General features: G+C 41.2%; 1 protein-coding gene and 2 long non-coding RNA genes across 5 annotated transcripts in view; 2 read left to right on the plus strand and 1 right to left on the minus strand.

Annotated features, from left to right (window-relative positions):
• The first annotated feature begins 11358 nt into the window (after nucleotides 1–11358).
• On the plus strand, nucleotides 11359–116907 carry meis1b (Meis homeobox 1 b). Of its 2 annotated transcripts, XM_015001137.2 has the most exons (13): nucleotides 11359–11472; nucleotides 13277–13497; nucleotides 14594–14735; nucleotides 15021–15071; nucleotides 15640–15690; nucleotides 17133–17276; nucleotides 31458–31569; nucleotides 62241–62386; nucleotides 85093–85169; nucleotides 104280–104338; nucleotides 106886–106975; nucleotides 107788–107885; nucleotides 114232–116907. In XM_015001137.2, the coding sequence occupies exons 1-12, from the start codon at nucleotides 11461–11463 to the stop codon at nucleotides 107844–107846; spliced, it is 1164 nt and encodes a 387-aa protein (XP_014856623.1). In that variant the 5' UTR covers nucleotides 11359–11460; the 3' UTR covers nucleotides 107847–107885; nucleotides 114232–116907. The 2 variants fall into 2 exon arrangements, 1 of the variants encoding a protein (XP_014856623.1); XR_015765531.1 differs by lacking the exon at nucleotides 107788–107885 and having other exon boundaries at nucleotides 104280–106975.
• Nucleotides 116908–138539: 21632 nt separating this feature from the next.
• LOC106927141 (uncharacterized) lies at nucleotides 138540–139582 on the plus strand. The gene is made up of 2 exons (XR_001420233.2): nucleotides 138540–138641; nucleotides 138754–139582. It is a non-coding gene; the product is annotated as an uncharacterized LOC106927141 (long non-coding RNA).
• A 74-nt stretch (nucleotides 139583–139656) lies between these two features.
• Nucleotides 139657–144179, minus strand: part of LOC106927140 (uncharacterized) — a 6200-nt gene continuing 1677 nt past the window's right edge. The window contains exons 2-3 of one of the 2 annotated variants that reach the window (XR_001420232.2): nucleotides 139932–140138; nucleotides 139657–139841 (exon numbers count right to left, since the gene is read on the minus strand). This is a non-coding gene — a long non-coding RNA (uncharacterized LOC106927140). Of the gene's footprint in view, nucleotides 139842–139931; nucleotides 140139–143532 lie in introns of those variants that run through there. The other variant, XR_015765476.1, reaches the window with a different exon arrangement.

Here is a 144179-nt window from a genome sequence, read left to right on the forward strand (position 1 = left end):
GGAAAAAACATGTTTTTGTTTTCCTTAACATGTTTATATTTTAAAGATCTCAATTTAAGAGTAATGCAGAACTGAAGTCAGATTCCTCATTTGTATGTACAAAGTTGGTGAATAAACTTGATTCTGATTTTCATTTCTTTTTCCAGCGTATGATGTTTCAATCTTTGATGTGTGAAATTAGTTTTATCTCTGATATACGATTCAAACAAGAACGACAAACTTGTCCATCATATGTATAAGCTAAGTTAGTAAAGTCTAAGAATGAAAGCATGACTCAGGCTCGCACTCTACACCAAATCTATGCCTTTAGTCAAAAGACTCCTCTAACGCCTTGACAGAGAGATCCAGTGATGCACAGATGTACTCTATATAATAAGGTGACCTTTTCATCTATTCCTAAAAGTGAGTAGACACACAGTGGACGCCCAGTATTGGTTTAATTTAGGGTCCGCAGCCGACTGTCAATAGTTAAAATCCACCCCCTCTAAAACTATAATTGTTCAGACACCAAATGTATATTAATACGCACAGTGGAAACTGCCTTAGCGCTACAGCAGAGGTCAGTATTTACAGTTTTCCGTATCTCTGCTCTTGTGAGCGCAGCAAATCAGCGCGAAAGGAAAATTAATATAAATACCACTTCACCAAGTAGCATTTCTCCAAGGTATGTCAGCTTCTCATATTCTGTTTCAACATTTTACAAATGCAAGACGAAAAAAAAAAAAGTCTGGAATTGTGGCAAATAATTTGGAGTCAAGATCCACAGAAAAATCCATAAGTATGGAACCGCAAATTGATGTTTACAACAAATTCTATGAAGTATTTATTTAAAGGGGCAATATTATGCAAAATTGACTTTTTTGAGCTTTACTTCATGTTATGATGTTATTCCCTCATCAAAGCATACCTGGACTGTAGCCTTGATTCTTTCATGCATGTTTGAAAAATCTTTTTATCTCCATGGTAACCATTCAGCTGTGCAAAACACCTGGGTGAACCTAGCTCCGCCTTCAGGGACGAAGCTCCTCCTCAGAGCTGCACTTTCCGAGCTTCCGTCTCACAGAGCATCCCACCCCCATCACCACTCCCTCACTCAGCTCCATCGGACTAGCCAGCAGCAATTAGCAAACACCTGGTGGAACTGTGCATCTGCTGAGGTCATTATAGGAGCTACTTCTTAGTGAAATACTGGTAAAAACTGTGTTAAAGGGTCGATAGAGGGGCAATAATGTGATGACTTCCTGAAGGTGGAGTTTCAGAGAGAGCAGGAGTATTTAAAGAGACAGAGGCCCAGTTTCAAGGCCTAAAACTACAAAGTCAAATTTCTTTCAAGCATTGATGTAGCATTTTTACGACTGAAGATAATACAGTTACCCAATAGTGCTATAAAATTATTCTATGTGGCAGGAAAAGACATAATGCTGCCCCTTTAAGGTGGTCTTTTCTAAGGGTCATGTAGGTTTTAAATTGAAGCAATGTGAAACATGACTCTTTAGACTTAAAAATGGCTTCTGATAGCTTTAAATTCCAGTGAACACATCACTGAAGTATGTGGATACAACAAGAGAAAATGTAGGGGAGAGCTCTGCGGGTATGAATACTTTTGGGATGCTTTGCTGCATCAGCGTCGGATCTGAAGCGTCGGCTGGCGGTTCCAGAGCAGCCCGGCTCCTCGGGTCTGCCTTCCAGATGGTTCCACATCTCTTCCTTGTGGCCGGCTCAGGCTGTTTCTCTGGGGTCTGCTGCGTTATTACCACCAGGCTATGCTGGTGCTCCCAGGCAACTCTCCACTCCAGCCCAAACTCACACCCATCCTGGAGAAGATAAGTCTTCACACCTCGTCTGCAGCCTTTTCCTCCCGGTGCTCTGTGTTTTTTTTTCTCCCCTCTGGTTTTTATAGCTCAGCTCCCGACACTCATTCTTCATCCCTCCGCTTTGCCGCACTCATTTTTTCTCACTTTTCTCTCTCTCTCTCTTAAGGTGCTGATCAATTCACAGTCTCCCTGGGAGGTGTAAGAACCCCCACCCACCCTCCACCCATTGCCCAGGAAGCATCACCTTTCACCCACCCCTGGTTTTGGATGGAGGAGACTTTTAATGTGATGGTGATGATGATGATGATGATGATACCCCCTTCCTCTCCTCCTCCATTTTTTTCTTTCTTTTTTTTCAGAACTCCATCTGTCTCCTCTTGCTCCCCTGCAAAAGTGTCTGTGACACCATTAGCACACCTGAAATAATAGCACCGGTGACAAATGCTGCTGGATGGGTTTGGATAGAGAGGAGGTGTGTGAGATCTCATCCCTTAATTCAGTCGCAGCCGCTTCTCTCGGAGTGAAGAAAAAAAAAAAATGACCCGGGCGCCGGGCGGTGGGGGCGCCATGTGAAAATTGACTGACAGCATTCAGCTATTATTCCGGGAACCGCTGCGCCACCACACAGTGTGTGTGTGTGTGTGTGTGTGTGTGTGTGTGTATATATATATATATATATATATATATATATATATATATATATATATATATATATATATATATATATATATGGTCTCTGAGTACACGTGCGTTTGTTCGCACAGCTGTCGACAGGTGTGATGCGGCATCGCCGTCACATCCGAGGCGCGCGAGCTCACTTGTCATTAATCCTCATATGATAGCCCCGCCTACGTAACAACTGCTCAGAGCCACAACAGTGTTTTTTTTTATTTTTTTTATTATTATTTTTTAAGGCTCACATAGAACTAAGCAAAACTTTCATTTATTGTTTTGCATGTGAAATAAATAGATTTCTCTCAATCAATCGATCAGTGAAGTTTGTTTTTATAGCACAGTTCAGCAACAGGCGGGCTTCACGTCATAAAAACATCATTAACACAAATATGAAAGGAGGAATAAACATTACATTTTGTCAAATGCCATCATTAAAACCGTCAAGCAGTTATGTTGATCAATGTTCCGCTTACTAATCAAAAGCAACTCTAACAGGTGGATCTTCAGTCTTGACTTAAAGGGACTCAACGTTTCAGCTGTTTTGCAGTTTTCTGGACATTTGTTCCAGATTTGAGGCGCATAGAAGCTGAATTCTGTCATTCAGTTGTTACAAGCGTGTTTTCATTCTGCATTTTTGCTTTTGTACATGTTTTATGTTCAGTCTTTTCGCTGTTATCACCTGTCGCTTTGCTGCCGTTGCGCAGAAATGTCCCCATTTTGAGACAGTAAAAGGATATTTATTCTATCCTATCTCAATCGTTTAGATTGCCATTGATTTTCTTTCTGCATTTAATTAAAATGTGTATTCAAATATCATAGACTTGTTACTAAATATCAAGTGTTTACTTCTGATAAGTTTGAGAATGATGCCTTAAAGTGCAGCAAGTTTGTCAGCGTTTGAGTAATACATTACTATAGAGAAGGGTTTTCCTACAGGAATGTCAGTCTGATAAAAGACATGTCCACATATTGTGTATGTGAACATACACAATATGGTGGTGAGCGTTTGGACGCTCACCACCTGGTTGTGGCTCCACTTGCATGAATTACTGCATCAGTGCGACGTGACATGGACAGGATCAGCCTGTGAATCCACTGAGGCGTTAACCAAACCCAGGTTCCTTTAGTAGCTCCCCTCAGATCGTTGGATCTGGTGTTTCTCGTTTCTCTATTCGGTTTAGGTCAGGCGAATCTGCTGACCAATCAGACAGAGTTAATAAGGTAGATATTGTTCAAATGCATGAAGTTGTCTTAAAGCGTCCTAGTAGATGGTTGTTGTTGCCTTGTGCTGATCTTCGCCTCGGTATTCGTCCCCTGAATGGTGCTTGGCTTCACAATCTCCTCCGGGCTGACCAGCCTTTTTCCTTCCACTATACTTTCTGTTGTTATACTTGGACTAAGCACTCTAAGCTGCCAATCTTTTTTTATAGTGATCTTTTCTTGCTTGCTTTCCTCGTGGAGGACGTCAGTGATGAATCATTTTGTCAAAATTAGAGTTTGGGGTTTCAAACAGTCAAGATGAACAGAAACGGTTTCATTTATCACGCTGTGTGTGATTTCTCTGTAGGATGTATAGGTTTGATATTCTAATTAATGAAAAGCTGGAAACAAACTAGGACCTTCCCTCTTCTCATGTGCGTGTTCATGTTTCAAGTACTTATTTAATAATTATTTGTTATTATGTATTATGCATGTTTGTCTTGTGAATACTGTTCTTGTCCTTATCCTAATCCTTAATTAATGTTTTTTGTTATATCATCTAGTTTGCTGCACTGCAAAAACACAAAAGTTTTTTTTTTTAACTAGTTTCTATTTCAAATTTCGTAGTTAACTTGAAATAAGAGAAATACATACAAGCAACATCTCAGCAAGAAATATGAGCTTGTTTTATTAAGTCAATAATTTATTAATATTGATGGAAAAGTATTAGTTCCACTCGCTGATTTTTCACTTAAAACGAGACATTTTCCCGTGTTATAAGTGAAATAATCGGCCAGTGGAAGTTGAGCTTTTTCATCACTATTAAAAAATAATTAACTTAGTAGAACAAGCTCCTATTTCTTGCTGAAACGTTACTCGTAACTTCAACTTATTTCAAGTCTACTAAGATATTTGCACTAGAAACGAGAACAAACATCCATGTTAAGATTTTGTTTTTTGCAGTGCTCCTGTGACTGCACTCTGATTACGATGGAAAGCCAAATGACTTATTTAAACCCACAAACTTGGTGAACAAAGTTGATTTCGATCCACAGGTCAGACATAAAACCAGCAGATTCCAGTTTTTGACGAAAGCTTTTAACAAAAAGCATTCACCATTTCATTCGTGCAACATTCGGACCTGAAGAAATGCGTTATTCTTTAAAGACGCCTGTTTTTGCATATGAGATCGTGAACTCCCTTTTTGGATCTGGATTTGTTTTTGTCACAAAAATGACTGTGAACGACCTCAAGACTGAAAAATATCTGTATAAACTGCTGTTGGTGAAACATTGTGGGTGTTTGATCTGAGCGTTTTATGTCTGAGGCTCCTCTTAAACAGTATGACAGGATTTATACATATTATTTTATCTGACTCTTTTTCTCTTATGCCTTTTTAATTCACTGTTGTAGTGTTGCTGCTATATTGTATGTTTTTTTCAGTTCTTCTTCACTGTTGCACCATCAGTTTGCTTGAAATTACAGATGAAAACCCTCCTGTTGTCTGAATATGTCACATTTATAGCAAACGATCACCGTAAATGTGAATTGTTCTGTTACAAGTAGAGAAATCACACCAGATTAAATCAGCATTTTTATTAAAACTAGGTTTGAACCTGGTGATCTAAAGGTTTTTACTTCTTTCATCACTTGCATTTTATGCATCTTTTCACAGTAACTGAGCAAATCTGTGTAATATCAACAGCTGTGTTGCAGAGAATAAGACCGAAGAAGCAAATATTAAATGCAAAACACACACACAAAAAAACACCCGTTGCGTGAGTGAGGAAAGTCTTTATTGCAGCAATCACAAACTTCTACAAAAACGATGACGATTAACAACGCGTTATAAACACGCACCGCCTTCACTCCTTGTTGATAAATGTGCAAATAATGACACAAGAAAGTGACATTTAGATTAATATTGTAAAGCTCTCTCTCTCTCTTTCCTTCTGTGTTGGTTTTATTTAAATATCTGACAATGCGTGCAATTTCTAAAATAACCGGTAGAAGGCGCAAATGATTAAGCATTAATGTGTGATGGAGGCAGGAGCCGCTCAGATGAGCATTTTTGGCCAAAGTTGGAGGGAACAGAACCTCAGATTAAAGACTGGCCCCGGATAATTAAAGGCGGCTGCTGAGTTCAGGGTTAGAGCGTCATTATGTGATGCTCTACAATATTTTTTTAGTGCATAAACTTAAAGGCAGCAACACAAACACATTTGTTTTTACTAAGAAGTATTTCTGTCACTTTGCTTAGATAATAAAAAAAAAACTAATCAGGATTACTTCATTTCATATAACAGCTTATTTTGTCATTTAAAAAAATCAATTCCTGAAAGTACTAAATAATAATAATAATAATAATAATAATAATAATAATAATAATAATAATTCCTTCTGATTAAAAAACATATTGATGCCGTATATTCTGTAAGATTTTGACACTAACTTGGATTTTTTAAAAAAAAAAAGTAGAATAAACCATTTGTTCGCACAAAGCAAGAACACATGTTCATCTGAATAACAACAGGGCTGTTAATAAGAACAACAACAAAAATAAAAATAAAATAAATAAGTAAGTAAAGCAAACACACACACACACACACACACACACACACACACACAGCGCGCGCGTAAATGTGCCCTAATGATCCCCAAACGCGAAGCTCCTACAGGGCGAGAACATAGCTGCGGTAGTTGCACCTAATTAGATAAACTGTGAAAACTTTGCAGCAGGTCTGCATGTGTGCAGCAGCGGTGACACAAACCAGAGAGACTTGCAGTGGCCCTTTCTTTTTTTCTTTTTTTTTTTTTTTCCATTTGCAGATCCCAACATGTTTGCGGCGCAGAGCTGCGGGGCTGCGAGGAGTTTGACCTCGGTTTGACTTCTCCGGGGGGGCTGCCATTTGTTCCTGAACTAACTCCGGCCATTACCCTAAAACTCCTGACTGCTTCGAAGTTTGGTGATTAAAAAAAAAACAAACAACAAAAAACAAAAGTTGTATCTTTTCCTGCTAAAAATCTGTTCTCAAACTGAACAGTGGAATTTGTTTTTTAAAGGTCATATCAATATGGAAAACAGAGGTTTTATATATATATATATATATATATATATATATATATATATATATATATATATATATATATATATATATATATATATATATAGTTTTTTTTGTTGTTTTTCTATTTAACCTTTGATTGTGTCCAAACGCAGGAAAACACGAAGACGACGTTTGGGGCTGTCTAACTATGAACGCTTTCCCATTTGTTTCTCCGGTCAAACGCGCTGCTATCAATTTGCATCCAGGCACTTGAAAGTAATACGCAGTGATTTTATTGAAACGACTCAATGCATTACCGTCACCGCAAAGCGGATTAAGCCGAAGTGACGGTATTTGCCCTCCGCGCTCTTCTTTCAGGATCGCCTCCCCCCCATCCCAAAAAAGAAGAAGAAGAAAAAGAAAAAAAACGCACTGACCCTCACCAGAGAGCAGCTCCAGGAGAGACTGCGGCTCTCCAGTTCGCTCTTTTTTTATTTTTTATGGACGCTAATTGAAGGAGCTTAATTGCTTTATAATGCCACGGTGGTTATTTTACAGTCAGCAGGCACTGATGTCAACTCCTTTCATGTTAATTCGTGGTGGCTTCTTCTTAGTCGCTCGCTCAAGATGTCACTATCACACGGGATAGAAATCTCAGCGTCTATTTGTTTTCTTGTTTTAATTATTTCACTACAAAGAACGCGATAAAAAAAAAGTGTCCAATTAATTATTTACAATTGCGTAAAAAAAAAAAAAAAAAAAGATGGAGCGTCATACTCACCAGCCAAACAGCTGAAATAAACAGAACAACAAGTCAGGGTTACGTGTTGGTCCGTGTTTTCTCCGTGCGTAAAAGTCCCTGGCGGATCCTCTGGCCGTCTGACCGCTTCACGGAGGAGCCGCGCGCCGGCCGGACTGCAGCAGCCTGTCTTTCTTTCATTCATTCATTCTTTCTTTCTTTTTTAAACCGGTCATTTCATGCCCGAAAAATCGTCCCCTCGGATCCGACCGCTCGCGGGGACTTAGTGGCTCAGGAATCAGCGCCGAACGTGTGAAGCCGCGTTATCCATGTTGTGACACCCGCGGTGGCACCGGGGGGCAGATGATCGATGGCTGGACGCTCCTGGGCGAAGGGGGAGGGAAAAAAAGAGAAAAGAAAAAAACTTCAAACCGACAAACGACACCTTCTGAGCTCAATCAGGGGGACATTAGGGCTCTTCTACTCTCACACTCTGTTCATTCACAAGAAGCAGTGGGAGGAAGAGATGCGTAAAACTCTGAAGCGAGATCAGATAAACGTTGTTTATGTACACGTATATTTAACATTTGATCATTTTGGTCATTTCTGGAAACTCTACATCCATGTTTTTCCTCGTACACGCCAGTCACGTGCATGAAAAATCTCATTGTTTATTGTTTTAATGGAAATATCGAGGTAATCTTAATTTAAGTAAAATATATACATAAAAACAGAATTTTAAAAGGTTGATGGAAATCAAATAAGTTACTGTTAAGAAATCTGATCTGACGAGGCAGATTTTTTTTTATCAGTTTTTAATAATTTAAAGCCACACGGCATCAATAATGCAGTCAATAATGCCAGTACATTCATTGTACGTTCCGCACCGTCATTTAAAATTCATTCATGTTCACCAAAAACTTTTAGAATCTCTGCAAACAAAACGATTTGGCGCAAATGAGTCAGTTTTTCTTGTAAAGTGAATTAGTAATTAATTTAACTTTAAATGCACACATTTTTGCAACATGATATGAGTTTAACTTTGTTTACTTCAAGACGTTTTGAAAAACCTGCAAGAATATATATATATATATATATATATATATATATATATATATATATATATATATATATATATATATATATATATATATATACAAATAATTGACCCGTGTAGATATATATGTGTGTGTGTGTGTGTGTGTGTGTGTGTGTGTGTGTGTGTATGTGTGTGTGTGCGTTAGACTGAAAGAGAAACACACAGAGACCCTTTTTGGTCAGATAATTTGTTTTTTAAATTGAGTTAAGCACCGTGGAAACCGGCGGAGGCGCAAAGTTGTGTTTTTCTCTCCGCAAACTACCTTTTTTTTTTTTCCTGGTTTGCGCCCTCTCGCAAATGTGGCCTAAGAACTCGATCAATCAACTTCGGATCGATCACGGTACAGAGAACCAATAGAGGGGGAGCCCCCAGCCCTGCGCCTCTCTGCCATTGGACAGAGCGGGCAGAGTGGAGCGACCCATTCGGCGCAGCTGCGGGGGAGCGGGGAGCGGACACCATCAGCTGCGATTCAGACCTAAAAAGGTGCGCTCACAAAGAGTTTGCACTATTTCAGTTTAACTTTAAGATTAAGACCAAAACTGAAATTCCAATTGTTTTCCTTTTTTTTATGTAGCAACAAAAATTGAAGGGCTAAATGCAAACATCATTTACAAATAACTTACTTATTCTTATGGAATGTAATAGTGTGCTCTCTCCCCAATTTTCATAATTTTGCTCCGAGGTTAATATTAATCCAAATAGTTTGAGTAAGTGGAGGGAAGGTCCAACAATTGGACCACGCTAATAAAACAGACTGTTAGGATTTTATCAATAAAACTGAAGTAATCATTTGCGTACATTGTGTGGGTAGGATTTAATAAATTCTTCTAGAGTATATACTACAGAAGCTCAACAGCTATGTGAGACTTGATAAGATTTGATAAGATTTACTCACTCGACTAAATTAACTTGGTTCCAATTGAGATCATTTTGCTAATCTGGTTTGTTCTCCAGTGGTTAAAACTAAACATGAAAACTAGTTCACCATTAAGCTATAAAATGTAATGCTAATCTAGCAAAGTCACAAAATGGAGCTGGAATAGTGAACTTTTAAAGTTTATTCCTTAAAGGTGGAACACAAAAAAATGTTCCCAGTCACCCTCAGCTAGAATGAACCATTCAAAATCAATGACTGCCGACGGTTCAGGACACCGAGCCTGCTAGCAACGTCAACTTTAGCGTTAGCCCTGTAGCTAAGCCAGCTAAAGTTGACAAGGTATTGAAATAGTAAACATTTAAAGTTTGTCGCTTAACTTGTTAGTAAGTTTGACCATAAGCATTATGGTCAAACTTGCTAAAAGCTGAATACAAACCGAGTTCTTACTCAAACAGAAACCATCACAACCGCACATCTTAAGGGAACGCGTCGTTTTTACCGAGTTGATTTATCCACTCATAATACACCCGGTATAAATATCAGCATGTCTGCTCCCTGTTTGACACAACACATGATGAGTGAGAATAACAGTTGACTGAACCAAATGTTTTAGTCAAATTCTAACAAAATTGTTAACGCTTGATTCAAATTTCATATCATTTTACCGCCTAATATTCAATACCCTCCAAAATTCCTTTTTTATAGTGTGGCGACAGACTGTTTTAAAAATATTAGTTTTGAAACTTTAGGAAAACAGACGAACCCTTCATTTACACTCCTGACTATCAGGGCTCTTAATTACACACCTGACAATAACTCGCACCGAATTAAAAGCTGGATTAATTAGTCGTCCATAAAGTATTCACAAGCTCCATAAGTGGATTATGAACCCATTAGCAGCTAAAAATCTGCATGTTTTAAAGACAAACAGTGAGTGTTTGGGAATGAGACTCGAATCTGAAACCATAAGTGGGTTTTAAAATATAAATACATTTTTTAAATGTTCATCCCAGAGCGGCTGGCTCCGCTCCTCTTCCAGGGTCCTCCCACCCCTCCTCTCTGCCGCCACTTGCTGCAGCCCGGTGCGTTGTGTAAGACGCGACCTGTTATGGCCACCGCTACTTCCGGGTTTCAGCAGTCTGGTCCAGATCCTCCGCGCTCCTCCTCGAGCTCGAGACGCACACAACATCCCCATTGTGCGCAAAACGGCCGAGGCGGCTCACGCATGCACACGCACCCTGCGCACACTCTCCACCGGACGCGTTCGCGCACCCGCGCGCGCAGCATCGATCGTGGCTCCTTTAAGAGAGCCCAAGCCAGAATTATCACCCCACCTCCTCTTGATCTTCCTCTAGACGCTTTTGCATAAGAAAATCAAGCCGGGAGCCGAGAGTGATCAAAGAAAACGAGAGGAGAGCTGCTTCGTTTTTGAACGGTGATTGTGAACCATTAAGCGTTGAGGTGGTGCCGATCCCGTGGAGACGCGCGTCGGATCCATCATTCATCCGCTACTTTTGACAAGCCCCCCTCGCGTTGTGACTGACAAGTCGGAGTGGCAGAGAGAGAGAGAGAAGGGGAGAGAAGAAGAAAAAAGAAGAAGAAGGGGAAAAAAAGCCATGAGAGTGGACAGTTTTGTTTAAAGGGGGTTTGTTTTATTTTCACCCCGCTTTTCGGGGGAAAAAAGGAACCCCGGCGCCGCTGCCGAGAGGACAGCCGAGGACGTGTATCCGCCGCGCCCGGGCTGAACTTGCACTGAGAGCGAAGCGGGAGCTGGCTTAACCGCTCCGTGGACGAAGAAGAAGAAGAAGAAGCAGCAAAGAAGAGTGAAAGACGAACTCGGGATTTTGTGCTGAGAGTTCTCCTCGTTTGTTTTGGATTTTCCTTCTGTCTTCTCTCTTTTTTTCCCTTTTTTTTTTTTTTTTTTTTTTTTTTTTTTTACCCCCGCGTCCACCCTGGCCTCAGAGGGGATTTACCCGAACTGAAAGGACGACCAGGGAGTGAGGAGGGTTATGGCGCAACGGGTACGTAGGGGCAATCCTCCCCTGACAGAAACAAGAGAAAAGAAAAAAGAAAAGTTTCTCTGAAGTCCACCACGATGCTTGCTCTGTAACGTGGCTTCACTGACGTTCGTACCCGCACACACGGATCCACGGTCGGCTGCAAAAAAAAAAAAAAAACTTTCTGCCCCGCGTGTCCTCCTGACCAAGAAATAAAAAATAAATAGAAAAATGTAATGTTTGGCGTCTTTTGGCACGGTGTTGCGCACGGCCGCGCTCCACGAACCGGCCCCACTGCGGGACACTGGAAGCGCGATCATATCTCTCATCGGGCTATGTTTTTTAGATTAGTTATGACAGGCCAGTAACTGGAAGTGAATGACGGGGGAGGGAGGGCGGGTAGAGGCAAAACAAATCCATGCATTTTCCCCCTTATTTTGAAGCGTCCAGTCAATATTTACAACTCTGATTTATTTGCAGGATGGAGGGGATGAAGAAAACTTTAGCTCTTCTTCCAAAATCGCGCTTAAAAAAATGAGACAAAAAGTTTTTTTATTGTTATTATTATTATAATTTTTTTTTAGTAAGGTTGGCTTGATTCGGATAAAAAGTACTCCAGGGTGTAAAAGCGGTGGTGTTGTGGGAAACGGACCCATTTAGCTGCTTAGTTTGGCACTGCGCTGCAGCTGCACCACGCTGGGGTTTGCACCTCTTTGCCTTTAGGGTCGAAACGCTCAGCTTTAAGTGATAATGCTTTTTACTCTCTCCCCGACACTTGTTTGTCACGTCTTGAGAGCACCATCAATAATTCAGACTCTTTTTCTCCCCCAACCCCACACACACACACACACCCACCCTACTTCCAGTCTGCTAAAGAGGAATTTACCCTTGTAACTTTCTTTTTTATTATTTAAAAATTAGCTTATATTTTTCTTCCGAGCTTCTCCAATGAACTGATTGAGTGTACGCTTTTTAAAGCATCTACTAGAAGATGTCCAACTCAAAACAGAATTATTTAGGTTGACTTCTTGTGGGGGGTGGGGGGGAAAGAAAAGGAAAAAACACAATCCGCTTTCTGGTGCATGCACTATGCATGTTGTACTTAGTGTGTAGGCAACATTATGAGCCTTTAAAATTAGAAAGCAAGATGCAATTAACTAGTTTAAGAGATTTCGTGCACAGTAAAAAGGGGGAGAAAAAACAGGCTGTTTGTTGAAACCCAACTACTCACCGCTTTGAGTCGACAAATCCTCAACGAGCCACGTTCTTTTTTAATTAATTAATTTAAAAAATGAATATGTATTTTTCTTTTCTTCCCTTTTGGCTTCAAGAGTAGCCATCATTGACCTGAGAGATAAAAAAAATAAAATAAAACTAAAGCCGCCATTGTAGCTTTTTTTTGCCTTCAGGAAACAAAGTCCTGCTCCAGACCTGCAAACTTTTCTTCTGAGCGGGAATAACTTGAAACGCTGGAAATAAATTCATTACTCCACGTCTCAATATGAGTGTCAATATTTTTAAGAGCTGGAAATACAAAAATATGCATAGAAATTTTCTTAAAATAATAGTTGTGAAATAAATTGGGAAAAATATATAAATAACCTAAAGAATTCCCCCTTTCCTTGATGATTGTTGGAAACTATTTTTTTTTTCTTTTTAATAATTAAAATGTCAAACGCAGCACATTATTAGATATTTCGTCTATTAAAGTTTCTGGTTTGACTCGAGTACATCACACCCCCCCGACCCCCCCCCCCACACACCATCCACACACACACGTACACACAAAACACACACTTTTTGTTAACTGCGTGCTTGTTGTGTGCAGTACGAAGACTTGCCCCACTACGGGATGGACGGGGTGGGCATCCCGACCACCATGTACGGAGACCCGCACGGCGCCCGCTCCATGCAGGCGGTGCACCTCAACCACGGACCCCAGCTGCACTCCCACCAGTACCCGCACACGGCGCACACCAACTCCATGCCTCCCAGCATGGGCTCCTCCGTCAACGACGCTCTCAAGAGAGATAAAGACGCCATTTACGGGTAAGGTGCGAACCGGCGTTCGTGTGCAAGCCGGAGTGAGCTTGAGGGTGTAAAAATAATTTAGTTGGGTGTGTGTGTGTGTGTGTGTGGTGGGGGGGGGGGGCATTTTTATTATTGTTGCTATTATTATTTTTGTCTTTTTTTTTTGGTGTAGAAAGTAAAGTAAAGATGAGCGTGTGATGAGCGCTCTGAAAAATGTGTACTTAGAGAGTGAGGCGAGTTTGCTACTTGTTTCTGCAAAAATAAATGAGAGGAAAAGGTGTTTAAGTTTACAGTTTGGGTGTACTGTCGCTTTAAATATCCGCATAAAGTTTTTCCCTTCATTTTGAGCTAAACTCGACGTTTGCTAAACTTCTTGTTCTCGTTTGTTTTAGCCTATATATTCACTTAACGATTTACTCATATTCACTTAACTATTTCTGTTTCGGCGTAACTCTTAGAATATGAGCATTAATTACCCTTTTTTTATTTTAACAATTACCGCTAATTCTAACTGAGCATATATATATATATATATATGGGTTTTTATGCTAATTTATCTGACCTAATATTACGAGTTAATTATGAATAAATCCCCCCCCCCAAAAAAAATTCCAATATAGAATATAGAAATTTTCTTAACAGCGTTGTAAAGCTACTATTTAAAAAAAAAATTAAAAATATTTTTTAAAAAGCAATAAACACACACACACTTATTGCAACAATACACACTGAATCACACACGCCTCAGATCCAAACGGGAGACCTTGTGTTTGAAATTGTTAGACAGACTCTCAGGCTTTTATGCTATTAGAGGCAGAGCAGATTTAATCAAAGGAGTCCCCTCGCTGTTTGCAGCTCTTCTTTGCGCATAAACAGAAGGGGAAAAAAAGAGGCGCACCGGGCTGCGGCTGCGGCAGTCCCCACGGGCCAAGAGCTTTGGAAAGGGGAAAGAGGCTATAGCCGCACGGCTGGCTACATCTTATAGCCCGGAGTAGTGTTGACCACGGCGCTGTTCTCTCTGGTGACATTTGCTATTGTATATGTGTGTGTGTGTGTGTGTGTGTGTGTGTGTGTGTGTGTGTGTGTGTGTGCGTGTGTGTGTGTGTGTTTCCAGGCACCCCCTGTTCCCCTTGCTTGCACTGATTTTTGAGAAATGTGAATTAGCGACTTGCACCCCCAGAGAGCCCGGGGTGGCGGGAGGAGACGTCTGTTCGTCGGAATCTTTCAATGAAGACATAGCGGTGTTTGCAAAGCAGGTCAGGACAAAAAAAAAAAAGAAAAAGAAAAAAAGTTTGACTTTTTTTTTCTTTCTTTCTTGTTTTCTTTTGCTGCATGTTCATACCGGTTGAGCTCCTATGGCTAAGTGCCTCTTGCTTTATAACTTTTTCATGGAAAGAAGATAATTAAAGTTTTCAGCTGTGCGCAAATATTATTCTATTCTTTCTTTCTTTCTTTTTTCAAAAGTGCTATGCATCATTAATCCAAAGCGAACCTATTTTATGTCCATGCGTTTTTTCTGAAGGCGTTCATTTTGCTTGCAGATTCGGGCAGAAAAGCCTCTGTTTTCATCAAATCCAGAGTTGGATAATCTGGTAAGAAATCCAATTGTCACATGTCGCACATTTCAGATTGTATTTCTGGATGTTGTCGGGACGTCTCCTGGCGGGCTGCTCCTATTCGCCACAGAGCCACGTGGTGCTGAAAACTTAAAATGGGATTGCACATCATGTCTCCCCCCCTCCACTCGCCCAAAACCCCCCGATTTGTGCTGTTTGATATGATGATGGCCCCTGGTTGTATGTGCACATAAAGGGCCGCTGCCTTTGAACTCGGCAAAGTTATTCTGTTCAGCCTTTTCTTAACCACTTGATGTTTTAAATGTGATGTTATAGAGCAACATTCCTTCTTCTTTTTTTAATCATTAGATTAGATGAGTGGAGGCTAATAGATCTCTGACTCTGAGGCTTATTGCAGCTCCAGTCTGCGCTCTTGCACGTCCCACATTGCAATAACGTCCAAGTTTAATATCACTTCCACATAAAAATCCATTCGTATGAATATTTCGCTCATCTGCAGCCACTTGCATTGAGGAAAAACGCGCGTGTTTAATATCAAGAGATGTGAAGTGCTCATTTTTTTATTGTTATTTTAATTTTTCAGATGATTCAAGCCATTCAAGTTTTACGATTTCATCTTCTGGAGCTGGAGAAGGTAATATTACCATCACCATTTTTTTTCTGTCCAGCATGACACTTCAGACCTATGGGCTGTATCTGCATAAATGTATTTTTGCGAGTCGGTTATAATTAGCGTCGAAATCAATCATGCGGCCATTTTTTTTTTTTTTTTTTTTTTTGCCTTGTGTAGTTTAATCACGGCGCAAGCTGTTACAACTGGAACGGATACTCTCTGTGCCCAAATATCTCTAATGAAGCTTAATGTTGGCAAGCGACTGCACGCAAGGTGAAACATGTAGGCAAACTTTGCGGGTTTTTTCCCCAGAATTGATTCTTTGCGGAGGGCAGAAGGCCCTCAGGCGGCCATCTGTGGGTAGACCGAGCGATGAGTGTGATATGGTCTAATTTGTTTCTGTATCAGATGGACCGCTGAAATCCCGCCGTCAACTTTAACTCTGAGAAATTAATACTACGCTTTTCTTTTTTTCTCTCTCTCGATCTGCACACATATCTCGCGCTCAGATTGAAAAGAAGCAAACAGTTTTGATTTCCTTAGTGCAAGAAAATCACGTCGGGATGCTTCACCCCAGCGGTGAGAATACAGCCCTTCTGAGACGACATTAAACAGTTTACCTTAAATGTCAGTCAAGCGGGTCGTCCTCGGCTTAATGGCCACTACCCGGGGCACCGATGATGAATTTAGCACGGGTGTTGAGTGTGTTGTAGCCTCTGAGCCCTCTTGTCACTGTCAATTTTCGACGATATCTCTATTTTGAGTGGAGAGAAATTAAAGTCACACAGCAGCAGCAGCAGCCTCTGACTTGATGAAAACCTAAATTCACTTGGACCCGCGCGTTCGCCTAAATCAGTGGCCAATAGAAATCCAAAACACTGTTTAAAATGACCAAACTTTACAGCTGGAGTACTAACGTACAACTTTTAATATCTTGCTAATTTAATATAAGCTTGTTGAAAGTTGATTTTTTTAATGCTCACAAAAGTAGAGCCAAATCTTTCCCCGATTATTGTTAAAATAACTATTATAGTTTTGAATTAAAGTGCATAATAAGCAAGGTGTGTTAAGCTCATGTAAAACCTGAAAGGATTATCACGAATTCAAATGTGTTTCCCTAAAGTCACATCGTTTCAAAACTGTGTTAGTTGTTTTTCTGCTTAGTTAATATTAACATGATTCTTGCCAGCAAGTATTGCAAATCAGTGCTACTTTTCTCCACAATGACTTACTGAACATTATTTCCCCACTGAAGAAATGTTTGTCATTTTACTGTTAAAACAACAAAACCTTTTTTTTTTTTTTTTTTTTTTTTTTTACAGTGCTCACTCAATGGTTTTATCACATATTTTTTGCCTCCAGAGATTTTTGATGTTTTTTTTTGTTTTTTGTGTGTGTGTGTGTGTGTGTGATGTTTTTAAATCATGGCACTGCTGTGTGATTTCCCCCTCCCCTCCCTGCAGGTACACGAGCTGTGTGATAATTTCTGTCACCGGTACATCAGCTGCTTGAAAGGCAAGATGCCCATCGACTTGGTCATAGACGACAGAGAGGGGGGGTCCAAATCAGACAACGAGGAAATCACAAGATCGGTGGCGTTGGACCAGGTAAGCTGCGTCTCTCCATCTGTAACGGCGTATATGCATGTGTGTGTGTGAGTGTGTGTGCACGTGTGTGTGTGTGTGCGTGTTCTCTCCCTGCTGGCTATTCAGCTATTCTGGGTCACTGCCTCACTCTTCTGTTATTTGCATATGATTAAAGCCCGTTTTACATTCCATCCATCGGAATGAAAGAAGAAAAATCTGAATAATGTTGCTATTATTGGTCCATTAAGACTTGAACCCGGAACCGACCTGAGGAGATTACCTCGCCAAAGAATCGCCGTCAACTTGACCTGCTTCATGTCGATTTTAATTTAGAGCCCCTCTTCATTTTTCTCTCTCTTTTTTGGAAAGCCCCCCGCCCAGCCCCTCTCAGCCCCCTACCCCTCCACCCACCGCCAGAAATGAAGCAAAGCTCCTGGGTGACGTGGAGCTGAGAGGAGAGTGCAGCGTTGAGGGGCTGCAGACTGTGGTTTCTCCACTGTAGGGTTCACGGTTCATTACTCGTCTTGTCAGTGTTTTTCCTTAGACATGAGTGCACATTGCTTATCGGGACCCCCGTCCTCTCCTCTCCTCTCTCCTCCTCTGGTTGTCCTTTACTCTGCACAGATTCTACCCCCAATAGGAAGGTTTATTTGGAAGAAACAAAACAGTAGAAGCAGTTGGTGGTATCAAAAGGTAGATTAGGAAGTGTTTTCTTTTGTGCAGATATCAGAGATAACCACAGCCTTCATTATGTGCTCCGCTGACTGTTGGGACTCTGGGGACAAGCATGCTCATACGCGTGACCCTAATGGTCCATACGCTGCAGTTAAATAATGATAACAGTAACTGATGATTAGAATTATGCAAATCTGGATGTTTGCTATTAATAGCGCGGGTCTGTTTGAGCTGCAGCAGGAGACGCACCGATCTGTCAGGCCGGTCGTTGGAACCGGCCGATGTCCAAAAGTAACTCGTGAACGATTTGAAGTAAGGACTTGATGCAGTCTGCTGGGTTTCCTTAGATGGAAACTTTTAAACTACTTTGGATAATTACTTGAGCATCCTGAACTGCTGGATAACTAGGATCAATTGGAATGTATGTGGAGTTGAACTGAAATGATTGTTTTTTGTACAGTGCCACGAGATATTTGTTGTGAATTGGTGCTACAGAAATAAACGGAATGATGTAATTTTTGCCAAAAGTGATTTTTTTCAAAAAAAAAAAAACTTTTTTCAGATTTTTGTTATAAAGAGGTGGTGATCTTTTCTTTTTTTTTTTTTTTTTGAGGAAATCTCACTTTTGGCAAAAGTGCGTTTTCGCCATTATTTTAGGAAGGTGACACTATTAAAGTTATGAATGTGTGATCCAACTATATGTACTTTGATTCAGTTTTTTTTCTTCTGTGGTTCAACAAATAATTACACTTTGATGCTTACATGAGGATAATGTTGTGAATCTTTAATTTGCTGTTGGAGTTACAATTTTTATATTTAGCATTTTAGTTCTTAGACCAAAACATATGAATCATAACTGCCTGGTCTCGCAAAGAAAACCAAAAATTGGTTCCAGCTGGGACAAACCTGATCGGTGCATCTTTAGTCTCTACAGACGAGAACAAGTTAAACTCTCCCAGCGTTTTAAAGGAGCTTATGATAATAGAGGCTATAACCTATAGATGGCAGCGAGGGGATTGTGGGTGAGAATCAAGTGTCCAAATTAAAGGGATTAGCTGGATAGTCCTACATAAAAAGTAATGAAGCGATTAGACTAAATAATTTAAATCCACGGACTTCCATATGGTTGAGTGGTTGGTCTGAGTGGAGGAGAGGGGCAGCCACTGGCTTTTTATGTTCTGGACTGAATGGGAGGACTGGGAGAAGACTGGGGGCCCGACAGGGAAGATTCCCCCCCCTCCCTCACGCCCCACCGCGCATGCACTGCTCCTCCGATCCCTGGCCCTTATGTCTGATTATGGAAATGAGAGACACAGAGAGAGAGAGAGATCACAGTGGAAGATAATACTTCATTTAATTCAGGGACATAATTAAATAACACAGAACGCCACTTGTGCATTTAAGTGTCTCTTTGAGCAGCATTGTCACCTATTCTCTCAGGGATTCAGCACTTGGGGGAGGGGGGGAGAATTTCCTTTATATTATTATGATTTCAAATAGATAGGTCAGAGGATTGACTGAAGCTCTATGGCATGCAAGATGTGCAAATAGCGAGTTAAAACCCGGGGGTTTAGAGGTATATGAAGGAAATGATGTTGTGCTCGGGGGCACTCGTGCAGATCTTTAATTGACTGTATGAAGACGTGGCCTATTTTAACATAATGATGGTCCCTGTGCAGCCAAATCAGGACGGATCCTCACCGGATTGTGTTTACTCTGACAGAGGAACACAAATGACCTGCGAGCATATCAAGATATGAGATAACTTTTTGACAGATGTGTAATGTTGAAGGATGAGCTTATTTTGTGTGTGTGTGCAAACAGGCATATCCAAACAGGCAGCGGGTGCACGCCTGTTTATGCTGAATGCAGGCATTGTAACTTAAACAAAGCTGAATCCCATGACAAACTTTATATATATATATATATATATATATATATATATATATATATATATATATATATATATATATATATATATATATATATATATATATATATATATATATTAGGGCTGAAATGATTAATTGTGATTAATCAATTGTTCGAGGTAATCATCAACAAATTAAGTAATCGATTAATCATTATTGGTGTATACAGACTCAAAGAAGACCATTTGTTGAAAGAGCAGCACACTCAGAGCAGTCATTAAGCCAAAACTGTACAAAAAAAATACATTTTGCATTTAAGATCAAATAATAGAAAGAAAAAAAAAAACATTGTAAATGAGTTTTATCCAAAACTCCAGTGTCAAAGTTTTAGCTTCATTTAATCCTCAAAAGAGTTGTTTGACAAATCAGTAACTAAAATAAAAGGTAGTTGCAGCCACATACATTGGAGCGGGAACAATTAATCGGATTAATCGTGATTAATTGATTATCGAAAACTGTAGAAAAAGTTCTACACATATTGCATTTAAGATGAAAAAATAAAGAATTCCCAAAAAAATTCCCAAAATTCAAGTGGCATACTTTACCAATTATATATATATATATATATATATATATATATATATATATATATATATATATATATATATATATATATATATATATATATATATAATGTTGAAAGTTCTGAGAGAAAAATGACTTTTTTTGCTACATCTCAACTGTGGTAGTTAGGCAGTGGCACCCTTAACAAATTTGCATTGTGCGAGCATTATCTCTTTCCATATGTATTTTTAATATATGCCCTCGGGCATAAAGTTGAAGTGGACTGGAAAGTGAATTTGCACAAAAGAACAATGTTAACAAGAAGGAGAAACTGGGCTCATTTATTCACAAACCAATTTATTCCAGCGAGGCGACTGTAGCAGAAGGAGGAGAAAAAAAAAACTGTCAGTGGGAGGAAAAAAAAATACTTTGAATTTATTAAACTCACCAATCTCACAATGCTGACTTTCTCAGTTGCATGATCCCCGCGTCATAGGAGCGATTCTGGGTTCATTCTTTAGGTGTCTCTGCATTGTGTTTTTCCCTTTTTTACTCCCCCTTTTTTTCATAGCTTGTCTAAAGGGGAGATCGAGCGGCACTTTCAAAAAGAAAAGCAGAGCATAGCTGAGAGGTGAAGAAGTCAGAGGCTCTGCGCTGGCTTGTGAATGCAGCTCAGCTAGTTTGGGCTCACCCTCCCAATGTTTGTGTGTGTCTTTCTCCGTGCGAGCATGTGTGTGTGATTGTGTGCATGGACGCGCTGCAGTGTGTGTGTGTGTGTGTTCAAACCAGCCTGATAAATGCAGCACCCCCCTCAGGTGCTATGTGAGTGGAGTGACTGGTTAGCACCAGTTGGACTCTCTTAACTCCTTCCTTGCTGGTTTTGCAGAGACTTTTCTTGCAGGTACAAATTCTTTGGAAAGACATTCTTCTGCAGAGTCGCTTATAGACTATATATATAGCAGCTTATTGTTGTGTGAGTACGACTGCAGTAGTACGCCCAATTTGCCTGGCACACACACACACGTCCAGCTCGGTTTGAGGAGTCAGTGAAATGTTGCAGAATGTCGTTTGCACCGTTGTCTTTAATTGCACAGAGAGCAAGGGGTGGAGTGGGGTGCGGAGTGTTACTGCAATTTGCTAATGAACTCAGAGGCCCGTCGAGCCTGAGCACTGCTAATAGTGCTGAGGACTCACTCCAGGTCTCAAGAGCTCCTTTACTTGATTGAGCCATGCGGGCTGAAGTGGGGCTGGAAATAATTGAAACTTCTTCTTTTTCTTCAAAAAAAAAAAATCCTGCTTGACTAAATGTTGACGTAGGAGTCCTAAACGTTTGTGAATACACAGCGACTGATGTGCGAAAGTGGATAGTCAAAAATTGTACTCGAGTCAGCGAAGCACTACGTCAACATTTCCATTTCCAAGAAATGAACCAAAAAGTATTTGGTAAAAACGACTGCTCAAGTTCTGGGTTACTGATCAAAACATCAATCATTTAATATTTGAAAATTACATCATCAAATGGACCAAAATATGAAATTTGTCTTAAAGAGCAAAATTGAAAATAAGTCACATAAATAACATAATTTACAAAATAACAAAATCAGGCAAACGAAACTATTTCTTTCAACATAAAACGTATGAAACTTTTCCAAAAACTACAGGTGTAGGTCTGTATTTGGTGAATTTTTGATTAAAACATGTTTGTTCTTTGTTCAGTAAAGTTACTCACAGTGGGAAGAGAATTCAGAAATTTTACTCAAGTAAAAGTAAAAGTAAAAAGCACAGTGTAGTAAAAATACTCCTAAAAGTACTTTTTTTCCTCCCAAAAAGTTACTCAAGTTAATGTAACTGTGCAAAATATATCAACTTACTGCCCAATTCTGCTGACGTGATATGAATTCCTTTGGACTTTTTCATTATTATTTTTTAAAAAGTCTCCCTCACGTAAAAAAAATGTAAATCTGGAGTCACATCTATACGTTTTGGGATCTGTGGTTGTTGTTTTTTTCTCCACCGAACAAGCCCAGCTTGTGTGTGAGGGAAGTGTTGTGGTCACGGTGTAAGAATTCACTCCTGATAGTGCTATCGTGCTATCTTCTCCTAACAAATGGCGCTGTTTTGCTATACAAGTGCGGGCTTCCAGGTCAGTGGGACCCAGCGGTGTTGGTTTAGGTAACTCTGGCTGTCAAACACTGCTGACCCCTCATCCCCCCGTCTCCTTTTCTCTCTCCTCCCCACTAAGCCTCTAACCTCCTAAGCCAATAGAAACTATAACTTCCACTACCTTCCTAATCGCTACGCCGCTACGTCGCTAATCTAGCCCACTTCTTGTCAAGGTATGGAGTTTCGGCAGACTTCGCCGGCTCCCCTACAGTGGTGCGCTGCTGCTCTTAACACCAACTTTCAAATCATTGTAGTGATTGTTGGTAATAGCTGCTTTTGTAGTTGAATAGAGAACGGGTTAACCCCCCTTCACCTTCCTCCTCCTCCTCCTTCTCTCCCCTAAACTCCCCCTTTTTTCTCCTTTCGTTTGAGTTGTGAATGCAGGGCGGCTGTTGAGGATTCAACAAGTGATACAAAGAGGTGACCACGTGACTTGTGTGTTTCATAGCCTCTTCATTATTGTGCCGCGAATAACAAGTAGGGGCGATTATGATTATGCAACTCGACGCTGGAGTGACATCAAAGATAAAGAATGTAGGGAGCCTCCTAAACACCACCATACGTTTATTGTTTTATTTTTATTTATTTATTTTTTTACTGTTGATTTATTGTTTGTTTTTAGATTTCGCAAGTATTGCTGGAAAGTAGTGCTTAGTTGAACCACAGGATCCCAACAGCGGATATAAAAGTTTCTGGCTTGTGACTCTTGACGCCTCTGATGAGCGGCCATGTCTGTCCCCGAGGCCCGCTGTGGTTTCTTAGGCTAAGTAAACAATAACCTGGCTTAACGCATGTGTACTTAGCTAATGGAAAGTTCCTCTCCCCCTTAACCCCCTGTGAGCCCCCCGACAATGGCCACCGTCACAAACAGCCCGTCTCCAAGGAATAGGCTGAGAAAATCCCAGCGAGTTAACCTGCAGAAGAAACCTGCTGCGAAACGTGCCACGAAGAAATCACATCAACCCCCTTTTTTTTTTTCTCCTCACTTGTAGCTACATTAAAAAAAAAATAAAACAGGAGGGATGTGCTTTGTCTGGTGGTTAAGGGAGGGCACTGGAGTTAATGTTTTTGTTTGGATTTCGGCTCTGGCGGGATAAACACGGAGCGTACAGCGTGGAGAGTCGTAGTGGAGGACGGCCACGGAGAAACAAAATCAGTTTGTCAGTTTCTACGAGTGCCATCTAAGCAGACTTTGAAAGCTCCGGTAATTATCTCAAACATGTAATTATCTTTGCTTGCCTCTGCGAAGTTAACCCACCAGTTTTGAAGCGTACCTGACGGCTATTCAGCGTAGCATACTTTACGCACTCAAGAGACAAAATCCAGTTTTCTTCTTCTCCCCCCTCTCAGCAATTATAAGGTTATTTCTCCTTTCTTTGTCTATTGTTAGGAGTTAGGGAGTGCAGAACAAAACAGGAGGGAGGGAGAGAGTTGGGGGTCCTTTTGCTCCCCCCCCCCCACACACACACACACTTTTTTTTTCTTTCTTTTTCACCGCGCATACCATTATCAGCCTCTCTTTTCATTTTGGAAGCACTAATATTGCAGCGAAAGAGGGAGGGAAGGAAAAGGGGTGGAGAGGGCTGAGAAAGCAGAGGTAGTTGGATAAGCACTTGCCTGGCCGGTTATCAGAGAGGCAGATCCTGCTTTATCTCTTTGCCGTGGAAGGCAAAAGCAAACAAGAGTTTACAATAGCTGGCCTTTCTGCCCCTTTCACTCACAGCTTTCCCACCAGTGCTTGCTTGAGTGGGAGAATGTGTCCGGAGTTATTGCGGGCCATCTCGCCACTGCCGCCGCATACACATGGTATTCTCACGGATTTCAGCTCAAGAAAGCAGCACTGTTGCAAAAGGTCAAAAATTGTGTTAAAGAAAACAGGCGCAGAGGGGAAGGATGCATGAGGAATTCTGAGAAGCCTGACTGTCATCTTCAGATTCAGATGTACCACCATATTGGAAAGTATATATATATATACTTATATATATATATATATATATATATATATCTCCCTGGCACAGCTTGAAAAGTTCAGGAATGGAAACACACTTTGAAAAAAATGTTGGGAAAAGACAGAAATGAATGAATGAATGGTGTAGGAGTACGGCGATGTAATCACAAACTGTAAACATTTGAATATCTTTATTTAGTGTATGAAGGAATTATTCTTCTTTAAAAATCAACTGTGGCAAAATAATTCCCACATAAACTTTACTTTTTAAATTGAATCTGTGACTTCCTGTTTTCCTGGGTTATAAATACTAAGTGACACAGATGGACTTTTCTTTTAGCAGCTAGCCACTAGGCTAGGTGACGACCCACACAGTGAACATGATAGTAAAGGAGGGGTGAAGCATACCTTAATATTAAGGATAACAGCAAAGAGAGTCACAAAGTCTCCAATAATACATATTAAATGCTATCTATCTGCCAAATGGGGATGTAGAGAGATTGCCAGAAAAATAGATTTTTTGTCCTACCATTTTAGACCAACTTTAACCAGAACTCTGTGCTTTTGTCAGCTTAAAGTAAACCTGCTGATCAGGAAACTAACATAATAAAAACCCACGCGCTATGTGGGGATATGAAGAGGAATTTGTGGAACATCACGCCTTTCACATCCTCTGAGTATGTGTGTTACTTTCCATGCACTTCTGTTCTGAATAGTTCATTAGTGTTGGGATAAAAGGTGTGGAGTTTGCAGTGCTGCGTCAGGACAGCAAGATATGTTACTTTTGCCTCATTTTTTTCTCAGAGTTGAGATAGTGTGACTATCTCGGAAGGAAATCTCTAAGCTCTATGAGTTCTCAGGCACCCATTGGCCAAATTAATCAGAAAACATGGCAAGGTGTCAGCTTGACTTTCAGTTTCAAGCTTTTACCATATTGAGGTGAGTGAATATTGATCAGTTTAGGAAGCAGTGTGGTGATGATCATGCAACAGAATTTTTCAGTCTGCCTTACAGTTCTGTTGATGCCTGGCTTATCTGGTGATCAAATTGTGTGTCATATAATGTCAAATGCAAAGGAAGACGATGGCAGAACGTTATTTACTTGGTTGAACACGCATACGTCTTCGAATAGTTCTGAGGAGTGAGACAGTGGGATAATGTTGGACTTTTTAACAACAAAAGGTGGAGTTGGGCAGATCGATTATAATTATCGATATTGATAACATGGCATCGATAATGGTATCGGTATCGATAACTCTGATCCTGTATTCACTTTGTATCGGATCAATACCAAAATGTACTCACAGTTAAAGGTTGGATTTAGCTGAATTTTTCAGAGTGATATTATAATACTAAAATTATTTTTTTTACACATCTTTACCAGCTGTGCCAACAAATTGGTCTTCTGTAAATATCCGTAACATCAGAAAAGATATTTTGGGCACAAAACAACAAGAGGGAAGAGCTGGGTGGCAAAGCACAACAACCCCAACCATTTTCTTTATTATTGCAAATGAATTGGCAAGGCAGCATTTCTTGCATGAGCGCTTGTATGATATGGGGGTCTGGCAAGGCGAGAAAGGGAAGCCCCCTCTCGCATCTTAGACGAGGCACAATGAGAACGGATCGGATTGGAATGCCTCACCGATCATAGCAGAATCAGAATTTCCAGCAAGGAAAATCTTTTCACGGCGAATTAGGAGGGATGAAGGAGGGGATGAGGAGGGTGGGGGGAAGAAAAAAGGGAAAAGGTATGTGTGGCTCTAAAAAAAAAAAAGAAAGAAGCAGAGCTCCCTTAGCTTGGCGCAGAAGATTTAAGAAGTTTAGCTAAATCTAGGCAGAATAGAATGTGGAAAATTGAATTTACTGAACAATTAGGCATTGAATTAATCTTTATCCTGTGCAGGAGACATGGAGCAGGTTGAGAAATTTTAAGGGGAGGGAGGCGTTTTCTGAGCGAGAGACCACGGCGGCTCATTAAGCGAACAGAATGAATCAAGTGTGAAGCCTTGGGCTCGGAGGGACGCTCCTCCTCCTCCTCCTCCTCTTCTTCCTCCTCCTCCTCTTCTCTGTTTCTGTTTATTCATCTGTTCATCCTCTGAATTTACATACATTCAAGGTGTCCCTATTCTTTCTGGTGCTTTTAAACTGTTGTTAGCACAGGGTAAGTGTGTGTGTTTGTGTTTTTTCGGGTCAAGGTGAGCGCTTTTGTTATTATGGCAGGTGTGCATGTGTTTGCGGAATAAAAAAAAAAAGTATTTGGTTGTGTGTGTGTTTGTGCAAGCTAAGTGACCAAGCAAGAGGAGTGTGTTTGAGAACACACACATGCTGCGCAGCCTTGTATGCACCGGTTGTGTTATCTCAGCCGTGTGTGTATTAATTGCGTGTTGGATCAGAGCTGGGCCCCGTTCCATCCAAAGGGCGGCCTGTGATTATAAATAAACTCCCCCCTCCTTCCCCTTCCCTCTCTCCCGTCCCCGCAGAGATGCCACCAGGGCCCCGTCTCGGCCCCGCCCCGTTTCCCATGGGGCCGCGGTGGCCACCTCCCAGCAGGCAAAGCGCTCTTTTGTTCAATTACAGCTAATGCGGTAGTTTTTTTTTCTTTTTTTTTGCCGATTCCCCCTCTGTTTTTTTTCCCCTTCGTTCTAATTATATTTTCAAATGGAATTTGTTAGAGAATTACAACAAAAAGGACATGGAAAGACAAAAAAAAAAAAAGGGAAATCACATCCTTTTTCACAAGCCGACGCTCTTGGGTTTTTTCACTTCTCACCGCTCGACATCCCCGGGGGTGGGTGCTGTACTATTCCTCTTTACGGAGCTCTGAATAAACATGTTCGGCTTTTTTTCTTCTTTTCTCTCTCTCTCTGTCTCTCCCTCTGTTTTTTTTTAAACACAACAGATTTGGAAAGAGTTGGCAAAAGCTGCTGTTAACTGTTTGTGTTTTGAGCATGTGGTCTGGATTACCTCACTTCTGATGTGCTCTGGAGTCACTCGGTCATGCATGGGTGTTTCATTTTTTTCCTCTTGTTCCACGGTCAGCAAATAAGAACTTATAAAGAGTCGAAACACACACACAAAAAAAACAAAAACAACAAAAAACCCGAAAACAATCATCCTGGTTCTTATCCCCGTTAAAATCAGCGTCCCTGTCCCTGTCCCAGGCATGCCGTCGCACAGGAACTTCAGTCTTTATTGAAAAGCCTCAGAGTCTAATTTGGAAAACGATTATATCGTCCATGTAATCACTGGATTATAATTTCATAGCCTGGGAACATCAAAGCAGCTCTAATCCGCTCCAAATGTGTTGAATTTGCTGACTTGTATTTTCTCCGCTCAAGTCTACACTCTGTTTTAAACAAATCCCATGTCATGAAATAATGTCTTCTTTTATTTTAATAAAGCAAAAATCAACTCCAAACCCTTCACACAACGGCAGCAGCGCCAATCGCAGCGTCCCAATTGAAACCAGTTGTTCCCATTCCCACAGCGTTCCTCTCCTCTCCCCTCTTCTCGTCCTCCTTGCGGGTTTCTATCACTCATTTCATCACAAAACGACCTAAAAGCACACGTGCACCCCCCCCCCACACACACACACACACACACTTTTATATCTGCCTCATTTGATTTCGCAGAGTAAAGGCAGGCGGGCGGAGGAGCCTCGATAAGCGTTTGCGTTGCGTTCTGTTTGTGATATGGAGTCGTTTCGGAGACATTTGATTCCGTTTCCCTGCTCCTGTGACGTCTCCTTTCTCACCCCTGTCTTCAGCGCTAATGTTGCTTCGCAGAGCGCCGGGAGACATCTGGTTTGGTTTCACTCACATGTAGCAGCTTTTCTGTGTTCGGCAGGGCCCGCGCGCTTTCTTTGCTCTTTCTGTGTACGTTCATGTGCAGCGTGGTGCCAAAGCAGTCATCTCTGTCGAGTTTTGTGGCGTTCTGTTCACGCCACAGCGGCAAACTTTGATATGTTTCTGTGGAATTTCGTGTGATGGACGAACTAAAGTAATTATGAAAGGGAAGCAGAAGAATTCCAACGTTTTGTCGAAGTCTGAAGTGCGGCGTGCCGTTTGGACTGGATGGAAAGCGGCTGTGGTAGACATGCACCTGATCCGATATCAATATCAATATCTGTATCGGTCCAGATATTGAAAACAATTCAGGATCTGGAATCGGTGACAGTGTGGGCAATCTATTCAGTCTAACTCTATGTGTTGTGCGCCCTTATGCTTTATTTGTTTTACATTTTCTTGCACATTTTGAACCATTTAAAAGGTTTGCTGTTTTTTTATTTTATTTTTTTACATTTGACCAAAGTAGTATTGGTTTTGTCAGTTTCAGTTTCTTTATTATTTATTTTACTTTGACTGTTGCACTCCTAATTGCACTGACTGAACATTAAAGTTGTTTTTACATGTTTGACCAAACTTGTGAAGCTATCAAGTGTTCTGTACTGGTGCAGAGATATCAAATGAATTTGTGTTTCTGTAATTTGTGTCGGTGTTTTTTTTTTTTTTTTTTTTTTTAAAGAAACATTTTAATTAAATTCAGCTCTGTTTTTCGGTATCGGCCGAAAACCTCAGATATCGGTATCCGTATCTGAAGTGACAAAAGTGGATCAGCACATCCCTAATCTGTGGACATCAAATTTCAAGTTTTGGCACAGATTTTCTATTGGGTTCACATCCAGGTTTTAACTAGGCCATCATAACACATGTTTGCATTTAAACTAGCAGGTCTGGCTTCATGTTTATGATTTTTGTGCTGCTGGAAAGTGAAGTTCCACTCCAGCGTGTGAATGCAAATTAGTAAAAGAAAAGAGTTTCTCAGTGAGGACGGTGTGTTCAGGTTCAATTTTGGCCTCATCTGACCAGAGGGTCTTCTTCCACATTTTTGCTGTTTCTATGAAATGGGTTTTTATTTTCTTTTGTCGTTCCAAAATCTACTGAGTTTTTAGCATTAAAAGAACGTGTGGTTACACAGAGTTGCCTTACATTTCTCACACTGACCCGTGAGGCTCGTGTTTTATGATAAAGTAAGAGACGAGATGGGAAATTTTTAATTAGCTGTAACTGTTGTTGTCACCAGAATTTTCAGTAATAATGTCACATTGTAGCGTTTTCCTGATACTGTGCAGGTCTACCTTGTATCCTTTTCCTTGACCTTCTTGCAACTATGCAGCTCTTACAAAACCCGAAAATGAAATGTTTTTGATCATTAATGCAACAAGAAATTGTCATCTTGTGAGTATTTCCATAAGCTAACATCCACAACAAGCTTTTAAAATAGAGGATTCATGTTACCTCAAAATATGAAAATAGAAATTTCAGCTTACTTTTGTTAGCTTTTGTAATAAAACACTTTAGCTAGATGTAACATGTATTTACAAAATTGTTTAATGTGTGTTTTAGTTTGTAGTGGCGGGGATAAAAGTGGCTTTTTGAGCGGAAAAGTCTGAAGGGGGAGTGAATACTTTTGCGAGGCAGTAAATCTGCATGTCTGAGTGCGACGAAGGCCTCGATGTGTCAATAACTGTGTGATTTATTGTATGCACACTATTTGTGGCGTGTGGTTTTAATGTTTTGAGTCGTATCTGAGCCATTTGCTAACCACTGTCCAGTGTGCAGATGACCCTCATCTGGCCTTACATGGAACCGACTTGCTATATATAAACTCCAGCCTCTTGTCCAGTCGGTAGCTACACGGGGGGGAAGGAGAGCATCAGTTTTGCATCATAAAGTTGTTTTTTTTTGTTCTTGAAGTTGGCTACGCTCAAACATTTTCATTTGTTTTCATTCAGACTCGGCCGGATCGGTATTGCATTTCATTTTGTTTAAGGAAAGATTACGGAAAAGCGTTTGCTTATTTAATTTTGCTCTTGCCGTGCCCAAACTGAAATCTAGCTCCACTTTAGTGCGAGTGGTCGTCCATTTTTTATTTTTATTTTTTTAAATATATATTATTTTTATTTCATTTTTGGACCAAACAGAGAATTCGTACAGACGGGGGAATGCATGAGTTATTTACCTTCTGCTCTCTCCCTCTCTGCTCGGATGACATCACTCCCTGGCGCTTGCTGTAGCCTATCTTAAGTTGTAGCTGTTTCATATTTTCATCTGCTAGTGGTTTGGGGCAAATAGAGGCGGCCACGGATTGCATGCTTCAGAAATCTGAGAACTGAAGCAACATGTTTGCTCTCTATTGATCTGGACCGGCCTGTTTGAGAAACATCTAATAATCTGCATTTTGTCAAAAAAAAAAAAAAAAAAAAAGACGTTGAAGGGCCTCATGAACTGCAGGATGAGCTTTAGACTGAATCATGAGTTCATTTTTAAGTTTGCATTTGTGACTGTTTAATATGCCATTGTTCTGTAAATGCTGCAATCAGTAAAACAAACCGGAATCAAACTATATTTCAAACTTTTCAAAAGTATTTTTTTTGTCATTATTTGACATGCTGATCAGAGATCCAAGGGCAGTCTGAAAATAGAAATGCAATTTAGTTGATTTTTCCAGCTTTCACAATAAAACACTTTAGCCAGACGTACTATGTTTAGAAAATGGCTTAACTCTGGGTGAGTTTTATTTTGTAGTAGCAAGGGTTTCCTTTGCTTGAAATGCATTTAATTAAAGAACAAAATTTGACCTATATATGCCTTCACCAACATCATACAGTAAAACTATTGATAGGGATGTATTTTGATGTAGAAACAAATTGTAAATACAAAATCTTCTTTTTCTGATGGATTCAAAACAGTTTTTTCTGCCATGTTTTATGTGTAATGGTATTTGAGGGGAAGGGAAAAATAACAAAATCAGTCAAAAGTAGGATGACAAAGGAAAGTAGAAGTCAGAATTACTTTGACTGGTGCATCTTTACGTATCTACATTCAGTTCACAAATTAAAACTGCTTAAAAACAAAAACCACAGCCAATAGAAGTATTAAAAATGGCCGTCTCTCTGGTTGTCTCTCTCCCAAACAGACATCCTGGAACAGAGACCACGACGACACGGCGTCCACGCGCTCCGGAGGCACGCCGGGACCGTCCAGCGGTGGACACACGTCTCACAGCGGAGATAACAGCAGCGAACAGGGTAAGAGTTCAACCGCTTGAAAAATGAACAAAAAGAGAAAAGTTCCTTACCTCTTATTTCACATTCACTTTTTTTTGTATTTTTTTAAGTATACCTGTTGTGGATGAAGGGATATTGTCTTCCTAACATTCTTTGAGCTTCGATAGATTCTCTCAGAAGTCGATGGAATCGGATTCTCCTAGTTTTTGTGCCTACAACCCTAGATTTGACCTTCTCTTCCTTTGTCCGTTGGTGCACTGTGAGGCTCGGTGTGTTTTAAAGAGAGGCAGACAGAAACAGCACGTTGGTTGTGTTGGGATTGACGCTGCAAACCAACAGCACACAGAAACGCAACTTGATGTATTACTGAGGTTGGTGTCAGGGCGAGCAGTTTGCAGGGTGGCCTGTGCCAGGAGGCAGAGCCTGGGTAGGAGCACAGAACGCTGCCATGCCTCACAAAGTCAACACACACATTCACACGCCGTGTTTCCAACTGAAATCCTGCTTCTTCTTCTTCTTCTTCTTCTTTTTTTATTTTTTTTTATTTCGCCAGTACTGGTCAGCGCTGAGGACTCAGACGTTTTGCTTAGAAAGAAATGAAAAATAGATCATGTGGAAGAGGGGAACGAGCTGATGAAAGATCCCTGAAATTACCGGGCCCGAGACAAAGAGACATTGTACAAGTGTGTGTCCACTCCTCTACCTTTGATGCGTAATAGTCTGGGAGCAGCCAGCCAAGAGCTCATTGGTCGCTCTAATGAGCATGCTCTGTGCCGAGTTTGGGCTCCTGCCTCTGCGACCTTTGCCCCTTATTGACCAAACTGACACTTCATTTTTCACATCTTTCCAATTATAGACTGGCTCCTTATACTACAATGACTCTGTCTCATCATCTCTCTGTCACCTCACATCTCTGTTTTCCTAACTCCGTCTGGGCTCTCGTAGGTTTTTGTTTTGCCGTTGGACTTCATTAGAGGGTAAAATGTGGAGTAGTGAACGTCTGTGTGTGTGCATGTTTCTTGGTGAAGCTGTGTGTTCTGAATTCTGTGATGAATTTAGGCGTGTATAAATACAACTTCTGGTCAACTTATTTTAAAAGAAACATGTCTGAGTTTGTTAAAATTGCTTTAATAACTTCAGGTTTTAGTTGACAGTTCCGGATGTAATAATATAACGTTTTGCTTTTAAAAAGTATCTTTTTTCTCGCAAATGCAGCACAAAGTTTATTAATCACAAACTATATTTCCAAGGATCAGTCTGGAACACTCCAGCACAGGTTGGGCTTGTCCACATATTTCCATGCTTGTTTTATTTTGTCTTGTTTAAAGACAAAATAAAAAAATATTCAAAAAATTATTCAAATTTTGGTTTTCCCAAAACAGAAAATGTCACACTTCAAGTTTTATGCCTTTAGGGATGTCAGAATTTAAACTAGTCTTGAAAAGTACAGTTCAAATTCATGACTAAAGGATTAAATTTCCCTTTAGCTTAGCATGGTTTACAAGCTGTTAGCGTCTAACTGTAAGAATAAGAATACGTAAAACTGAAGAAAATGTAATCTCTGTTTGCCAATATGCAATTTATGGTTTCAACATCACTCAGTTGTTTTGGTGTGGCTGTACGTTCACCTCATAAGATGAGACACTACAGAGTTTGTTAGCATTTGGTGACATGACGCCTTAGCAAGATTATTGAAAGTCTAAACAGAGTTTGAACTGAAGAACGTTATCAAGACTCATTCATAAACAGAAAAGTAGTGCTTTACTTAATTTAGCACCTAGAGGAAGAAGCTAAGCAGATGCTAAACGTTTAGCTATCTGAGTAGCTAACTGTTAGCTTATGCTTACAAATCAACCACATTTAACCGTTTGCTTTCTACTGAGTACCCAACATATTGCCACATAAATAGGTAAAAAGTGTTGGTTGATTCTTTAAGTTCAGCTTTTCATTTTTGCTGGTTTTGACTGACCTGACCGTAAGCTGACTCTGCTGCAGCGCGACAAGCCTGCTGTCCATCGTGGGTTGGAGGGACTCAAGGCAGCGCCCACTGCTAACTGTAGCTGCAATGCAACTGGTGGTTTTATGTTGTCACCAAATGTCACCAATAACACAGAAATAGTTGCTAGATTTGTCGCTGGTCGCGTTTTTGAGAATAATTAGCTAAAGTGGTCTGAATAGTCGCTACATATAGATTATTATGCATGGATTAAACAGGGTCCCAAGCTTAAATCCCATATGTTAATGTCTGAAAAACCTAAAAATAGCTAACACTTACTTCACCAGACAAAATGAATGCTAACACCCAGACTGGATTACACTTAAGCCACATGATCTCATTGTATCCCTGCCTTAGAAATGTCACCTTAGGACAGTTTTGTTGCTTTAAAATTCATAAAATGAGAAATAAATTCATAATTAAGTTTTCATTTTATGTTCCTCTGGGACGTTAAGGCAACAGGATCAGCTTGACATCGTCTGGAAATTCTTCTCTAAATGTTACTTTTAAGGACAAAGTGTGTTTATAGACTCAACCATAGAATTTTCTGCTGAAGTGTGACTAAACTGTGGTAGAAGAAGAAGAAGACACAGACACATCTAAAACTCCAGACTGTGAGAAGGATTTTCTTGAAAGCATGACAAATCACTTAGCTTTAGTCAACTGACTTTAACTAGCTGAAGGAGAGCAACAATGCGAATCTGTTGCGTAATGTTTGCGCTACGAGCTGGTTAAAACCTTTGTTGTGCCTGTACATGTTTAACCACGCGGCGTATTCTTTCTTAATCCCAATTTTTTTTCTTTCTTTTCTTTTTTTTTTTTTTTTGAGGGCCCAGGTAGTTTCAAACAACTCTTCCATTTCAGAGCCTGCAGATGTCGCGGTACGTTTTACAGGAGCCCACATAAACAACGGGCTCCCGTAGCATCAGAGCGCAGTGACAACAGTAGAGCGCCGCAGGACGCGTTGGACCGCGTTCAGGTTTATATGGGTTAGCAGCGATCACTGCCACGTCATATTGGCTCGGGCAAATTCTGTGTCATTCACTTGGTAATCCCAGTAAGCTGGTTATTTATCTGTTTGGCACTTTGCTCACTCTCTCCCCGACAGTTGTCTCTCTTCCCCTCTCTCTCGCTCTTTCATCTTCATGTCTCACCCCCCCATTTGCTGTTTTCCCTTGTCTCCCACCTACACTTCAGTCTCCCTTTCATTTGACTGTCAGTTTGTGTCTCTCTCCTCATGCATCCCTGTGCTTTCTCTCCTCTTTTCTCCTCCCCCTTTTTTTTCTTCTGTGCCTCCCACTCACTCTCAAACATCACCTTTTGTCTATCCTTCGTCTTTCCTTTCCCTTACCCCTCTTTGTTCCCTGTGTGTTCGCCTTCATTTCCTGCCGTGTTCTCTTGCATTTTTCCCAACTTTGTCCATGTTTATCTTTCACACTTTATCGTTTTAGCCTCTGAACTTTATTTTTTCTTTTCTTTTCAACCCATTCTTCTCGGACAACACTTTTTCACAGTTCTCAATTACTTCTTAAGCTGTACTGTATGATGTGTGATGTACTAAGACACTTGCCTTTATGCACACAAAAACTTTAATGACACCTCGTTCTTTAGACATAAGTGTTGGAATTACGTCGTCTCACCGTTTGCAGCCATACAAGCTCAGACTCTTCTGGGAAGGCTTTCCATGAGGAGTTGGGAGTGCGTTCTGATGGAAATATTTGACCATTCTACCTGGAGCTTATTTGTAAGGTCAGACACTAATGTTGGATGAGTTGGCCTGTTGCAAAGTCTCCATTATAACCCATCACAAAGTTGTTCTATTGGTTTACAGTCTGGGGGACACGGTCCACCTTACCAAACTTACTTAATGTTGTGGGTTTTTTTTATATTTATAGAAATTGCATACAATTTTTTTTTTTTATTTGAATAAACATGAACCTAAATTAAGGTTAGGTGGTGTTGAGAGAAATATGGTTTAATCTCGCTGGAGCTGTTTTAATCCTCTACATAAAAAGCGTAAGATCTTTTTACCAGTCTCTCTTACTTCCGCCCTTTTCCTCACTTCTGTCCTCAGACCTTTCCTTCCCTCTCCTCCTCTGCTTGTCATCTCTTGTCCTCCAGCAGAGCGAAGCAGCTCAGATGAAGGATGCTGGATAGACACGGCCCTTTAACAACTGAATTTGCCTTTCTTTTCTGGAGGGCTATTACTGAGAAAAACACATGCTTCTGCTCTGGTCTCCTTTCTCATCGGGTCATTGCCCAATGGTATAAAAATCGCTGTTTTCACCCGGAAGTGTACTCTCTCTTTCTCTCTTTTGAAAATCAAAGAGCCAGAGAAACGGTGAGAACTATGGATCAACGTGAAACATATACGTTTTTTTTTTTTTCCACGATAAGATGGTTAACGACAACTCGTAAACTTGGCAGATGTTTTGCAGAGCTTCGTCAGTGTCAGAGAGGCGGCGGGAGAGAGACGAAGCCTGGCTCTTATTCTTACATGTGGTGACAATTCTCACATGCTGCATCCTCAGTTATGGTGTTTATGCTTTGACCACAATGCCCATGGTATTTTTTAGCTCCAAATTCCATTGGCAGTAAGAGGGGGGAAAAATAGAGGGAGGATCACATTTGCTTCACACATGTCATTAAAATCAGATCTGGGTGTCTTCCTTTCTCCCCAGAGGACTCATACTAAGAAAGACGCTTCTTTTTCTTTTTTATTATTTTTTTATTTCTCCCCTCTTTCTTCGGGAGATTCTTTGTAAACATCCAGCAAAGCCCTGACTAGAGAACTCCATGTAGCTAATTAGTCCCGCTCTATTAATCCAGCTGTGCGCTAACTAGTTCCTACCAACAGCCACGCTTTGTTTTAGCGCCCCTTGGATCGTACTCTTGTGTGAAAAGTCATGCTCGGAGGGTAAAGGAAAAAGCTAACAGATCATATGCGCCGGCGATGGCGGGGAGTCCCTCATGTCGTCTCTTTTTCTCGCCGAATGAAGTGGCTCCTCTTTGCCTGTGTGAATTCGCATCGCGTGCGAGGGAAACAGAATAACATTCAGGCGGCGACTTGGTCAGCTGCAGCCGTGCGGTCGGGTGTTTGCTCTCTCTCTCTATCTGAAAGCTACAGGGTTCGCCTCTTTGCCGGTCGGAATCGTCCCGGGAGCGAGGCGACGACTGCTGATATTAGATATGTATCACCAATTACCCGGACTGTTTGTACAAAGTACAGCGCGCCGCGCCAAGACAAATGGCTCCCTGTTAGGCTTCATGTCGGTGTCTGCCTTCGTTCGCTGGTGTCCAAGTGTTGGTTTGAGATTTTTGGAGTTTATGATACCCCGCTCGAGGCTTTTTCATTCGGCTGATTTGCGCTGGAAAAACAAGTAGTACGCAAAACTTTCTGAACTGCTGCAATTTTCTTTGCTCTTTTTTTTTTTTTCTCCAAGCAGCTGGACTTTGTTGTAAGGATTTCCAGTGGTCTTGATCAGTGGAATCTTCAGGCTTTTTAGAAATCTGTCCATGTGTTTTTTCTTTTAACTTTGGGTGCTTTTTTATATTAGAAAACAAAATTTCGTAGAAAAAAGGTTGCCTTCTGTCTGAACAATGTAAAATAATCTGTGAAAGATGAAAAACAAAAAAATGATGCGAAGAAGGTTCCCAGTATGTTGGCGTCTGCCTTCAATGTTGGTGTCTTAGTATTGGCCTGAGATTTCAGCTTGTGTTTTAACAAAACACACAAATGTCCAATCGTTTCTTTACCCATTGCCTCCAAGGTCTCAGACTTTCTTTTAGCCTTTTAAAGTGGTTTTGATCAGAAGGTCGTTCTCACACTATTAGCATAGAATTTTATAGAAGACAGGAAGAAAGAGAATGTCTCTTCCTTCTTAACAAAGCCTGTAACATCTCAAAATGGTTGAAAGGATAAGGGTTTATCAAAAGGCCTAAGCAAATTGACATACAGTAAATGTCAATTTGTGTGATTTTTTTCAAGGCTACTTAGCGACGTGGACTGATAAACCTTAAGCAGGTGTAAAACTTTGTCCTTGGTCATCCAAGACAAAAGATGAATTGTCAGGCCTTAACCCTTGTGCGTGCGAGGACTGAGGCAAACATACAAGGACTAAGGTAAATGATACAAATGATACGTGTGTGGGGTCAGTTGGACCCCATTTGTAAAAACACAAGGGTTAAGAACACACCTACTAATTGACTACAAGAGAATATCCAAAAGTTTTCTATTTTAGAAAAGAAAAAAACAAGCAAAATCCAGCAAAGACCTGGTTTTTCCACCTGGAGTTGCGTTGTCTATTAATTTTTTGACTTTTAACCTCAGCGATAGTTTTTATTTTTCATAGATTCAGCTAAAAGAAACGGTGTTTCTGTAACAAGCGTCTAACAGAATGTCTGAAGATCCAGTTTAAACTTGGTCTCTTTGCTAAGTTGTCCATTTTGCTGAGCTTCATTCCTGATTTATGCCTCGAGTTTAATCAGTCATTCAAGTTTATTTGTATAGCATATTTCAGCAACAAGGCAGTTTAAAGAACTTTACACCATAAAAACACAAAAATAAAAAGTAATGAAAACATTATACAGTCACCAATTTGAGAAACCAGTCATTTTGTCGAGTGCCATCATCAAAAACATCAACATATATCAAATGTATTGGTCAGGTGGGTTTAGAGTTACTTTCGAAAGGATTTCTGGAAGTTTGTTCCAGCTTTGTGGTGCATAGTGAATGCTGCTTCTCCATGTCTGGTTCTGGTTCTGGGGATGTAGAGCAGACCAGAGCTTTATGATTTGATTTAGCTTGAGGAGCATAAGTAGCAAGCAACACTTCCTGGTTCCTGGTTTGTTGTCCTTCACCTCAGTTTGTACTATAAGTTATCTGTTTTTTGTTTTTTTTTACTTCTGGGACCTGGTGAAGCAAATTTGCTTGAAAAATTCATCGTTTTTGTTTTTGTAGGTTAGCTCTGCTTCACATTTGACTCTTCACATATTTACCTCCAAAGAGTAGACTGCAACTTCAAAGTCTGACAAAATAACTTCTTCTACATTTGTAAAATTGTGATTGTAGAGAATTAGTAGAGAGAGTGAATTTTACTTTTCAAATAGATTCCATACTAATGGATACTTAAGAGTTATTTATGTGAAATAGGGTTATTCACTGTAAAATGTCTTGAAACAATATCAGAAATAAATTTTCGTCATTAATCATAGCATATAACCTTCAGCGGTTGTGAGTCTCCATCGACCAGGCAGAGATATTTCTGATGTTTTCATCCATCCATCCATCCATCCATGCATCCACCCTCCAACTTCGGTGCCCTCCAACAAGGTCAGAGCTCAGACTAGCTGCTGTTGGTGCTCGTCTTATTGGGTAGTTTCCAGAGTTAGGGTGGGCTTTTGCAGATATGGACACAGGAGCCAAGCAATCAGCGATCAGCCTCTGCTTGTCCAATCGTTCAGCTTCCTGTGGCCCCCTCAAAGTCACCGATTAATTGGTCCGATTGTCCAGTAGACTGGAAGAGAGGGAGCTGTGATTGTTTGTGTGGTCTGTTACCCTCTATGACTTCCTCTACTCATGTATGCTGTAGAATCTGGAGTGGTAACCAAGTTCTGCAAAGACGTGAAGCCTTACAGCAGCAGCAAAGTTACGCCAAACGATTCCACTCCTCTGTTAGAAAAATATCATAATGCATTAGTTAGAGAAAAAAAAAATCCAAGGATGATCATTGCTCGGCTTGAGGAGCGCGTCGTCTAGACAATGTCTAGACGTGATCGAGCAAGATCTCTCGGTCCGGTAATTGTCTTACTGGTGTCCAGCTTTACCAGTAATCTGTTTAAACGCGAGGCTCTTGTGGGTGGATAAAAGGTATGCGGTTCCCTTGATTTAGATTTTTTTTTCCTTCAGTCGGTATCACAGGAGGTGTGGAGGTAGAGGTAGCTGGCAGACGCAAACACGATTCTCCTTTTGATTTCCTCGGGGTGTGAGTACAGGGGAGGAGAGCGAAAGCAGAATAAAAAAAAAGGAAAAAAAGGGCTGAAAGAAAGCGTGTAAAATGGAAGAGTAAGACGAGATGAAAGGGGAGAAATCTCCGCGTAAATGCTGCGGAAGCCTTTTGGAGGGTGGAGCAGTGTCTTTATGTGTGTGTGCAAATCGGTAGGCAGAGGGGAGCGGTGGAAAAGTTGTGGCTAATCACGGCGTTAAGTGCTGCTGAGTGTCGTTTGGGAGTTCACCGAGCTGAATGCGCCGGTAAAGAAGCGCAACATCTCTTGTGGAGAGACATTAAGGTAACACTTGCATAAAACATGTGAACCAAACTTTGTGTTCACACGCAGCTTATAAAAAAACCCAATCTATGACAGCTATATAGTCTAATTGCTTCTAAAACGTCCTTACAAAGCAGTCCCGGACTGCGTGTTGCTGGTAGCAGTGTTTATTCCGCCTTCCCCAGATTTACGGCTTCTCAAACATTATTACCTGCAGTGACCTGGGAAAAGAAAAGGCTTCTCGGCGCCCGGGCTTGACCTTTCTCAGTCAAACTCACTGAGGGCTTTACAACTTCTCACTCTCGCTATCGCGGCGGCTGACGCGTCCGCTGTCAAGTAATGACACGTCTTACTGAAAAACGATGTCCCCTGATAAGATTTTATGGCCAGTAAGCAAACTCAAGTGGCCTGAGTTTGCTCCTCTCAAAAAGAAAAAAAAAAAAAAAAGAGGAAATTGTTTCAGGTTCCCACAGAGCGGAGTCCGTTTGCATTTAGGATTAAGGCTGTTGTCACACATCTGCTGGAGACGGGAGGGAGCGGGGGGACAGCGACGAATAAGAGAACCTAAAATAAAAGCAAACAGCATGATTTCCTCCACCTCGCCTCTCCTCTCTTATACATCATTTAACATGAAACGATCCTCTGCCTGTTCAATCACATCCACGAACTTGGTTTTATTGGCCTGAGTCAATATTTTATGTGTGAGAAGCTAATAATCATAAACCCATCGGATAAGATGTACGCGCACATTTGACTGTGAGACTTTGGGAATTACGTGGGGGTTTATCAAACATTTAGAACAACAATAACTTTGGAGTATATTAGGTTTTCCAATGACCGTCATAATGACAGGCTTTTAGAAACAGCAGAGTAAAACAAGACAGTGCAGTACTGTTAGGGTTTGTTGGAAGAAAGAACAAGATCTGAAATGTTCTTTTCCATCTGGACACCTTACCATTGGTGATAAAAAACCAAAGTTGGAAAAAAAAAAATTAAATTCTTGAATTGTAATTCCAAGTCGAAAATCTGGAAGTTTTCACACTTCAGAATGCATTTAAAATCCAGCACAAGCAGTTTTTGATGAGGGATGCAGTTTGATTTTATGTTCAAATTACAGTATACCCTGAAACTTGAATGTATATTTTCTCACTGAGGAAAAACCAGAAGAGGAACCCAGGGGTTGGTAAAGTTGAGCGTTTGTCACCAATTTTCACCTCAAAATTCAACATGACTGCCACTTATAAAACTCAGAGAAACCAGCTGTTTATTTCTATTTCCACCAGCAATAAACCAGTTGCCAGCCACAGTATTGTCCAATTTCTGTTTAAGTGAACATTAGGCCAGAGTGCCTGGATGCATCACAGGGTTCCCACACAGTCTGGAAAAGTATGAATTTAGATTTTTATTGTTTCCAGATCTGTGTTACCAAGGAAAACTAAAACATATGGCATAGAAAAATGTTTGGATTTCCTGACTTTCATCCATCTGTTCATCCAATTTGAACATGAACGTACAACAGTTGGCGTGTTAGGTTGCCAGTTGCTTTCCAACATGCAACTAGATCACTTGCTTTCACACCGTTAGTCCGTTTTAATCAAACTTCAGTCTGTTTGCCTAGAAAGTCCGTTTTGTTTAAGAAGGTGTGAATGCGCAATCCAACACTGACGGGGAGCAAAAGAAGTGAACCGTGGTCCACCTACAATCTTAGGTCTTGGTGGGGTTGAAGTGAACTCTGCTACGGCTTGAATGCGTATGTGAACACTTCAAAAGCAGGAAGTGGAAATAGTGCAGGGAATTCTGGGTAAATAAAACCAAAACAAATGCCTGCGTCTAGCCCAAGCAGGAGGAATGGCTCGTGGTCTTTTACCAAAGACAAAAAGAGAAATCCTACAACTCCTAATGCATTACGCTTCTTTATTTTGGTTTATATTTTACAAAGAAGGAAGTTGAGCTCATGTCTTCTTCTGAGGTTTTTGTGTTTCTTGGTGCAGCGCCACCACAGGCAGAGGAGGGAACAGGATTTTCAAAGGGTTTTTATTGTTTGACGCAAAGCAGAGTGAAAGTGAACCACAGCAGCTGAAAATGTAACAAATGTTGCAATTTTGGTCCCCAATTGAACCGAGTTGACCGGACTTTCATGTGTGAAAACAACCTTGAGCTCAGTCGACCACAAATGTAAGTTCCATCCTCAGAGGTAAATTAAACGCAACACAAGCAGTCAGTCCACTTATCTTTTTGACTACATTGTACATATTAGCTCTGAATCATAGCTCAGTTTACAAAGGTTAAATTGCTTTATATTTACCCTGTAAATAATTGATACCAACATCTCTGCCACTAAAACTCAGCCCCAGTGCCAGAAGTGATACTTGTGGCAGAGCATGGATGTATGTGCCTCCCCTCTCTCCTGCCTCTTTTCACTCTCCTCTGTGTCTTCCCCTCCCGCGGTTTGCTCGTTTTTGACTTTCTGTGATAACATCGGGTGGAATTGCCAGCACGTTTTGAAGCCGAGTTATTGTTCCCTCTCCTCCTTGTTACTTTAAGTTTCCCATGCATCCCTTCGGCTGGTGTATCCGTCCGTCTGCCGGCTACATGTGGGCATGTTTGCATGACCAAAGAAATGCAAAGTCTAGCCCCGACCATTACAATATGCCTTGTGTGCAGAATTTACATGAAATACATATTCATTCATGACAAGCATCTGCACGAAATATCATCCTTGGTGCTCCACCCCCGACTTCATGTGCCTTCACTTAGACTCTGTGCTTCCCTCAAGAAAGTCTCTACATAATAATAAAAAAAAAAAAAAAAAAAAAAAAAAAATATATATATATATATATATATATATATATATATATATATATATATATATATATATATATATATATATATATTTATATATTGCTTTGCAATAATTTATTTAATGCACAAATGCACATGGATACGTTCATACAGTCTGGTGCTTAAAAAGAAAAGAATAAAAATGGTTTCATTTCATTTGCTTGACTGAGGGAGTGCTAGTGGGAGGGAAATGTATCTTTAGCTCCTATGTTATAATTGTGGCACACTAATGATGTAGACACATTCTCACTGTCTGTTTACAGGAAGCACTCTTCTTTAATTTGTGACTGGTGTGAATGCCAAATGCCTATATCTAATTACTGGTGGTTGCTAAAAGATACTGTTTACACACACCCTCTGTAGCCTTCTCGATGTCTCTCGTGTGTCGGAGGGGAGAGATTAGCTAAAGAATGCTTGAATGCGTTGGAAGATTTTCTCTCTTTTTTTTTTTTTCTTTTTCCTTTGATTTTCTCTTAACGTTACATAACAAGACGTCCTGTTACGCCGACGATCTGTCCTGGAACGCAAAAGACATTTTCGCGTTGATGCGTCTTGAAGTTGATCTGAAAACGTATGACCTGACGGCCCCGGTTCAGGTTCAAGTTCTGTGCACCCCACAGCAATTTGCTCAATTGTAGTGCAGCCGTGTCCCAAAGGAACACGCTGGTTTCGTCAAATTACTAGATATCGCTGCGTTTAGGAGTAAATTCTGCAGCTCGCATTTGCAAATGTAAGCACTTTGAAGCGTGGTGAGACACTCGTCATGCAAATCAGACAAGGCAGACAAGGACAGAACAAAACAAAAAATTGTATACCCGTCCACTGATGCAGTCGAGCATGTGGGTGTTTGGATGAAAAATTACAGCAAAAAGAAAAAAAAAGTGACAAATTTGGAATGGTCACCAACCAGTTTGGGCTCCTTGTAATGCTCTGTTTTTAGCTTCAAATTAACTGGAGTCACATGTCAACTCCTGTGCTTGGTAGTGTACAGTACACACAGCCTGAATAATGCAAAGATAAGCTGTCGAAGAAAGACAATGCCCCGTTCCCCTAATAGCAGCAGTACGGGTTCTAAGGGAATCTGACGGTAAAATCACAGCAGCTCGTTGCTGATGTGTCACAACACATTATGAATGGTCCAGAAAATGACCTTAAACTCTCTCTCTCTCTCTCTCTCTCTCTCTCTCTCTCTCTCTCTCTCTCTCTGTCTCTCTCACTCACTCCTCCTAACTTTGCACTCCTGTCACTGCCGACTGCATCTTCCTCCTCCTCCTCACTGGAAACCGAGCCGAGCTGAGGACCCAAGAGGCCTCTGATCAGATTCATGTTAAGATGTCACTGATGTCTAAATACAGTATTGTTATAGAAAACTTGAGTTGGATGACTCAGACAATGTCTTGTCCTGACTGTATATATATTACTGTACGTATTAGAGTTTAAATGAGTATTTGTTTGGCTAATATCATTCAATTTAATTCAATTCAGTTTAAAGATACTTTATTTATCCCAAGGGGAAATTAAATATTGTTGTAACTCATTTAATGAAAGAGTTATTGTGGGCAGGAAGGATCTCCTGTAGCAGCCTGTGTTGCAGTGAATTTGAAGAAGCCTCCGACTGAAGACACTTTTTTTTTCTTACACTGTCTCGTGAATAGGATGGTGAATAGGACTGTTGATCATTTTCTTGATTTTATGTATTTAAAAAAAAACAAACATGTTTATATGTGGATTAAAGGTTTATATGCACATGGAGGATACAAGGTAGAAGGAACAAGTGAGATAAATAAATTGAATGTTTAGCAGCTGCGTGAAAGCAAAAGAGAGACAATAAGGGAGTCTTACTTGTCAGGGTTACACCAAAAGTGTGTAGCAACAAGTGGGGGAGGGGTAATTTCATATCAATATATTCTCCATAAAGGTAGAGAAAATTCTGGTGTTTATGTTTTTTTTTTTTTTGTCTAATAAATATAGCTTTAAACAGAAAGAATGCATTGCTGGAACCAAACCATGCCTAGTTTGACCCACCAGCACACACAGAGAGCATTGCCCACACACACATCCTCAGAGAGGCTATGTTTATTTAGCCTTTTGATAAAGAGATTAGTCTCATCATCCCACTCTTTCAAGCTAGCAAAGGGGGTCCATGTTCAGGAAATCCTGGCTTTCCTGATACAAACTCCTGTTAGGGAACAGCAGCTTAAGGAAATACTTATGATAATACATTCATACTATAACTCTTAAATGATAAATAGGCAGATTCTTGGAAAGTTCTATTTATAAAACATTGGAGAAATAGTTGAAGTGGAGTACTGAGAGTTGGCAAAAGATAAACACAAAAAAGTTAGAGGGGCTTGTGAGGAGGAGGGCGGTGTTTCTTTATTATTAACTCAGTGGCAGAGGTTGGAGTCCAGCTTAAAGCTACAAACGGCGAAGTGCTAATTTTAGCCTCCAAAGAGGATAAGGATAAATAGCTTGCTGCCAGTTTGCCATATGGTCTCCTGCCGATTATATTGTGTCAGGAATATTTTCAGCCCCGCCGCCACCCTTACGCACACAAACATTCACTCATGCACCTATGGCCACAAGGGTTGTTTTCTGATGTCACGAATATTAGACGAAGCATTACTAGGTAAAGAAATTTGGTTTTATTTCATACCCCGAATCTCTGGATAAGAACATCAAGATGCTGAAACCGAATGGTTCAGCCCTTTCTTTATCCATTACCGGAGCTTCCAGCTGCAAGCTAACATTTGGCCTCTTCTGTAATCTTACGCAAGTTGGTTTATATTCTCACTTGTAAATATGAACCTTGCAGAAGAATAGAAAATGAGTCTTTCTCTCCCTCTATCTCTCTCTCGACCGGCACACATGCATATGTTCACATGTAAATGCAACACACACACACACACACACTCTCACAGCTACTCTCCATTATTCTCTCACTCTCTCCCTCAAATTGAAATAATTCAATTTATAGACACAGTTCCAGACCTCCCTGGCTAAGAGCATTATGCATGGAGCCCCCCCCCATCACACTCCTCCACCTCCCCCCCACCCAACCGCTCTCCTTTTTCCGAACAAAAGACGGGGAAGAATTTACCAGCCAGCTCTCCAAACGCTACCAACACAAAGCCAATTTCATGCCAGGAAAACACCAGCAGAAGTGCCACATTTGGTCACAACCTTCATCCCGGTGGATTTTTATTCCTCATTGATATGGGTTGGATGCTAGTAATGTTACTGTTTTATAACCCTTGCATGGCCCTGCCTTGCTGTTTACTGGGCCAGTGTGACTTTCTCATGGGATATCTTTTGAGTGAAAATACCACATTATCAGAGCACAACGGTTGTAACGAAAAGAAAAAAATACAGAGCAAGGTCTAATTTCTTTTATTCAAGCAGCAAAACAACAATATGTGTTACTGCTTCTAAAATAAACAGCATGTTGATTACTGGGATTATTGTAACATTATGTTACTTTACACATTCACCAAATGTAGTGGTTGTTTCCAAGTCCTCTCTGTGGAAAATAGTATCTGTTTTACTGTTTGAGTCCTTATAGAGCAACAATTATAATAAGCTAATAAAAAATTAGTCAAGTTGTCTGTTCTGGTTGCTAGCCTGAAGTCAGCTTAACAGTTGTTAAGTTGCCAACTTAACAACTGTTAAGTTGGCAAGCAACTTAACAGACTTGCTTGCCAACTTAAGACCTGGGTAGGTGGAGCTATGGGTGTGTTTTTTAAACCATAAATATTTCCAACAACTGGATTTGTGTAGGAGTGTCTTGGGTTGGCAATATTAGGGTTGAAGTTGTTTACATGTGCTTCTGTTGGCAGCATCAGGCCATCACTTTCACTGTGCACTAGAGCGGTTTGTAAACAAGCATGACGTTTCAGGCATGAGAGTCTGTTCCTCCAGAAAAGGGTGGATTCTCCCTCTGGGTTTCTGCCCAAAGTGGAGGAGTTAAAGCGTCCTGGTTATCTCGTTTGGGAGGAATTACAGGGTGGGAGGAGCAGATGGATAGATGGATTGGGTTCTTGTCCGAAGTCATGAGGGCACTTCTCCAGTGTGTAATGGTGAAGAAAGAGCTTAGCTAAAAAGAGAAGGTCTCAATTTAATGGTTTGTCTACATTCTGACTATCACGTCTGATCATGAGATACGGGTAATGACTCAAAGAACGAGACCCTAGAGTTAAGGGGATGGCATGAACTTCCTCCGTAGGTTGGCTAGACTTAGAGATTACATGGAGAACCCTTATTGCTTCTCCACATTGAAAGGAGTCAGGTGAAGGTGGTTCACTCATCTGATCAGAAATGGCACCTCCTCAACATCTTCCATGTGAGGTTTTCCTCGCATGCCCAGAAAACAATGAAGGGACCATGTGGCCCCTCTTGCTTGGGGAATCCTTGGGAAACCCCATAGTGATCTGGTTTATGCCACTAGGCAGAGAAATGTCTGTTCTCTTCCTGGAACCTGTTACTCTTAAAACCTGATCTTGAATAAACGTACAATCGGTGGTTGAATTTGTTTTTCTTGTGTGTAAAAGAAACGTGAAACACCAACAGTGCTCTGAAACAAGTTGGGTGGATGCATCACTTACTGCCCCCATACAGCTGGAGAAAACTCTGGTCACTTCCTCTGCCACCTCATTAAAAGAACATTAAAGTGTGTCCCGAAACTGGTTTTCAAAACCTTGCTGTACTCAAACAAGGTGCAAGGCTCTGCATTCGTAGTTTTTGCTCTCTGCGGCAATGGATGTGCCAGGTTGCTCGTGGTCGTTTGAGTGTTTGCCACTACGTTTGTAAGAAACATAAAGATGCAAAAGAACCATGAGAGAAATGTCGTGCTGTGTGCTGAGGTAATGTGGAATGCAGTAAGTTGGAGGTAAAGACTTGCTTAATGCAAGTCTTCTGGTTTAAAGCTTGACCCAGGGCTGACCCAGACCAAACATGCTGTCCCCAGAGGCCCCCTCCCATTGGTCCCTTTGACATGGATACCTGCAAGAGGGATTCGGCCGAGAGATAAAGACCTTGGTGAACCTTTTTAAGAGTTTAGGGAGGGAGAAGGCGGAAAGAGAGAGAGAGAGAGAGAGCCAGATAACAAATACCTGTAGATAAACACAACAGCAGGCTGGGCTGGGGGGCAAGCTTGGGCGTTTACTTTGTGTGTTTGCAGAGCGACACAAAGCTTGCCACTTGGAGTGCACACACTTGTGAACACACATACATTCGGATGTAACCCGATCGTCCCTTCTCGCTCCGGGCCAATGAAACCTAAAGAGATGAGCAGGTACTGGTGGCAGAGATCCCAACCGGTGATAACCTTTGGACTAAAGGCCTGAATGGTGTCGTTAAACACACATTTACAGCACATATATACATAGATATAAATTTATATTTATGTGTGTGTGTGTGTGTAAACCAGCTTCTAGGGGCAACCTTGGAGTGTTTGTTGCATTGAGATCCTCTTCAGCAGAAGGGAGGTCATACTCTTCCAGGAAGTCACTCTCCAGAGAGGGCTGCCTCTTTCAGGAAGTGACTCGGTGGGAATGTGTGGCAGGAGCACCAGCATCCATGGGGGGCATATCACTTCTGTCCACACGGGCCCATGCTCCACAGGAAACGGGTCGCTGTAAACCCACTCACTTCCTCTTCCTCTGCTGCTGTCCTAAAAGCCTTATCAGGGCGGCGTATGGGTCGGCTGATAGGACTCCTAATCCTCCGCATCCATGCAACACCGCATCCTGTACCTATCAAGGCCATGACAAGCAGGCGTTTGGGGGGTAGGGGGAAGAGCAGCATTACAATGTTCTTTTTTTGGGTTGTGGGTTGGCGGAGAGTTTATTATTCAACGAGAAAGGAGTTTGAATATTTTTCGACAAACCCGTAAAGGTGCTTAATAACATATCTTGTGACTCTGAATCTCCTAAACCCCTGAAATGTAAATCCAACCACACGAGTGGGTTGGCGACTCAGACACAAGGGACTTAAATAGTGTTTTTCTAACCAGCCTTTCCCTAACATCCAACTTGTTAGCACAGACCATATTAGACTAAATACCAAAATCTTCTGTTATTCCATAACAGCAATCTGGATGCTAATGCACTATTATTAGCGCATGCCACAGCAGTGTTAGTGTGCCTGTGCTATCTGAGTGCATGTCTCAGTTTGGCCGGCACTGATAAGCTAGCAGTGGGAAAAGCCGTGTGTGCTCAAATTGTTTGTCAAAGGTTGTATCAGACGTGACCTTACGCTGTAGAAAGTTTCAAAAACGAGCAGCGAAAGAGTTCTGAATCATTTTAAGTGAGATCCTGTTAAAAGGTAACATTTTTCTGGCTGCAGATAGCTCCCTTGCCATCTTCACTTAGCATGAATCCAAATTAGATTCTCCTTGAAACCGAACCTAGCAGCTATGGCCTGACAGACGCCAAACCAGACTCCAGTCTCCACTGTTTTATGAATCTTTGGTTATTAACAGAGAAACCATGGTTGCTTACACTGTAAATTAAGGCAGGAGGTGTTTCTCAGTCAAAGAGCTTCCTGTGCCAAACACATACTGAGGACAGAATATCAGAGTAACCGCCTGATATAAAAGTAAGGGGGGAGCAAAGGCTATAAAATTAACGTTTTTTAAACCACTTAAATACTTTTGCTTTTTGCACCACTAAAATTAGACGGTTCATGGCCTTCAGCGCAAACATAAAAGTGTGATTACTGAGAGCACAGACCGGTTCCTGGGAATGACATTTACACTGAATTTTTAGTGCCTTATAATGGTAGTTTTATCTGGCTCGGCGCAGTTGAATAAGTTAGCGGTTTGAAAATTATTTAAGAAAACTTTGCTTTGGGGACAAGAAATGTATTTCATTCAACACATGTTGACTTTAAACTGCCTGAACTTAGTTTGGAGAGCTTGGAGAACAGCAATGTATTTACTTGTAGTTTAAAGTGATGTTTCCTCTGCAGATGTGTTTTTTGAAAAAATACATCGCTGTATTAGTAGATATTAACTGCACTTTCACAGGGGACCATTTTGATGTCTCTTTAAAGTGTTTCCCCTCTACTTTTATCTATTGAATTTTGGTCCAAAGTAAAGTCAAACAGGATATTTTTCCTTTAGATTAGCTGAAGTTTCCTTCTCTTTGTCCCACATCTACATTCAAGGACTTTGGAATGCCCTTCAGCACTTCAGCTGACTTTTGGAAAGAACTGTGGTGCCATTGTGCTGTTAAGTGCTTTTACCTTTTGTTATAGTCCTTGTCCTCCACTGCCGTCCCCTCCCCCCCGTCCCGTCCTTCTTCCATGGTCCATTTTCCCCTCTCTATCTGTTTGCCGTGTGTTAAGCTGGACCGCAGCTTGGCGTGCTGTAGGTGTCAAAAGCCCTCTGAGAGGCTGCAAAACAATCGAGAGCAAGAGTTAAGAGTGAGATGGCTGCAACAGAGGCATGCTCTTCCACAGTTTCCGTGTTTTAGCCTTTGTATCGGAGGCGAAGAAGCTCTGCGCCGCTCTCACCGGCGCTGCTATTTGAACTATAACTCTGGCCTTCTGTCTCCAGTTTAGGGAAAAAAGAGAAAAGAAAACAGCAACACAAAGACAGGAGAGGAAAAAATCAATAGCTACACAAGAAAAAGTGCTGCACATGAAAGGCTGAATTCATTGCCCTGCACTTTCATTTTAGGGTTGCAGTGTGCGTCTCCTTCTACCTCACGCTTTCTTTCCCAGCTGATCCGGGAGCGGGAACACTACACGAGGCGGTCAATGTGGATGTGTGTTTTGTGTTTGCGAACGCCGAGGCTTGCTGCAGTTTAATGTCGTGTCGGTGACCTGCGCTCGAGGCAGTTTCCAGCGTGTCAGGCAGCCTGTGGTGATGACCCTTTTCGGGAAAATGGCACAGAGGGAGCAGTCACATTTACACTGACATTTTTGCCATCACCTATGGCTATGTCAACAGGCCTGATCCCTCCGCCCCCCTCCTGCTTCCATAGCCAGTGGATGGGCCCCAGCACAAACATACAGCAGCATAAGAGCTTATTGCACTGGGAGAACGACCCTAAATAGAGTAATGAGCATCCTGTAAGATGTGGTTTATAAAGACTCCAATGGGTCAGACTTTAGGCTGTCATTACACTACCAACACAAGTAGAATAGAGTAGAATAGAATAGAATAGAATAGAATAAGTCTTTACTATACCCCAGTGTAGATATTCACAGTGTAGCAGCACCAACAGGCAAACAGAACAACCAAGAATAGATGCATCAGAAACCAATTACAAAAATGAAACTAAAATACATTCTCTGTTCATGTAATAAATAGAATATGTCCCAAATTATACCATAAGTCTTAACCTATTTGTTAAAGCTGTCACCACGTTCTGACAGTATAATATTAGACAGATAATATGTGGCAAGATCGAGCTCCCTCACTTCCTGCCAGTGCTATTATTGTCGCCTGAAGAAACACAACGCTCCTGACCTAACAACAACCAATCAGAGCCAGGAGGAGGGTTCTGACAATCGGTGATGCTCAGTGAGCTAATGGTGGAGAGACAACTTACCATTACAGGAAAACTGTTAACCCAGCATCATCATCACCTGTGTTGTGCTGAACTAGCTGTAGCAAGGGGAAGGGTTTGGGCACAAGAGTGATTGACAGCGCTAAGACCCTCCTCCTGACTCTGATTGGTTGTTTCTGACTGAAGTGGGGAATGTGAGGAGGTGAATTTTTTTTTCGGATGTTTTACAGATTATTTGTTTTATATTGTCTTCATATAATGATCATTTTAACAAATGTGTAAAAAACATATTTTTTATAAAATGTGCGGCTTTAAATTATGTTTGACTTTTGGTTTTTATATTTGTGCAGAAAAAGGCCTATGAATGAGATTTTACACAAAAACTGGACTTCAGTACTAAGAGAAGATCATAAATATGTACAACTTCCTCCATTTTAACTGGAATTAAGGTTGTGTAAAAAAAAAAAAAACTCTAAATCTTATTGCAGTAGCATAATCTGATGCATGTTATCACACTTACTAACAGAGTTGGGCCCCCATACACTTCTGCTTGTCACAGTTCCAGGTACTTTAAACTTTCGAATGATTACTCAGACTTGGTAAGTTTGGGAGAGTATTTATGTTTCTGTTGCCAAAACATCTGATTTGCCTTAATGGAATGTTCTGCTGTCTTTCCTATTTTGATGAGAGTAGTAGTGTCGTTTGTCATGTTTAAAGTATTTTTCAATAAGAAAACTTTGTGACATGGTTATTTTGAGCAAATCCTTCATATTTACTAGCAGCTTTCTACAGTTTCGTTACATTGTTTATGGTGAACATGTGAAATTCTTGTGCTAAGAGTGTAGCTGGTGGACGTAATCAACCTTCCTGCAAGATAAATGTCGTCAAAAGTATGATAACTAATCATCTTAATGTTATTTCTTTACATTTGTAAAGATACGGGCCAGTTGAGACAAGTCGTCTTCTTGTGTCTGCTTCTTAGCTTTTGTTCTCTAGTCTTTACCGTTTTTGAAAGTCATCCTGGTTTTTCTTTTGATGACATCAAAGTGACATGATAATATCATAGTCCTTTATTAGGGATGTCACAGGGAGAACGCAGTGTACTTAATATGTTCACAAACAACAACACAACACACCCAATCGGCTCCCACAAATTTTTGATTTCTACGCCAACTTTGTTTTAATGCACGTGTTGTTTTTTTTTAATTCTTTTTTGTTGTGACTTGAAGACATTCCTCTTATCTGACTTCCTAATTTCCTCAATCAAATAACCACAGCAGAAATTATTGCCCCAAACTTGGCTCAGATTCTCACAATAACAAGACTCCAGTGTGCCTTAATGACAAATAATGCCTGAAGATAACTACCCAGTTGCATTCGGTATTGAATCCGTCAGCGCCCATCCACAAAACTGTCATCATTCAAGGAAGGGTTGCTTTGTTCTTGCAAAGGGCTCTTTATTTATGTAATTACTTTAATGGAATTGTCTTTGATTGCAGGAAGCAATTACTTCAGTTTGCTCATCATTGTTTACCTGGCTAGCTCTTGTTTTTTTTTTTTTTTTTACAAGAGGAACTTTCTTTCTTTCTCTTTTCCTTTCTTTCTTTTCGTAGTCGGTGGAATTTCTGCAAAAATCAGTTGTTTCTTTTTTTTTTGTCTTCAGAGTCACATGATCCAAACAAAGTGGCTGAAGTTTGAGGTGAACATCTAAAACGAGCTAAGACCTTCTGGCAAAGGCAGGAAGGGAAGTCTAGACTAGCCATATTGTTTTCCTGACAGCGCATGTCATTATCCGCAGAGCACTCGTGGGGATAGCTTTCCATCTCTCCTCCAAGCCGGGGAGGGAAAAAAAAAAGGGGGTGGGGGGGAAGCAAAGCAGCATTGGTCACAGAGAGTGTTTTGTATTGAAGCAAACGTCTGTGTGTGTTGGTTTTGAACACTTTTATCATCATTGTTGGAAAGTTGCCTTGTGGATGAGTTTGGGAAGCAAGAGGGGCATGTGGGGATAAAAGTGTTGTTTGGTGCACCGAATGGGTCTTTCCTGCTTGAGAAAAGCATTGCAAGGAATGCCTGCATGTTCAGAATATTTGGAGGTGGGAGGGAGCCCTAGAGTCATGGAAAGGGAGCCCCCCCCCCCACACACACACACACACCCTCTCCCAAGGCCTGAAACCCCTTCCCCCCCGTTGAACTCCCCCTCAGCAAGTCTCGAGCTTATGAATGGTCTGAGTACAATAAGCGCCACTTTTTTCTGCACTCCCTCCCTCTCGCAGGCCCTTCTTTACCCCTCTGAGGATTTCTGGGAATGTAATGTATGTGTGTTTGTGTGTGAGTCCCAGAAAGAGGAAAAAAAAAAATAGAGTGAGAGGGCGAGCACTTTAGTGAAAGTACATGAGCAAGAGTGCGTGCGCGTAGTCCGTCCATCATGCTCGGCGTGTTCATGTGTGTATGTATGAATTTCTCGCCTGCCAATATGAGACGTGTGTATCCCATGTGGAAAAGGATAACAGGCCCCTGAGGCCTGGGTCTTTCCCGAGCAGCCAATCCAGGGTCATGTGAGCTTTCTGGGGTGTGAATCTCAACGAGTGGCCAATGAAAGATCAGCTCCAGGTCACTTGGACTCCATCAAAGACTCGCTCTTTTCTCTTTGATCGGAAAAACCTTTGGAATAACTACGCCCTTATAAAGTCGAAAGACTTGTCTCCACTTCTTCTCCTCGCGGTTCATCCACAGCCAATAAAACCTCGCAAAAACATCTCACGAAAAACGCTTAGCCATCTGTGAATGACTCCTAAAACCGTGTCCCGCTCATGACATCTGGTACAGAGCTGATATTCATAAGCTTTACTCCTCATCGCGGCAAGGTTTCTAAGAAGAAACATTATTAGAAAGCTAAATGCCATACATCTCCTTCATTGCGCTGGAAGCGACAAGATCGCAGTTCGCAGATGAGTGAATTGCAAGTCCGTGGCTGTTAATTTGCCAGGCAGCAGAAAAATGGCTGACACCTTCCTCGTGGCACGTGTGCCCATGTGCAGGGGGCAGGTAGTGCCAACGACGCTCTTATTCTGAGAGATGGTTCATAATCAGATCATAACAGATTAGCCTAGATACAGCATGATAATGTCAGAGTGCGCCTTGAGAAAGAGAGATGCACAGGGGTGATAACAGCGCGACAGGGAGACGATAAAACAGAGGCGACTGAGCGCCGCTTGCACTCGCCGGATGAAAACGTAACGAGAGTGGACACAGGAAAATGTCAGCCTTTGTATTACTTTCTGACAAGATATCATTAACGGCTGTTTCATTTACAGTAGTGAAAATTCTTAACTCTTACACTGAGGATGCTTTGCAAATTTTCTAGATTTGAAGGAGTAATCATTTTGGAGAGTTAATTAGCTGGTCCCTGGGGCTGAAGCTAACAGCTAGCCCTGGAGGGACCACAACCACAATGTAGTTCTGAAACAACTCCAATATGAAAATCATCACAGTGGGGTGCCAACTAAGTTTTAGGAAGCTGTAAATGATCTTCATTTAGTAATTGCGGCTATGATTATTTCCCATGAGAATGGAGGTTGTGCCTCCCGTGGTCTTCCTGTGTGAAATGTACTGAAAGGAATTCCTGTTTCCAGTGAGAACAACTGGCGTACGTAAAGGTAACAGTCTTTATCATCGATATTAAGGATTTATTGACTTAAAACAAACTCCTATATCTTGCCAAAAGGTTTTTGTTAGTTCGTTTTGCCTTGTTTCAAGTGCACTAAGATATTTGTACTGGAAACTAGGCAGAAATATTTTGCAAAATTTTGTGTTTGCAGTGTAGAAAGTGATGTTCTCAGAGATGGAAGCAAGCTAAACCCCTCCACATCAAAAACATTAAAAAAATGCTTAAGTGAGGCATCTTCTGAACAGTGAAAACATAAATGCTGCCAACGCAGAAAATCTATTAGAAGGCCATAAAAACCCATAATGATGTTCACTTATACTACATTACAACCCATTCGAGGCAAACAGTAACCATATTTTACAGTAGTTTTAAGGATGACTTAGTAGCATTAACGAATTGACATGACCCAAATATAATGCCTTACTTATCTATTAGATAGACCTCCTGACTGGAAGTGTTTCAGTTCAATTCAAAAATACTAAACTCCAATCCATGCTTCGTTTTCACTTACTATTTCACTCCGGTTCGTTCACCACCCCTCACATCAATCTCATGTGTAAGTTATCATTGGCCCAAAGCATAAAGTGACGACCGTTTAAAGGCTCATCGGTGTTTGAATAAACTTCTTTGAGAATGGAGTTGTTTGACAGCAGCTTTGGTCCCTCTGAGACTATCAGAGACCAACTAATCTGGATTTAGAGCGAATGAGGACAAGAGAGTTTATATACTCGGGTAAGAGAGTACTTTGCTCCAAACTGTTTTAACCACTTCTTTAAACCCAAAGTGTCGAGCTAGCAGATGGAGTGGAGGAGGAGACATGACAGTAATGAAGTAGAAAGAAGGAGAGGAGGGGGGTGGGGGGGTTGAGAAGAACACAGAAAACAGCCAAATGAAGCCGAACACAGAAGAATGCATCGGTTTAGCTAATGCTAACAAGCCTTGTAATGAATGAAGGAAGCAAAGCAAATTTTTTACATCATTGTCTCTTCGCTCACAGTAAACATGAGTGGGATTGTGTCTGAATGTGTATTTTTGTATACACCCTGTGAGGGGACTGATAAAATATTCCTTCCCTTGGTTGGCCCCGGGGCATTTCAACTGCCCCTGGCTCCTTCCAGTCAGTGGCCTGCTCCTAATTGCCGCACATAACACACACACGCACACACACATACACACACATGCATGCATGCAGACCCTCTGTGGTTGGAAACACACATTCATGGGGGAAAGGCAGAAGGATGCACGCACATACAGACGACTGCACATCTATGCATGCATACATTCTTCACAGACAAACATGCACCCCCGCCTCTCTGCATTGATTCCCCCCACCCCTCCATCCCATGAACCCCCCCCCCCACACACACACCCAGCCCCCCTGTTGCCCTTCACCCCCCTCTCGGTCCCTCCTCTAACTAGTTGCGAAGACGTTGTCATGGCCGATCATGTGGGGCAGGCCCAGAGCTGTGCCTGTGGCTTTTTCTTGTGTGGAGACTGCAGCTTGCTAGGTTAGCTTCCCCACGCTGAGTGCATGCAGCCCAGGGTTACAGCCTGCTGAGGCTCTTAGTAAGGCTGGCAGACTGTGCATGGAGAGCAACTGACTGTTTTACTGAATGAGCTGCTCATCAGCTGCCTGGCTAGCTTTCTGACCCAACTGAACACAGCTGGCTGACCGAACATCTCAAAGACTATTTTACTGTTTTGTTTAGTTTAGTTTTTTCATGAGAAATGTAAATAAGTAAAAAAAAAAATGTTGTGATGTTATGTTCATTCAAGCATAACATCGATTGGTTCTTGTGCGATGATTCATTCAGCTCAGAAGATGAGATATACTGAGTTCAAAGGAGCGAAACAAGATTTGTGGAATATTTAGAAATAGACTTCATAATTCTACTATTTTGACAAATAGAAACAGTGTTTTATTATTTTACACATTAGAAAACCCTGGAAAAGTCTTTTATTTTAGTTCTAATGAGGAACATTGAGAGAAATGCTAGCTTTAGCATTGTTAGCAGCTAACGGTTAGCTGGTCACAGTGCTTACAAATCGTTTGTATTGGTCTCTAACAGTCTCTTCTTTAGCAAGGTTAGCAAAATGTCGACATAGCTAACATTAAAACGTTGTGGAGACATCTGAGGCGCTTTTGGAAGGAAGTGTTGTCAAATAATAGTCGACTGCTTCAACAAAATAAAAGTCTCAAACATTATTCTGTGATTTCTGGTGGTCACCTTCAGGATAATCACTTAGACTTACTTCACCAGATGAAGTCTTGCTTCCACCAACTGGATAGAGTCTGGAAGCCCAATGAGAAATATCGTAGTGTTTTATTATCACATCGTACGTTACTATAAATAATCTCACAGACAAGTTCAGATTAGATAATCTACTGAGCATGCCCAGTTTAAACTTACAGTGTATGCGTGGAAAAAAACCCCGTCATTGATCACGACACTAACAAGCCTTTGCATATTCATTAAGAAGCAGACATTCTCTGATATTCTGGCATTTCTTCACATTATCTCCCTTGTTATTCTGTATGATGTAGTCAAGATGAACTAGAGACATGATTTGGCGAGCATTAAAATAACGAAGTCTGCTTCTCGGCCGTGTGTTGCATCAAAACTGGTTTTAAGTGGATTCAAATCAATAATCTGTTAAAACCAAGTTATAAATACTCTTTATTTTATTGTCCAGAATCATGACTGTCACCTTGTATTTGTGTCAGTCTTTTTTTTATCAGTTGTGTTTAGATGGGGAGAGGCTTTCTGATTAGATGTTTTTTTTCTGTCTTAGATGTCAAATCGAGATAAATAATCCCCAAGAAACAACGGACTGCTCCGCGTTGGGTTTTTTTTTCATTTGATTAACTCTCCTGCACCGTTTCCTACTCATTATTTTCTCCCCCTTCATTGCCTCTATGAGTGTCTTGAGTTTGCACGTTTCGCTCCCGTTTCTCTCCATCTACGTCTCCATCCTTTCTTGCGCCGTTTCACCCTTTATCTCGTCTTTGTTTTCCGCTCCGTTGTGTAGCCTCTGTCTGCTTGACAGGCTGCTGTAGCACCGCTGACATTTCCTCGGCATGGCTGCCGAAACAACAGCTTCAGCACCTTTCCAGGCTCAGCCTTTTTTCTCTTCTCCATGACTTCTCTCCTCGTGCTCGGAGGTAGAGAAAAAGCAGAAATTAGCCCCAGACCTCATGGAGGTGATTGGTATCGAATTGCACTGAAAATGGAAATGCCAATAAAACCGACGGCCTTCTGCCTCTTTCTTCCCTTCTAGGTAAAGTAAATGTACACTTCTAAGTCTGACCTATGGATGCTTGCTCCCCTTCGAGGGAAAGTAGGAGTCCATAGGTCAGACTTAGAAGTGTAAAGGATAGGAATGTGTTAGCAATTCCGTCTGTTTTGGGTTGCAGGTGATAAAACTGGAGAAGAAAGAAGGAGAATGTTAATAGTGAACCATTTTTTTTGTTGTGTTTTCTAAACATTCACCTTCTTTCCTTTCTTCTCATCGTACCTCACCTTCTTCCCTTGGCTTTGGCGCTCGTTCGATCCTGCTCCGAGCCGGTTCTCCGGCCGTTTGCTTCTGTTTTTTCAACTCGCATGGGACGAGCCCCTGGGTTTGTTATTGTAGGCTTTGCTGAACATGAGCCGGTCTTTACGACGGATTGAAAGCATTTGCTTCCAATGAAAATCTGGTCTTAGATTACAGGGCCCCGACTCGGCTCACCCATCTTTTTCCAGCAGGCAGCTGGGAAGGGAGGCGGCGGTGGCGGGGGTACAGGGAGGGCGGGCGTATTTCTTTTGCCCTGAAACAGTAGGAAGAAAAAGCTGAACTCACTCACAGGGCTCAGACGGTGCTTGTCCTAGGCTAATGATGTAACTGAAGCTTGCAATGTGAGTGTGTTTCCAGGACAGAGAAAGGCTGAGAAGCTGCATAATGTGCTCAATGTGTGCCTGCTTGGTGTGCGTAGGGCTGAAAAGTCTTGTTAATCAATTAATGGATCAGTTGCTGAACAATTGTAATTGATTGTTCAATGAAAAAAACAACAGTTTTCTTGTCATGGGGTTCTCCTGGTTTGTTGACCTTAAGTAAAAAAGCCACAGTTACGTGATATATTTGGTTGTAAAGTAAAACATGATGTAATTGCTTTTATAGTTAGCAACCCACAAAGCAATGGAGAAATGTTTTTGGATTTCAACGCTGTGGCTACACAGACATGATTTATACATGAATCAATCTTCAGTTTATGCATAGCCCTGATTTAGACCTATATATTTTGTCCAGGTCCAGAACAAGCAAAGCAGTGTGGTCTAAACGAGTTAAAACGTCAGTCCATAAAATTGGCACATATGACTTCCGGTCGGGCCACCCACAAGATAACAGTGGAAAAAGTGCTCCCAAAGAACCTGAGAAATTGCTAAAATACCCCCATGTAAAGTGAGAAATGAACTCACTGAGTTAATATATAAAGGGAGCCATATTTATATATAGATATTTGTATATAACATTGTTTAAGAAGCAACTTATTAAAGCCCACAGTAACATGAACAAACAGGCCAGCAGCTAAAGCTAATGAGTAGCAGAGACTTTAGCCAAGCTGACCCGATGGAGAGAAATGTCTGACTTGGACGTGATACTGCGAGAAATAAAAGGTTTTCGCCGAGAAAACAAAGGAAAGCGAGAGGCCATTAAAGACGAGATTGTCAAGATAAATGCCAGGAAGGACGAAGTAGAAGGTAGGATTGTTGGAGCGGAAGGAAAAATTCAAACATAGTTCTCATGTGACGTATCACAGAAAGTCTGACTGACTTAGTCGTAACCCAAAATATAAGTGAGGCAGATGAGGAATTGCTTATTCTTTGTCTGTATAAGAAAAAAAAAGTAATAAATTATTTTTGCAGTAATACTGTTCGAGTGTGTAGCTCATTGTCTGTAAAAGACGTTGTGATCCCAATGTGACCAGTCTGAGTTTGTCAAGCAAACCTAAAACAGGTCTGCGTCTAGACTTCTACTAAACATCTAAAAACACATCAAGCATACAGACCGAAAATATATGAACTTTGTTGATGCCCAAGGTAGCGTCAATATTACCTGTACAATCTGTTTGTGTTTTTTCCTTTTACCTCCTTTTACTTTGATTTTGATACGTTGACTTACACCCATTAAACTGTGTATAAGTTTTACACTAAACATGTTTATTGCCCCGAATTATATACTTCTTTGCTCTTTTATTCATAGAGTAACACAAGTATAACAAACTGTTATCAGCTGGTTATGTAGTCAGACTGTTTTCCTCTGGTAGCTGGTCTCTCACACACAATGACTGATGAAACCACTGGAAATATTTCTAAACAGCGAAACAGAGAGAAATGTGGAACACTGCAGGTGTTCAGTGACTTTAAACCATAACCTGTTGAAACCTTAATGTTCCTCACTAGAAAACGTTCTTCTACTATTACATAGTTCTCATGTGCCATAACACTTTCGGGAACTTTGTTTCTCCGGTTCTGGTTCAGACTGTGCATTTTCACAGATATTAAAAACTCAAAAATAAAGAGTAAATTAATTTGAAGAAGTCCTAAAGCCAATATATATTTATATTTGAATTGTAATGTGGTGAATTTTGGTAAATTGGCAAAGGGTAATGACCAGATGATTAATTCTCCATTGCTTTATCCACTGGTTGTGTTACATTAGCCTGAGCCAAGCACACGCTTGATCTTCATAGGTGCATTATCAATGCGCAGTAGGGTAGTGTTTGCATCAATGCCAAGCCCGCTCTTGTTTCTACCCCCCACCCCCTCCCCTCATGGCGTCACCTCCACTTCCACATGAGGTTCATTAGAAAGCCTTCAATATGTGTGCATATGTATCTCCTTCTGCCAGCACAGTCGGAGAGAGAGAGAGGGAGAGCTGGCCGAGCGTGTTGTTTCGTTTGGTTTGTTGAGAGGCTCTCTCTCCTAATGGCGTGTATAATTCAGGTGCCCTCCAGGCATGCTTTCAGGAATTCTTTTGCCTGAGGTAATGGGGAGCAAAGGCCCGGGTTTTAGGCCCTTGATTATTCCATTGATGTGGCAGACTGGAAAAAAGTCATCTCCAACCGGATTAGCGCCAACATCGCCATTAATTATCAATGAACCCGGATCTTGGGGGTTTTTGGGGGGGATTTTTTGTGAAGGTGCCGGGTGTCGCCCTATGGAGGTCAGTGAACTGCCCTCAACTCTTGCCGCAGTGAAGAAACCGAGATGCTTTGGAAGTGCTTAGCGTGTAATCAATAAATAACAGAATCCAATTCTGTGACTGCTTCTGCGGTTTTATATTTTTTTCTCCACGTTCTCACTTCCAGGGTAGGGAGGCGTTGCGGGACAAACGTCAGGCTGTTTGGCGCCGGAATACCCCGGCGTGTGAGGGTGCCACTTGTTTACCTCGCCTCATGTTTCTTTAATGATTATCATCTTCATTCAGGGCGACTCGAGTTTTTTTTTTTTTTTTTTTTTGGAATAATGATAATAACAATTAGGCTTTTCATCGCCGCAGATGGGAAGCGCCACTTTCTCTCCAACCAGAGCTGTATTGAATCCGTACAGTAATTGGGCGTCTTTGAATGCAAGTGTGTGTGTTTGTTTGTGTTGAAGAGTTAATGTTGTGGAGAAAAGGCCCGTGGAGCACTTTTCCTTTCTCTTTCAACGCTCAGATACTCTGAGCTGTCTCACTGTACCCCCTTAGGTGAGGTTAACTGGCCTTAATAGAGTCTTATCGAAGCCCTACAGGTTGCTGTAAGCAGCCATGATGCTATTGTTATGAAAAGCAGCTAGCTTTGTTAGCGCTGTTTGTGCTTCCCATCTATTTTCCTTTCATTTCCCCCTCCCACATCCTCGCAACCTTGCCTTTTGTAGTGCCGTGTTACTCTTTCCACCCCAGGTAAAATGGCAGAATGCGCCGGGGCGACGCTTCAATAACTATTTTCCCCTCAGGATAATAAAGACTAAATCTTTCTGTCATTTTCAATTCTGCGCGGGCTTGGATGGGAGAGTGGGGAAATGCAACCTTACAAGTCCTTTGTGCTCCCCCTCTCCCCCCTCTCTCTCTTTTCCTCACGAAAGGATGCAAGCGCTTACTGTGTTTTCAGGGACGGTGGGGGGAAAAAAATGAAAAAGCTGAGGTTTATTTATAAATGTATTAAAAAGTGAATGCATTTAGCGAGGTGCCATTCTCTGCCAGCCATTGTCGAAGGCTCCATACCCCGTCCGACACAAAGAAACCTCCAGAATTCCTTTTTTTTTTCTCTCCGAAATCACATTTATTCCCTTTGAACCCGAAAGACGCGGCAGCTGCAGGAAAGCAAAACAAACTTCCCTGACGTCTGATTGGAGCTGTCTCTTCCTGTTTCCCCGTCATGTGACAGGTGACGGCCTGGACAACAGCGTGGCTTCGCCGAGCACGGGCGACGACGACGACCCGGACAAAGAGAAGAAACACAACAAGAAGAGAGGGATTTTTCCCAAGGTGGCCACCAACATCATGAGAGCGTGGCTCTTCCAACACCTAACGGTGAGTTCAGCCCAACAATATGTGTTTCACGTCACGTGTGATCCTCAACTCACCGCCAGCAGCTTACCTTCCCCAAGTCTTGCTAGCTCTGCGCTGCTGGTGTTTGGGCAGAAAGACTTTTGCACACCTGAAACACACACCATCCAACACTTGGCACGCATTCGGGCCCGGTTTGTACGGCGAACACTTCAAAGACAGGAGACCCGTGTAATGTTGGAGAGAATCTCTGATCATCTGCTGAAGCTGAATGAGGCAGAAGCAGAGCAGAACCACCCCCGGCGAGTTTGTCCAGATGGACCGAAGAACCTCGTTACATTAGTTAGCAAAATGCATGAGACGCTGCGAAAGGCCAGTGGCTTGGCTTTTGCTTTCCCTCAATTAGCAGGAAATCCACTCATCGTTTGAGACTGACACAAATAGTTTGGTGGAAGCTAATGTTATTTTGTGGGTGATAGAATTAGGCTTAGGTTTACTAGGAGATTTATTAGATCAAAATAAGCTCCTCGGTGCTGTTTAGATGTGACTTTTGTTCCAGTAGCTTCTTTTCTGGAGTTTCATGGGCCTTAATGAAGCTCAGAGTTAGTTTGTCTTACAATTAAAGTGATGATATGCTTTTTGTTTTATCACAGCGCATCTATAAAAGCATTCGTTGCTTTAGGTAAACTGTTAGATTCTGTTCTTTTGTTTAGAGGACTGTCACAAAACCAGTACATTTTGCTGGACAATAAATTATCCCAGATGTTATTGCGATAAAGAATAATATTGTTATTTTGACACGGTTTTTATGCAATAGAAAGGTAATGCCATTATAAAGCAAGAACCCATTCTCAAAGATCAATACATTCTAATGAATGTTTAACACTAGAACTGAAATACATTTTAAATATCAAAAAACAGGTTCACCTTTCAGAATTTAGCAGATTTCTGATCTCAGGTTTTTGTCAAATTTGACCTCAATTACATAGATTAATTTAAAAGAAAGACAATGCTTAATACAGTTTACATTTCTTTCGGATCCTACATTAGCGATTAGCACCGCTAGCATTACGAGTTATTTAATGAAAAATTATACAAAAGTACATAATTTCTCAACACCTCAGAAAAAACGTTCAGTTCAATATCACCGCTCAGCCTTCCTGTTATCTGATGAATAGCTTGCTCTTTCTGGTTCTCTCACAGTCTGAGTGATTTGCAGACATGATTGGTAATGTCATGCTAAGCAGAGTGTACTTTTACATAGCTAAATGTTCTGCTGTTTCAGCCTATTGTGCCCATATCTATTTTCGTAGGATTGTCGCTTATGCCATGAGTCATCTTCACCAAACAGGAAGTGCACCGCAACAGTCTGCAAGCACAGTTTGTTTTTAGATGGAGAGGTTTCACCACAGACAAATCATTTGTTGCAAGATGTTTTATAAACTTACGAAACTACTGTAGATTATCTCTTACACACTGCCCTGATGGAGTTGCATATCGATGCACCTCCTGTATGCTCTTCTTCTACTAAAACTTGTTGAAATTGTCTCTCCAGCAGCCACCCCTGTTGTAAATGAGAACTGCAGTAAGATATCAAAGCAACACTAATAATGTTTAGTGAGTTGATCAAATCCTGCTTAACGACTTTTTCAGATCGTTTTTGCATCCATCTTTTATGCATCTTATAAAAAAATAAAAAAAATAAATGGTATTTCCGATCAAATTCATCCTTTTAAAAAACGGCTAAAAGCAGTAAATCCGTTCTTCAAAGAACGTCGTATTGAAATATAACCTAGCGTTTAACAAAACTTTCAGTTTACATTAAGCCAAATTGCACTGGATTTCAAAGTTTAGGGCAAAGCAAATAGAGGAGCTGGAAAGTGTTTGGCCATTTAGAGGCTTTATTAACATTTCCTCTAAGAGCCGTTCCCAGGAAAGATGTCTTAGAAGTACTTTCCTAACTCTGCGTCACTTGCAATCTGCAGACCTCAGGAGTTTGTGGAGAACATGATACGGTTCGGCTGAGTGGCTCTCGGTTTTGGATTGCACAGGCCAAACGGGAGGATGCGGAAGATTGTGGATATTGCAGTCTTTAATGTCTGCGTACACCGGCATGTGACGTCAAATGTAACATTTTTGGAGAAAATGTTTTGCCTTTTACTTTTTCAACCTCCCACTCTCCATTTTGTGATCTCACACCCCAAACCCTTCATGGTCAAAGGGAGAGGGTGTTTGTAGCACACACACACAAACACACACTCCAACATACCTCCTGTGTCATTTTACACTCTGAATCAGGCTTATGAGGGGTTTCGACATCGTTGGATTTCAAACATTTGGTAGGATATGAGCTTCAGGAGGAGAAGAGGGGGATAAGGGAGGATCCATGAAACTCTCCTTCTCACGAGCAAAAAGAGAGAGAGGAACCAAGCCGTGCACACGAGCTGGCAAACAATGGATATAACGGGTGAACTACTTTACGGCACCAAACTGGAAGAAATCTGAAGAGCTACATCCATCTTTTGTGGCAGCGGCATCATTTCTCTGAATAAAAAAAAAAAATCCAACTTTTATATCGAGTGCATTTATTTAGTGGGGGGGTGGGGAATCCCAGCTGTTTTTAACAAGGTCACGAAATGTAACTGAAGCTTTTCTTTATTTTATATTTCACCTTTTTTTAAGCTGATCAGAGCTTTATAGCGACTGTTTAAAAGCAAGCCAGGACTTTTTGTTCTCCTTTTATTATGGTTCCTTCAGCCACTGGGCTCCAGGCTAGACCCATATTTATCTTACCAGCAAGCAGAGTGATGATGACACATCTCTAACACTCAGTGGAGAAGTCAGAAGACAAGTCAAGCAAGTCGAGGCATCGTGGGGGTCACTGAGTCTCCATAGCAACCATTAATTCTACATGTTGTTTGGTAGTGATGCCAGAAAAAAAAAAAAAAAAGAAATCTTTTTCTGTAAATTGGTGGAGTTTGATTGGTGGAGTTACAGGGAATTTAGCTGGAATTGTGTGGGTTTGATCAGATGAGACAAATATTATTGGGGTTAATGGATCTGATCTGAAACTCCTTTTTTTTCCCACGATAAGTAAAAGTGGTGAAATTATTGGCTAGGTTTTCTAAGTGCTTCAGTAGCTGCGATTCCATTGACTGTAATATTGCTGTAATAGGAATGACGGAAATAAATTTGCTTAACGGAAACGCCAATTTCGGAAAAATAATCCTCAGGTTTTTCTGCTAGGATGAGAAGGTTTTTTGGTTTGTGTCTTCTGCAAAACTGCAATGGAAACATGTTTTGTGCATCACCCCGGGTACATAATGAACAACTGGATGTTACTACTGACGGAAATGACGAAGATAACAGGAAGTAGATGGCGAATCATGTCAAGGCATGTTTTTAATTATTTATTGAGTCAACACGTGTGCTTTTAGTTATATTTCTTCTTCTTACTGGAAACAACTCAATTGCAGAATTGTGTTTTTTCAGCGTTTTTCGATATTAAAGTTTTGCGAACATTTGCAATGGAAAGCTAATGCGATGTAACTAGCTGTAATGGCAGCTAGTGTGAGATTAAAATTAAATATTTATATCAAGGCTTTTTACATACATAGTTGGGCAGTATTGCAGATGCCAGGTGCCAGTCTCATCTGTTCACACTAATCATTCTTTGATGCTGCCGTCATTTGAAATGGCCTGTTGACCTTTTTAATCATGGCGTTTACCTGCAAATGCTGTGTAAAAGCACATTATTCCCATAGAAGGCTTATGGTTGAGTCTTAAGTTTGACAGAATAGCGGGAAAAACGGCAAGAACTACAGTCGAAGTTTGGATCCCAAACTTCAGTATATTATACGTTAGTCGCCCTCACAATTGGACCCTCAGGGGAGTTCCCATTGTATCGAAGCGGAAAGGGAAGGTGGGTGGCAAAATGGGGCTATGAGTGCACCGGCAGGGTAAGAGGTAGGTGGCATTTACACAGCTGTTCTTTCACTGTTGTGTTAAAGTCGCTCATTGTATCCACCATAGGTGTTTATCAGCTACTTTGCCAGGGAAAGGTAAAGATTGTTTCCCGCAACAACGCGGGGGGGAAAAAATCATTTAATTCCCAAGATTGCTGTTTTCCTCACGAGCTGCTCGTCTGACTGGGAGAAAACACGCTTCCATTTGAGATTCGCTGCAGCAGTATTGAATTTGTGATGATGACAACGTTTGCAACTCTGAGTTCTCTCCAACACACCCAATGAGCTCATATGTTGTTGACAATGCTTGTGGGACGGGTTCAGCGCAAGAATTTGGCTGCGCTGACTTGGAACGACTACAAAACATTAGCGTTAACCGCCTGTCACCGATGGCCAAGGCATGCAGTCTGCTGCCAGCTTGACATGCAGCTGTAAACCGGGTAGGAGGCCGTAATAAACAAGAGAAACGGGGAAAGACCTTTTTTCCACTTGTCTTCTCATCACATTGTGATATTCCTTATTGTTTTTATAATAATTGTGTGGCAGTTTCTGTCCTTTCTCTTTTGTATTGATCTTTTTTATTGATAATATTTGTGTAGTTAAGTCATTTTGTCCCTGTTTGGTTAATCTTTGTTTTTAGTAAGGCAAAAATTATTGATTGTCCAGGGACAACAGATGAAAAATAGCTTTTTGGCTAATTCCGACGCATTTACAAACAAGGGGCAGTATTTTTTGGAGTTGTTATAAAGTTGTTCCCTTATCGGAAACATACCGAAAGTGTTGATTTGAATTTTTTTTAATGCATGTTTGACAAATAATGTCAACCATTTAGCTGTTCAAAATGCCTGGGTGGACATAGCTTCACCTTCAGGACAGTTTCCAAACTTTATCCTCACAGAGAACCCTCCCCACTCAGCTCCTTCAGACTAGCCATTAGCAATTAGCAAACACCTGGTGGATGAGCTCATGCATCTACTGAGCTCATTATAGCAGCTACTTCTCAGTGAAATGCTGAAAATGTTGGGTTAATGAATAATCAATAAGTCACATTTGATATATATAGCATTTTTATAACTGAAGTTGACAGTTATTTATGCTCTAAAATGACTGTGTGCCTGGAAAACACGCAATACTGCCCCTTTAAATTAATTAGACTGTCTGTGCACATCTGATCAGAGAAATCAACTTTTTTGTGATTCAGAGAGAATAGCTAAAGATTGTTGGCAGTAATTTTGCATTTATTTAGCTAATATTTATGTATTTACAACGTCAGAAGCTAGTCTTAAGAAATTCCACAGTCCCTCCTCCCCACTGTGGGGTCTGGTTCTGTCCGCCCCACCTAACCTGCGCCCTCCCCTCCACACAAATGGTATTTTCTTGTTTAATTTAACAAGAAATGAGTAGTAAATGAAAGCTCAGGCCTCAAATCCCCAACGCGCCCCACGCTCTGCTCTCCACTCCCCTATGAAAAGGCAATTTGTGAAATTATGTGATAGAGTAATTAGATGGAATTCACCCCTGCCGGTGTGCTGCACACACCGACCATATTCCCATTTAGATTGCTGCCTCACTCGGGTTCAAGGAGGTAGAAACGAAACGAATGCGCGCATGTGTGCGTAGCAGTAAGTTTGGCATTTGAAGTGTCAGCATTGGTGTATTCGCACACTTTTATACACATTATCGCGAACACACTCACATCCTGGCTCTCCTCCCCTCTTATTTGTACACATATGCAGTGTAACGAGGGGCAGCCATGATCGCAGCTCATAAAATAAGCCAACCCGCAAACCCTCAATGGGTTGCCTCTGCTTCCCCACCGTCACACCCCGCCTCCCGACTCCCTCCTCCCTTTCCCTTAAAATGTGTAAAATGCGAAGAGGGAGAGAGCATTAAAAAAGATCCAACTGGAAGGCATAATCCGCCATTAATACAATTAGAGGATAATTTAAATGCTAGTGTACACAGATGTAGCCGAGCTGGGGGAGCATCCCCCTCCCCTCACCCCTCTTGGATTTTTTTTTTCTTCAACAAAGCAGCGTATGCTTGTAGGGGGTGCAGGGGGGCTGGAGGGTGTTGAGCAGAAACAGGTGTGAAAAGTGATATAATTCATTTCTGCACCGTTAGACGAGGCCAGAAGCCTAGTTGTTGTGTGCAATGGTTGGATGTCGGGTTGGGCATTTATTGTATCGTTTATCATTTATCGTGATAAATTTCTCATCATGATAAGAATTTTGGTTATTGTTGTCATGATAAATTCCAATTAATGCTGTTTAAAAAGAAACCGGTTTGTATTGTTGGTAAAACTTTCTTTGAACATGCTTTTCTTCCTTGTAAAATGTATAAAGTTTTTTTCTTAGGAAAGCCAAATTAGTATCAGATTTGATAAGAATCTTTTGACTAAAAATAAACAATAACACAAACTCCAAGCCAGCAACCTTAGAGAAAACCGCTTGGATATCCCCCAGAGGGCTGTGGCAGATCCAATACTTGTCCTGAATCGGGTTCTGCTGAATGTGTTTTCCTGTTTGAACAGAATAGCTGTTCCTCTCCACTGTCACCACATGCTTGCTCAAGAGGAGAGAACTGTGTTTTTACCAGTCGACAATATATGATCAATTGAAATTGAAATTGACTGTTAAGATAACAATGATTGGATATAATTGGACCCTCAATTCAACTGTCTGATTGGAATAATTTGGACTGAACTGAACAGATATTAGTTCACTCATGTACTGTGGAGCACTTTGTGGCCCTCTGAGAAAGCGCTCTACAAGTGCAAGCCAGATTAGATTCTTTGTGTATTGTTATGAATTGGCCTTGTTTGACTTGTGTACTCCCTCAAGATGACATTTGTTGTGAATTAGCGCTTTATAAATAAACTGAATATGATGTATGACTGAAAGACAGCAGTGGTCTTGATAGTCTTGCCAGAAAGTAATCGTCCTGTCCTTGTCTGATTGACAAAAGACAGACTTTTTTTCCTGGATTTTGCAAAACGCGCTTGTACAATTCAGACTATATTGCATTAGCAGATGGCATGTAGTCCAGTCCAGCAGAAACTGAAGCTGGCTGAATGGTTGAATCACACAAGACCTTGAATCGGCTCTAGGTCAATCTGTCCCTTTGCCAATGTACATTTTGTACACACATAAACTTTTTGGATCAGTTTTTTAACCTTCAGTATCTTTGTGAATTATGGGAATAGTCAAAAAATGCTCAAATCTCACACAGAAGTAAAGTTAACAATTATTTTCTGAGGGCTTTGTAAGCCATACAAACAAATGATCTTACAATCATTTGTTTGTGAATTATAGATAGTTGCGATTAGTCTTTTTTTCCATCCATACCAACTGTTTGGACACATGGTTGATATCAAACATTAAATCATGTATCTATGATGTAGCTCGTACAAAACGACCAAAGTACGAAGGTATGAAATGATGAAGGGTTGAAGTGAACAGCAGCCCATTGAGTCTCATCGGTTGCTTGAGGAACTAATGAGATCTTCAAACCACACTGAGGCGATCAGGACTTTTTTTTTTATCTGCAGCATGTTGTTACTCTTTACTGAAAACACATTAGTTCCTGGAAGTTTGGAGAACAGAAACCACACACTAGAGAATGTCCACTAAACAATGATTTTTGGGAGGAAAAAAAGAAAGGCTCTAAGGTCAGAGTTCACCGTTGCCTCAGACGTCATTATTCTTGGGCTGTTTATTGCTGGAACCTGGATGTGTCAGCGCCCGGGTCAGCCAATGCTACCCAGGTGCATTGGCTGACCCGAGAAAGTTCCTGAGAAAGTTTTTATCCCCCTGGTTGTGTTTTCAAACCGAGATCAGAGGGTTACTCCTGCCCACTTTCATCTCTACTACTCAGTTGTACTGATAAGGAGGAACAAGGAACATGGAGAAATTCTGAAAAAGATACAATGGCTGAACCCAATCCAGAACAGTATTTTTTTTTAGGTCATATTTCCGACATTCTTGTCTTGTGATTGTTGTTTATCTTATCTATCCGCAACAGAAATAAGGTTTCTCATAAAACATAATTGCAACTAAAAGTCAAAGCCACAGGGACGCCTTGTTAATATCTTTTGAAGAGGCATCATTAAACAAACTTGAAAGGAGAAACATCAGCTGACTATTTATGTGTTTTCATTCATTTATTCATAAAAGACAATGAAGGCACGACGTCCGTCTTGATACTGTACAGTAATTCGAAGGCTAGTGTCTTGGATTAAGGCCTAATTTAATCTAAGTGGCAGTCAGAAGCTTTGGCGCCACTGCATGATGATTTCAAAGAGGTCTTGAGAGACGACAGACAGGCAGATGGACGGATCTGCCGAAGGCCTGGCGTGACACCGCGACAGAACGGAGAAACGAGCGCCTTTATTTGCTTTTAGAGACTTTATCTTCAGAAAGGAACCGGCCCAGGGCTGTGTGTTTGTGTGCATCTGCCGGTGAGGGTTTGCTGCTTGGTGTTTGTGCAAATGCTCATGCGATCGCCCGGGTCTGTTTGTGCGAGGGCGTTTGGAAGCAATGACTTGACCGTACCGATCGCAGGAGTGGTCGGTGTCAAAGAGGCGGCAGCTGAGTCAACCTGCCTACCCCCAATAAGACACACACACACACACACACACACACACACACACGCACACACACACACACACACACACACACACACACACACACACACACACATATTGAGCCCCAGCCCCCACATTACCCCACACCTTGTAATGAAAACATCATCAATTATCCGTCTTGACAGGCCCCAGGGACCTACGAACAGAAAGCCTTCTTTGGGGGCTTCTTTTCTTGGAGTGACCCTCGCGGAAAAACACTCTGCGATTCTCCAACCCTTTTGTGAAAAACATTCGCGCTTCCGTTGAAGTTTGTATCCAAACCTTAAGACTTTGCTTTGCCAACAGGCTCAAGATGGTAGAGTCCATTTGGTCAAGGTGTGGGGAGTAGGAGGTGTGAGTGCCTTGTGTGGGGTACTGGGGGGTTCAGAGGGAGGGTATGGGGTGGGGTAGGCATAATGGTGTGGCTGGGGCTGAGGGAGGGCATCAGTCCTGACAGAGACTCCTGAAAGGCCATCTGTGTCGTGATTGATGGATGGAATGATGGATGGTTCAGTAGATGAGCAGATGGGTAGAGCCATACAGTAGGTAACAGAGAGACTCACACATGGCACAAGTGTTGGTTTCTGGAGATATTGGCTTTTTCTTAATGTCACTTTCTGGAGAAGTTTATAAGATATTTTCTCCCATTCTGTAGTTTGTCTTTTTTAAATCGATGGGATGTACATACTTTTAGGTCTTCCGGGAGGTTTCATTCCCATCTTGTTTCAATCTAACAATAATCAGTTTTTAGACTATTTCCAGTAGATCTTGCTTCTTTTGTTTCCGAGTCTGACCTGCCGATTCAGATTTTGACTGATTTAGACTTTTTAAGGACTTTCATATGTAAAAGAAGGGAATGTGCTAGTAGTTGTTAAATAGATCTAATCATTTGGAAACCAGCAGCAAATGATGATATTACAAAATTAGTTCCGTTAACTCGTGAAAGTATATCTCTCAAACTTTTATGAGATGTTTTGTTAAGCTAAAAAAAAGTGAATCAAAGTACATGCTGGTAGGGTTATATACCTTTTTTTTTCTTTGTCTCATTTTTTTTGGGTCTCATTGTACCTGGATATATTTCTGCTGTTGTCTTTGACAATTAATTTTAAATATTTTTAAACAGACTTCCCAAAAAAAGCTAGCAACATTAAGCATGAAGCACTTCAAAACAGAGTAAGATGAGTATTATATTGTTGATTATTTTACTGTTATTCCCGTTATCGCAGCATTTCAAGTGACTTCTTTGAGCAATACAAAGGTGCAAGTTCCAGTCTTTTATAAAGTGCCTCTACATTCCCCCCAAATGCTTGACTCCATTTTTTTTTCCTTCTAGTCTCTCCTCTGTGCTTCTTGTATCGTTTTACCCCACCATTTAAAAGCCCTCAAGGGCAGTTAACTTTTAATTCATGTCACCTTTGAACTCTTTCCTAGACGTCTGCCGCAGATCTGGAGCAAGAGCTTGCACATTTGTGTGCGCGTTTGTGTGTGTGTGTGTGTGAGCTGATCTGGCGTTAGTCAAGAAGTCGGTTTGTGTGTTTTCTTGAGAACGTGAGAACTTTACAGACCCTCAAGGTCGGTCAGTAGCGCTGGAAGGGATCAAGAAATCTAATGGCTCTCGAAGCTAAACAGACCCTTCAGGCAGATTCAGTTTGAATATTCAAACGCAGCTTGTTTTTAGATTGTACATAACTTGCAAAAAATATACATAGAGTATTCCAATGTTTGGTTGGTTTACAAGTATTGTGATTACGACACAATTAATTTTTACCAAAAGTAATTCATCGCAGTTGTGTCCCTTCTTGCCATCATTTTCCTTCTGCTTACCCCCCTGCGCCCCTCCCCAGCTCCCATATAACCTCAGTTGGAGAAACTATGAAACAGTTCAGTGTGTGGTTTCATTGTTGTATGTCAGAGAGATTGATGGCCTCATGCTGAAGCTGTGTTTCACACTAGTTCTATTTTTCATTATCAGCTATATGTGAGCAGCATGTGTGTGTGTGTGTGTGTGTGCGTGCATCTGTGTGTGTGTGTGTGTGTGTGTGTGTGTGTGTGTGTGGCTACAGGCTCTCAGATATGCGAAACCATTCTCGGTTTGGAACCCACTAATCAGTTTACGGCAATCTGTAAACGCAGAGAGGGAGTCGACTGAAAGCGTACACTTGGAGGCAAATTTAAACCCACTACGCAGACGCAGTATTTTAAAAAAGGTGTTACAACAATGCCTTTGTTTGTTAGGGTGTGGAGTTCCCCACCATCGCTGTGGAATTTATTGGAGAGTGTGTGGCAAGTTTGACATGTGGTAGAATCGGGATAAATATTGTCTTAAGGCGGCATTCAATTTGGCTTGGAAACTCGAAGGATGGAACGGCATAATATCTGGTTTCTTGTTCCAAGTAAAAACAAAAACAGTGGTAATTATATGTTGAGTTGGTGCTAGCTACCAATAAAAGTCAATAATAATGTCTTTCTGTTCATTTTATGTTTTAAAACACAAAAAGAACATGCTTACATATATGAGTTGTATGACACGATGTGTGCTGTTGCTAGAAAGAGACAAACTGACAGATTCACAAACAAAATCAATATGTCAACATATTGAAGACTAAGTTCAAGGCTTCAATTCTACCATCACAAATTTCAACTTCCTTTTGGAAAGTCCGTCTCAAGAGAGAAAAAAAAAGAGACAAAGCTTTTGTTAGCTTGATCTTATGGTGTCATCTAGCAATTCTGCTATCTTAGATGTATGCTAGCAGCGAGCATTTCCTAATCTCCCCAATTCCTATTGCCAAATCGGAGCCTAATTGAATAGGAAATTAGTTTCAGAAGATGTTAACATCTCCTATTTTATTGATTGTAGAACACAAATTATAGATTATAGATTATAGAACTCCATTTTTTTCCCCAGCTGACTGAGTCGATTATATAAATCTGGTTGTAAACGTGTGTAAGGTTTTTTTTTTTGGTTGGTATGTCTTCTTTTTGTAGTCTCATACAAAATGACCAAGTTACAAAATGTAAAGCACCCTAATATATTCTAATATAATATAATATAATATAATATAATATAATATAATATAATATAATGTATAGGCCTATGTTTACCTCCCACCAGAACAGCACAGCTTCTGAGTGTGTCCCACGAGTTTGTTCAGCCATTCATCCTGTATAATAATTGTGCTAGGTGTGAAATCACATTAGCAGTAGCTGTTAGCCATTATCCACTGGAGTGTGTTTGGCAATCCAGAGGATGGGTAGATGTTTTCTGTCTGGAGTCAGCAGCTCAGTACATTTTACTTACAGCCAACTGCTACAGCTTGCCCCAGATACATTTGTTGGGTGTGTGCGCGATTGCATATGCAGTCGTGCCATTATATTATTTGTAACTGTCAGCCTCATGTCTCTTTTGTTAAGGCGGAGTTGAATGTGTGCGTGCCTTTTGTGCCTCGTTCCATGCCGGCGCTTGATAGATGCTCCGGCTCTGCTGTTGTGGTAATCAGTTTGCACGTTGGCTGAACTAATTTATCAATTCAGTTCCTCCCACTTGTATTCTCGCCCATGCGTGAACCCTCTCTCTTTCGCCTGCTCTCTTTCTCCGCCTCAGACAAAACACTCCTTTCTGAAAGACCATGCAGGCTCCCTATCTTTTATGCAAGTCTTCTGCTTCTCTGACTTCACTCACCCATTACTCCTTTCTTCCATGACTTTTTGTCATTTTTTTATTTTTCTGTAACACTCATCTGTCTTGGCTTACATTTTTGAACGATGATACTTTTGTTGTTGTTTTTTTTAAGGGACTCTAAAGACAGCAGATATTTATAGATGAACTCTTGGGATACTGTAATTTCTACTCCTGTCCTATAATTATATGATTGCCATTTTTTTAACTTAAACCACAGAAAAAGTGCGTAATATAAAGGTCAACGTCGCATGAAACACATGGCCATTGGTTGGTGGTTCGTTCACTCTTGATCAGCTGACCCAAAGAGTCATTGTGATGGGGGACAGTCACGCACACAGACCCAAACACACACAAGTATGCATGCCAATGTTTGTGCATTTTTGTGTGATTTTTGTGTACGGTTGTGTGTCCAGTGGAGTGAGGCAAATCGTAGCTAGTGAACCAAGAGGTGAACGCAGGCGGGCAATAACTCATGGTGGAGGAGTTGGACTCTCGAACTGAAAGAAGAAATATCTGAAACCCAGCACCAGGCCATCTATTTGTCTTGCTTCTCACCCTTGATTGTCTTAACGTCCTTAGAACCCAGGCTTTGGAATAGCTTTCCACTTCATCCACTTCAACATTTATTTTTCTCCGTTTGAAGCATTTTACGTTTAACAGCTGTTAGCTTTCTTCTCTTGTTACCCCGCTTGCTTCTCGAGAGCAGAACAAGGCCGAGGGTGCTGCTCACTTGTTTGTTACGACAGATTAAGTCATTGATTTGTAAAAGGGGTGCACTGATGGAGAAGGCCCGCTGCTGCACAAGATGAGGAAGGGCAGGGATGGAGCGGAATTAGGGGGAATGGAGAGAAACCGTCTGGTTTGGAAGAGAATGTGGGTACGGAGCACATCGGAGCTAATTGTCAAAGAGGTGAGTTAAATGGAGATGGAATGGAACAGAAGAGGAAAAGGTGGCAGCCAGATGGATAGTTAACAAAATGCTAAATATAGAGCAAAGTGGTGGAGTTAGAGGGAGGCAGGAGGGAGGGGTAAATGTTCTCTGATAGACCAGAGATCTTACGGAAAGACGGAGGAAGAGAGCTGGAGTACAAAAGCGTCATATTTCACTAAGAGCCTTGCATCACCTCTTTCTGTCTATTTTGTACTTGCTGCTTCAAAGAGCATAAGGCAGCAATTGTGAAATACCTTTACCTAGTTCCAGCAACTCCCCAACTCCGATTCCTTTAACCAACCCCTGCGGGGGCCAACGGTGAGTTTCTAATTAAAATGTTGGGGGCAAAAGGGTAATTATTATAATGGCATAATAATATCGCCAAGGTTATTAGAATGTTCTCCAGTCGCTAAATTGCTTCTTCTGAGAGATCGGATTTCAGTGGCATTACGTAAAGTCAGATTTCCTTGAAAGTCAGGTGAAATGAAATGAATCCCCTCCTGGCAGAGCTGCGATCTGAGATTTAGGTTCACAACTGTACGTCAAAGAGTCTAAAAAAAGCCTTTATTCTCTCATTGTGATAGCATATCCTTCAATTACTTTGACGTTTTATTCTATTAGGAAGATTGCAAAATGCCTTCGTTTTGCCTGTGTTGCGTTCAACTCCCCAGTAGTGGGGGGCTTGCGCAGTTTCTGCGCAGCCCTGTCCTACCAGCCAGTCGTACTGTTTGTGTATAACAAGAGAACATTTGTTTTTAGGCTTAAAAATCATTGCTAAAAAGCTAGCTCCAAGCATTGTTGCTCGGAGCTTGCTGGTGGTCTTAGGGGCATCCCACTGTTTTCTCTCAGCTTTCCACGGTACCTGACTGCGATGGGGCTTTGTAGATTCCTCTTACTCCCATTTAGACACCCCCTCATTCCCAGGCAGCCCCGAGGCAGCCCACCTCCAGCTGTGGCTGCTGTTCTCCGCACCGCTTGGTGCAAGTACCGATCGCTTTGGAGTGCCTCCCCCTTGCTCAAATAGGCAGTAATTACGGGCTTAAAGAGGTTTAGTGGTCCAGCAAACTACATAATCACCCCCTGAATTAGCCCCAGCTCATCAGCCTCAGTCCAATGAGCAGCAGTTACTGCTAGCACTGGCTAGCGCGCCGCACTCCCTTTTTCCTTTATTGCACAGAGGGAAGCGCAGCGGCAGGTGTTGTGCAACATCCGGCCCCCTTAATAAATTTAGCCTCCCTGGAGCTGGAGTAGGGAGGACTAATGAAGCACGCCTTCAACTCTCACTCAATGCAACCGCCAGCAAACAATACAAGATGCTTTTGTCAACCGAGCTCATTCTTTACATACCTTAGACAGCGAAACCGTCCTCTTAAACATGTTCGCGCACGCTAAAAAGCTTCCATATATAGGTTAGGAACTCACTCAGCTGTGTAGCTGTTGGATCATAACGCCCTGAAACGACAGAGCAACAGCTCCAGTGATGGCTGCCTCCCAACAGCATTCACTGAGCCCTCAGACTGTGTTGAATGATACTAATTATCTATTGTCCTCAAGCAGACGCAGGTAAATTGTCTAATCCAGTTTGTATTAAAGAGTAAATGACATACCTCTCACTCTGTGTCTATAACGCTAATAAGTAGGGCTGCAACTAACAATCATTTTAGTGATCAATTAAAGTGACGATCAATCTGCTAAAAAGTACGTTCTATAGATTTTACATCTACAGACACAAATAGGCAAACAATTCAATCCACTTCTAAATAATAAAAAAAAAAACATTTTATTACCTAAAATGCAAAATCATAGTATTCCTTTAGTAAATCTGGACCATGTAAAGCTAAAAGTTTGCCATTTGAGGACTTTTAGCTAAAACATATTTACAGAATGTTTTTGTTCATTATCTTTAATTCAAATTGTATATTTATTATTTGTACAGTTTGGCTTAATTACTGCTCTGAATACGTTTTTTGTTTTTTTTCCCCACTAAATGACCTTTTCTTACTTTATACTCCAGTTAGCGATCAATAGATTACTAAAGTAGTTGTTGACTATTTCAGTAATCTATTAATAGCGATTAATCCCCACTATGGTTTCAGTTTTACTAACAAGATTTATCTCATTCTTAAATGCACAAGAGCACCGTTCCTAAGACAGTAACTAGTAAAAGCTCATTAATAAATTAAAAGTTTAAGAACATCTGGTTTTACCTGCCATGTCTTCATTTCACAAAGAGGCCATTGAGAGATTTGACCACAAAAACATTTTTAAAGTGGGTTACTTTGCAAATTTTGTGCATATATCAAAATTTTCCCCTTAAAAGAGGATGGTGAATTATTCATGCAGGCTTTGAGCTGATTTGCCATGGACAAACACCATAAAAAAAAAAACACTTTGCACTTTTTTTTAAACATGAGCTTTTATTAGTTAGCTAAAACATTTTAGATTCAGTTTTAAGTCACACCGTCGTAGTTAGCTCCCTTTAACTCTCTCAGAAGAGCCGTTTTCCACAGTTTGATTTCGGATCGGAGCAGCTCGAATCAGAGGAAATTAGGTTAGGGGTGCTTTGTTTCTTTTCCTCTCCGGCTCTGTTGTTGTTTTGTTCAGCCTCACTCTCTATTCTTTTTGTCTTTAATCCCCCCTTTCTCTCCCAGAGCCCGCCTTGTTGCCGGGTCCCTGCTCCCTAATGAAGTCAAAGGGATGTCAGTCGCTGCCACCTACACAGAAAGGAATTTGAAATGGCGCTGCTCTCACAGAGGCAGCGTGAACAAACACGAGTGTGAAACTTCAACTGAATGAGCAGGAAAATTGGGAAATTGAAGGGGCTTGCTGTAGCTTAGACGGCGCGAGCTTACGGTTCGGAACGCCTGGTTTTAAAGTCCGCGCTCGCACTCGGGGGTTTCAGGATATTTGTTAGCGCTTTGCTTCCCCAAATATTTAAAGTAATCTCATACATGTCTGGCAGGAGCTGGGCTCCACAGTTTATATGCGTGTGCGTATGAGACAGTTTGGTATGATGCAGCCAAAAGGCCTCGGGATTAGCTGTCAGGCATTCCTGATGGACAGCTCAGTTTCCATTGAGATTTAACCGACGGACTCGGAGGATCCGGCCATGTGAGCACCAGGTTTTTTTTCCGTGGCGGGACGGTTACAGCAATTAAAAATCTTTTTGGAAGCAAAGGATGCGCTCTAATTAAAAGTTGTTTACTGTGAATCGTTCCATTTCTTTCTCTTTTTTTTTGCATCGTCGTGCCTTGTGGCCAAGACCAACCATCTGCTGGAAAAGTAGGCAGACTTAAAATATCATTGACCCATGTCTGCGATCCACAGATTGTGCAGTGTCACGGCCTCGCTTCCACGGGACACTATATTGCGACAACATATGATTTTCCTCTTTGGTATTCCCCCACCCTCCGCCCATATTTCAATGGTTGCTTTTTTATAACGCTAATGTGGCGTGTCAAGGCTTTTAACATGATGCACATAGGCTCGGGGAGCTCAGCTTTAAATAGAAGAAAATGCAATGATAACACCTAATGGCTAAGAAGGGAATGCGCAAGGGTGTAATTATACACACACTGAGATGGTGTGTTTGGAAAATGTAGTGTGCATGTTTTTAATTATATATCTGAAATGATCTGCCAGTTTTTCAGAAACCAAACTATAAAATGTGGAACTGTTTTTGCTTTAAAGATAAAAGGAGCTTTTGAAAACATCGAAGGAACCTAGAAGTGTGTCTTCTTTTTATGCATATTTTGCATGTTGCTTGTTTCCTGCTGAATTGTTCTGCTTCTTATTGCAATCAGGATGCTTGGGTCGAACTAAGCAGTTTGATTTAAGTCTGAGCAATGAATCAAATTTATGTCTTCGAATTTCAACTTGGGTTCCAAAATTCCCAAAGGCGTAGATGGATCTGCCTTTATGGACTGGGAACATTGTCACTGATGCCTGATCTGGAGCTTATTTTCCAATATCTGGATTGATACAGATATTAACAATGAAACATATAGGTTAACGTTTGTTTGTTTGTTGAGTCCTTTTGGTTCTACATTTACTTGTAAGCTATTTTGTACAGTCCTGTTTCTATTTTCATGGCCAGTAATGGTTCGGTTCTAGGTTGGACACGGGATAGGAGGACCAAAATAGGGATCCGACAGAATATTTACTTATCTCTTTGTCAGATATCCATTTCCCCATCTCCCCCTTCTACATTTCTCTCTTGCTTCCTTTCCCCCCACACCTCCTTCTGTCCATCCTACTCTTGTTCTCGTCTGAGGACGTCCTGGGAGGAAGACAATCAGACAGGGAGAGGGAGATGTTACCGAAACATGTCTTACCCACCCACACCCGCATCTGTCCGTACGGCCACGCAAAAGTTGAGCTATCACATGTGCGCGGCCGAGCTAGCCGAGCAAATGCGTCAACGCTGACCTGCAAAGCGAATTATTGTTTGGTCATAACAGACGCACGTAGCACTCTGACACATAACTCCATTTGATAAGACACAGGCAAGAGAAAGAAGAAGAAGAAGAAACAGTTCCACCCTCCCCGGCACCCAGATGCTGTGGGCCCTGCAGAGAGTGGAAATTCTCATGAAAGGAGTTGTATATTTGGAGAAGACGTATCATTAAGATAGGCTCGGGGAAGAGGGGAAGGGAGGGAAGGATGCGCAGAAACTTTCCATCTGCTCTTTTAAAGAACATGTTATTGCTTTTCGCACTGAAGGCCTTCCTTAGCTCCGTCTCTCCCTCCCTTGTCCAACCCGCCGAACCACAGCCAGAATCACTCAAAGACAATGGTGAAACCCGGCGACTCGTTGCCGGGCGAGAAACTAAATCACTGTGTTTTGTCAGATAGGAGCTAATTTGGAGGCTTAGCATTGAGGAGGACAAAAACTATTTTGTCCTCCTCAATGCTTGTTTGGCTTCCTGGCCAAGTTGCGCTCGTCACTCCGCTCTGTTTGTGTTTGCTTTTTTTTTTTTTTTAGGAAAGCTGCTACGGAAAATTAGAAGCAGGATCAGAATAAAATAAAAACCACTGAAGCACAGCTATGAATGAAATCTTATTTTGCTTCTTTGCTTCCAGTGACCCAGGCTCTTTTAACCTTTGGGATCTCAATAAATAGGCATTTTTGAAAGTCATTCAAACTCTTTCTTTGGATTATAGTTGTCATTTCGACTCATTACGTCTGACTATGGCAGCATTTTGTGTTGTGTGCTTGAAAATCTGTAAAGTGGACAAGTAGAATGGAGAACAGATAAAAAGCTGTTTTAAGTCTGTGGTTCATATTAGATTCAGCATACAGATAAAAAAAAATAAGTGTTTCTGGCAGACTTCTCCTAAATAAGACGATCTCTTTTTATTCAGTTGTGACATTTTTTGAAAAGTGATTGGTTTTGTTTGAATTCTTCAAGATGCTGGATGCGAGTGCATGTGTTGTCATTTATTCATAGTTTTGCACATTTATCTGACTTTTTACTAGGAAAGTTCAACCAAGGGCTACATCTGCCACTTGTGTCTGGAAGATTTGTATTCAGGTCAACCATTACTTTGTGCCTTGTGCTGTTTTATAAGAGATTTAAAATAAATTTTAAAAAGGAATACTTTGAAATTAGCCTGGATCTTGACAAGCAGTGAGAATAAAAATCAGCCAAAACCCAACAGAGCCTGACCTTTGCCTTCATATGTAACTCTGCTCGATTCTCATCTCCCTTCAGTGGTGCGTCTGAGTTTTCTCCCATTAAGTAGGATTTCCATGGTTGAATTTCACAGCGATCCTGTGATTTCACAACAAGGAGAAGTTGTGACCAATGACATCAATTTTCTGCACAGTTTTAGTATTGTAGTCTGCTTTTAGTTTTAGCAGTGGCAGCAGAGGATGTGAATGAAGCCGTTCAGTCCGTGTCGATCACTCTTCCAAATATTGAACTAATATTAACAGCCGCCTCATTTGGCTTGGCACGACCAACTGTTAGCTGCCTCTGGCTTACCGTTATCCAGTAACAACTGTTAGCCATTAACAGCTGTTAGCCGGTTCTGAACTGGATAATTTTTCAATGCACCAAGATTTTTTCAAATGCTGTCCCAGAATGGTACACATTTGTCCTAAAAATCCAAAGCAGGCATGTTTTCAGTGTGTTTTTGGCATTAGGGCGATTTTAGAATAAAACAAACATAAGAAACTGCAACACATTAACCTGTGTAACCTGGAGTGTAATTTTTATACTGATTGCAGAGTCCTTAAAATGCAGTTTGTGAAGTTAAAGGGGAAAAAAACAAAGGCCCTTATGATTTTACAAAAATATTATTTCTCATGAACTCTGTGTCATGCACCTTCTCATCTCGTGAGCTCACGTATTGTCACTCCCCGACCAGCCAGTTTAAAATAACTTCCTCATCGCATCGGCTTCCTTCTTTCTCTTCTCGATGTCGCTCGAAATCACGCTCACCCAACCAACCCCCATTTTCCCACTGCCTAAAATTCTGATTACATGAGTGTGACCAGTGTTGTGGATCAGGTTTTGTGTGCATGCCTAGAAGCTATGGAGAGCAGAGCATTGAGAAAGGACGTGCTTGTGCTGAGCTGTGGCCGCTGGCATGGCTGAAGCCCCTTCGGTATCACGAGGAAGACACTCCTGCCTTCAGTTCCATGACACGCAGAATGGACTCATTGATCAGGGTCAGATCTCCTTGTTGAAGAAGGGAGATTTTTTAAGACATCTTATTTTCACATGATTTGTTGACATTAATATGTCAGCAGAGAATTTATGCGATTCCTGTTCGTAAGCCAGGAGGGCACAATGCCCCGTCTTGTATTGGTAGATTTAACGGATCCTTTGTTCGCCGATGCTCCTCATTTCCACAGAGATTTGGTAAAATTAATCTTATTAGTTTTTATGACATCCTACTGACAGATAAACTGATAAATTGATATACAACCGACTTTGAAATACACCTCTGCTTTCGTAGACGTATCGCTACGTCAAAATGAGGCAGGCGGCCAAACAGCAGCGCTGTCGCGTTTTTACGCAGTAAGCGTTTTACACGCAAATTTATTTTGCGGTTCTTGCAAATCTGACATTATCTGATCAGCCTGAAACATGTCCTCGTGCACACACGTACGCAAACCTACACAATAACGGGGCATAATCTCTGCAAACACACTTCCAGAGGAGCACAGGAAAAAAAAAAAAAAAAACGGTTGATGAAGTGGACACAAATTTGGCCGGAGGCGACAATGCAATTATAACTTAGCGCATGAAATTAGCCTCCTTGTGTTTCCATTCCCCGCAACCAATCACATGGATAAGGGAATGCTGGGGGAAAGGAGAAAAAGAGTCTCCTCTCACGCTCTCTCCTCCTTGCTCAGCATTAAACACAATCCTGGTCATTATGCGCTGGAAAAACTGTAATAAAAAAAATGAAAAAGCTGGCGCCAGACTGATTTTTCTTGTCTGATTGACTATCATGAGTCCGTCGCCTTGTTAGGCACACTGCAAACACCAGCCACATGCGTGGTGTCAGTGTTGGTCACCCTAATTCGGGATGCAAGTTATAAATGCCAGCAACAGAAGTTATGCTTTTTCTTTTTTTTTGTCTTTTCTAGGCTTTTCAGTGACATTTATTGGTTTCATAAAAACAAAATGTTTGAGTAAATCAAACCCTATGGGCAGTAAAATGTTTTTTTTTTTTTTAAATTAGTGTATCTTATGTAAATGGATACACAATCATTTCCAGTGTGTTCAGACACACTGGTCGTGAAATTACTTACGCTTCGTTCACCCCTGGCTTTTCTTCATCATCCCTCCTCTTCTCTTTTTACGGCTTGCTTACGGCACAGACCCGGATTTGTCTCACTCATGAACCGGACATTGTACTGCATGAAGTCCAAGTCACCATGATGCCACACGCTCTCATGTAAATCCACATGCTCCTTCAGTGCACATCCGCCTGCTATATATATGAACAGGTGGCTCAGCGTTAACTGTTCTCAGCTGGTTCGTGGTGGTGGTGGGGGGACTCGTAAAGCCGCTTTGAAACAGGCTCAGTTTAACTGTCCAGTCGGCTACAATATGCATTAAGGTTTCCTTTTTGCATCCAAAAATAAGCCAGCAACCTAAAGTTGATTTATTTAGATCCGGTTTATGAGTCTGACCTTCCAGAGCGTTCACGAAAGATTCCGGCTGCATTTCCGTTGACTTTTAAAAAAAAAAGTGTGCAAATTGAAATTGCGTAAATAAATTTGCTTAATGGAAAAAGGTCAATTTAAAAAAAAAAAAAAAAAAAAAAAAACCTCGTGTTTTTCGATTAAAACATTTTTGCATTAGGATGAGGTGATGTTTCGTTTGTATCAAAGTTAGTGTGTTTCACATAACTGCAATGGAAACACTTTTTTGTTTCGCCTCAAACGAGTCACGCATTGAACAACCGGAAGTTACCAGGAAAGACGGAGAAGACGACAGGAACTGGGTGGAGGATGATGGCCTGGCATGTTTTTGAATGATTTATCATGTGAACAAACTCATTCACGTGATCTTGGCTGTATTTCTTATTTAATGGAAACACTGCAATTGTGAAAATGTGTGTTTTCGACCAATATTAAAGTTTTGTGCACATTTATAATGGGAACGCAGCTTCTTGGAGTGTTTCTCTGTGTGGGATTGTGAGACTGTAACAGATTTTATCACGGTAAAGGAACCCGATAGTGCTTCAACAGACAAACCCTTTAAGGTCTTTTAATATTGAAAGATTTTGTGCATTGGAATTTGGAAAAATCACAGACGCTCACTCCTAAAATCTTTATTAAAGGTATTAAGAGTTCGCTTGGATTTGTTGAACTGAAGTTATTTAACCCTTTAAAGACCTCTTAAACCGGATTAAAAGCCTCTCTGAGAAGGTATTATGTATTCCTAGGGAATCCCCTCTTCCTGTTTTAAGATGGAGGATAAAAGAAATCAAGGACCCATCCGATACTCCACAGTGAAAACGTATCAATCTTGGCAGCAGAAAAAGAGCAAACTTAACAGTTAAATCAGTGTTACAATCTATAACCAGCGGGAGTGAAGACAAAGGATTACGCGAGTGTTAACCGTCTTCGCTTGTCTTTATTCCGTTGGGTCGACGCTACATATTCTCATCTCACTGATTACATATGCAGCGGGGTGAAAGGGGGGGCGTCGATGCGAATATATTTGTGTAAGAGGCTGCCTAATTACCAGAGCTGGTTCTCCACTTCACTTAACTTTCTAATTGGCTTGCCTTTTTGGCTGCCATTAATTACAAGATTTCATATTCCATTAATGAATTGTGTGTGTGGGGGGGGGGGCAAGTAATCTGCTCATACTCACACCAACTTAGAGTATAAATCTAGATATAGACACAGCCAGTGAGACTGAACACACACGTCTCATTTCTACCTGCTCATGTGATTGTTCACATCAAGGCCCTCAACTCAGAAAACTAGAAGCTTCATTAATCAATTTGTGGTTATTATTTTTTCTTCTTCTCATGCATGTTGTCGTTCTCCTCCCTCAGCATCCCTACCCCTCAGAAGAACAGAAGAAACAGCTGGCGCAGGACACAGGACTCACCATCCTACAAGTGAACAACTGGTAAGTCGCTTCAGAGTTTACATGCAGTCGATTTTTTTGTGTTTTTTTTTCGGGGTGGGACCGCCTGGGGCTATCCTAGTTCTTAATGATTGGAATTAATGCCTCCCCTCCTCCCCTACTTTTCATCCCTCTCTTACTGAATTCCTCCTCAACCCAGATCAATCCATGTGAGGAGATATGGCCTGGAGTGGTTTTTCTCTCTCTTTTCTTTTTTTTTCTCCAAAAAGCAACTGCTTAACTCAGCCCCGACATGAGCATCCATGTAAATTAACTATCTTAAAAAAAAAAAAATCCAATAACATCATTCATTATGTGCAAGTTAGATGAGGGATGATCACTTGAAAAGTGGTAGCTTACAGGGTAATTATAGGTGTTTGGCCCGTTCATTTCAGGGTTTACGGATTCTGTTTTAGCATTACTGTAATTAACGTTCATTTTAATCTTTGGGCTTATTTAGTCTAAGTTGATTGCAATATTTAAGCAGAATGTTAAAATCTAGGATTCATTTTACTTGTAATAGCAAAAAGTACTAATTGCTTTGATTTGTTGTCCTTTTTAGCAACTTTAGTCATTTTTTAGCAGTACATGCAGCTCATGAGATATTATGTTGGGGTCACTAGATGAGATGACTCTTTTTTTTTTTTTAACTTTGGAGGACTTCTTCAGTTTGTTTTTACCAGTGTAGGTTTTACAAACTGCATTTTAATAACCAGTCTAGAATAATCTTAATGGAACTCTACAGAATACTTTGCCATGATCGTCTCGGATCTCACATGCCATGTGTACAATACGTCTGTGTCACTGCTGTAGTATTTGAACCATGACCAGCTAGTATCCTGCAGGTCGTCTGAGACACAAACCCTGCATTGACGAAAACTCACTATGGCATACCAGATGCTTGAAACTGAAAGTGAAACTGGTGGCACAACCTACTTCATGGCTTTTCTGACCACTGTAAATTTCACATCTTTCATACACAATCCATGCTGCATTAAAAGCAACAAAAAACGTTAAAGATGAGACACTTTAAAAACGTTAAAATCTGCATCAATTCCTCGTCTTTAGATTTGCTGAATGTGTGTTTTTCATTAAGACAGCAAGGCAACAGTATGAGAGCATCTTATGTATTTTAGATTGACTGATAGAATACACAAATCAGATGCTGATTTCACGCATGCCTATATGATCTTAGGATGTAGGAGTTGTTTGTATCTCTTCGGTTACCCAGTTATCTTTCTTCTTTTTTTGACTGGCTACATTAAATATTGAAACTTAAATGTTTTGAAAGTTCTGGGAACTTCTTCAGTGCTAACTGTGTTGGTACGATGGGTGTCATTAAGCCTATTTTAGGGAGCTGAAGCCTCTTTAAAATTGTTTTAAGCCCCTCTAAATAATTTGGTGTTTGTTGTTATTATTATTAGTATGTTATTTAAAAAAAAACCTGCCAACAAATTCAATATAATTTGGCCAGAATATGCCACAAATAATTCTGTTTATCTTGGCAACATTAACTAAGAAATAATTTTGTTATATTGATCAGTTGTTCAGTCATATTTTGTACTGTGAGGTTTCCATTACCCCAGAAACTAGTTTAAAAAAAAAAAAAGCAACTTCTCAGTTGTTGTTTGAAAGGTTTTCTACCTTCCTGCTCTGTTTGCTCAGATCCTGGGGGCTAAACCACCCCTTTCCTTTAAACCTAGTGACGGCCCTGGTTGCCACCCAGCCCAAAGAGGAGTTCTCATTAACGGAACATTGCATCTGAACAATTACTTTCTTTCTTACTTTGCTACAAGAGTTTTAACTCCCCATTACATCAGAACTTAAATGAGTCAATATCACAAAATCTCATAACTCCAGTATTTCAAATATTTTTGGAGCAACTTTAGCTTTTAAAGTCATCCTTGTTAACAAGGGGCCCCACTTGGAAGTCTACAGCCTGGCTGCTAACCTGCCTCTGCAAATTACCGCTCTGTGAGTGCCAACTAGGCAGCTAATTGCAAACAAGTGTGACTGGCCAGGCTCATAAAATAAGGTTGCTAACTATCCGTTTTAACCTTAGGTAACACTGTTAAAGGTAGAAAGGGGCCCTGTGTCCTCGCGCGGCCGGTCTTATCAGTGAGATAGCTATCAGCACATGCTTAGCGTTATTAGCCGTGTCTAATTAAAGGGGCTGAAGCCCGGGAAGCCGAGGCACGGCCCTGGCAGAGCGCGTTTGATCTGCGCAGCCCTTAAAATAATCCTTGAAAGCGCCTTGCGAGGTGCGGGCATAAAAACAAGTGGAGGAGAGGCGAGAAGAAAGCGATGAGCGGCCTAGCGAGAGTGAAAAATAGATGAAGAGTAAAAAAAAAAGAAGGGTGAGATAAGGACAAGAAGGAGGGGAAAAGATGAGTCCCGATAACTCCCCCATTACCAGCCGTCTAATGATGTTAACATTATTCCCAGCCATTGTTCGTTCAGTCCGAGACCTCAGAGACGTTAGATTAGGGTATGATGGATCAGTCTGTGGAGGATTATACCCAACACAAACATACACACACACACCTACACACACACACACACGCACACACGCACACACACACACACACACACACACACACACACACACACACTGCCTTCTGACCAAAGGGAATCCTGTAGAGGTTATCAAATCATGTGACGCCCCCGCCACCCAACCACCTTTAAAATCTAAGGGAGGGGATCACTTCTTACAGCTGTGGCATTGTGTGTGTGTGCAAGAGACAGATAGACTTACACAGTCACATGAACTGTAGCTTGGTCTCTTTACCTTGAGTGTGTGTTTGTTTTTTTTGTATGGGTATGGCAACAAACCCTGAAGGTTTGTGTGTGTGTCTGTGAAAGAAAAAGAGAGAGAGACAGAGAGAGGGAGAGAGCAAGGCCACCACACACACTGTGCAAATCGTAGGTGGCTAATCTTGGTTTGTGGAAGATGTCGTGTGCGAGTGTGTGTGTGTGTGTGTGAGAGAGGAACCGGGGGTGGTTAATCTAAGGGGTATTAACTGTTAAACCCTGCATGCTGGGATCCCGCTGCCCCCTCACATTTCGATATATACAAGTGTGTCTGCGTGTGTGTGTGTGGGTATTTGTCCACAGGCAGATTTCCATGCATGGTTCGGTTGTCTGAGCAAGCGAGCCGCAAGTCGCGGCTTGAAAGGACGACTGAGAATTAAAAGAAATATAAAGAAAATGAGGAGAAAGATGAAAGCAGGAAGAGAACGATTAGAAGAAGAGAGAGGTGGGGAAGAAATGGAAAAATAAAAGACGGACAATGACGGAGCGATGGAGAGAGAGGGAAAGACAGAGGGAGGTTATGTTAGGGGAACTGCCATTTCACTGGCGTGTTTTTCTGGATGGGAAGCCCCGTCATTGGGTGTCTCCATAGCAACCCCTAGTGATGTTACCTCCTGACCCACTGATTTAGTGAAGTCAATTTCCCTAGATGTGATTCTGTTTGTCAGCGGCTATTGGAAAAACACACTCGTTCGCACGTAGACGTGATCAAATTCAGACGCGCACACACACATGCACACACACACACACATGCACGGCGCGCAATCGTGTTCAGTTTCCAACTTCAGAGGGCACGCAGCGCTTAGCGGGAGTGTGGCTCGGAGTTGCGCGAAAGTCATTTGAGTTTAATTCGTGTCAAACGACCACAGACGCGCGGCGGGGTCATCCGTATTTATGTCGTCCCGGCAGAGGAGGGTTTGAAGATGAAAAGCGTACGGCCGCGCTCACGGACGGAAACGCACGCCCCCGTCACATGGTACAGCGACACAACGCCGGCGAACACGCACACTCTCGCGCGGGATTTCTTCATCGTCATGTGCCTCATCACACAGCGTCTGCTGCACACTCGTGCAACTCTCTCCTCTTGCTCTTTTCTCTCACGCACCGCGGATGTGTTAACACACATGTCTCCGTGCATTATTGATGAGCGGGCACGTGGTGGGGCTCGGCGAGATTAAATAAAAATGCTAAAGGCCGGCAAGGGGGCGCAGATCACTCATGAATTATTGGCAGAAGTACGCTGCACCAGGGAATCTCAATTTGAATGGAGAGAGATTCATGCAGAGTAGAAAGAGAGTTGAAACGAAGGAAGGCCTGAATGGAGACGCACACACACACTGGCAAGGAAAGTTACACATACACTTAGTGGACAGGGGCACTGTCCAAGCACAAATGACCCTTAGACCTACGTGGACACATGCAAGAACTCATTGATTTTTTATTATTATGTAACAAGATTTTGAGCTTTCCTATGAGATGATGAATGTGGCATCAGTGAAAAATCCTTAATGATTAGAAGAAGATACTTAGTGATGCTTCAAGGTCTTTGAGCAGTAGATTACAATGTCATCAGTATACAAACTTATAAACCCCTCAGCGAGTTCCAGTGAGTCTGGAGTACACTTAACTGTCAGATGCGTACAATAAACATGCAAAAGTATTCATGTCCATGACTTCTTGAGTCAAGATTCAGCACAAATACTGTCAGTCAGGAGACAAAACGGGGGAAAGTCATTTATTCTGACTGACTGAAGGCAAAAACAAACATTTTCCCAAATAATTTTCTCATACAATATAAAGTTTATGAAACTTTAACAAATACTGACGTTAAAACATTTTCATTTTTCATTCAGTGAAGTTACTCACAGTGGGTCGAGTATCCAGACATTGTACTCAAGAAAAAGCAGCCATACTTCATAGCAAAATTACCCAATTAAAAGTACATTTTTCTCCAAAACCTGCTCTAGTAAGTGCAACTGAGTTGATGTAAGTGGTTACTACCCACCTCTGGCCATTGATCACACCTCCACCGGGGAGAAAAAGTCGTCATCACAACGAACCACAAGCAGCTCGGGCTCATGAAGATAAGCTATCGTGAGAATGTGCACATTTGTGTGGGAGATAAAACTAATGCTGACCTGTACAGACTCGGGTGTATCTGCATGCGTATCTCTCTGCAGCCACTTTATCAAAGTGTTTTTAGAACAACACAACACAATTATGCAGCACTAAATACAGGCAGCAGCTAAAAGCTCAATGTGCATCATATAAAACGTCTCTCTGTGGCAGCAGTCAGTATCTCTGCGCTAAGTTCTCCTAACGCTCCGGTGATGTAAAAATCGATGGGCAGGTCATCAGGTTTCCCTTGTTGGCTGCCCCTCTCCTTCCTGCTTGCAATTTAATAATACCCCTTTAAAGGCAGTGTTTAAGCCCCGCCGAGCAATTGTTTTGTCAATAAGACCTCCTTTTACGAACGTCTTAAAAGCCTGGACAGAGAGAGAGGGAGAGAGTTTGGAGGGAGAGTATTGAGAAGGAGCTGGCTGGACGAACGGTGATGCTGGCGAAGAGGGCGTGGTGAGGAGCGAGGGCATCTGCTGCTTATCGGGTTTCTGAAAGCATGGCTCGACACAAAACAGAGCCGACCGGGGGAGGCAGAGCAACAGAACAGACACAGATAAAGGAGGAGGAAACAAGAATGTGGAAAATTTGAGTTTACTTCTTCTAAAAATGAACATGGGAACCCACTAAAAACCTTCCAGTGTGGCTTTATTGGTTCGATTGTAATCTGGAGGTGTCATCTTTGAGATTCTAGTAGTAGAATCTTGTCAAAAAAAAATTGAGTAATGGTGACTTTCGAGTACAAGCTGTAAGTTTGAGTTCGGAAGTAAAGAAATTAATTTTGAAAATGTAACATTCATCATTCGCTAAGCAGAAGAGAAAAGTTTTATTCTTATTTGAATGTCTGAAGGCAGAAAGTGTTTAGATTTCATTTTATGCTTAACAAACCACCTGATGTGTCACTTCTGCTATATAATGCTCAGTACATTAAAAGATGTTTAGAAAAAGTTGGTGAAAGGAGTTCCAAGTTTTTGAAAAAGACTACATTTATGGAAGGAAACCTATTTATCAATTTATTTTTTAAAACTTATATCAATACTTTGTTTGTAAACCCCATGAAAATGCATATCATCACCTTCCTAAAATAATGGCTTGAGTGAAAATCACAACCTCTTTCTTTCCAAAACATGTTTAAGTAAAAAAAGAAAAAAAAAAAAAACACTTTTGGCAAAAACTCTGACACCTGCTATTATTTTAGGAAGTTGACGAATTACAACTGTACGTATGCCTGCAGACATGTATAAATACAGAAAGTGTTTTGATTTTCTCTTTTTCTCTCTCCTGATAAACACTCTCAGTATCTGATATTTTATGTGATTACTATATAATACTCAGAATATCAAACCATGTTGAGAAAAAGAACAAAAAGTTGGTAAAAGGAGTTTCGATTCACTCCTCTTTTTTGAAAAAGACCAATTTTATGGAAGGAAACCGATTCATCTGCTCATATTTAACACTTATATCAATACTTTGATTGTAAACCCTATAAAAAAACGCATATACTGCTGGGCTTATGGATGTTCAGATTCCTCCTTACAGACTTCTTGTCATTGTGTTGCCAAGTACGTTTGGTTTTTGCCTTCAATATTAAATTATTAAAATAATCAGATTTACTGATTAAATCAGGCAGGAGCTCATAAACTATCCCAAGTCTGAGTGCTGTTGCTGCGGATAGCCTACAGTGCCGGTTATTGCCATAAAAAAAACTAAATAATCCAGGTCCAAGTGGTAAATAATGAAACAGTCAAATGTAGGAGAAAGAGAGGAAAACAGGTACAGTGAGACGAGTCGTGAGGCTCAGTGTGTTGACAGGCCAGAGAAAGGTAGATGCTGGAACTTGTTCACAGAAACTCTTCTAAGGTGTGTGTGTGTGTGTGTGTGTGTGTGTGTGTGTGTGTGTGTGTGTGTGTGTGTGTGTGTGTGTGTGTGCATGTAGGCGTGCATGCGTGTGTGTGTGTGTTTTAGAATTAGCAGGCCAAGTTTCAACCCATGCCCTGAAGCCTGTTTCGTACACTGCAGCTCCGTCAGGTTGCTTCACTCTGAAACTCTCTGACATTACAGCAGACACACACACACACACACACACACACACACACACACACACACACACACACACACACACACACACACACACACACACACACACACACACTTCAGATATGACCTCACCCTCAGTTTTCCAGTGCAGGCTTAAGGTGCATGAACAATTTCAAAAACAATATTGGAATCTCTCAGTTGCTAGCAATAGCCCTTTACGGGAATCTTCGGCCTGTGCCGACACAACTCAATCTTTACTGTATTATGTCAACAGAAATCCACGTGGTTGGTGTGTCGGTGCACAACCTTACACACACACACACATGCAAAAGATGCACCCACTCCACTGAACGCCACCCCCCCCTCCTCCTCCTCCTCCTCCTCTTTCTTCCCCTCTCCTCCCCGTGTTTCTCTTACATCACAGCACGCCGCCTGAGGCCAAACCTGCATTTCTCTTCATTTGCCCCTCGCTCTGTCTTTTTTTTTTTTTTTATTCCCTCTTCTTTTCTTCCCACTCCTCTCCTTTGCTTTTCAACCTCCTTTTATAGTGGGGAAGGGTGGGAGGCGGGGTAGTTCCAAAACATGAAAGGGTGACAGAATGTGAATGCCACGGTCTGTGTGGAAACCCACCCGGTCGCCGTCGTACTCTCCGCCGTCCGTCGGCCGGGCGTTCTCACGTTGACGTTTGCTGTGAAAAAGGAATCAGCGGGACACACGGCAAAGTGTTTTGTAGCAACAAAGAAAAGACAAAAACTGGATGAAGAGATTACTTTCATTTTCTGCTAATGAATTTCGGGTGTTTTCCGACATGAAGACCTTGTTTCTGGTGAAATGAGGCCCCTCCAAGCCTCCGCTTAAACTACTGTGTCAGAATCTTATTTGCTGCTACTGTAAAAAAAAAAAAAAAAAAAGTCATAATATGACGCTTGGGCCGTGTTGATTTTTCAATAAAACATTGCTGAGTTTGCACGGCCCATGCCAAGCTAGTGAGCATGTGGGGGAAAAAAATAACGATAAATTTTTTTGTGTCGGTCTGCTGACGGCGGATATTTGCTGCCCAAAAGAAGAAAAAAAAAAAAGAGCTACCTTCACTTGTTTCTGAGCAGCAGTGAGGATCCCCCATGGTGAAAGCTGCTGCGAGCTGCTGGGGGAAGTGACACGCGCAGTGGCAGGATATGACACGGGCAGTATGGAGTGGGATTTAGGTCACCCAGTCCGTTTGCAGCAGTGCCCGTCGCAAGCCCCGTCAGCAATACAGCCTGTGTGTGTGGAGCTGCTGCTCTACACAGACATTCTTTTTTTTTTTTCTATTTGGAAACCGAAGAAGCGTGTAACAGATTCATTTTGTAACTAAGCGTATTTATATTTATAGTTAACAACCTCTCACACTGTAAATAAGGTGATACATATGTAATACTCACCCCTAAAGTAGCTCAAACGGAATAGAGCTCCACACGCATTCTCAGAGTGTGATGCGCATTCACGGTGGGAGCCACACAAACAGTTCGATCCAAGCCCGAAGGCTAGAGGACACAGGCTGGGTCCGCTGCGGTCGGGGAGCGGACAGCAGTGCTTGTTTCTGACCAGCACCAGGCCTCCAGCCATCCCTTTCTCTCTCCAGTATTGATGGACAAAGGTGGCTGAGTTCAACAGTGGCACAATGTGCCAGAAGTGAAGCAGGGACAAAGATGAAGGCTGAATCCTATTCGGTTGTGTTAAGCCCAGACTTAGTTTGGGACTTTGCTTTTAGCTCTTATTTTGAAGCAACAAAGGATAAGCAGGAAACCAGACATTGGTTAGGGTAATTTTCATGCTTCTAGTTAAGTTCTTTGCATAGTGAAATTCTCTTAAAGCCTCTAAAATAGTGTTTCTCAACTCCAGTCCTCACCGCCCCCCTGCTCTGCATGTTTTAGATGTGCCTCTATTCCAGACCAGCTGATTCAAATGATTGCATGACCATCAAATACTGCAGAAGCCTGTTAATCACCCAGAGATACAATTCAGGTGTGTGGCAGAAGGGAAATACCTAAAACATGCAGGACAGGGGGGCGGTGAGGACCAGGGTTGAGAAACACTGCTCTAAAACATTCCCAACCTATTCCCATCTACCCTACTTTAGCCTCCCTATACAAACCCATTTTGCCACCTTTTCCATATCCTGCCCTTCATTCCTTACCCTTTTCTGTTTTAGATTGCCCTCTCTATCCTACCTTATCCTGCCTAATTTTGATTTCTCTATCCTACCCTACTTTATCTTCCATACTCTCCCCTACTTTAGCCTCCTTTTTTGACCCTACTTTGCCCTCCCTGCTCTACATTTCTCACCCTACCCTATTATATTCCACTTTACTCTCCCCACCCTACTCTATGCTGCGCCTCCCTCCTTATTCTACCATTCTTTACTCTTCCTACATAATTCAGTGCCATTTTGCCGTCCTAATGGCGAGGGGAGTAAATTTGATTCACTCAGAAAGAGGAGCTGGGGTCAGATTTGACCACTGCATCTCCTTTCAAATGTCTAAATCTCTCTTTATCCTTTTTTTTTTTTTTGTTATCATCGTTATCTTTGCGCCTGACTGAGTTTCATGCCACTCTCACTGTCTGTGTTTCCAAATTCCTTCTTTTGGCATGTCCCATTCAGATGTCAGCAGTGGCTGCAGAACCAGCTCTGTGAGAGTCGCTGAGTTCATGTGTGGTTTTCAAGTGGCAAATATTTCCTCTATTTGACTCTGTGAGGCACCTGGTTGCCATGGACACGCACATAAACAGACCGAGCTCCTCTCCAGTCCGTACGCCGCTTGCAGTGTGTGTGTGAGCGGCTTTGCCGGCCTGAAGCTCCACTCTGTAAAACCAGTTTTAGTGGTGGATTCATGGCCCCTTTAATGGACACTGGGCTCTTTAGGTAGTGGAGCAACAGGGACACTGTCTGTGCATGCTCGCATTTTATGTGGGAGAAGCAAATGGAGATTAAGCGACCCCGTGTCTGTTTGCGGTCCAAAGCTCCAGTTGAACTTCACACAGTTTCTCCTGAGTCCCCCCCCCACCTCACCTCCATATGTGACCCTGTTAATCCACCTCATGTTTTTAGAAGCTGGAACCGAAAAAGCCCCTTCCATGTACTCGCCGGGTTTGTGTGTGTCAGTGTCCGTGGGTGTGTCGCCACATAGCTGCGAATGCGTTTGGAGATGGTTCAGGACATATTCGCCTGCCAATAAAGCCTTGTAAGTTGCGCTGACTCCAAACACAGGCCTCTTGTCTCATAACATATTAGGTGCAGTCTCGCAGCGCTCCGTCTTTGTCTTCTGACTCCTAAATGACCTCACTCTACATGAACCTCTCGAGCGTTTCTCCGTCCATATGGTTTCAAACCTCCGGGCGTGTGTTTTTGCATCCTTCACAGCCTAATGCAGAGGTAATGAGCACTTGGCTGCACTTTTTTTTTTTTTTCCCGCAGAGAACTGATGCAAACTGACGCTTTCTATAGGCGGCGGGCAGGACAGCAGACTGAGTAATGCGTTGCATGTTTTGTGTAGGAGTCTCAGATGTTTGATCTCTAGCGCTGTACGGTTTGTTATAAAACCCACACGTATAATTTCAAATCCTTAAAGCACGGAATTTTATTGAGGGACGTAAAGGCAAAGGGGGCCAAATACAACTCCACAGTTATTACTAGTTGTAAACAAATCCTGAAAAGCAAATTTGATCAAACTTCCCCTACAATTATCTACTGCTTTGAGTTGATCTCATGCATAAAATCCAAATGAGCTCCATTAGGTTTGTGATTGGCTGTGAATACTTTAGCAAGGCGCTGCGATTGGTCCAAAAAGTTCTGAGGGGAGAAGAAAGAAAAAAAAAAGTGAGAATGAGGAAAACTTTCCAACAAGCAAGAGCACGCAGCCGCGTTGTTCGTCTGTAACAAGGCATGTAGGTGTTTGTACTTGCTGAAAGCTGTGCAGACAAATTAGGGACGGTGCGTAATCTTTTGACTCAGTGCTAAATATGGTTTGCTAATGAATAGTTGCAGCTTTCTTTTTTTTTCTCTCCCTCTACCAAATCCGCATCTAAGCTGAAAGCTTAAAATTCCTCAAAACCAGTGGTTCTTATCTTGCGCTCAGGTTTTCCACAAATGCCCCCAGGACGCTCAGCCAAGGTGGGCACGGTTTGATTGATACAGACTGGGGAAGAAAACGTATTCATTAGCCGATAATGCATTTTGTTTTCACACATTTCCAAGGGTGGCGGGGGGTTAAGTTGAGATAAGGAAATGCAGGTAGGCATCATTTTTAGGAGGTTTTACTGCACAGGAAAACAACAGCAGGAAGAACATCTACGCTTACGCCAAGGCAAAGAGATCCACATATAAAAATAAGCTGTGAAACATGCAAAGGGGCCCAGTGAAAGTTTTGTTGAGTCACCTTTGGCTCCAATCATAACTTGGAGTACGGCTCCACCAGCTCTCTACATCTTTGTCTTTTAAAAATAAAGCTTTTTCCAGTTTTTCACAGTTAATTTAGGTCTGGGCTTTCGCTGGGCAGTCCAAACTTTGCTTTGACCTAAACTATTGGATTGTAATTCTGACTTTATGTTTACATCTAACATTCTGTTAGAAGGTGAACCTCTGCAGGATTTGACAGTTTTCACTACTTTTTCTTTTTCAGAAATGCTCTAGATTTAGATCTACTGATTTTCCTACCAGCTCCCATTATGGCACAATGCTGCCACCACCGTGTTTCACCGCGATGGTGTGTTGGCGTTCCTCGACAAAAATTGTTTTGTGCATCTGTACTGAGGGTGTTTGCTAATTGAGAGACTTCTGAGAGACTTCTTAAAGGAATTTCTTCCTTTAAGAAGAAATTCTTAAAGGAAGAATTTCCTTTAAGAAATTCTTCCTTAAAATAAAATAAGAAAATAAAATCTTTCTTGATTTTATTTTGGGGTAGCGTAATAAAAGAGTTGGAACATATAGGCAGCCCACACTAGAAAAGGAAAGCATTTTCAGTCCACTTTACAAGAATAGAATAGAATAGAAACAGCCTTTATTCATGTGTAACAAATCTGGAACAAACTTCCAGAAAACTGCTAAACAGTCGAAACACCGAGTTCTTTTAAATCGAACCTAAAAACTGATCTGTTTAGAGTTGCTTTCGACCCGCAATTAATCAACATACTTGAAGTGCGTTGATGATTTTTATGATGGCACACAACAAAATCCAATGTTGGTCGTGTTTGTCAGCATTTGTGCTGTATGATGTTTTATATGATGTAAAGTGCTTTGAACTGCCTTGATGCTGAAATGCACAACACAAATCAACTTGATTAAACAGCAGCAACAGATATAAAGGTTCACACAAAAAGTTCTTAGTGTTAAAAACAATATTTAAAAAATACCCAACAAAATACTGTGCAGTTATTAAACATATAAATATTGGATGTGTAACCAAGTTGAGTCGCTTTTCCAAAAAATGTACATAACTTGTATTGAACATCGAAAAAGACAGACTGTTTACAACACAGGATATCGGTGCAGAGTTTACTACTTTGCTCTAGTCTGTCATGCAAAAACCCAGTAATGTGGAAAAGTTCAAGAAGTGTGAATACTCCAACGAGGCGCGCATAAACAACATAAATTCACTCTCGCTTGTAAAGTAAACAAGTAAATCCCAGATCCTTGTTTCCACTTGTGTTTATCCTTCGTGTTCGCTTGGACGGGGACGTTCGGCTTTGTGCAGGCGGTCGATGTCAGTTAACATAAACTAATCTGGTTCATTCAGCAGGACGAGGGAGTGCTGCTGCGAAGGGAGGATCAAGCCGACTTGTCAGCCGGGGAGAGAAACTCATAACTGCACTTCCATCACACGCCCACAAGCAAGCATGCCTCCAAACTTCCACAAAATGCATGCAGCTTTTCTACAAAATCATGTTAGGCCTACAGTCAGGGCCACGATTTATTATTAGCGCGACTGTGCCACCGGCGTGTGGAGGAAGGATACGGGGGCCGGGGCGTTAATTGTGGTTTTGAGGCAGACAATTGATGCTAGGAAGCGCAGTGACAACCTGATGATAAGTACACGGCTACCCGTCAGAGCTTGCTTTTTTTCCCTTTGTTGCATATTAAATCAAACTGATTGGCAGGTAGGAGGAATGTGTGTGTGTGTGTGTGTGTGTGTGCGTGTGTGTGTGTGTGTGGGGGGGTGTGTGTGTGTGTGTGTGTGTGTGTGCGTGCGTGCGTGTGTGTGTGTGTGTGTGTGTGGTTGCAGAGTTATTTTAAGCGGCTCTCGGATATGAATATGCATGTCAGACTCTGTTGGCGCGCGCCGAAATGTGCCGACTGCTTCAGAATGAATGGAGCCGATCCTGAAATATCCAGCTGTGCTGCAAAACTTGGGGAGTTTGTGCAGGCCGCATGAATGTGCAGAAATTGTCTCAGGTTACTAACTGGTGAGTGAGCGCCGAGGACGCAGCGCTCGTCTCGTGTGTGTGTGCGCGCGCGCGTGTGTGTGTTTGTGTGTTTCTGTCTCGTCTTACTGGCGTAATAGCCGGTTGTGGGCTCAGGAGACGTGTGACGACGTGCGCCGCAGATCCCGAGGAACTGCACTTGAATTTAAATCAATGAGCTCGCAGAGTAACCTTTTGTGTATCCAATCTGCATCTTTCCAATGCTCGTTATTAAATTATCCCCTAATTGGTCACGCAACAAAGGCAGCTGATGAAAAAGACAATTTCTTGCTTTTAATTGGGCATTTCACGTGCGCTTCGCGTACACCTGTGTGCAGCTGACTCGACTCGGTATGTCTGTGAATCTTTGTGTGTGTGTGTGTGTGTGTGTGTGTGTGTGTGTGTGTGTGTAATCAGAATGGGACATTAGCAAGGGCTTGGCAGACGCCGTCGCAATCAGTTCCACTCTTCCCAGTGAAGGAGGGAGAAAAGGTTGGTGAATTAATCATTACATTAGAAGTGTTCGGTCCTCATAACTCTTGAACTTTTGCACATTTTGTCACACCACAACCTCAACCTTCAATGTAGTTTATCAGAGTAACACATAATTGTGAAGTGGAATAAAAATGATGCGTTATTTTTAAAGATTAAAACCCTAACTGTCATTCATGTAAGTGTTTTTGGGATGGCAGCTAAGGGGGGTTTAAAGATCTGAAAAGTGTGGCGTGTATTTGTTGTTGAAACCCTTTTGCTCTGATGCCGATAAAAAATAGCATTCCAAATCCACCTGATTTGTCTAAACCAATGAAGGGGAAGAGAAAATTAAAAAAAACTTTCAATGTCCTAAACACGGTGGTGGCAGCATCATGCTGTGTGGAAGGCGTCCTTTGGCAAAGACAAGGAAGGTAATCAGATGGTTACGCTTTAAAACAAGATGCCCAACTAAACGCTCCTTGCAAACAAACAATTTTCAAATATCAGTCTGTAGATGTACATATCTTGAAAACCATACGTTTGTTTTCACACGAGTAGTCTGCATCACATTCCATCAACAAGACAGTTCAAAGTACTTTACATCATAAAAACATAATACAATCACCGATTATGAAACAAGTAATTAACATATTTTGTCAAATGTCATTATCAAAACCATCAGTACACATCAAGTATGTCAAACAATGTTCCAGATACTACTAATCAAAGGAAACTGAACTGATTTAAAGGAACTCTGTGTTTCAGCTGTTTTGCAGTTTTCCTGATGTGTGTTCCAGATTTGTGGTGCATAGAAGCTGAATGCTGCTCCTCTGTGTTTGGTTCTGGTTCTGGACATGCAGAGCAGAACCGGTACTCGAAGACCTGAGAGGTCTGGAAGGTTGCTACGACAACGGTAGATCTTTAATGTATTGTGGTAATGAGCCATTCAGTGATTTATAAACTAACAGAAGTCATTTGAGGCCTCTGAGCTACATGAAGCCAGAGGAAGGACTTCAGATTTGGGGTGATGTTTTCTATCCTCCTGGTTCTAGTGAGAACACGATCAGCAGGGTTCTGACTGACCTGTTGCAGTAATGAACAGTGTGAACCACTTTAGTTTGATCTGTTCCATAAACGGATGAAAATGCAGGGGGATTTTTTTACCATGAGTGAATGTGAAAAAGTTAAAGCGGCATGAATACTTTTACAAACCCTTTGTGTATAACGTTGGATACAGACACAATAAATCCAACCCAGTCTCTCAACCCAGAACCAGAACCAGAACCAGTGGTTCTGGTTCTGGTTCTGGCATCTGGTTGGCATGTTTTTGGATCCACTGTTCCGTCGGTTCATTCGTATGTCAAACATATGCGTCCCTGGTTGGACTCCAACTCCTGACCTCTGACGGCGATCAGAGTGTGATGGATTCCCCGACCTTCGCAAGTCGTCTTCCCTCTTCCGTGTTTTTTTTTTTTTTAACCCAACTTTATGCGTACCGCCAGCGGCGGCGTGTCACGCCAAAATAGCCCGGCCATTGTCGCCCAGTCGCCGGGCCGGATAGTGAAGCTCATTGTGTTGGATGGGAGGCCGGGGAGTGAGCAGGCCATAAACACCGGCCCTGTAGGACCCGGGGGGTCGCGCAAAGGTGAAGCTTCACTCTGGTTTTCTTTTCTCTCTCCCTTCCTCTTCTTCTTCACTCTTTCATCTTCTCTTCCAGTCTTTCTCTGCGACGGCTTATTAACGGGCACAGCAAGAGTGTCTGGTTTGCAGAGCCCCTTGCTTTTTCTTTTTTCACCCCCTCAGACGCTCTCACTCCTCCTATTCTCTTTCTCTCCATCTCTCCATTCCCTCGGCTGCTATTAAGAGAGGCATTTTATCCTTTGTTCCAGGCCCCATGGTGCATCTGGCCGCAGATACGGGGACGAAAGGGACAGGAAACCGGCATGGGTTTCTGAGAGGCGGAGGGAGTGTGCAGGGTCAGACTGTAGATTCGTTGCTAAGGGAGTAGGCTTGCCATTTTCCACCGTAAAGGACGATAAGCAAGAGCCAGCTGGAGGAGGAAGCAGATACAGATAGGCAGAGCCGAACTTGCTCAAGAGTTGCGAGCCCAACGCAATAAAATGTTTAGTTCTTAGAACTGACTTCGAGTTTCGAGCTGATTGCCTAACTTTCCACGCAAGACGTAGAGAGGAAGGAAAAGAAGGGGCAAAGCAGAGCGAGAGCAGATGCAAGGAGACATTAGGGAACGTCAAGAAGAAGAAGAGGTCAATCCTTAGCCAGCGCTGGCCTCAGGATGACCTCGTCCCTTCTGCGAAGGGTTTGAAGTGCAGAGGAGAGGAGAGTTAAAGGAATGCTCAGGCCTCCCTCAACCCTCTTTGCCCTCGCTCCTCCTCCTCCTTCCATATCTTCCTCACCCCCCCAGCAAAAACAGGGTAACGGTTGGTGGGGGGGTTTGGGGGGGACAAGAGAGGGAGAGCGAGCATTGGTGATAAAACTCCAGACGTTCCCTCATTTGATGGTGCTCTGCCATGTCAGTGCATTCTTGCATTCCTCCCTTTTCTTTTTAGATTTCTTTCTCCTCTCTCCTTTGAAATTCCATATCGGCAAATGTAGCAAATATAGAAGGAAAACTGCTACCAGCTCCACTTCCAATTATGTTGTTTTTGCTTCTATTCACAAGACGTGTTTCTGAGGCAGCTTAAACGCGGCAAAACCACAAAAATCTATTTTTGGTCTAGTTTCTAGTGTAAGTATCTTTGTACACTTTAAGTAAGACAAAACTAACTTACAAGTAACTTTTCAGCAAGAAATAGGAGCTTGTTTTTAGTAAATAATTTCATAATATTGATAAAGTGTTGGCAGATTATTTCACTTCTATCAAGACATTTTTCCCATGTTATAAGTGAAATGATCTGCAAGACGAACTAATACTTCTTCATCATTATCAAGTAATTATTGACTTAAAACAAGCTCTATATCTTCCTGAAAAGTGACATATAAGCCAGATTTGTCTTTGTTTTTTAAGGATACTAAGGCATTTGTATTAGAAATTGGACCAGAAATACTTGGTAAGAGTTTGTGTTTATGCAATGAAGGACATAACAGTTGTAAAGAAAATAACAGCAAAAAATAAGGCTGTTAATTGTTCTTTTTTACTGGCTCGCGTTGCCATCCTCTGTCTCCCTAATTCCCTGCAGGTCCGTCTTCAAACCATAAAACCGAGGAGGAACACAAAAGCACTTCTGATGAGGGAATATTAAAGAAATTTAAAGCAAGGGAGTTCCCCTCGCTCTTCGGGGTCCAAACAGATGTGGCATGTTTGCGTCCCTTTGTCTCCTTCCTCCCCTTCTCGCCCATACCCTGAGCTCATAAACGTTTCATTTTCCAGCTTTTTAAAAAGTCTCCCACTACCATTGTTCCCCCCTTAAGTTCGGTTAATGCCCCCCTCTCCTCCCCTTTCAGAGATGAAACAGAAGTGTCCGGTCGGGGAACAGCAGGAACACATAAATCAAGTCAGAAGCCCCCCGAGAGTCCTCTCTCCTTGGGGTCATTACAGGCCAAGGGGTCATTTCAGAAGGGGTTAGGCTGACAGAGGCCAGATCGGTTCCTATGTGAACATGCACAATTAATAGGTGTGAATACATCCAGGAGAGGCATTAACTCTGTGTGTGATAAAAGTGCAAGAAACTGTTTTAAAAATGAGTTTGTGTTTGTTTGTGTTGCCTCTTTGGGGTGTTTTTCAGTGTCATGATGTTTTCTGAAGACCAGTAAGACTAAAGGTGACCAAGTCCCAGTTTTAGTGTCACAATGTTGTTTTTGAATGTAGAAAGTCAACATAACGCCATGTTAAGATGAGATATAATCTGTTCTCTAGTTATACTTAGGCCTGTCGCAGTAAATCAATCAATCACATAAATTAAAATGAGTTCAGTAATTTCTATTTTTACGAGTTATCGTTTTTGACTTGTCTCTCCCTTTTTTACCAAAAACTGGATGACAAAAGTCTTCAGTTTGGTGATTTGGTCCCAACTAGCCATTTTTTTGAAGGACGACTTTTTTTTCATAGAAACTTCACAATTCATTTTATTTGTTGTTTCTGTTGTATTATTTTGGATATTTAAAATGTCTTCCAGTTCCATTGTTTATTGATCTTTGAGACTGTGTTCTTGCACTATTATGCCATTACTGTAATATTACTTGAAAATCGTCTCACAGCAACAATATTATCGTTTATCGCAATAATGCCTGGGACAATTTATCATCCAGCAAAATTTATTTGTATCTTACCAGGTCCAGTTGTACTTTATATGTCTTCAAGACTTCTTCTGATACAATCCCTTACTTTCTTTAGAAGCAATAGTCCTTACAGGCAGCAAAAGCCCAACCAGATTCCTGGGGTTAAGGGTTAGAGGTAAGGTGTGAAAGAGTTGAGTTATGTACTGACAATGGCTAAGTTCAGGGTGATGTTGGGGTTAGGCACTAATGGAGTAACAAAAAAAAAAAATGAACAGAGTTCAAGACCGTGTCCTATTAAGGACAGAAATACCAATGGTTTGACTGTGCACTTTTACAGGAGGTCATGAAGAGGTTAGTGCACAAAAACTGCACAGACTAAAAGAAGTAACACACGGTCACCTGTCACTGGATAAAAACAATGCCTCTCACCAGAGGCAACGTGCCACGCGTCTCCGTCAGCAACACCCCGCCGTGTTCGAAGCCGAGCGTGTTAAACCGTCAGCAATCTCAGCCCGTCGGGAGGCGGATAAAAAGAGACGGGTCGCAATGTTTCCAGACAGGCGCAGAGAGAAGATCCTGCCTCCACAAAGACCCCAGTGTTCAGGCTGACTCTTGATTTTTTTTTTTTTTTTTTTTTTTTAGGCAGGTTTCCACAAGTTCTGGAGTCCCTGACTGTTCAAAGACAACTATTTTAATAACTGAGGCAGTTAAGATGTGACTTTCGCTGTTGCTCTGCAGCAGCTTTACTGGGGCTCAGCGTCACTTATGGGAGAATAATTATTCCTTATCACTGTTATGGTTTGCTAAAGAGAAAAAGGCGACTTTGGAAATGTGGTGGTTTTTGTGCTGCCTGCCAAGATCTTCAGGGTATTAGTCAGCATTTTTTCCCCCCTTAATCTTGTTTTGAGTAAAGCTCTGACTGTGTTTCTGTGTTTTTGTCTCCTCTCCTTCCTTTTCTCTCCTCCTCCCCTCCGTCCCTCCCTCACCCCCCGCTCTCTGCAGGTTCATTAATGCGCGGAGGAGAATAGTACAGCCCATGATCGACCAGTCAAACCGTGCAGGCAAGTCTCCTATAGTTACTGTTTTCAAGTCGCGCAGGCTTAAGCCAGCCCGAGTCCATGCACCCGGAGGCCTCTCAGTGGGTAAATACGGGACTGATGCGCCCTTCTTGGAATGTCCAAATCCTTCAGGGAATTCCCCCCCTTCCCTCTGTACTGACCAATAAAGTTAAAAGGCGAAATATCTCGACATTAACAGCAACCATTAATCAACCGTGACGTGCCATGTGGAGTGAAAAAGTAAAGTATTCACCTCTTTGCCAATTCGTAACCCTACTTTGTACCCACATGTTGGCCTTTCCTACAATTTGCCAACAATTTGGACAAGTCTTGACGTCAGATTTACCCATGGATGACAAACTAGGTACAAATTGATACATGGCTTGCACGAAACGTTCCTATGGTGGCTTTGAATTGATTTGTGGTCAGGACAAAAACAACTCCAAGATGGGTACAAAATCCCAGCATTGGAGACGACTAAAGCGGCCAAAGTATGAAATGGCAAAGCTGCGAAACGACCAGCTCTCATTAATGATGAGAGACTTTTTTTTTTTCTTGTTATCCTGCTCACAAAGCTAGCTGTGTTCTCAGAATAGTTTGTTCTTAACCCCTTCCTGCCCCTTTTCACCAAACAGGTACAAAGTAAAAAAAAAAGAAAAAAACAAAAACAAATCCTCCACCAAGGCTCAAACTATAACCTAGAGAGACCTACGCCCGTTTCTTTTTTTGGTTTGACCGCTGATTGGCTTTTTTGGCTCTGGACCTGTTTTTACCCCCACCCCTTCCACCCCGCAACTCCCAACTCCTTTAAACACCCTCCCTCCACTCTATTTGCGGCTGTTTTAGGGAGCAAGGGGGGAAGGAGTGAGCAGTCCCCCTGGTGCATGGCTTGGTTTTGGACTGCTGTAAACTTTATTACCTGTAATAGGGGTGAGAGGTCATGGTGGCATTAAGGGAGAGGGTAGGGTGGTTGGGGGGGGAGGGATAGTAAAGTTCAAAGGCATTCAGTGGGGCCGAGGTCCTGCTTTTGCTTGACTGGCCGCCAAACGGCCTAAATCGAAGGTAAGTGGCTTTCTATGGGAGCAGAACAATGGAGGGGTGCAGAAAATAAGGAACCGGATCGGGTTGCACATATTCTTGCCGCTCAGTTTTAGTCCGTATTTATAAGATAAAGTATTAAGATAGGAGCAGATTCTGGGACCAATCAGTAAGAATGAACTTTTGTTGAAAACTGGATCGGGCCTCAACCTGGATCTCATTTTGCTCCTTTGATCGTATGTATAATTATACATCGGGGGGCAGCAACGGTTTACGTTAAAAGCATTGCTGTATTACGTGCCAACGTGTCTTTTATTAAATATCTATTGGAGTGGCTGGACATGTCAAGCGGGACAGTCAAAATGAAATAACTGAAATGTTTTGGATTTACAAAATGAAATTTGAAATGTTCCCGCATGTGACATTTAAAATCTACCTGTTGGCTGCTTCAGCAGACAAATAAGATTACATTTGAATCTGGATTTGGGCAAAGAATCTTGCCACATAGACCTTTACTAGCCAATATGAAAGAATTCACCCCCCTTGAAACTTTTTTTATATTTTCTCTGGTTATAATCTCACATTTGAATGATTGAAATTTCACATGGTAGACCAATACAATGTAAAACAGTGAAACGGAAAGAACGGGATATAGAGTTGTCAGGTTTCAAATGTGCCCCCCTTTACTCATATGCCCCTAAATAAGATCTGGTGTAATAATTTGTCTTCAAAACTCTCCTTATTACTAAATAAGAGTCCACATGTTTAATAACCCTTCGCTGCCATGACGACACTGGTGTCCTCGTTGACCCATTTGACGTTTCCTCTACAAATTTTCACAAAACTTTGAGTATACCGCTAATGCAAGAAAAAAAACCCACGCAACTTTACAACCTCAGTGTTTTCATTAAATAAGAAACCAAATTAAAATCACAATACTCAAACTGTATTGATTGTCATTTCAGCGTAAATAAAAAGTAGCTTTCCTTAGTGCAGACAGGGAAGTCTAAATACAATCTGGAAAACTTCCCATCGATCCACCTCTTTGTGTTGGTCTTTCAAATAATTAAAATAAATATATTACATTTTTGGTGACAAATATGACTTCTCAACTGTTTTCAGAGCTTCTGGCCCCATGGCAGAATCCTGCAGTCTTGACATTTAGATAGAACTTGACGTAAGCATCAAAATAAAATTTCACCAAGTCAATCCCTCAAACTAAAGTCGGTCCGTGTCTTAAATGTGCCATAGCGTAGATTAAACTCTCATTCTGATCCCTGTTAGAGCATTTATCTGCGTTAAAGTCCACCAGGGGCTTACAGCGGACAGCTAGCCGTAGCAGCATGGAGCAGAGTGACGTGGAAAGGCAGCAGAGTCTTCCTGTGCGTGCACCAGCCAACAGATGATCCCGCACCGTCCGCTGAGCTTTAATTAAAAGGACTAATTGACCACTCTGCTCCCTCCCACCGGTCCCTCCTTCCCTCCCTCCCTCTTCTTCTCCCGCATCCACAGTAAGTCAAGGAGCTCCCTACAATCCAGATGGCCAGCCAATGGGTGGCTTCGTCATGGACGGCCAGCAGCACATGGGAATCAGACCACCTGGTATGGCTTTCTCTGCGTGTCTGTCCTTTTCTTCACTCTGTTGTTCCTCCTATCTGTCTTCAGTCTGTTCCTGCGGGTTTCTTTGGCTCGCTTCCACCCATTTTCCTCCCAACATCACCTCGCCCTCTTCAACCTTTGTGTCCTCCTCTGCATTTCTTCAGACGTAGATGTGTTCTTCGGCCATGTTGATGTTTAATTTCATCTTCACGCTGACAGAAAAACTCTTATTGTGAACTTTTGCAGTCGCTGCTTGTTGCTTTGGGTAGAAACAGCAGGATGTGCACTCCCAAAAACACTTAGAAAGATATGCACACACGCACACACACCGTTTCCTCCCCCTCCTTCCTGGATACACCAGAACAGGTGTGCTCAATCACATTACACCACCATCCTCCTCCTCACTCCCACTCCCCTTAAAACTCAGTCCCTCTCTCACGCCATCAGCTTTAATCCCAGAGTTTGTCCTTAAGCTCTTCTTCTCCTCCTCTATCCCCTGTTTTCTGTGATTCTCTCTCAAGTCTGCAACCCAATCTCAGCCTCCACTCGAAGTCAGCAGGTTTAGATAAACTGCCGGCCGACTTAACCACCCTGCACCCCACCTCAAAACACTTCCACACACCTCTCCCAGCCAAATCCACGGGGCTTTGTTGCCATGCTGTCTGTCAAATTAGCTTCATAGTGAAACCACACTGTTGCTAAGTGCGGTCTGCTTTGAACAATTTCCTGTTTGAAGTAATCAACAGTAAATTTGTACACAGTCAGCCAGAGGCTACACATTTTTAATTTTTACGTTTCCTCTTTGTGTCCTCCAGGGCCGATGGGTGGAATGGGCATGAACATGGGCATGGAAGGTCAGTGGCACTACATGTAGCCCTACCCGAGTCTGACCAATCACAACGCAATGGGGGATGTAAGTAGACGCTTAAACAAACTGATTTTAGACTGATGTAGTCCTTTTTCTTACACTCTTCAGGTGTGAGTGGCATCTGAAGGTGTTTTCACACCTGATGGCCCTGTAGACTTGGTTCGGCTGGCGACCAAAGTCGCTGTTACGTTTTCAGCTGCAGCGGTTCATTGTGTCAAACAAGCCAAGCAGTTTCAAAAGCCTGTTAACCTCTTCGACAGTAGCAGCGCTGCACCAACAACTGAAGAAGGAAAAGACACAAAAACTTTTGAAGATCCAGTGAGCGCACCTTCCTTCTTCTCGGAATCTAAACTAAAATGGAGAAGCGTCAGATTTTAGCATTCAATTTACATTTTTCCCCATTGTACTTAAATTGGGGGTAGTTTTTTTTTTTTTTAATTCAAGGTTACGCTGCTAATAAAAATTAAATGTATTGTGATTAGTATCATTGAGGTCTACGTATTTCTACGCATATTTATCAGGGCACCAAAAATCGTATACTTTTTTATATATGTGCTGTGGGAGCAGAGGTGACGTCACACTGTGTGAGAGAGGTTTGAAGAAAACCTCTCTATAACAGGTGTTAGATATAAAACAAAGACAAAATGACTTTTGTTTCAGATTATGTGTTAGCATTTTATGTTACTCGTTAGCTAGCACCCTGGGAAGTGATCTGGTCCTTCGCGTTGAGATTTCCAAAAAGGTTGCCAAAGTTGCTTTTGCTTTTTTTGCAGCCTAATTACGATTTTTGGCGCAAAATATACCCTCTTTTTAAACTCTTCTTACATTTGCGTGCTTCCTTCCTACTTAATCTTTAGACACTTTTCAGTGATACTGAAAATAACATTCGTTTGTGTTTGAATGTTTCCACATTCAAACCTGAAACCTGAAGCAACCGAAGTTGATTTTTCTTCGTGTCTGGATGGGTTTTAGATACAAACATTCTCTTGTTCTCCACCAAGCGGATTTCCACTGTAGTTTTTTTCTTCGGCGTTCCCACCCTCGGTGTGGTGATAAGAGCCTTTGATCTCATCCATGTAACTCTTTGTGTACGTTCTGTCGCTGTGTGTCGTTGTCACACGTCCAAAAGCTACAAAATCAAACAGGAGAAGCAAAAAACCAAAAAATAAAAAAAAAAAGAGAGAGAGAGATGAAGTACGAAGGCTTAAAGTAAACGCAGTGTAATAATATATTACAGTACGGATTACTAATAAAGAAAATGTTCAAAATCGAGACAAAGTTATGAAAGAATAAACCGTTTGTACACAGATTTTTTGTGTGTTAGCTTGTGGCGAGGAGGAAGAGGAAAGGGGGCGGGGATGGGTTGGGACAGGAGATGGGTGGAGGGGGGGTGGGGTGGAGACCTATAGTGGGAAGGGAGGGGGCAGGTAGAAGGTTACTATGGCAACAGACTGATTGGCAAAAATGTAAGCAGTCGTTGCTGGTGCAAGGAGAGCGAGAGAAGTGCGCGCCCCTTAAGTGTCATAAATCTGCCGGGTTGCTGTTGATGCATGAGCCGCATTAATACACACATGCTAACCAGCTACAGGGAGCCCACCACCACCACCTCCACCTCCACCCACCCTCACTGTCTTCCTCATGCTTGCTCCAACATTGTGCTTTTTCTCACTGTCAATTTTCCTCCCTCCATCTCTTTCACACAACACCTTTTTCTAGATTTTTTTTTCTTCTTCTTCCTTCTCACTTCTCTCCCCCCTCTTCCCCTCTGCTCTCTCTCTCTCTCTCACTCCTTCTCTCACTCTTGCCCCAGGGCAAAACAGACTCCCACATAATTCTGGATGTATACAGGCTGTGGATGGTGTCACAGCCGCACATTGTGTTTTAAAGCGGCGCCGGGTCCAATCTCAGCCGAACATCATTGTTTTCCCCTTGCTGTGTTGTGCCACCACACAACGTTTATAAGTGAAATAAATACATGCTGATGCGTGGGCGTTAGCCTGTGTACCTCCACGCTGGCCCGTATAGTGGTATATGTGTGTGTGTAGGTGTGTGGGTGTGTGTGTGTGTGTATGGTAATAGGATTACTCCTGGCACAGAGAGGGGACACAAACTACTGCAAAATGGAGGCGGTAGCCAGCAGGGTATGGAGCTTAGCCGGGCCTAATTGACTAGATCCAAATTAAATATGCCGTCACCGGAGGTGTGACCAATGGATTTGACTTATTCAGTTTACAAAAATAGGGACCATTAACCCTCTGCACAAGACTCATACGCTGTAGTGGGAAATATATATATATATTCTGCCTCGAATTTTGGCGACAACAGAAGACTGGCGATCTCATCTCACGCGGGACGCAGGAAGAGTAAGGTAGGAGAAGAAGAAGAAGAAGAAGCTAAACATGTTTTTTTTTTTTGTCTTGTTTTGTCCGCGTTGTCGCCGCCGCCGTGTGAAGTGAGTAAACACGAGGGCCGGTTTCGGCAGCTTTCTTTCCAAGCAGCTGCTAGCCTTCCCAGCAGACCGCGCTTTAAACAGCCTCAATTTGCCTGCTGAATCCCGTAATTGGGCCACCAGAGGAATCCTCGGTGAGACGGGGCGAAGCGCGGAAAAGACGTGAAGAGTAGAGAGGAGGGAGGGAGGGAGAGAGAGAGAGAGAGAGAGAGAGGGAGAGACGGAAATAAAGGACAGAGACGGCGAGGTAGACTGAAAGAAGATGGGAGGGGCGGATGGAGAGAGAGAGAGACGGAGGAGAGGAGAGGAGAGGAGCCGAGAGACGGATGATGACAGAAAAAAAAAAAGTCTCGTCTCCGCAAACTAGTCTTTCCCCCGTACAGCTTCATCAGCTCCGTCGAATTTTCTTCCTCTCTCCCCTTTTTTTTTCTAGGTCATTTAAAAGTAAGCGACATGTTATACTCTTTCACGACCAATTAAATTAATAGGTTATTACATGAGGGAGGAGTGGGGACAGTTATCTTATTTGATTAAGAGAGCACAGGTTCATTATATTTTATAAGCAATTTTCATTAGCGGCGTTTGAGGTTTTTGTTACTGCGGGGGCTAAATTGAGCGGTTATTGTGCCGAGCCTCGGCTACAGAAGGTGTGCCTGGCAGTCACACCGCAACATTAGTTAAAACTAAAGCCAATTAGTCCTGCTTAGTGGAGAGCGTTATGCCTTCCACCCGATGATGATTACGGAGCTTATATCCCCTTGCGAAACAATACACCTGTCAGCAGAGATGAAGCCCAGCAAGTGGAGCAGAAGCGAGCCGAGCCTTTGATTGCGACGGGAATGACTCTCGGATGACCCTTACCCCGTTTCCCCTGCTTCCTTCCCTCCTTTCCTTCTCTGTCTCTTTGCTTTCCTTCTCACACAAAATTAGCCATGTGCGCCCCCCCCTGAAAAACTGTAATTTTGGGGCTTCAGGAGAATTATCACAGAGTGGAAGAATTAATTATGACGCAGAGAGTATGGAATTTGTTTCTCGGTTCTTGCCCATTAGGAGCTCCCCCCAAATCGACAACGCTTGAATGAACGGATGCTTTCTCCGCCAGTCTCGGCTGGAGACCCTTTGTCCCAGAATTCATCGCTGAAATCATTAAGCGCAAATTTCTTAATCTTCCGCCGATGGGGGGTCAAGATCCCTTCCCTCAACCCCAACTTCCACAAACCCTCCAACTATCACACAAAACTTCTTTTTTTTTTTTTTTTTCCTGTGGAGGAACCTTGACTATTAAGCAACTGGAAGGAAAAGAAGGAACACAGCAAAAACAAAAAAAACAAAACAAAAAGGAAAACCATGTCCCCATGGAGTTTGCGTGGCCCCTTGTATTGTCCATGTGAATGTGTGTCCCTGTTGATTCGGCCCCTGTGGAATCCCCCCTTCAGAGTCGAGGAAATGAGACTTACAGCTCAATGTATTGATTTGCTTATTAGGTGAAAAACCCCATAAGCAACGTTGAGCTCTTCCAAGCACTCATAGCATTATTGGCCTCTTGACATGAGTTTACCGCAGTAATCAGTGCAGCCTTGTTAACCTGAGGTGAAAAAAATGCAGGAAAGACACACGACTCCGCCAGTAGTATTATAGTCTGTTAGAGTTCACCTGCTAAGGTTTTAGGAAATCTGACTCAATTCTGCTGACTGGAAATCCTAAAGTTTAGGATCAAAAACAGAATTAATCCAAGTAACTTTTCAGCAAGATTGTACAAGCTTGTTTTAAGTCAATAGTTCCTTAATATTGGCAAAAAGTACTAGAACCACTGGCAGATAATTTTACATTTAAGGACATTTTTCCCATCTACCAGTGGAGCCGGAGTACTTTATCATCAAAATTAAGAAATTCTTGACTTAAAACAAACGCCCATATCTCGCTGAAAAGTTGCATGCAAGTTATTTTTGTCTTATTTCCAGGGTACTAAGATATTTGCACTAGAATCTAGACAAAAAGATTCAAAGTTTAGTGCCTGTCACATAGAAAATAACACCTAGAACCCACCATAAACATAAATAGCTACAGCTAAACTAGCACAATATTTCACACTTGTCTTAAACACGCCACACTTTTTCTGCTTTGTTGAAAACTGATGGATGAGGGGAGGCAGGAAACTATTATTGTTCTCGTGCTCCTTGTCCTTTTCCTTTGCGCTTTTGTCTCGTCTGTAATGGTCCCCTGGTGTATACGTGTGTGTGAATGTGTGTGTGTGCAGCGTTCGCGTGGACGGCACTCTCAGGTGACAGCCGTCTGCGGCTCTCGCCTCTCGCTCTTTGGCTTTGACAACAACGCCGGTCACGTGCGCTCGCTGGTCACTCCCCACCTGCTGACAGACGGATGAGCATCTTTGTTGCTGCCAAGAGGAAGGCTTCTTCTTTACCCTCTGCATGTTTCTGAGGAAGTTTGCCGTCAAGCTGCACCAGTTTGAAGTCGTTTCGGATCGCTTGCGAGAGTCTATCTCAGTTGCTGACTGGTCTCTCTTCAGAGAGAATACCGAGGGCTAATTCCGAGTTACCTCGTAGTCCAGTTCAACAGATTATCCAGGAAATGTTATGCACTCAACCTTGGTATCGCTTCAAGCTGATCATGTGTGTTTGGTCTCGTAAGTCCTTTCCTCCTGTTAAAGTAGCATTACTGTTGGGTGTAGGATTAACTCACTACATCCTTCAAAACCCTCTGTGTTCGTCTCATGCATTGGCACAGTATGTGGATTCCTGCTGTGGTTCTGACCCAGACTATCATGGTTCTGTTCGTTGACACATAGACTACATTCACACAGCGGGCAAATGCGATTCATGTCTAACTTTTTTTGGCCACCTTTTCTGCAACTTTTTCACCGTCGCAGCTTTTTCACCCCAAACAAGCCACTTCCATATGTGGTATTGATTTGGATTCATATCCGATTGTTTTTAAGTCTCAACGGTCTTGTTGCATTTTGTACCCCCTTTATGTCACTGATGTGAGACATATCTGTGCCAGGAAAAGCCACACGCTTTAAATCCCGATGTAAACGATGGCTGAACATTATGATTATGAACTGAGGAAACAAATCTTTGTCACTGAAGCGCATCCAAACAGACTTCCCTACAGAAGTTGCTCCACAAAAGGCCGTTGCTAGCTCTTGTTCTTTCTTGCTAGTAGCTTCCTTTGTGTTACCGTCTTGGGACGATTCAGCTCCCATTGCTGACTAAACTATAAAATCGATCCACAAAAGTTCCCGTCCATTATTACTTCTGTGCTGCAGTGTGACGTCATTGTTCTTCTTTAGCGCATGCGGAGCACTTTATGTATGTAAACCGTTCACACGGAAGTCTGATTTCTGTCACATTTAATGAATAGATGAGTGACAAGAAAAATCACATTTCAGGGAGAAAAATAGAATTGAGCATCAAGACCTGCTGTGTGGACATAATCACACTGAACTACTCCAACAGGAAATCTCACAATGTTTACATGTGTCAACATGAAAATGTCTGCTTCTGTCTGACTGATTATTGCTGTTAATGACTGATTGTTATTTAACTCATTTAGTGTAATTATTTATTGTTACAAGTTCTGCTGCTGAAATAGTTTCTGCTCTGAAGTACTGCAGACTCCTTGAAGTTTTTCCACACTTTGTCATGCTACAACAGAAAATGAATGTATTTCATTCTGATTTAGCATTGTGTGTTTCTCTACCTGCTCCCCTTTACTCTAATACCCATTAAAAAAAAAGACGCAGTGAACATGTGGAAGCAGGGGCTTTGGTTGAATGATAACTTTTTGATGTACACCCAAAACGCCACTTGCACATAAACCTGAACACCTTCCCATACCCTCTGTCATTTACGGTGCTGTCTAATACGGCCAGTTTAAAACTGATTATTGAGTATTGATCAGTTGAATATTCTCTCTCCTCAGAGCTGGAGGGGAATCGTGTGTCTCCCAGAGGCCCGTGGAGCTAAGGAACGGCACACCTCGACTTCCCGACGCCAGTAACCAACAAAAACAAGACTCCGGACTCAGTGACCGTTTCGTCTGGCCGACGCCCGTCACCTGGACGTCTTCCATGGCTGCCTCTGATCTCTTTCCACCAGAATCGAACTGAGCTGCGTTGATCAAAATTCGGCCAAGTGCAGGAAGACCTGACTCCTGAAAGAATACCGCTTCTTCTTCTTCTTCTTGTTCTCTGGTTGGCACAAGACTTCAGTCCCTTTGCTGCTGCCCAGTCGCCCCACGCGGATTCCTCCATCAAAGTGATTGTGATTGACTCTTTTCGGGCGATTTACCTGTACCTCCGGCAAATGTGGTACCCGGTTGATCTATTCTCGACTCTTGAGGGCAAATGTTAAAAGACTTCTTTTCATGAGGAGTGCTCTACTCTTTGGGACGGAGGATGTGGACCAAAGAGAAGCCAATGTCTGTAAAGGACAGGAGGAGGTGCCCTTTAAAAAGAAAATACAGTGGATTAAGACCTGGATGGAGAGATGGCAAAAGTGATGAAATTAAAAAGTATAAAACTATATCAAGCCCTAGTTTGGGAAGTGAGTTGAGAAAGAAAATATACTGTATACTGTTGTAAAATTACGCTGGACTCTCACAAGAACTGGGAAACTAAGTATTGTAAATGCTATTGTATTGTTCTGCATATTATGTTGTTTCTAATAGATTTTTTAAAAAAGGATGTGAACTTTTTTCTCTTTTTTCTGGTTTCTTTGCGGATTCTCTTATCTGTGGGTGTGCGTGTGTGAGCGTGTGTGCATGCGTGTGTGTGTGTGTGTGTGTGGGCACGCACTGTCCCAACCTCCAGTTCCATTGAACCACGTTGCATTTTTGTTTTTTTTTGGAAAGCAAAGTAAAATCCGATGTCCGCACTTTCTCACAGCCTTTGTGGAATATCGGAAAGGTCGGCGATCCAGGTGTTGGTTTTGTTCAAATTTTTTTTTTTTTTTTTACCACTCCTCACAGTTTCCTCACGGACATACAAGATGCAGATGTTTCCGACAATTTGGCTGCACTTTTTTTTTCAACCAGACGGGCAAAGTTTTCCCCCGCCATCCCGTTTTCTACTGCTTTCACTTTATACGTATAGGATGAAGAGATCCTCTTAGTGTCGTCATGGTGATGCACGCTTTAGAAATTTTTCACATTTGATAGGGAAGTTGCAAGTATGACCCAGAAGACATGGGTTTTTTTTTTTTTGTTTTTTTCTCCATCTCTATCCGATTGAACATCTTTTCCAGGGTCTTATCGGTGCGTTTAACGTCACATGGCAGCGCACTCGCGTTCACACGGCCAATGGATTTTCTCCCTCTCATAATTCGATGCAGATGCTTTGGGAAAACAACATTTATGCCACGGTCCACTCTTGTTTTTTTTCTTTTATTTTTGACTAGGTTGGTATAATGCTGATCAACAGACAGGAGAGAATGTAAAAGTAACACTCTAAAAACTGCTGGGTTAAAAACAGCCCAGTCTAGGTTATTTTGCCAACCCTTTTCTGGGTCCAACATTAATCCATTCTAATGCACACATCTTGCTTTCAATAAAAAATGTCTCAGTGGTGAAAAAGTAACTGTACGTCCATTCCAACATTTTTGGCTAGCTGATTTTTTTTCTACTGGGTGTTTTATGCTGAAGGTAAAAATTATTGTACGTAAAAGTCAGAAGCATCAAAACATCACCTGCTATATATGAGACTATAACATAATTAGACTTAACAGTGCTTCTAAGATCTTTATCTTTATATATAAACCATTATTTAGGTTTAAAATGGACAAGTGTATTACACTAAAGCTACAGAAGAAGGAATGAATAGAGTGACCAATTACCAGGAATAATAAAGACTTAATATTTAAGCTAAAATGTACTATTTTCAGTTCACTACTGCAGTAAAAAATAAATGTCAAAAAATGTATATTTAGAAGTTTTATTGACAAAACTTGAATTTAGATGAGAAAAGTTACACTTAGTATACTTTACAACCAATTGTTTAGCTAGCTAGACTTGCACTAGCTACCTAGCATGTGAAAGGCCAATGTTTTAAGTAAAAAAAAAAAACAACTGGTTTTCTAGTGTGAACTAAAGTTCATAACACAATTACTGTTCTTATTCAGCAACATTTAACCATCTAATGTCTTTCTTCATCCTGTTTGAAGAGGATTGTTGAAGTCCGATCAAGCTGATGTATTCAAAATGGCGACTGTTGAAGAATGATGAGGCTCCTTTTAGTCTCTTAACTCATCAAACTGGGTCCTGAGTTTTGATTAAATCTGCAGCTACAACTACCAAACATCTGTCTCAATAGCATAGGGCTAAATAAAAGCCCAGCAGTTTTTATGTGTGCTGCATGTGTGGAACAGTATTGATGTGACTGGGAACATGTGTGTGTTGTAGAGAGAGAGAGAGAGAGAGAGTGTGAGAGAGAGAGTGTGAGTGTGTGTTATCAATGCTTCCACTATCCATTGCTTCAGACATGTATGACGCACATCTTTTAAAATTTCTTTGAAGACAAAGTCATGAGTCGTATGCTTTTACTTTGAAGGGTATATGTGTACATGTGTGTTGTAAATAAATACTTTTCTTCAAATAACACAACTTAACTAGTCTCAGATTATATTATTACACAGATGCAGTGCCCTACAAAAGTATTCGTACCCCACAAACCGCAAACGCCAACGTGATTTACTGGGATTTCATGTTGTAGATCCACACAAAAGTGTTGCGTGCCTGTGAAGATTAAGTAAAATTATGCATGTTTTGTTTGTTTTTTTCGTTTTGATTTTTCCAAAAAAAAGAAAAGTGGTTTGCATAATCTGTTCACTCCCACTAAACTCAGTACTTTGCAGATCAAGATTTTCCAAATTTTGTATCAATTTTTCCCATGCAGAGTAGCTCAAGCCAAGTCAGACATGATAGAGAGAATCACTGAACATCAATTTTCAAGTGTTGCCATGGATACCGAAATGGATTTGACTGGGCCATTCTAACACAAACAACATCCTTTGTTTGAATGTATCCAACTGTAACTGGCTGATTATGGTAAGGGGAAAAAAATAATCCCCAAAGCATAATGCTGCCACCACCATGTTTCACAATAGTGATATGTTTAGGGTGATGCTCAGTGCTAGTTTTCTGTCGCACATAACATGTGTCTCCTATATGACTTGTGGTAAATTGCAGCATAAGACTTATAAATGTAAACAGGTCTGAACACAAATGTTTTTTGAAAAACAAAATCATGTATTATTGTCTTTTACTAAATAATAACCGATCCCCATAAACCCCCAACAAAAACACACCAGTTGCTGGCAACGACCTGAACGAGTCTAAATTCTCCGAACACCGTTTTTGACAAACTGTAACATGTTATTAGAGGCTTTCGCTTCTCTGAGGCAGAAATCAACCATAAACCGTGTTTACATTGAAGAAAGCAGGGAGAGGACATGGACTTTGAGTCGGCCTGTATCTCCCACTGCTGCCGGAAAATGTGCAGCTAATGCATGAGTTCTGCTGTAATTTCCTCGCGCACACATAGAGAAAGGTTGTGTGTGTGTGTGTGCGTGTGTGTGTGTGTGTGTGTGTGTGCGCGCGCGCACGCGCGCATGAGAGCCGACTTTTCTTCCTATAGCCTGAAAATTCATTTAGTTAAAATTGCTGCAAACGCGTAAAAAAAAAAAAAAAAAAAGATAGTGGAGATTAGTTCTCCCTCATGCCTTGTTGCTCTCAGTCCGAGCAGGTTTGACTGCGGGATTACACCGCGCGTTTGAGGAGGAGCGCGAGCCCGAGCCGAGAGAGAGAGAGTGAGAGAGAGAGAGAGAGAGAGAGAGAGAGAGAGAGAGAGAGACTTTAGTCAGATTAAAACATTTGGGAGAGCAGCCCTTAAAAGTCACTATCTTATTTCTTTTCCCCCTTTTTTCTTTCTTTTTTGGTGAACAACAGAGAGTCTGTTTCATCCGCAACAATATGCGCGTATAAATCAGCCCCCTCTGTTTCTGTCTCTCCTCCGAGCAACTATTGTGTTTCTACCGCTTTTATCGGGCTGAATGCTATTTACACTAAGGAAGAAGCAAGAAAAAAAAAACAAAAAAAAAAAAACAGGAGACACTTTGCAATCTTTATAAAAAAAAAAACGGCGACGTTTTAATTGCCTCGCGTCTCTCCAGCATGGCTGGCAGATCCGAGGCTGTGAAATGTGAATTCCTGAGCCTGTGGCCGCTGGGAGCGGTGGAGACATGGAGCAGAAAGCCCATGCATGACTGCCCTCTTTAGGGAGGCCGGGTAACTGTCCGAGTACATGGAGGCTTGGAAAGCTTTGGAGACGGCGCAGAATGCAACCACGTCTCATTTTACGCACGGATCTCCAGGGCGCACAGAAACACTGCAATCAGTATTTTGTTGTTGCTGTTTAGAGCTGGAGAGCTGCAGTGAGTCACAATATTTTAAAAAGCAAATGAAAATAATAATAATAATAATAATAATAATAATAATAATAATAATAATAATAATAATAATAATAAAAACGTTTTTGACTGCCTTAAAAGTACAACTAAAAGTAGTTAATTTTTGACTTTATAATATAATTTGTTTCTAGTGGAAAAAGTGAGTAATTTTAATTAGATTTGCGTTGTATTTCTCAGTGTAGGGCTTTAAAAAATTAAATCAGGAAAATGTAATGATTAAGTCATGCTATTATTACTTTGGTGTTTAAATAAACTTTGACTAAAGAAAGCTTAGTTAAAGATTTTTTTAACGAATCAAAGCTTGCTAAAATAATAATGAATCTAAATTTAAAATGTACTGTGAGTTTTAATGAAGGTGAAAACTTTTACATTATTCGTGACTGTTCGCGCTCGTGGAATTTTATATTTTTTTATTTTTCCACGCAGCTGACCTACATTATATCTGTCTTCAACATTTTTAACCCGTCTTTTTTTCTTTTTATTCTTTTCTTCAGGCTTTTATCAAGACAAAACATGGAACACTGTAGTTTGTCGCAGTGATTGCAGGCTTCGGCTGTCCTCTTTAAACACACGCTGACCGCGGAGTGAACCATCAGGTATAATGAATGGAGCAGAAACGTGTTCCAGAGCAGTGGAGGTGTCCACACAGGCCTGTCTTCCTCCCACAAGGCACATATGTTTGCGCGTTTGTGGCTCAGTGAGGGAAACCCAGACAAGGAGGCTGTGCGTTTCATATGAGACTGTTAAATCTCGGTGAGTGTTCAAGCGGAGGAGCTTTCAGTGCAAAGACAAAGCAGAAAACACGGAGCTGAACATGCCGAAGTGACTACTGCTGTTTGTTAAATGTGTTTTTCACTTAATGCTGGTTTTGAAATCTCTTGGTAAAGTTGCATCTATAAAACATATGATTCCCCCCTACCCCCCATGTATTTGTTTCTATATCTCACGTTTAAAGCGGTGTGTAGGAGTTTTAATTCAGGTCGCTAGGAAAAGTATTTATCTCTCTTAAAATAGGACTTGGGACATATTTAAATCATACACCCTCTTCTGTCTTTTCCACCGATAATTTTGTCTTTAAAAACTGCTGGGTTTTGAAAACGTAAAGACGTCACTGCATATTTCAAAGCAGGAAGGACGTGAGAACAAGATATTCCGAAAACGGGTCACCCACGTTAAATTTACAGGCTGTCATATTTATATTTTGAAATATATTACAGCTTGGTATATTAGATAGCCATATTAAATACTAAAAAGAAAAACGCATAGATAATAGCTAAGTTCTCTTTAATAATAATTTGGAGTAGGTCCACTGGCATGTTGTGTATTGTGAAGAAACTTAAAGTCACCAAAGTTAACTGTCAAGACTGCAACCAGTTAGCAAAACAATTAACATACTGTAAAATTAATTTATGATAATATAAAATGTCAGGCATTAAATATATTTAAAATACACCCAAGTATTTTGGTTTATTAAATATTGAAACATTAACCACGTTTCTCAAGTAACAAATCCTACATAAAAACATTAAGAAACTCATGTTGGTTGGGTCGACAGTTTGCACATCCATCAGAGAATTGTGAGGCTGATATGTTTAAAAGGGCTGGACTATAAATGACCCCATCAAGGTAGCCACAGGTAACAACCGCCTTAAGACTTGCTGAGTCAGAGCAGGAATTTAAGTTTTTATCAAGTGTAGCTGGCTTAGCTAATTTGGCTAGTTAGTGATACAGTCAAACTTGCTAGCAAGCTAAGCTTTTTAGTTCTGATGTAGCCATTGCTAATAAATGGTGTGCTTTAAAAGGCACAAATATTACCATCTAAGAGAAGATTTTTAATGTTTAGGACTACTTTAGTAGTCTTTTATTCTTTAACTGGTTTAGCGATGGAGCAAATTTACTAGCAGCCAGGATTCATAACCTCAAAGCATCTGGTAATTAGATGTGAGGTGAAAGGTTTTTATGTCTTTTTATGATACATTTTAAATGTTTATCCTTGTGACATTATCTACTTTACTCGCCACTCTTTCATTATGTTGTTTTCATTTTGTTTTTTTAGCTTTGAATTGACATGACAATTTGTAAAGGTTAGAAACATAAATGACCTAATGTGAGCTGTTGTGTCAAAGATTTAAGTTCATTAAAACCAGAAAAGCAAACGCCACATTATTTTTAATGGATTTATTTTGAGTATAATTTAATCAAAAGCCCATTTGAATTCATCCAATTTAGTTGGGGTCTTTTTTGTATGTCTAAATATATACAATTTCTACTTAGGATTGTTGATTAAAATTTACCTAAATGAAAAGTTCCAAAAATACATTTTTTTCTATCACAAACATAGAGCTCAGATAGTTTTTCCGACATCTTCCCACTTTATGAAATCAGTCTGAAGCAGAATCCAGATGAGATGATGGCCTGTGAACACCTCAGAGGACAGACTTTCTAGAACCTCCTCCTAGGAACGTCGCGTGGCAGCTGGTTCTGAAACAAAAGGAGGCACAAAAAAAAAAACCCCTCCAACAATCTGTTGGTGGAGAAAAAGAGAGCCGGGGAGCAAAAAGAATCGAGAAAGACTGTTGAGGGCCATTTTGGATGTCATCTGTCTCCTTGGCGACGGGGCCCCGGCCCTCAAAAGCCCCTTGGGCGCGCGGATTGTTTGAGAGGAGCCCGCTATTTTCTGCAGCATCATTTATCACTGTCACCACATAATGATTCCCCTCGCAGCTCCTTATTGATGTTTGTAATTGCATTATCTCATAAGGGGGGGTTGGGGGGGAATGATCAATGGAGCCGAGAGGAGCACAGAGGGGTCAGGAGATGCCGGATTGCTGTTTGTCCATTTAATGCAAGCAGGCTCTCATTATCTGCAGCCTCTCCAGCCTGTACTGCTCTCCTCTGAGGTTGTTTTTTTTTCTGCTGTGATGAGAGGAAGAAGAGGATGGAAAAAGGGAGGCAAACAGTTGGTTTGATTTGTTTAACCCCTGCACATCACCGATAAACAATAGAAATGTAGAGAAAATCCAGGTGAAGGGAAGAATTACTGCTGTGAATGTGAGGAAACGAGGCTAAAGTAGCTTTGGAGTTCTCTTTGTCTGAAGTTGCTCCATGTTTTGTGATGATTACAGCCGCAGCTCATCACGTCTGAGGGTTTAAATGGACCATCAGCCGGCTGAGGGAAGCTGAGGATGGAGGACTCACAAGTTAGACTGAGTTTTCTTTAAGTTGAGCAAGTTCATTTGGAACGGAAACGCTTACCGAACAGAAGAAACCAGATGGTTACACTTAATGCTTCTCATCACAGTGTCAGTTGTTAGAATGTAAAATGAACTGATAGTTTTTGTTAATTAAAAAGGGGAAAAAAAACAATTATTTTGTTAGTTTTTGCAAAAACACTTTTGATTTGACCAGCTTTCATTAAAGCCCATACACGAAAGCATCTAATTTTGCTTTATCATCTGATGATTTCTGCTTTAAAAGAAACATTTTGGATCATTTAAGGTGTGCGGCCTAATCCTGATATGCAGAGAGATTGTTAGAATGATAGTTTGTGCAATCTGACAGTCTGATATCCACTCAGTACGGTCTGTTCTGTAGCCATGAGGAGCTGCATGTCATTTAATGAGTCACAGTATTTATTTTTATCTTGTTCTTGTTTCCAAAGCTGACACAAAATCAGCTATGTTAAAGAAAACATGTTAAGAAAACTTTCATTTGAGTCAGTTTTTCACCATAAAAACTAAAGTAGCCGTTAGCTTTACATTGATTTCAGTCAAAAAAGAAACATATTTTTTCCCATTTCAACAAGTTGACAACATGTTTTTTGAAATGTTAACAACATAAATATGTCAGAAACTCATAATATGGACATTTGCATATATCAATATTTTTTCTAAATCCCAATCTGTCTTTTCTGGGAGAGATTATAAGTCCTGTCTCTATTAATCATCCAATCACTGATCTCCACTAACCTACCAACAAGCTCTTCATTTCACATTCTGCACTTCAGCTGCAAACACTTAAAAATAAACAGCATTTTACTCAGTTGAACAAACTTGTAAAATTCTGTTTTGGTAAATAAAATTAGCATTTATTGCCTCATAACTAAAATATAGTTTTTTTCCAACGCGAACATGCGCAGAATATATAGTCGCAATAATCAAAATATCAGCTTTAACGCGAACAGTGACGCATGACGTCTACTTTAATGGACGTCCAATTTCTCCAACAAAATATTAATTTTGAGACATTTAAAAAATACAAATTAGTTCTAAATCAGTTGTTTACTTTTCTTTAACCTGAAAAAGTGTCACTTATTATAAATTAGCGTCACTATACAGTAAAACTTCATTATTAGCTCTAGGAACAACTCCATCACCTGCTCATTTATGACTAATTACTTTTTGCTACAGATGAGTGTTTCAGATTCTGGCTTTGGGTTGGTGGGCGTCATGGCGACGGGCGTACTGGCGCGCGCAAAGCACCCAGCAGCTTGTGGGCCTGTGGGCGCGCTGTGTGTTTTCTCCGCTCCACAACTTATAACCAGAGACTTCCGGCGGCTTGGAGGAGCTTGTTTCCTGGCTCAGGTGCAGCAGCTCCCCTGCAGCTTGGTCGGCGCTCCTGCTGCGGCTGAGGGAAACGCGGCTGGCAGGCGCGAACTTCCCAGCGGAGGAACAGCAAAAACCACGGCTGGTTTCAGAACCAGAGATGTTTCTGTCAGCGCCTTCCTCAAGTTCCACCTCTCCCCTCATCTCCCTCCAAGGTGACCTTGGCAGCGCCCAGGCAGGACAGAGGAGCCAAAAGATCACAGAGGAAGAGGAGGAGGGAGAGGAGGAGGGAAGATTTACTCAGCTGCACACATGATCACCTGGTGGGTCCACAGATCCAAAAATAGAGACCCTCACCTTCTGGAATCCGCGAACTGGAACAAATCTCACAAAGAACACGGCATAAAGCGTTCAAAGTAAATCTAAACAAAGATCGTCTATTCGTTTGAAAGATTTATTGTTAGGCAACTTTAAGAAAGCATAGGTTCGGAGTCCTAGAGAAAGGCATAAAGTGAACAAAAGAGTAAAAAATATATATATTAAGGTGCAACAGAACATTATAAATGAAAATAAAAAATACGTGCATAACCAAATAAATAAAAATATTAAAGTAAAAAGATGGTCGCTCAATTTTATTATTTTAGTAACGTTTTAAAATATGACGATTTAGGTATAAGCGAACAAAAAAAATTGACATGATTAGCGTTCATTCCTGTGTTGTTATTAAATATCAGTACTAGCCGTCCTCAGTGCGCAGACGCGGCCCTGGGCGGCTGTGGGTCGGGTCTGACCTATGAAGGTAAACAGAAAACCGGCAGGTCCAGACAGGACAGCGGGCCGGAACTCCAGCCTGAAAACTCCAGATACAGTGCAGCCTGCTGCTGGCTCTCCGCCATCTTTTACATTAGTTCACTGTTTGAGCTCATACAGCTCCCGCTTTCTTCCATCCAATCTGCGTAGAATCTGAAAATGCGTCGCGGCGGGGATGTTACGCACTCCCACAGCAGAGCGCGTCGTTTCTCGCTGCTTTCTAACGTTTCTGAGCGGAGTCCTTACATATTTCCTATCTTTATTGGATTATATTTAGCTTCAGCAGAGCCAGTGTTGGTTTTGGAAAGTTGCTCTAAGTGGAAACTAGTGTGCAGACATCTCTCCCTCCCTCCCTCCTCCTCCTCTTCCTCTCTCTTCCTCTGCCTGTCTCTCTCTGGTAATTGGTTGCCGTGAATCTGCCACCCGTCTCACATATTCATCAGGCTCACATCAGTGATGGGGAAAGAAAAATGTCAGCTCCGCTCGCTCTCACCCTGTCAGCCCTCCAAACCGTGAAAACGTGCGTCTTCATCGCTGTTGCTGCTTTTGTTTTGCATCTTTTTTTTTCTTGCTTCCTTCTCTTCTCGCCTGCTGCAAGTTGCAGAACTCCAAAAGTGTTAGTTTCGTGTTTGTTGCAGAAGGCAGAGCAGCCGCTTCAGACCGAGAGCAGCTCTGACCTCGTCATTTTAAGTGCAAAACCCGATTCGGGTTTAATTTGTCAAGGTTGGCAAATTATTGAGTCTAACTGATAAATTTGGTGAGAACACGCAGGGAAGAGGTTACTGTGGATCCACTCTCTTTACACTTTTCTCTAATTAAGGAAAAGTTTGTTTACTGGAGGAGTTTTATGAGGTTCAGAGTCACACTGAAGTTGACAGATTTACTCGTAGTTTTTTTTTCTAACACTATTTACCAAAAAAAAAACAAATAAAAAAAAAACGAAATCTGCTTTCTCTCTTCTGATTGTTTTTTTAATTTTACATACTGATGTGGCTGTGAACAGACTTCAGCAATAAACAAGCGTTTCTGTCTGCATAGCAAATTGTACAGATTTACATAATTGTTTTGTTTTGTTTTTTGTTTTTGTTTTTGCAGAAGCTCTCCTGTTCTCCTGTCCAATAGTGACCATCCTGCCAAAATTACTCTAAGATTACTGTCTTCTGTTTTTTACTAAAGCCCATTTTGCCAGTAACGATGCCTTCGGCACTAAGTGGCAATAAGTATTAAAATTTCCAACCAAAGAGCAGCAATAAAAACATCATTTTTAGCCTGCAGTTCCTCTCGGTAGTTAGATTTAACACAAGGTAAGTGATTCAAAAACATTTTCCACTTCCGTTTGTCTGTCTAGCTAGCTTGCTCGCTGTCTGTCTGTCCGAACATCCGCAAACACAACCCAACTTCAAAATTATTGAAGAGAAAAGTACTGAAGGGCAATATTGTCTGTCTGTCTGTCTTTCTGTTTGTCTATCCAGACAAACATCTGTCTGTCTGTCTGTCTGGCGTTGAGCTGTACATGAAATATTTCATAGATAATAATTACATTCTTTACTGCAAAAGCTAATTTGCCATGATTGTCCCTAGTTGGGTTTTTAGTTACCCAAGGCAAAGATAATTACGCAAAGTTTAAAATAAAACTACAAATCTAAATGTATCAGTCAGGAGAAGGGTACAAAAAAAGGTTCACACAAGAGGTAGACCGCACTTGATTGGTCTCCTGTATATCCAAGACAGAAAAGTGACAAAACTGTATTTGTGTTTTGTGGCCTGATGGCTCCCAAAAGGTTCTCAGAGTGAAACACGGCGGTGGCAGCAACATGTTGGGATCACGTTTCTTCAGCGAGAGCTTTTGTTTTTAAGTCAAAGGGGATAAAATTATGAATAATAAACAAAACTTAAAGTTTTTGTTTTTCAGCACCACAGTGGCAGAGATTCAAATTCTTACAGGAAAACCTTCAGTTTAGGTAAATTAAAGCTTTAAAATGGCCTAGCCAAAGTTCAGAGCTGTAGCCAACAGCCAACATTTTCAAAATATTTACCTTTTTTTTTTTCATTTTTACCTGAAATCTGATGAGGGTTGTGTTCACTTTTCGAAGGCACCCTATGTTTAGTTTGATACATATCAGACTGATTTTGTCCTGAAATGACCAATCTGAGTGTTTTGGTACGAAACTATTTCTCAGGTTACTGGACTCCACAAAACCACAGGCCGAGTAAGTCGGCCTGACAAACCACGACATTGATATGACGTCACATCAACTTCTCGTCCAAGAGCCGCAGCTCCAGCTCTGCAGGCCTCACTTCCTCAGTGAAGACCAGAGTTCATGATTCAAAGACAAGAAATAAACAGATTCCTGGTCAGTTGTAATCTAAAGTATTTACGTTTTCTTTATTTGAACAAATCAATAAGATAAAAATACAAGCCGAAACAAGTTTAGGTTTAACATCCACTCATTTTACTCACAAAGTCCATTTTACTTTTATGTAAATAAACACACATGTACATCTTCAAGATCAAATAATCACTGAACAGTTTAATCACAGAGTTTTGTTAAACTCATTATTGTTTTCTCTCGAAACTCTGGAGCATTGGCACAATTTACCAAGCCAAATCTGTCAAACCTGATGCCGGAGCGGATGGAAGGCGATTCCAGGGTTCTGAACGCTCATGTCGTCTAACTCAGCGGAGTGCCATGCTCAACACATCGCGATTTATGGAGCATGGACGGTTTATAAGCAGCAATGCGCTCCGTCCGGACAGGCGGGCGAACGGAGGAGGACGGCTTCCATGCGGGAAGCTGTGTTTTGGAATAATATATGGCCTGACAGAGATGTTTCCCCTGTGACGTAAAACAGCAGGGAGCACCGACGGCCACTTACCCCTCCAACCAAATATGAAGGCAAACTTCTGTGCTGCTGTCTTTTTTGTTGTTTTTTTTCCACGTGTCAACTTTGCGTGAAGAGTTCTCGAAATCTCTCAGTAGAGTTTCCAAATCTTTGAGGGAATCTCAACTCTGATGATAACTTGACCAAAATAACTAGATTATTCATAATGAAATCACATATATACATTTAAAACTTTAAATAGCCAACCCCATCTCAGTATGTATGACATGTAAATGTGTTTTACTAAAGGGAACTGTTTTCCTCTTCATTCATCTATACTGCTTATTTAAAATAAACAAACAAATAACTTGAGAAAGATATGCAATCTTTTCCAGATTCTATTAAAACTTACTAATAGTAATCCGTGTTACAGGGTAATACAATAATGTAATACACATCTGGCACATTCCCACATAAATAAATATCAGGAAAACATGCATTACCTGTATATTTTTCTACACCAAATTTACATAAAATTGTGAAAAGATTTGCTTAATCACTTTACGTGATAAAAATGTAAAAAGTGGACCATCTATTAATATGTTCACCCCCCCATTTCTCTGATACCCCAAAATAAAAAATCCTCAGAAGTTAGCTCAACTTATGATTTGCAAATTGAAGTTCATGTATAATTTTCCTCCCACTTATTCTTCTGCAAGCCAGTTTTTTAAAGCGTCTAACAAAAGTAAGGTGTTGTGTTGAGATCGCCACAAAACAGAGCAGAGTTACTATTACCTCATCGACATATTAAATGACACAAACGGAAAGTGGTTCCTAAAACCAAACAACAGAGGGGTTCTTTTGTGTGTGCGTGTGTGTGTGTGTGTGTGTGTGTGTGTGTGTGTGTGTGAGTGCGTGTGCATGCGTGTGTGTGTGCCGTTTACAACCATCACACTCTCTGACACTGACAACCGCAACAAGCTCAACATGAGCCCCACCTCAGGAGACAATGCCTGTTTGAGGGACGAAAGAAGAGCAGGAACAAAAGCGGTGACATGATGGAAAGCTAAAACTTAGCTCACCAGACTGACATCTGCTGAGGCGTTGGTGTCACGCAGATAGCTTGTTATGCTAATGGGGGGGGACGCCACACCCGTGAGACATTGACCAGTCACACCGGCTTGCAATCTTGACAAATCTGAAGATGTCATTGATCACACACCGTTCCATTCAACCATCACTGGCTCTTTAAGTGATCCTCAGCAGGAAAGAGACAAATATAAGATTATATCATGTGTTATGTAGCTTTGAAGTTTCTTAATGTCAAAGAGAGTTGTAACTAAAATCCTAAGGATTAACATTTGAGTCATATGCTTTCATCAGGGGTAAATGCTAATGTTTTAGAAACAATTCGTCGCCCATCTGATAAAAGTTTTGATTCATTGAATGAACACATGCTCGCTTCCCCCCCCCCCCCCCTCTGAAACACACGCACAGCAGGTCGGCAGGTTTCTCGTGAAAAGCTGTTAGCCGTGCAGAAGCGACTGAAGACACATCTTTTGTTGGGCCCCATGATGGATGACGCAGCGGTACGCTGGCGCTCGCCGACAACAGATAAGCAGGGTCATCACCTTCGCATGGAACGCTAATGAGCCAAAAACTGTTTAAATGTAAATAAAAAGCACTCATGTGCAGGGGAAAGGCATCCTCCTTGGCTTAGGGCGCATGTTTGCTGAATGAAAGCTGTTTTTTTTTTTTTTTTAAATACTTCTTAAAACGCTTCTTTTGTCGATATGTGACGCATATCTGGATTTTTCGCTGAAGTCTGAACGGCCCAATTCTGAACTTTTCACCCCCCCCCCCACAACCCCACCCAAAAAAATCCAGTCTCTGCCACTTCCATATGTAGTATTAATTTGAATCCGACACTTTTCAAAGAACGGTCATGTCGTATTTTATCCAACTTTCATGTCATTGATGTGAGAAGTGTCATAATTCTGCACCAGAAAAAGCCATTGTTGTGCTTTGTTTTTGTTAGCTTCCTTCGTCTCGTTATGATCTTGTGGTTGACTCTCATTACTGAATAAACTTTAAAACTGATCCATGAACAGCTACATCTATTATAACTTCCATAAACAGAGCGGGTTGATTTGGGGACGTAAACTGTTCACACAGAGGCCTCGTCGTGATCGGGTTTGATCAGTAGTCTGAACAAACGTTGAATTCAGCCCCAAAAAAACTGGAACTGAGCATCAACTGTGTGAATGGAGCCCATGTCTAGTTTTGGTGAGTTTATGTGAATACCATCCAGGGTTTGAACCTCTGCTCCCAGGTTTCATGACTTCAGCAAATTCGGAAGTGTTCCATCAACTCCTACAGAGTTAAATTCAATACTTTGAAAGTGTCTATATTGGTCCACTCTGGATGGTGTAGAAGTTACACTTTTGAAAGTGTTATTTGTGATAGAGTTGAATCAACACTCACAGTAGTTGAAATCAAACACACTTCAGTGTTAATCTACCCAACACTAGTGTATATTGTCAAAAGTTAACACTATAAACGTGTTAATCTAACACAGAATGGTGTAAAGTATATATCAACATAGAAATCTGAGTTTTGAAATACTACTGGCAAGGTGTGGTGGCGCAGGGGTTAAGCACAACCCACATATGGAGGCTCTAGTTTTCAATGTGGGTTTGCTTCCCAGTCTTCCCCTTCTCTCATTACTTTTTTTTTGTCAATTTACTACCAAATAAAAGCCACAAGAGCAATTAAAACCTTTTTTTGCCCAGAAACTATTGGCCATCAATAATCCCCAAATTCATTTTAAAAGACATTAGATGCCATGTTAGATGCTACAAAAACACCCGCACCAGTTGCAGTATGTAATCTACTTTTATTTCAAAACATCAAACAGCACCGACGGCAATATACAACAAAGGTCATAAATTCATGGTACTTTGCACTGAAGGTGAAGTGTGCTTTGAAAGTTCATTGGAAGTGGCCATGGATGGTCTTCTGATCACTGATGGTGAAGTGTCTTTGGTGCTGCTCTTGTTTTCGCCAACATGAAGGAGGAAGACTTCCAGCCTGGAAGGAAAAACAAGAAATATAGCAGAAACATTAGGATAATAAATAAATATTTTAAAAAGTAGTGTGAGCAAAACTAATCAGGCTCACCTGTGTGTGTCACCATCATATTCATTCAAATTACTCTGCCCACCTGGTTTACAAGATAAAGCATAAAAAGAGTCAGAAATAATTACTAAAGAAATGAGTCAGCTTATAGAAAAAAATTGGACAGCATTAAAAATCCTGCCAACCTGTCTGAAGAAATGTGTTGGAGTCATCATAACAGGCTTCAGTCACCAACATGACACAATGACAAAGAAAAAACATTTAGGCAGTTTTTAGATGTGCCACAGGTAAAAAACACCAGAGTCAAATGGCTCAATTGCCTCCTCACTGTGTAGATATGTTCTCCAGAGTCCTGCTAATCACCTAATTATTGTATTCAAATGTGGTGCAGCAGCGGCACATCTAAATGTTGCAGGACAGTGGCCTTCCAGGACTGGAGTTTGACACCTGTGGCATAGATCAAGCCAATGGTCCAACACAGCCAATCCCCCATTTTGTAGTATACAGCCAAAAACTTAAAGAAAACGACCTCCGCAGCTAAATAATGTTAACTCAAATGGCCTCCAGATTTTCCTGACAGTTTCAATGTTTGGTTAAGACAATAAACAGTCGAATATACCGTGATATCCAAACAAATAAACGTACGTTAAGCGAACTGTGTATATGAATCGATACTCTTGCATAAACGAAAAATAATGCCTCCATAAAAAATAGTCAAAAAACATGATCATTTTAATATGGAACTTACGTTGTTATAATAAGCTCCAGACAAGACGCCATACTGCTGCCTCCGCTCCTCAGGCAAACGTGACGCAGTAGCGGAACAAGACGGCGTCGGCTGGGGGGCGGGGCTAATGACCAGGCCCAATAATAAAGCTCATGATAATTTAACTTTACAACATGGACATCCCCGCAAAAGTGGAGCTAACAAGTTTCATCACCACAGAGAGCGACTATGTCATTTTGAAGTCCATCTGACATGAAGTACAACAAACCAAGAGAAGAACAGAAACATCAGTCACTAATGATGAAACAACACAAATTCAAAACATGTTATAGTAATCTGTAGAAATGGTCTAGCTAGTTTGCCATTTGTTGCCAAGTGACTGATGATGACGTTGGTGACAAGCTTTACCCAGAATGCACTGGAGACAATAAGGACGATTCATTTGTAGTTTTGTGTGTCATAAAGTTAAATATAAGAGTGAAAATAAAGCCAGTCATGTGGCACAACATTTTATTCAATATTTTACACTCACTATGTCACTAAAATCAGTCAGTCTGGTAAGATTTTTAGCAACCATGAGTCAACAATGGGTCACCCTACTATATAATTTACTGGGGTATGTACACAGTTTTCATCAGGACAAGGCTTTCCTTTGCAGTTTTCATCAGAAGGCATAATGAAAATTTAGATCCCTGAAGGTATGTTCTACCTTCCATGTGGGCCCTCTATAGGTCCAGGCTGGAAACCTTAAAGCAGAGAGCTGCTGCTATGTGATTGGTCAAATCAATATCTAGGATGGTAAAACTTTTTGTCAAACTAGGCAACAGATACTGTCATAACCAGCAAACTGTACTGTACAGTAATGAGTTTCTTTTTTTTTTTTTTTTTTTGGAAAAAGACATCTGTTTGCCACATTACAGCACTCCATGTACTCTCCTATCCTATTCCAAAGCAGACATTTTACTCCACTGCTCCGTCTGTTTGCTTTAGTTTGAACGCCATCAAACACACAGCCCAATGAGGCTGGATTTTCCTCACAATAGTTCCAAGGACAAAATGCCACAAAGGACTGAGAGATTGTGAAGTTTCCCCAAGAAGTGTTGAGCAGGCAGACAGAGCGGTGCGCGTGATAAATGAGCGGCGTTAGGACAGCAGCTGGCCAAGATCCGCTCAGATTTCCAGTAATCTGATGGCAACTCAACGTGTCAACGTTACATCTGATGAGCATCATGGAGGTTCTCCACAACCAATGCCACCGACAATCTTACTGACGTTTACTTGTTTATTTCAGAACAGCAAAAGTCATAATTACCATTAAAATTTTAAAACAATAAATAAACTAAATCCATTCTTTTTAGGCAAACAAGATAAATATTCCTTCTGTCTGTCTATATAAAGATTTGTTGTGGTATGGATGGAGGGAAATTTGTCTACAAAAAAGTAATTTCAATAAAAAAAAATGTGATTAAAACTTTTAGAATTGGAATTGAATAGTTTTAGGAAGTACCTGGTGGAACTGAGCATCTCCTCAGCTCATTATACAAGCTACTTCTCAGTGCAACGCTGGTAAAATTTTGTTAAATGTTGCGATGACTTCCTGGAGGCAGTGTTTAAAAAAGAGCAAAAGTTTTTAAAGAAACAGAGGCCCAATTTCAAGTAATTAAATTACAAAGTCAGATTTCTTGTAAACAGTTTTTTTTATAACAATTGAGGGTAACATATTAAGAAAATATGTTACCTTCAGTTGTTATAAACATGCTGTATGACTTATTGTGCTATGAAATGGGGTACTGCCCCTTTAATATGTCTGAATTCAGGAGGGTTCAGGCACAGGTGAAGAGTTCAAGAATGTGGAGGCTTCTCCAGACCTTTTGGTCACACCATGCATTTTCAATTGTTATCACACTAATGGAGGACCTCACTATTATTTTAAAACGTCTCACTGAATGATCAAATCTTATATTTTAAGAGGAGACCCATCTGGAAATTCTTCAAATGTCCCTCAAATGTGAGCAGGACTGATAAAACCTGGATACAACTGGATATTCCAACAGGACATTGAGGCCAAGGAAATCAAAACTGTTTCTGGACCTGATGAAGGCCCTTACCGAAACTCCACAAATGAATGAATTCAAAGCTGAGTGCATGTCTGGAAACCAGCCACTTCAAATCAACTCCACAGTTTCTGCTAAAGGACCTTTTAGAGCAGGGGTGTCAAAGTCAAATGGACGGAGGGCCAAATAAAAAATTTAGCTACAAGCTGAGGGCCGGACTGATCGAATGTTCATTGAAATTTTTTTAAATGACGCATATAGTCTAGTGAACCTAATTGAACCTACTGAAAACCTAACAAGTATATTCCAATATGATCAGATAAATAAAGCAATATTTTCTTATGGCTCTGTCAGTAATCTTTAATTTTCAACAGACACAACTGAAATATTTTTAAAATATAATTGGATTGAAATACAATAAAATAAAGTGCAAAAATCTATTAATCCACATATGTCAGAGTCAAGGCATTTAGATGTGTCGCCGGCGAATTACGGTACTGCAAATTTAGATGTGTCGCCGGCGACACATCTAAATTTGCAGTACCGTAATTCCGCCACACGTAGCGCTAAGTGGAAAAATTCCAACGGTTTCTGAAAGGGGAGACGTTGCACTTTCCAGCAAGTATCGGGTTAATACGGTAACTTCGCAGCTGCAGCTGCAGAGAATGTAATTAATCCGGGGGGCACTCGTTTAATAGACGGCATATTTCGGCAATAACTTGGTGGATATTGAAAGTTCCGGTTGTTATGGATACATGGGTAAGTACATCATCTCACAGAACATTTAAAGAACTACTTACAGTTCAAATAACGAAGATATTTTTTTTCAGACGGGGTGCCGGCTTGCTGCGGTCTGCGGGCCGGTTCTAATAATAAATCAAGATCATCCCAGGGGCCGCAAAAAACCTTCTCGCGGGCCGGATGTGGCCCGCGGGCCTTGACTCTGACATATGTGTTTTAGAGGAATCCACATCCAAATCATGAGAAAGCATTTTCACCTCAGAGGTTGAAATGTTCAAATAATCAAACAATTTTAAAATCAACAGAAATAACTTGGAAAAAGAATAATGTAGTTTTGAACTGAGAGAAAACCCCTCAAAAATCTAAGCCAACTTTGCCCAAGGTGAAAATACTTTTTCACATCACTGTAGTTGGATAAAAAAAACAAATTACAATCAATTTAAACTTCTGAACCAGAGTTTTATTCACTGAGGTTGTAAGACCAAAATCAAAAGGAAATTAATGCTGATAATGAGTGTATGTAAACTTCTGACCCACAATGTAAGAACATCTCAGCAGGTTGGGAAGGTCTCAGTTAACCACAGATCTACTGTCAGCCAGTAAAAGACATTTTGCTCATACAGAGCAATGAAACACTGCAAATGTGGGTTTCTGTTCTGTTCCGACCCGTGTCTGAACTCTGCCGGTACTTTTTTCCAGCTGAGGTTTTACATTTCAGCTGTATTCTGGTCTCCTTTTGTCATCTTTGTAAATTCTAATCACAAAGCAAACGAGCAACAGTAAATAACGATGCTGAGTAATGTTTCACATGGGTTCATAAAACAAACACAACGCAAAGTCACTGTGACCAGAGAACCCTGTTTCTTCCTGTTTTATTAACCGATCAAACCGTCAGACCAACGGTGACAAATGCTCCACATATTTCTCTCGCTATTGTTCTCCCCTCTCGCCAAAGACCTTGGCCTTCGTCGCTCATGGCGTAACGGCGGTCGCGGATTGTGGCCGGGCTTTTAGACCGCGCTGCAGCCGCAGCGGATGTTTATGTCTACCGATCAAACACAAAGTGTGTGTGTTATATGGCATTATGGACGGAGAGGCTCGTTAAAACACAGAGGTGGACGGATCTATGGTCCGTTGACCAACGGTTCAGAAAAGAACAAAGAGTCTCTGACAGAGATGTGGAAAGATTACACATATGATCGATCAAAACACAAGTTAGAGAAATAAAAGGCTATACAAATAGTTCTAAGAGTATACCGGAGTGCATTGCTTTTAGCTGGATTTTTTGACTTAAGCGACATTCTAACAACTATTTATGTTTATGGAAATATACCTCAGATGTAGCTGAAAGCTGCTTAACAACAATAACAGTTTTCTCACCTGATCCTGAGCCTCTACTCAGACAAGGCAAAACTGATTAGCCATCTCCTCAGGAGGAAATCCTCATGCTGCTTTGTCCTGGTCTCTTCCATGTGAAGAACAAACACTCACTTAAGCCCTTCTGGATCCAGAAACTTGACATCAGTTTGTCCCCGTAGAGGGAAGGGCCCCTGGCCAACTTCCCAAACCCCTTCACGCCTCTCTGCCAGAATGCCAGTCTTTCTGTTCCTAACTCCCCTAAAACATCTGGAAAAAGCCTGACAAGACGCTCCGCTCTCCTCCAGATGGGACACAAAGATGTGGCATCAGTACTGCTTACGGTAACTGGCAAAAGCAATGGCGTATTTGTCAGAAATAAAATGTCTTTAACTTTTCAATGTTTGGATTTGTGGCCAACGCGGACTGAAGGTTTTCGCTCACTTTCTCAACTGCCACTGCAATAACTATGACTTCAATTCTGAAACAGCTCAGGAAATCAATGTGATCATTCACAACTTCCTCTGTTCACTGATTGGCCCAGTTGAAGTTCTACCAAAGGAATTGAATTCAATGGGAGAAACCCAGATAGAGCACTGAAGGGAGATGAGAATCAAGCAGGACTGCATATGAAGGCAAAGACATTTTGTTGTCAGTAAAACCTGCTTCACTTTTCAATTGCATACCCTCTGAGATTCTGGACACTACAAACAAACATAATGGAAATTTAAATTCTGGGTCTTACAAATGGACGATGACCCTAAACCACAACCTCAAATTAACTACAAACGACAACAAAGCCAATGCTTGGAGTGCCAATCACAAAGGTCTGATCTCACAGAAAACTTGCTAGTGGATGTAGAAATGTGTGTGCAAGTAAGACTGCTGACAACCCAGACTCAGTGATACCAAGAATTTCAGGAGAAATCGACCAAAATTCCTTCAAACTATTATGAAAAGCTTCTCAAAGACAAATTCTACCAAATACTGAAGAAATACATGAAAGCTTTAACTGTAGGCTTCTGCTGCAGTGACTTGGGCTTTGGACCAAAACTGAGAATCCATGAGAAAAATCCAGATGAAATAACGTGAAAGAACGTCAAGAGAACATCCACAAATAAAGTGTTTAAGTTTATTATGTTTCCAAAAATCCACAAAGGTTTACAGAGAATTTATTTAGTTAATTCCAAACCATTTTCCCCCGCAGTTATCTAAAAGGCCACCTGGAAAAATATAAATAAGTCAGCAGCATCTGGTTGGAGCAGCAGATGTGTGTGGACCCTGTTGACTGAATTACTGTTATTGTGGTTTTTGTTTATAGCAAAAAAGAGGAAAAAGAACAGATGATACATCAGATGAGAGACTTCTTAGCGCCTCCCTCTCGTTTCTTTCATCATTCTCTAGTCCCACCATCTGCAAAAAAACGATCGCACAAAAAACTTCAGTGGGAGTCCTCCCTAAACTTCTAAAATTTATGTACCACATTTAAAAACACCTGCCTCGTAAAAGAAAAATAAAAGTTCATCAGTCTGTCTCTCGTAAATGCAGAAAACTTGAGATTACTTATATATATATATATATATAAAAGAAGCAGTTTTCTTTTTTTTCTTTTTCTTTTTATTTGAGAAATTCAGCGAATCCCTGAAAACGTCCTCTCTTCTGCCACGGTAACATGATGGATCAATTTTCCTCCTGAAGCCTCTCCCTCCATCCAGATCTGCCGAACGCCTCTGTGATAAATCTTGGCGGGACGGAGCGTTGTAACTCATGTCGCCGCCGGAGCCGAGTCTGAGCGGGGCGGACGCAGAGTGATGCAAGCCTGCCGGGTGTAGATTCGGAGGGATTTACGGCTCTGCGTCTCAACTCACGCAGAGCCGAGACTGGTAATATCTGCTTTGGCAATTAGAAAAATCAATGAGGCCGTTCACTGTGGGAAACACGGGGATCAAGGAGTGATGTGCCTCGATTTATTCCCGTTGTGGTATCTGTGGCGCATTATTTCCTAACTCCTGTTTGTGATCTAAATGTTGATGTAAATTCAGCTTATAAAAAGCTCCAACTGTCAGGCAAATTCCTCAAATTTAAGAATTAAGGTTTGCATCAGACTAAACTCTATTATTTTTTTCGTGATTCATATTTATTATGCACATTATCTTCCAGATGTGATCTGTAAATATTTAATCATTCTGTGTTTAGGCTGAGAAACCCATGGAGCATTCCTCGAAGACAGACCACTTTGGTGTTCCTGTTATTAATGCTGCTGTTGGAAGTTTAAATCATGTTATTTTATAAATAAGCTTTTCTGTATTTCAAGTAAATAGATGGGCTTTTTTTTCAGAGAGGCTTTTTCAAGTCAGAGGACTGATGTCATTTTACTTGGGGGGGGAAAAAACAGTAAAAACAAAGTTTTAGACACTAATAGGTCAGTTACCACAAATGTAAAATCACGAGAGGATGTCTTTCTAACTTCACTAGGGTGCAAAACTTTGTCGATATTCAGCTAATGTAAAAAAAAAAAAAAAAAAAAAAAAATTGTAATTACAACGTTTATGAAAAAGAAATTAATAGGGGTAAATTTGTGTTTTCGCCATAAGTCATTAAAAAACATGCCTACCTACATTGCTGTAGTCTTCGTGGGAAGTGACATCTGGTTGTTGATCAGGTGACTCGTGTGATGTGAAAAAAAGTGTTTCTGTCTGAGTTTTCAATAAAGTATTTGAATTTGTTTTGCAAAATAAACAAATTTCAATCTAGCCAAGAAATCACATCATCATCATAGCGCAAAAACTTTTTATCCAAGTTTTTCTAAATTGGCGTGTTTCCATTGAGCTAATCTATTTCGGTAAAACCAATTTGCACAATTATATGGTCAATAGAAGCACAGCTACTGTCTGAGTTTGCATTTCTTCCAGTCACATTCAATTCCGTTTATTAACCACCAACAGTAGCAGCAAAAGGTCGTTACTCATCTGTGTTTGACTAAAACGCAGTTGGTCTTCTTTTCTTTCTCTTCAAGACATTTTGTCTCTCATTTCAAATTCTTATTGAGTTATAGTCACGGATTAGGAGTTTTGATTTTTTTAAAATTGTTATGAGAACAGTCTGACTTTTATACTGTCACATTCAGAAAATGAGAATATGAGTTCAAATGAGGAAGACTGAAAGCACCTTTTTGAAAATAACCTTTAAGCAGGTTTCAGTAAGCTCACATTTCTGTTTCTAAAAAGTTTTCTGTTGTGATATTTTTAATTTAAATGTCTTGTTTTCATCACCTGTAAGTGGAAAATCATCGTAGTTGAAATACATTTATATATTGCTGTAGCTGAATTACAGCCCAAACTTATTTGCAGAATTGTTTTAATTCATCCACTTTTAATCCATTTTGATTGGATTTAAGTTCAAACATTTAGACAAAGCCACTCCTGAATGTTCCCTGTTTTGAGCCAGTCAGGACGTCATTATTGGTGTTTGCTAACATGCTCTGCTGCGCGCTGCTTCGCTGCTCCTCCCTGTCCGGCTGATCAGCTCATTGCCCTCACCTGTGCTGCTCCCTATTTAAACACCTGGTCTTCAGTCACTCAGTGTGAGATGGTTTGTTGTTATTCCAGGCACAGCCTGTGAGTGGTCTGTGGTCCTTATAGTGTACCTGACCTACTTCTGTCTCCTCCCTCATAATGTGAGTAATTCTGTTTTGTGCTGAAACATCTTATTTCTCAGGACTCTGACTGCTGCCCTGTGGATTCTTTTTGATTTATTCTGCTTCTTATGCCCGTCGTCTGTCTGATCAGGATTGTCTTAACGTTTGTGTGTGTGAAGCTGCTCACCCTTGGAGGACTCTCCTGTGTCGCCACTCTCCTTTCGTACAGTTTTCCCATCAGGAAGATGGGACTTGAGCACCTGCATCTCCTCCCCTCATCTCCATCTGCATCAAGTCCTTATTTTATTTTATTTTTTAAAGGTCTGCCTAACATGGTTTGGCCTCAGACAACTTCTGACTTTTTTTAAAGTGCTCTAAAGTGAGACACTATAGCAATTTAACTGGTTTCATCATGTTCTTGACACTTATGTAAAGCTGCATTGTGTAGCTTTTTATCAAATATTTTTCTATCTATTGAATCTATCACCATGTTGTGCCAGTAATATGACACTACTCCCAATCATGCTCCTCTGGCTTCTCCCAGTGCTAATTAGAAACAACCAATCAGAGCCAGAGGGAGGGCCTCTGTGCTGTCAATCATGGTCAGAAACATAGGCTAACACCCTTGCCCTTGCTACGCTAACAGCTTCTTCCTGATGGTATTGTCCGTCATAACTGCTCAGGCTAGTTGGCATGACCACCAACGATTTGGCCACTTTTGTCTTAATTATCCAGCTGGACATTTTTCTGTTTCTCCATTGATGGTTTCAGATGCCAATGGTATCATTGGGAGGAGTGGTGATCTATTCACAGGTTGTCATATTATTCTGTCATGACACGGTGGGTTTAAACAAATATGTCAATACTTGCTCCTTAACTTAGTTTTTGTTTTCAGTTAATACCAATCAGTGGGTCATGTTTCCTTCCATTAATACTGAAACTCCAAACTTATCCGTCAGTAAAGTTTGTTCTCTTCTGTGGCTCCTTATTGTCATTCCAGTTACAAATGTACAAATATTTAGTGAATTAGCTACTGAAATATTCCGGGTACAGATAAAATCACAAGTCAGGGTTTATTAAAAATGTCATAGATGAGCTTCACAGAAGACGACCATACTGTGGCCTTATAAAATTTGGCTTGAGATCTTGAGGACTTTGGCGTTTTTTCACAACTCACTTTTAAAGTTTTAAATCCCTTGGGCTCCGGTCCATTGTGTTCATGGCATGGGAAAAGTATTCCTAAAAACAAAACAGATGCACATAAAAATTGATACCCTTCATAGCTGCCAAACTCACACGAAATGTATTATGTGCAAAAGAAAAACATACTTTTTATGAAAGCATTAAAACACAAGAACTTAAAGCAGGAACACTAAACTGCTTTCTGTGATCAGCTTTCCTGCAAGGATTTCAGTGAAACATGTGGATCTGTGGAGAAATGAGCAGAAAACTCCTGAGTAACCTCCTCCTCATCACTTTATGCCTTTCACTTTCCTCCCCTTCAGATGACTGAAGAAGAAAACTCCCAAAGTGAACCTAAAGGGGTGAGAGAGAGGACACGGTGTCTTGTAAAACATATGCACTTAATATTCGGGCCATAAAACTTGTAAAATTAAAAGCTATTTTGGAAAATAGAAAAAGAAATATTTATGTGTCTGGCTCCGTGCAGAGGTCGTTTTATCGCGGGGCAGCGAGGGCCCTCTGGGGCACAGGTAACGACTGTCAACAGGCGCAGGATTTGGGGTAGAGCGGTGAGGCTAGGGGGTGGGGGGGTTTAATGCTGTTGGGATGAATGATCTCTAATGTTGAACCAGATGTCCACATGTGTGACAGGGTTTCCCCGAGACACAATGTTGGGCTTAAGGCAGGGGTGTCCAAACTTCTTACCCTGGGGGCCAAAGCTGACAAATTTAAACTACTGGCAGGCCACCAAATTTATTATATTAAAAATTAGTCTGCTTTTTTTTTTTTTTTTAAACCTGCTAAAATATATATATATATATATATATATATATATATTGAACCTAAAGTATAAAAATTATACTTTATTATATTATTATATTAAAAATTAGTCTGCTTTTTTTTTTTTTTTAAACCACCTAAAATATATATATATATGTGTATGTGTATATATATATATATATATATATATATATATATATATATTTTAGTGAAATATGTATATTGTTAAAGATCCAAAACATAAATGTTGCTTTATTGGAAAAAATATACATATATTTTTGGTCATTAATTGTTTTCTACTTTGTTGGCCAAATTTTTACCATTCTTGACTTGTGTTCGGGAGCCAAACAAAATTATTTCAATGATCCCCGGGCCACACTTTACACACCTCTGGTTTAAATAGTACCAAGAAAAACAGAGGAGGAAAGTGAAACAATAAGTTCTCCTGGTTATAACCAAAAGACGACCCAGACAATACTGAAGAGTCCGAATTACTCTCTGGTGGACTCCATTACTGTCAGAGTAAGACAAATTAAATTACGAGGCAGCGGCATGATTAAAGCTACAAACAGACGTCAGAAAAGCAGCACAGATGACAAGACGGGAAAATTAAAGGTGGAAAACCCAAACACAAAAACAATGTCAACCCAAGTCAGGTTGATTGAAAAGCTGCAAGAAGCTGTTATGATTGTGAGAATGTGCAGACCCCTCATTTTAGCAGCCAGAAAACATCGTAAATCGTGTGGAGGTCTCTGTTTACGTTCTGCTGACCCCTCTTTGCACTCCGGCTCTCCGAGTTCAGACGCAGTCACTTGGAGACAAATTCAAATATACATCAGGCGAGTCTGAATTAAAAAAACGAGAAACTCCGTGAGGGTTTTACGGCTACGTTGCTCCGTTCTGAGCTCAGGTTGTTGTCAGACTGGCAAAGTAGAATTTACGACGGTCTTTTCACCTTTAAGTTCAATTTGTGTTCTTACCGTATATCAGATTTTTAAGTAAGTATATTATAAGTGAGGGCACACAAGGGCGCAGTGGTTAACACTTTTGCCTCACAGCAAGAAGGTCCAGGGGTCAAATATCAGGTGGGGGCCTTTTGTGTGCTGTTTGCATGTTGGTCTCTTGCATTTGTAGCTTTTTATTCCAGAAACTTCAGTTTTATTTTGTAGAATGTGAAAAAAATCCCCACTGTGAAGGGGTTTGTTCACAAACCTCTCTGTACTTTACAAAGATTATTAAGCGGAGACGAAATTACACTCTGGTGGACTCCATTTTGCTTTTCTGAAGAAAATAGTTGGATTGGATTTTTTGGGTGATTGGGAAAATAAATAAAAATATACAGTTTACGCATTGAAAAGAAAAAAAAAAACATCAAACCTTGTCTCCCAGGTAACCACGTTGTTAAAAAAAAACTGAACTAGAAGAAGTTGCAGAGGTGTGATTATTGTTGGATGATGCTGTAAAGAAACTGCGTCTTTAGAAGCTGCTGCTTCTAAGAAATCGGAAAAATTAAAGTTTTTTGGGGGCATTTTGGTGGTGATAGTTGAGAAACTTAAACCCAACAAATTCTAAAGTGATAAAATGCTTTTACTGAAAGTAACCAAAAACATTTTCTAAAGAAAAACTGTAACAATCGTTTAGACAGCCATGAAAACTATTGCTCAAGAAAACTTTAAAACATGCCAAGCCAGTTTGTTAGACGTGAAGAAGGACTGAAGGCTTCGGCTCAGTACTTTTCTGTTCTAAAACGTTTGTTGAACAAAGAAAATGCATACAAAGATGATGACTGCGACTTGTTGGCCCCACAGTTTTTGCTTTTCAGCTGCCTTCTTCCTTCCCTGACTAACAAGTGGGAACTAATTCACCTTTTACCTCCTGAAGGCAGAAATGGGTATTTTATATAGAGTCCCAAAAACAAACCAGGAAATGAAAATAACATCAACGTGACGCCATATTTTAGAAATATGACGTACATGTGATATGGAAAATAGCCTTTATTTGAATAGTATTTGATCAAGTCTGTGGACTCCAAAGCAATTTATCCTACAGTCATTCAGCCAACCACAGATGTCCCATGACAGATGCAACTTGGTCCAATTAAGCTTTGAGGTTTACACCTAGGCAAGACAGTTGCATGCACTGCATAACAAAACTCTTGTTTTTAAATGTCTGACATTAAATCAGATAATACTTTTCTGTTTAAAGTCAGTTGGGATAAAATAACTTTGTTGGTAATTAATGTGGTGGTATGCTTAGGGCTATTGTTAATTTGGATGACAAATATGTGCCCAGGTTTGAAGTTCCTAACAAATTTGTCAATATGACATCAAAAGCTTACAAACCATGACAATTTGTTTTATAGTAATAAAAAAATCAATCATTCTTTATTTTTTTTCCCAACTTTTTTACAGTTGCTACATAAGTAAATTTGTATCAAACCAACAGATTATTTGAATAGAGGAGTATTTAGAAGTGCAAAAACATTCAAGATGGCTGCCATTTAGTGGACAGTCTTGTAATGGAAACGTGTGATCTGAGGTATATTTTAAAGTTGCAACATGTCATGTGCCATTCACAGAAACCATGAAAAATATATCTGAACAAATCAAAAATATCAATACTAAATTACTAAATGTTTGACCAAATTGAAAACGTCCTTTTCTTTTGGAAACAAAAGAAGTCCAACTTCTCATATCAGTCTTCAAGAATTATCTAGACTATTTTTTTTGCCAAGCTTCAGATCTATTTTTCGCCTTAGTGGCTGTGTATCCCCAACACATATTTAAGGTAAGCCCTCACAGATGTTGGATAAAGAACCAATTACTGGTTCTATTGTCAGCGTGAAGGAAAATGTGGCGCATGGTGTTAGTACAGCTTGTGAACTCGTGGGTTGCTAAGGAGCGTGCATGGCTGAACGTTCCGCATTAAGTGCGCCGGCATTTCTACGCTCTCTTTGCAGGACTGTTCCTTTCTTTTTTTCTTTTTTTTTTGAATGAATAAAACACACACAGCCCCTTTTCCTGTGAATTTCAGACACACACCAGCATTCTTAACGTACAAGCCTGCACATCTCAGCACCACCGAAACACACTACAAATTTATGACCTTAACATTCCAGCGGGGTCAAGCAATTTATCAAATCCCGCACATTCTGGTTTCAATTACACAGTCGATTGTGGAGAGCAGTTATTTTAGCAGGTTCATTTGACCCAGTGGGGAGGTGGACTCTCTTTGCTTGACATCACATCCCTTGAAAGCGACTGGGCATCGGTTTCTGGACAGACGCTCGTCTCCCCGGATCGTGCAGATGGTGGGAGGGAATTTGTCAGGCCGCTTTAGAACGAGCAGATGAGCTGTGGGTGACTTCACGCAACTGTCTTCTTCGATTTTTATCCCCCCGTCTTGTCTTCTGCGTCGAGGCTTTTCCAGCTGCAAGCGTCCTTCATTGAGTTTCTCCTCTCTGCTTCTTTAGTCTGTCTCTTCGATGAAGAGGAGTCTATCAGTTGTGGGTCTCTCCATCGAAACCTCTATATTCTTCTCTCCCCCACATCACCAGTTCCTACCCAATTTCTTTGTTCGTTTTTCTACCTCTTTCTCTCTCCCTACGTCTCTCTC

Source organism: Poecilia mexicana, unplaced genomic scaffold (assembly GCF_051168715.1).
Source record: "Poecilia mexicana isolate PSO_F unplaced genomic scaffold, ASM5116871v1 scaffold_15, whole genome shotgun sequence".
Lineage (NCBI taxonomy): Eukaryota > Metazoa > Chordata > Actinopteri > Cyprinodontiformes > Poeciliidae > Poecilia > Poecilia mexicana.

Coding starts and splice junctions, on each gene's coding strand:
- meis1b (XM_015001137.2), top strand. Junction 13,498..14,593: donor GATAAAGACGCCATTTACGG/GTAAGGTGCGAA, acceptor GTGTGTTTCCAG/GCACCCCCTGTTCCCCTTGC. Junction 104,339..106,885: donor CGACCAGTCAAACCGTGCAG/GCAAGTCTCCTA, acceptor CCGCATCCACAG/TAAGTCAAGGAGCTCCCTAC.